At 51.6% G+C, this 128,468-nt stretch overlaps 2 protein-coding genes, 1 long non-coding RNA gene and 1 pseudogene across 4 annotated transcripts; 2 read left to right on the top strand and 2 right to left on the bottom strand.

The window, feature by feature from the left end:
- Positions 1-38,587: 38,587 nt before the first annotated feature.
- On the bottom strand, positions 38,588-38,767 carry LOC119168818 (U2 spliceosomal RNA; annotated as a pseudogene).
- Positions 38,768-63,416: 24,649 nt separating this feature from the next.
- LOC142765897 (uncharacterized) lies at positions 63,417-64,564 on the top strand. Its single transcript, XM_075867700.1, has 3 exons — positions 63,417-63,619; positions 63,690-63,975; positions 64,430-64,564. Exons 1-3 carry the CDS (start codon positions 63,417-63,419, stop codon positions 64,562-64,564), a joined length of 624 nt encoding a protein of 207 aa, XP_075723815.1.
- Positions 64,565-72,834: 8,270 nt separating this feature from the next.
- Positions 72,835-118,992, bottom strand: LOC142765315 (uncharacterized). 2 transcript variants are annotated; one of them, XR_012884174.1, is made up of 4 exons: positions 118,359-118,992; positions 116,927-118,287; positions 75,238-75,336; positions 72,835-74,227 (listed from the first exon to the last, which is right to left on the bottom strand). It is a non-coding gene; the product is annotated as an uncharacterized LOC142765315 (long non-coding RNA). The 2 variants fall into 2 exon arrangements; XR_012884175.1 differs by lacking the exons at positions 72,835-74,227; positions 75,238-75,336 and adding an exon at positions 88,598-88,895.
- LOC119168616 (tigger transposable element-derived protein 6) lies at positions 77,747-79,349 on the top strand. Its single transcript, XM_037420011.2, is given in 3 exon segments — positions 77,747-78,382; positions 79,021-79,299; positions 79,302-79,349. Coding segments are annotated over 3 exon segments (963 nt in total).
- Positions 118,993-128,468: the final 9,476 nt, after the last annotated feature.

Raw genomic sequence — 128,468 nt, forward strand, 5'->3', positions numbered from 1 at the left:
GGGAGTGAAAACAAGAGCGTGAGGGTGGTACCCTCACGCTCAGGCTGGCGCTCCTGGACAGGAGGGTCGCCGTTGTCCTCGCTGTCTTCGGGAGCAGAGTTGCCCACGGAGGCCATGTTCCAGCGGCCCCGCTAGGCGGGACGGCCTGATGGAACGCGGCGACCACCGCTGGTCTGGGAAAGTCCCCAGGAGCAGTGGCAGGGAGGCCAGCAGGGCGACCACATGGCTGGCGAGGTGTCGGAGCAGCAGGTGGGAGCAGAGGGCAAGCAGGCGGCCCCGGGCGGTAGCGGCGAGCAAGCGCCGCTGGGCAGGCGGCGAGCGGGCAGGCGGCGAGTAGGCAGCAGGCGGGACCAAGCAGCGGAGCGAGCGGCGAGGCCAGCGACGAGCGAGCGCCGCTGGGCAGGCGGCGAGGCGGAGAGAGGGCCCAGGCAGCAGGTGGCGGAGCGAGCAGTGAGACTAGGCGAGCAGGACCGGGCGGCGAAGGCAGAAGAGCACCAGCCAGGCAGGCAGGCAGCAATCCAGGCAGCGTGGCCAGCACCTCTCGTAATGTGCGCATTACGTGGCACCGGTGCTGTGTGGTGATCGTAGCGTCGCCGCAGGTGAGCCGGACGCCACCAGGATCGACGGTCCAGGCGACGTTGTAGCAGCGAGACGCTTTTCGTGCGTTCGTCCAGACGGATCGCAGCTGGTTGGCCGGGACCCAGAACCCGTCTCCAAGCGACCCCTTGAGGTAGGCCTCCAGCTTAGCGCGGGTGACCTCCCAGACGAGGCGGGCAGTGGCAGTTGCGTAAGCATCGTGCAAGGCCATCTGCCGCAGCTCGGTGTCGGGGGACGTCAGAAGCTTGAAGGTGGAGTCGATGCGGCAGAGGTCGCTAAGCTCTGCTGCAACAGGGATCCCGACGGCACCACCGGAGGCAGATCTGTAGATGTAGTTCGTCGCCGCGTTGGTGGGCAGTTAAAGCGTCCGCTTTACCAGCGGCCGAATGGCATCGTCCAATTGGCGCCAGTCAGTCATAGACAAGACGCCGCATCGCATCCGGAAGTTTAGCGCCGGGTAGACGAAGCTCCGGAGGGCATCCAGACGCTGCCACGGCGCCAACATTGACGACATGATCGCCCGAGCTTGGGCGAGGGCGGTCTCGACGACGGAACCAGAGCCGGAGGGGATCCGAAAGCCAATTGGACGTTCCAGGTACCGCTGCCGCTCGAAGTCGCGCAGTACCGAGATGGGGACACCCGAGACTCGGAACTCCGTCTGGCGCATCCCCAAGGTGTATATCCGACCATGTGAAAGGATGCGCACTAGGACGGGTTTAAGGACAGGCCCAGGGACGCGGCGAGGGTCTCAATCCGATTGATCAGCTGCTGAAGTCTGCGCGGGGTCGAGGCCAGGAGAGTCAGGTCGTCCGCGTAGGCGAGGATCTTCTGGTCGGAACCACCACCCTGGATAGCGCGGATGACCGGGTCGATCACTAAGTTGAATAAAATCCCACTCAGTGGGCAACCCTGACGTAGCCCTGCCAGGACCGGGATCGGCTCGGTGGTTCCCTCGGCCGCCAGGATACATGTGCTGTTATTGCGGTACAAATTGCCGATCAACTCCGTAAACATGGAGCCGGCGACAGCACCTTGCACGGCGTCGAGCAAAGCCTGGTGCGGGACTGAGCCGAACGCGTTGTGGAAGTCCAACAGCGCCGCACACAGGTCGGGGCCTCCCGATCGGGTGATGTCGAGCCTGCATTGTAGAATGTAATTAGGCTCGAACACGCCGTCATGCAGAAGGAAGCCCTTCTGGCACTTCGACAATACGGCGTGTTCGATCATCCAGGCATGAAGCCGGGCTGCAAGGCACTTAGCGTAAAGCTTCGCCGCCGTGCAGCCGAAGGCTATAGGCCGCCAGTTCGATGAGACTTGCGGATCCCCCCCCCCTTGAAGATGAAGAGGGTCCGCGTCGTCTTCCAGGAGTCCGGCGTTCGGCGGTGGTGGAGGCAGGCGTTGAACAACGCCGTCAGGAACCGTGCTTCCGGGTCGACCGTTCGCCAGTAGTAATAGGTTAGATGGTCTGCCCCGGGAGCCATGCTCTCCGACTTGCGCAGGCACCCGTACACCTCATCCGTCGAAAAGTTCGACGTGTCGACGCCCGCCGGAGCTGGATCTCGTCCAAGAAGCAGGGTATAGTCGGATTGGCGGGCCGACCACGTGTGCCTCCAGTGATTCTGTAAGTCTTGCAGCAGGATGGCACACGTCTGTGGCGGTCCCTCCAGGATGAGTCGTACAGCGCGTCGATGGTTGCGGCGGTACAGCCGCTGGATGTCGACCGCGTTCGATGGGTCGGGCTGGCGGCGTTGGCGACCAGGACGCACCGGCGGAAGACGCACCGCCTCGACAGCCAAGGCAACGGCCTGCATCCAGGCTTCCTCGCATTGGGCCCACGACTCGTCAGAGGGCGGGTCCCGCAACAAGGAGCGGAGCAGGCGTGCCTGGTCCTCGAGGAGGTGCGTGTGGTCCGGCGGCATCCGGAGGGTCGCGTTGTCAGACTCGGGCTGCTCCTGTACTTTGTCGGTATCCGTCGCGGCCTCGTCCGCGGACGCGGGTGGAAACGGGGACGAGGCCGGAGACACCGGGGACCCGGGCAGAACGACCGGGGACGACCCGGCATCGAGCGGCGGCGAAGACACCGCGACGTCGTAGGAGAGCGTGTTTTCGTCGTCGTCGTGCCGAAGAAACGCGGCATCGCCAATGGGCGGAGTCACCGACGAGCCGCGCGAGGAAGGAGACGCGCCATTCGACGACGACGAAGACCCGAAGTCGTACGGGACCAGGGCTTGCCTGGCGGACGACGAGGGTCTTGGCGACGCAGGATCCGGCGACCGTGGTGACTCGGGAACGGGCGAGTCCACGGGAACCCCGGCGGGCGTCGAGACTCTGATGTGTGGCGTTGGTGTGGACGTGCCTCCGACGTTGCGCAAGGGCTGCTCGGAGGGGACCGGGCTTGCGGCAGGAGATGGTGCCGGCGAACCAGGGACGGAGGCCGAGCCCACGGACGTCGACGAACCGCTGCAAGAAATGTACTCGAAGGCAGACGGTTCGCCGATCGACGCGGGCGAAAAGGCCCCCGACCAGGCGGCCGAAGACGACGAGGGCCACACCGGAGGTGCGGCGTAAGAAGGCGATAGGCCTCTGAGGCGTCGCAAAGCCTGGGGTGCCACTGGCGGCGAGGAAGAACCCGAGGAGGAAGATGACGTGTCAGACGAAGAAGTGCTGATGTGGCGCACACGCCGGGCAGGTGCGCGCTCGCGAGCGGCGCCGGATGGCCCAGCCTGGTCAACGTGGCATCGAATGTGGTTCGCAAGGCCGCGCTTGGTCGTAAACGTGGCGTCGCAGACGCCGCAGCGACGGCGAGGCGTCTCCGTCGTAGGCATGAGCGTGGCCTTTGCCAAACAGCAGTGGTACGAGGGCCGGGACGTGAGCGGCGAGTCGCACACCGAGCACACGTAGATTCGATCGTTCACACGAACGCCGTGCTCGAATTCTACGTGGCGGCGCACCGACTGCGCGCGAGACGTCCAAACGGCCCCGCTGTACTTCATGCTGCAGTTGCCAACCGGGCACTGCAGCTCCGCCGGGGCCGGGAGATAGACCCACAGAACGTCGCCATCCAGGATCGGCTGGAGTGGTTGCACCGGGGCGGTAGGGCGTGAAGACGCCGGTGCTTCGGAACCAGCCGGTCCCGACGAGGACGACGCAGTTGACGCCGCCGATGAAGGGCCCACCGCGGGAGAACCCGGAGTCCCACGCCGAGGTCACTGAGGAGGGGGTGGTGCAGGGGAGCCAGAAGGGGCAGAAGCATGGCGCCGCCTGGCACGACGACCCCCCGCGGTACTCGCGCGGGCAGGATCCATGTCGGAGGGTCCAGCGGGCAGCAGGACCGGACGGCAGCAGCAAGGTCGGGCAGGACCAGGTGGGCCAAGCGGCAGGCGACGACGGCGATGCAGTCACAACGGTGACCGTGGCCCGATGACGTCGTCAGCAGGCGGTGACGACCGGGCCGGGCATGCAGCAGGCAGCAGGCAAAGAGCCAGGCAAAGAAACAATTGGTTGACTCTCACCGACCGCCGTCCAGCATCCGGGGGTCGCCAGGGCCAGCCAGGACGTCCAAGGCCTCCAAGGTCAGCAGGCTTCCAAGGTCCGCCACTCCAGACGTCCAGGAACGGGTAGCGCCACCGGTCAGCAGAAGCAGCAGGTGCCCCTCCGCAAGGGCAGGCGTAGCCGGGAATGTCGCCTTCCCGGGGTGGGCGAGTCCCCGGGAGGGAACGCTTCTCGACCGTGGGCCAGCGGATCAATGTGTCTCAGCTAATTAAGCTCATAAGAACAGAATTTTTGATTTATACTTAATACACAAACAATATACATGGTTACAGAACATAACAATAAACTGCAATAAAAGGTGTATAAATTAAATCAGGTAACAAAAAGGCTAAAAAGTGTTAGTGGTATAATGTAAATGCAAGACCATAAGAGGTAGCAGCGTCAGGACAGAAGCAGCAAGAGCTGGCTGAATATATGGGCGTCGTCGAAGCAGCAACCAGGCAGTTCCAGCTCGCGCCTCGCGCGAACGTGTCATGTCGCTTGGGTAGTGGGCATTCCTCTTCACTACATATCCGCCCCTTCAGAAAAAGAGCCATCCCTGTGGCTGAAACCCAGTTTTATTAGCCGTTCAAGAATACATCACTGCGACTAAACAGTTTTCTTGCTAAATTGTTGTCTCACTATTTTTCTTCTTTTCTTTTTTTCTGCAAACTTGATATCGGTATTTCAAATCAAAATCAAGTTACAAAAAAACATTTGTAGGAATGATGCAATGCTGAAAGTTTAGGGCAAATGCACCTTATAATCGGCCAATCCCCTTCTTTGGGTACGAGCCATTTGCACAGGGAAACAACAACAACAACAACAAAAGAGCTATCGTGGCGACTCACGGAGAACAGAGTACGAGCGTATCGCAATATGGTTTCAACCGCTGTACGTGAACAGTTTCACGACACCGAAAGCGCTGGTCTGTGCATTGCGTGACGGGTTCGATGATGTAATTAACAGGTGAAGTCTGCGAGACAACGCGGTAGGGTCCCTGGTATTTTGAAACAAGTTTCGAAGAAAGACCTGTAGGGACAACTGGAACCCAAAGCCACACAAGGGTGCGCGGAACGAAGTTAGGGAACGGTTGGTTATCGTCACGCCGAGATTTTTGCCTTCACTGGTCGATGGTTGTAAACGACTGGGCGAGCTTACGGCATTCCTCGGCGCGGCGGGCAGCTTCAGAGATGGGCGTAGACTCGGAGGAATCGGAGTGGTAGGGCAGAATGGTATCTAGTGTGGTGGAAGGGTCTCGGCCATATAACAGGAAAAATGCGAAAAGCCCGTAGTCGCCTGTGGAGCAGTGTTGTAGGCGTATGTCACAAAAGGCAGAATGAGGTCCCAATCGGAGTGGTCTGAAGCAACATACTTAGATATCATGTCGCCAAGGGTACGGTTGAATCTTTCCGTCAAGCCATTCGTTTTGGGATGGTAGGCGGTGGTAGTCCAGTGAATGATACGGCATTAGTCAAGGAGTGCGTTGACGACTTCAGAGAGGAACACACGTCCTCTGTCGCTGAGAAGTTCACGCGGTGCGCCATGACGGAGAATGAAGTTCCGCAGGAGGAAAGATGATACGTCACGTGCTGTGGCAGCAGGCAAAGCGGCTGTTTCTGCGTATCGCGTCAAGTAGTCAACAGCGACAACGGTCCAACGGTTTCCAGAAGCCGTGAATGGAAGAGGTCTGTACAGATTGATTCCAATACGGTCGAAAGGCCTGGCTGGGCAAGGGATTGGCTGGATCGGACCAGAGGTGCGATGAGGCAGAGCTTTCCGTCGTTGGAACTGCGGGCATGACTGAATGTACTTGCGCAGAAAGGTGTACATGCCTCGCCAATAAAACCGGGAGGAAAGCCGAGCGTATGTTTTGAAGATGCCCGCATGTGCGCACTGAGGGAAAGCGTGGAAAGCTGAACATATTGCAGCACGAAGATGGCGAGGTATGACCAGTAACCACTTTCGGCCATCAGACTTGTAATTCCTGCGGTAAAGGAGGTTATCGCGGATCTCAAAGGAAACCGCTTGACGGCGCAATGTTCGAGAAGATGGAGAAGTTGATGGGTCTGATAGGAATCGCCGAAGATCGTTGATCCAGTCATCCTTACGTTGCTCAGACGCCATGTCGCAGTTTGCTGAAAACGCAACCGTTTCGTCCACGGCAGATAGACAAGCAGAGCTTCCCGATCATACAGGTGAACGCGATAGCGCGTCGGCATCAGTGTGACGTCGGCCAGACCTGTAGACAACGCGCATGTCAAACTCTTGCAACCGCAAAGCCCAGCGTGCTAAAAGGCCGGAGGGGTCCTTCAACGTCGATAACCAACAAAGTGCTTGGTGATCGGTGACTACGTCGAAAGGGTTACCATATAAGTACGGTCTAAATTTACCTAGAGCCCAAATAATTGCCAGACACTCCTTTTCTGTTACAGAATAATTCTTCTCCGCTTTGGTGAGATTACGGCTTGCGTAAGCGACTACGTACTCCTGGAATCCCGATTTGCGCTGCGCGAGAACGGCGCCGAGTTCAACACCGCTTGCATCGGTGTGCACCTCAATAGGAGCAGTCGGGTCGAAGTGACGCAAGATTGGTGGTGAGGTTAACAGGTGGCGCAACTTTTTGAAGGCATCATCACAGGCGGGTGACCAAGTGTAACTTTTCGAGTCATTCCGTAAAAGTTCAGTCAAGAGGGCGGTGATCATCGCAAAATTCCGAATAAAGCGGCGGAAATATGAGCAGAGGCCAAGGAAGCTTCGCAGATCCTAGAGAGATGAGGGTTTAGGGAACTCTGCAACTGTCTGAAGCTTGGCGGCGTCAGGAAGAATACCGTCTTTAGAGACAACATGACCGAGGATCGTGAGCTGACTTGCACCGAAGCGGCATTTTTTCAGGTTGAGCTGAAGGCCGGCGTTAGTTAGGCACTGTAGTACTTCATCTAGCCTGCAGAGATGCGTGGGAAAATCTGGCGAAAATATAGCAACGTCATCTAAGTACCACAGGCATGTTTTCCACTTCAGGCCAAGCAAAAGATTGTCCATCATCCGCTCGAATGTTGCGGGCGCATTGCAAAGACCGAAAGGCATGGCGAGGAATTCGTAAAGGCCATCAGGTGTGACAAAGGCCGTTTTAGGCTGATCTTCAGGCGCCATAGGGACTTGCCAGTAGCCGCTCCGTAAGTCAATAGAAGAGAATAACTCCGCACCTTGGAGGCTGTCAAGGGCATCGTCGATTCTCGGTAAGGGATAAACGTCCTTTCGAGTTATTTTGTTAAGACGACGGTAGTCAACACAGAAGCGAATTGACCCGTCCTTCTTTTTAACTAGAACGACTGGAGATGCCCAGGGGCTATTCGAAGGCTGGATGGCGCCACGCTTGAGCATGTCAGCTACTTGGTCACTGATAACCTGGCGCTCTGTCGCGGACACGCGATAGGGTCTTTGACGCAGTGGTGCATTGGTGCCCGTGTCGATGCAGTGACACACAGCCGATGTGCAGCCGAGGGGACTATTCTGGCAGTCAAATGAAGAACGGAGCTTGTTCAGGAGTCGTAGAAGCTGAGCACGTTGCGAAACGGTTAACGTGTCGGCGATGGAGCTGCTCAGTATGTCAGGTGTAGTGTTCTGCGGCGAAGAGGCACACGTTAATCCAGCGACTTCGTGTTTGGCGAAAGTGCCAGTTGGCATATCAATAATTGCAGATGGGTCGAGACTGTAAACACGCCCGACGCACTCGCCCCGAAGTGGTGTTACAGGACATGACAGCAGATTCGAGATGAGCATTCTGCTGACTCCGTCATGAAGTTCTAAAAGGGCATGAGGTAGCGGCGAACATTTGCGACGAACGAAAACGGCAGATGGCGTGAAAAGGGCACTTGACTCGGCGAGCACGTTGCAAGACACCATGGCAAGAGCGAAAGAGTGCGGCGGTATCGTAACGTCTTCAGCAACAAATAGTTTGTCCCGGTTTCAACAGCGTCGTGTAAAGTAGCGTCGCTAAACACTTCAAATGCCACCTCAGCACGCGAACAGTAAATGACAGCCTTATTAGAGGAGAGAAAGTCCCAGCCCAAAATGAGGTCATGGGACCATGAATCTAAAAATAGTAACTCCACGACATATATAAGGCCGTCAATCGCAATGCGAGCAGTACGGGCAGCGGCCAGCGTGACGTGCTCTGCGCTTGCTGTACGAAGCGACATACTTGCTTGCGGGGTCATAACTTTTTTGAGCAAGGGGCAGAGTCTGGCACTGATCACTGAAACTGCGGCACCAGTGTCGACGAGAGCGAGTGCAGCGACCCCGTCCACATATACGTCCAGTACATTCGTCGGTGAAGAGAGAGGCCATGGCCTTTTCGCGGGTGTCGCAGTTCCTGGCTCTGGAACTGCGGCAATCAGTTTTCCCGCTCCGGCGATGAAGGACGACGACGCATCGGCGATGGCGAGCGGCGTCGAGGTGATGGCGAGCGACGGTTAACAGGTGGGTGGTGGTCGGCGTACGATTACATCTGGTCGGGATGCTGAGAGCCTGCGAACGAAGGGCGCTGTGGCACATAAGAGACAGGTTCGAAGCTCTGGTGGTAGTTCTACTGATAGGCAGGGACACGCCAGCGGCAGTATCGCGCTATGTGGCCAGGCAACCCACAGGCAAAGCATATCGGCCGATTGTCGGGTGTACGCCATTGTCCACTACTCTGGAGGGACCTTGGCTGAGTGAACTGAGGAGTGGGCACAGCTGATGGTAGTGACCTAAATGTCTGGAGAGGTGGCCTTGCGGCAACCTCAGCATAGCTTAGAGGTGCATTCACCTCGGCACAGGCCACAGGGGTCGACAACGGCGATGTGTCACGGGCAGGTGGCAGAGCAGCGCAAACTTGCTCCTGGATGACCTCACGAATGTTAGCTGGCAGATGTGATGGTGGTTGGCCGGCTGTTGATAGCAGCGACAGCTGACGAGCGACCTCAGCTCGAACAAATTCCTTGATCTGCGATAGCAGCGAGTGATGGTCAGAGGTGGTTGTCAAGCTCGAGAGGTTGTCATCCGGGACGTTAGGGTGTCGCGTGAGAAGACGCTGTCGTCGGAGTTCGTCAAAACTCTGACACAGCTCGATGAGCTCGAAGACAGTGGCCGGGTTTTCGAGAGGAGCATTTGAAAGGCGTCGTCGGAAATGCCTTTCATAATGTGTCGTACCTTGTCAGTTTCCAGCATCGTCGGGTCAACACGCCGGCAGAGGTCGAGGATGTCCTCGATGTAGCTGGTGAATGTCTCACCAGTTTGTTGGGACCGGCTTCATAGGCGTCGTTCTGCGCGAAGTTTGCGCACCCAAGGGCGTCCAAAAACAGCTTTGATGCAGGTCTTGTAGGTCGTCCAAGTAGGAATGTCCGTCTCGTGGCTTCTGTACCACAGCTTGGCGACATCCGTTAAATAAAACATCACGGTACCTAGTTTCAAGGCATCATCCCATTTGTTGGTAGCGCTGGCTCGTTCGTAGGATTCCAGCCAATCCTCAACGTCTTTCTCGTCTGTGCCGCTGAAGATGACGGATTCACGCAGGAGTTGGGCACCGGGACAGCCCCTGGGTGGTGAAGCCCGGGGGGGAGTGAAGACAGCGTCGTCAGGCATGGCGGACGGCAGCTTTCGGCTACGCAATTCCAGGGTCGAGGTTAACCGCAGCAGCCTTCACCAGAATATAATGTAAATGCAAGACGATAAGAGGTAGCAGCGCCAGGACAGAAGCAGCAAGAGCTGGCAGAATATATGGGCGTCGTCGCAGCAGCAACCAGGCAGTCCCAGCTAGCGCCTCGCGCGAACGTGTCGATGTCGCTTGGGTAGTGGGCATTCCTCTTCACTACAGTGGTTTTAGTATGAATAAAAGTGTATAACAATAAAAAACACAGTACCGCTTCTCGAATAAAAAGAACTATTTACAACACGCCTATGTGGCCACGGTAAATTTTCGTAGAGGTGGCGATCGTGTCTGACGCGCAAAGTTTTTTCATGGTCCGCAGGTAGCTCTTGGAGCAAAATGATGATGATGATGTTTAGAGTTTAATGGCGCAAGGCCGACTAAGGGCAAAGAGCGCCAAACAGAAGTGATTACATTAAAGTGACAAGGAAGTAAAAGAACATCTCAGTAAAAATAAACAAAGTAAAACACAACGTAATGGAAGATGACTGGTCTAAAGGGCCAGGTTGTCAAGCATGATAAGAAATGAGATGTAAAAATTTCACGTCGGTAAGAAATTCTAAAACGCGTTTGACTGAAAACAGTGCTTCGTCTCCTATGAAGTGTGACGGGTGTGGTGGAATATGTCGCGTGTGTAGTTGTGGGAAGTATTTGCGTCGTGTTGTGTCAAGTGCCTTACATTGTATCAGGATGTGGATCACGGATAGGGCCTCTCCGCACCTGCTGCACAGAGGTCTTGGAGACCCAGTGAGAAGGTGCGAGTGCGTTGCATGAGTGTGCCCTATCCGTAATCTGGCCAAGGCGACTTCAGTGTATCTATTACGTGCGTCGGTGGTGTATGGTCCCAAATGTGGTTTTATTACGTGTAACTTGTTGTCTGTTTGTTCACTCCAGTGTGTTTGCCATGTTTTACGAAGTTGTTGTCTGATGTGTGGTTTCACGTCGGTGTAGGGTAGTGTGGTTATGTCTACTGTATTTAGGAGTGTAGCAGCAGCAGCCATTCGATCCGCTGCTTCGTTCCCGGCTATACCACAGTGGCCAGGGACCCAACAAAGAACCAGTTCAAGGTTGCGTACATACACAGACATAACAGCTTTGACAATCAGATTGACAACATGGTTTTTCGAAGGCATTGTTGACGACAGTGCCCGCACAACACTGAGGGAGTCTGTATAGATAATGGATTGTGAGATGTCGCTTTGAAGTATATGATTAACAACAAGAAGAACACCATACGCCTCTGCGGTAAAGATACTAGTATGACTATTCAGCGTTTTAGTGACACTAAGGCCGGGTCCATGCGCAGCGCAGGACACAGAGGTGGCAGTTCTAGAGGCGTCCGTATAAAATTCAGCACATTGATACTTATGCTGCAGATGCAAGAAATGCTGCAGAATAGCACATGTGGGAGCTCGGTTTTTATCTATATGTGTAAAAGATGTGTCACATAAGACAGCGCGGAGATGCCATGGTGCTATAAAATCTGTTGGAGAACTTTGGATGGTGTCTAGAAAAGAGACAGAAAGCTCTGACGCTTCCTCTCTAGCTCTGTAGGAGAAAGACGCAGAGAACGATGGTCGGTTTAAAAGGAGTTCAGTCATGGACGTATCATAAAAAACTGATTTAAAAGGATGGTGAGGCATGGATGAAAGTTTAAAAGCATAAAGGAGATCTGTGTATGCTCGCTGACGTTGCAGGTTCCATTTGTTACACTCCAGATAGAGGCTTTCGACCGGACTAGTCCGGAATGCACCACACGCCAGGCGGAGCCCCAGATGGAGTACCGGGTCCAGCATTTTGAGGGATGTTTTACTTGCTGACCCATAAACAACGCTACCATAGTCCAATCGCGAACCTATTAGGCTGGTAAAAACACGTAATAAAAGTTGTTTGTCAGCACCAAAAGAAATGTGCGAGAGAACCTTCATGATAGTCAGTGGAGCAAAACCTGCGGCAGACACGATCGTTGGCCGGATCCCACGAGCCGAGGCAGCCAACGATGATGGCGTCGACGGAGACACGCTGGAACCGCTGGAGGAGATGACGCTGTAGAGGGGCGTACTTCTCCTCCTTAATCCTCCGAGCCTCCTGAAACGCCTGCATGCGGTTGTCGAAGGGACAGCAGACGTCCAGGACTAGGGCTTCCTCACCCACGGGTCAAGACGATGTCGGGTCGCAAGCCGGGGACGCCGACCTGCTGGTTCTCTCCGATGACGATGAACCGCTCCACGGCCGCCTTCTTGAGGGGCGCAACGATGGCGTTGTGGCGCTCCGTCATGGCCCGGCTCTGCCGCATGCAGTGACAGAGGACGTGCGGCAGGGTCTCTTCCTTGTACCCGCAGCGTCGGCACCTCTTGTCAGCTGCGGGCACCCACGTTCTTGTGCCGTTCAGGGGGAGGAGATTGAGCCGGGCTCGGTGGATGAAGTGCCACTCCTTGAAGCGAGTGTAGCGGCCGGACGTCGTGAAGTGGAAACTGGTGGGGTCCGCCGCTATACACGCCATCGCCTTGCCCTGGGACAGCTTCTCCTGGAGAGAACGGTCCCAGTCCTGGTTGAGGATGGCCCGAAGGATCTTGATCAGCTTGTTGCAGTTCCGCGCTGACACCGTGGCCTCTCCGCAGGTGATGCGGGCGCCCTGGTCCAGAAGCTCCCAGGCGACGGACAGGTGACGGGAGTCTTTGCGTGCCTCCGTCCAGACAGACTGCAGCTGGGTCGCAGTCTGCCGGAAGTCGCCCTCCGTTTCGCCTGAGAGGTAGGCCTCGGTGTCGTCCGTGTCCACCGGTCGCTTCAGCCGCCTCGACACCACCCGGTTGAGCTCCTCCCTCGCTCGCTCCCGAACCTCCAGATCAGTCGACGACAGGAGCATGAATGCCCCGTCCACTCGGCAGATGTCACGGAGATCCGCCGCAAGAGGGATCCCTGCAGTGCCAGCATGTGCGCTCCCGTACACATACTCGTTTGACGCTCTGGCCGGCACGTACAGGGTATTCTTGATCGGCGGGCGAAGCTCCTCGTCCAGGCGATGCCACTCTCCTTTGCTGGCAAAACCCACCCGCATGGCGAAGTTGAGGGCTGGATACAAAATCTTTTAATAGAGTCCAGCCTCTGCCACGGGGTGAGCATGGAGGAGAGCAGTCGTCTGCCGAGGTGGATAGCCTCGTCGACCGTCGTCTGGTCTGGTAGCACCCGAAACCCCACAGGACGCCCCAGGAACCGGTGCCCCTCGAATTCCGCCCGTGCCGGGACCGGGACGCTCCCCACGGTGAAAGTGGTGGGCCGCGTGCCCACCGGGTAGCGCCCGGACAGGTGGAGGGTGCGGCCCTTGGCAGGCTTCAGTCGCAGCCCGAGCGGGTCCGAAAGCGCCGTCACCACGTTGAGGCGGCGCTGCAAGGTGGCGGGATCCCCGGCGAGCAGCGTCAGATCATCGGCGTGGGCAAGGATGTTGTGTTGCCTATCGCCTCCCTGCACCGCTCTGATGATGGGGTCCACCACCAGGTTGAACAGCAGGCCGCTCAGGGGACAGCCTTGGCGTAGGCCCGCTCCGATGGCGATGGGCTCCATGGTGCCGTCAGCTGCCACGACGCAGGTGGTGTTGGCGCGGTAGAATTCCTCCACGATCTCCGCGAAGGGCTCCCCCGTGCCAGCGCCGCGGACAGCATTGACGAGGGCCTGATGGACGATCGAGCCGAAGGCGTTGCCGTAATCGAGGAACCCCACGCACAGCTCCCCACCTCCCGTCCTGGCGTCGTCCAGGCGTCCCTTCAGCACGAAGTGTTGTTCGGACACCCCATCGTGCGGCAGGAAGTCCTTCTGAGACCTGGACAGTACCGCATGGTCACCCAACCACCGCTGCAGCCCAATGGCTCACCTCGCAGTCTGCCCTGGCAGCTCCCCCTCTGCAGGACTGCAGTACTCGTCCGAGGGGGAGCTCGGTCGTGCTGCCTGGTGGTCAGCTGCGCCGCCCGCCGAATCCTCGACGCCGCTTGGCAGGGGGGTAGGCAGAACCACCTGTGAAGCGGGTCCTGCGGCGGCGCTTCTGGCGGATGAGGCGGTGGCCTGCTGCTGCTGGTCCGTCTCGCCCGGTGAAGAGCCGGCGCCACTCTGCAAGGGAGAGGGGGCCACCACTGAGGTTGTCCCCGGAGAACAGATACGAACAGATATATTTTATTCATATTTCTTGGGGCCATAGGTGAATGAGTCCGACTTTTAGACATGACTTGCGCCAAAGAGTTCTCGCGACGAGGTTAACGACGTTGACGTGGCACAACGCGGGCGAAAAAAGGCGCACGTCGCGTAACAATGGAAAACATCGCGTGGCAAGACAGGGATTGCTTAGAGGCAAACACGCACACCCATGTTAGCTTCGCATGCACAGTCATATGTGGGCGCAAGGCAGTTAGTGGCTTTCACGTAAGTGTTCTTAAGTGTTCCTCTGAAAACCTCTGATAAGAACAGAGGTTTTCAAAAATGTTAGGAACATTTCTGACCGAAAAGGCAAAACTTCTCATTTTTTGTTTCTTCAACCAGAAAGGAAGAAAGTGGTGTATAGTGAAGTGTGTAGAAAGAGAGAAGGTGAAATAGGAAATAGCAGGGGAGAAAAAGAGAAAGGGGCGTGTGCTATGTAGTGTCGCCTCTTATTTTTGCAATGTCTTTGGGAGGGTGACTTTGTCAGCACGTGGCCCAGCGAGTGACAGTCAGTTTATGGCCACGTGTGCGCAGTACACTTCCCGAGAAGCTGCAATGTCTCGCTCACTGTAAGATTCTTGAGTACCCGGAGATAACTCCCGCTGCAGAGTTTTTGGAAAACTCTGTCATTTGCCGGGTCCCAGAAGCCGAGCATGCCGACGACGACTGTCTCGATCGTGACTCTCTGGTAGCGGCGGAGCAAGAAGTCCCGAACGGGTTCGTATCTCCGTTCCTTTTCCAGTCGGGCTTACTACAACAAAGAGAATTTATTTGTACAAGTTTCGGAATTATTTACATTTGTCTTCACCGACAATGATCTTCTGGTTGCTTCGTGTTCCTAAGGCCACGATGCGCGCTATCTCGTACTATCTTCTACATGAACCATGCACTTGCCACGTCAATATACGCAAGGCCTATAACATCCTTATACAATGTTACAAGAAAGGGGTGAGCATAAGAAGCCGCTCAACACTGAATTGCAGGGAGGAAGTGATGCTTTATACACTTTACACAGGTGTGCAGGCGCCTTCTAATACAAGCCACACGAGGGGATTACAATAAGCGGTGTTATTACATCTGCTTATGTCACTTCACAGGCATGCTTGTCCTTGCGTGTTTGTCCGAGGGGGGAAGGCTAATATGGGGTGATTGGGAGGTGGATCTTCCCCTCCTTAACAAAAAAGAATCTTGTATGCCAGCGGCGAATAAATGCTTCCTCGCCGCTCGCCTCTAGCTCTTCCGCAAGCGAATTCCGCAAAAGTCTGCGGATTCGCGCTATTGCTGGGAATGCTGCACGCATCGGCGTTTTTCGAACCTCAGCCAGGCAGCGCCGCTTCCATATTATGAACATGGTGCATACGATAACCAGTCGTGCAAATGCACCCTTGTTCCGGGCCAGAGCTGGGGGGGGAGGGGTCGGATCTTGAAGTCTCGCGCCACCAGCCGCCAGACGGGTATAGCTGCGGAGCACTCGTACAACGCGTGCTTCGATGTTTCAGTGGCCTGACAGTTGGGGCACTGGTCTGATAGTACCACTCCGAAGTTGTTAATCGCTGCCGTGTTGGGAGGACGTTCCAGTTCAACTTCCACACGAGGTCTTGCACTTCTCTTGCACAAAGACGGCCTCTTTGTATCGTTTTCTTTTTCCATGCACCTACTTTCATTTTCTCTTCTTCCGAGAGCTGGTTTTTTACTAGAGCCTCCGCAATGCTGACGGGCGGATCTTTGTCAATGTCGCACTTGGAGGCTTCCTTCTGTATCATGCGCATTGTTATTGCCGCTGTTTTGTAGAACTGCGACGGTGTTTCCGCGAGTGGTCCCATATGTCTCCCAGCGTCGAGAAACTCGGCGTTCGTACTCGCCCAGTATCGCAGGAGGTTCCTGCCGATGAATTCGCCAGCTTGGTGCAGGGTTCGTGTCGTCTTTAGGGCTAGAATTTCGCTCGTTACCGTGACGTGTGGTAAGGCGAGACCCCCTTCACTCATCGGTAGATAGAGCAGGTTCCGCCTAATCGGGGCAGGTTTCCCGTCCCACAATAGGTGCCGGATGATCTTATTCAGTTGGCTCGCTATTCGGGTTGGGATCACCGCCAACCGGCTAACGTGGTTTGCGAAAGCGCATACGCTCAACTTGACTACTTGCGCCTTCTCCCGCAGGTTGAGCTCAAGGCTTTCGGCGCGGGTAGCTACCCGTTGAGCACGCTCCAGCGCTTGTTGCCAAGTCGTCTCTGTGACGCCGCTACAGCTGAAGTATATTCCGAGAACCTTCACCGTGTCTACCGTCCCAATAGGGAAGGAGCTCTTTAGGGAAGGAGCCAAAAATAAGCGCTTTGCTTTTTTCCGAGTTAAACTCGGCGCCAGAGGCCTGGGCGTAACGGTGGAAGCCGCTCCGGAACTCGCGTAAGCTGCGCTCGTCTCTTTAAAAAAAGAGACACATCGTCGGCGTACGCCAGCACCTTGAGCTCATCGCTTCCGGTCAGTGGGAAGCCTCGAATGTTAGAGGCTGTGGTCAGGTTTGTCAGGAGCGGTTTGATCGAGAGGATAAACGGGGTAGGACCTAACGGGCAGCCCTGTCTTATACAACGAGTGTAGCTAAAAGAAGGCGTGACCGCACCGTTCACAACCACGTTGCTCGTCAAGTCCGAGTATAGAAGCTTGATGAGGTCGATGAAAGTCGTTGGTTAGCCAAACTCCTGCATAACCTGGAATGCACACATGTCTGACCTTGTCGAATGCTTTCGCTTGGTCTAGTGAAAGAAATACACCGGAAAGCCTCTTCTGGGTCATGTACTCGAAAGCATCTCTCGTGATCGTTAGGTTCGCATACATGAAGCGGCCGGGAACAGCACACGCCTGGCAAGGGGAGATTAACGTCGACAAGAGTGGCTTCAATCTGTTGTTCAAGATGGCAGCAGTAATCTTATAATCGACATTAAGCAGGATTATTGGGCGCCACGATGCTGGGTCTTGTGGGGGTGAGCCCTCCTTGTACAACAGTACTATGCGGCCGGCACCAAAGGAGACGGGTTTCTTCTTTTCAGTGAGAAAGGCATTCACTGTTTCCAGAAGGGCGTCGCCCAGGCAGTCGAAGAACGTGGCGTAAAAGCCCGCCGTGAGCCCATCCGGTCCCGGGGCTGAATTCGGAGGCATGTTCCGTATAGCTGCTCAATCCTTTCATTGTTGCTTCACGGCATAGACTTGCTGTCACAGAACGAGCGCTAAAAATAGGCGCGCCGCAAATTCTTGCGGTAACGCGCGGAAGAAACGCCGCGAAGTCAAAAGAAAAAAAAGGGAAAGAAAAAGAAAACAAACGGCCAAGGCTCCCTGGGCGCGCGCTCTCCCCGCAGAAGCGTGGCTTCATCGACGAACCTCCTCACCCCACAACGGCGGCCGAGCAAGCCCGCGATTTTTCTAGAACGAAGGAGGCGTGGCCACGCCGAGATGAGTCATCCGACGCGGAGGGCAGTCGAACCATCTCGCGCCTCTCCCCAGCCTTCGTTGCGCATCGCGCCGACGAAATGAGGAGAACTTTCTGGAAGGTGGCGCGGAAGGTATTTAATCGAGCCGCCGAGACGAGAAAGCAGGAGGAGACGGAAGTTAAGCCCAAACTCCATAAGCGCGAAAATGCACGCGACAGCGACGAGCGACGCGACGTAGATCGGCGTCGCGCGATCAGTCGCTAGCGCAGGCAAACCTCATTCACGCGACGGCTTCGGCGAGCGAATTCGACTGTTGCTGGCATGAGGCCGTCAACTCGCACCAAGAAAACCGCGTAGCGAGCGGTTTCCAATTTAAAAATAAGATATATTGTTGTGTAATGGAACGGAAAGTGTTTATTATTGCCTTGCAGCATTTTTTATATGCGCATGCGTAATAAACATTGCGTTATTTCTTGTTGCGCATACGTGACTCGGGCAGGGTCACGTGCACCTATGTAGTCTTCGTCTTTTCCGGTTTTTCGCTATTGGCTGCTTGAGCCCAGCACTTCCGGGCGATGAGCGACGGTTTCCAAATCTGGAGAACCGAGCGATCGCGCGAAAATGAGCACGCAACACGTCGCGCGAACGCCCTGTTTCGTCGCTCATAGCGTCGCTTGTCGCTGTCGCGTGCATTTTCGCGCGTATGGAGTTTGGGCTTTAACGCCAGAGCGCGTAGGGATTCCGCCGTGTAGTCGGCGAAGGTTTTGGTCCGTAGGGACGAAGCCGGAGATGAAGAGGATTTCCACCTGAGAGGTGAAGGCTCGGGCTACAGGCAAGAGCGTGTGTTTACCGCTATCGAGCGAAGACCCGTGGCAACAGCTGCGGGTGTGAAGCCGACGTGTTCCGGCGAAGACGTTGAAGTTTGAAGAGTGGCCAATTGAAGACGGGAGGTTTCCTGGAAGAGAAACTTCGAGGACAGCGGAACGGCAACGCTGGACTTTGAGTGAGTGATTCTCGGTAGAGTATCATTCAGACTTTGGTTCCAAGGACTTTGGACTGAATAGGTTTTCTATCTCTTTAGTCTTTAAGGGTCTTGGTTGTTGAATGCATGCGACTGCATTGTAGTGTGTACTGTTGTCTGTGTCCGTTGTTCGAGTGTGGCTAATTGTACTGCATAGTGTGTTGATTGATTGGTGACATATTGTACTCAGCTATTGTGGAGTGAACATATTGGTGTATTGTTTTTCGGATCTGCCATTATCGAGAATATAATTTTGTTTGTTTATCAACTCTCGGCTCTGACTTGTTCTTTGGGCCACAACCGGCGTCTGCTGGCGCGCCAATAAGGACCACTCCTAAATTGTCCACGCTTTCGTGGTGCGGTTCGGGGGCCCGATACTTCGGCTCTTAGAATTAGCCCGGCGATCGCCTCCCTAATTACCGGGACCGGTGTGACAATTAATCTGGCGTCCGCGACAGGACCTTTTGGTGCACAGTGTGTCCAAAGTAGTGAGAAAGAGCCTCGAGTTGTTGATAGTGCTATCGAAACAATTTTGTGTGTTGCTCGGTGTTCTCGTTAACGAGTGCAGGAGAGTGTTTCGATAGACTGATTTAGGCAGATACTTTTTGCACGTGGCAAGGTTTTATTTGCGAGACACCATGGATCTCGAAAAGTTAGTTGCTCTTGGTGAGAAGATGAGGCTTTCTGGCGCCGAACTACGGAAATGGGTAAGCCAGAAGGAGAAAGAGGCGGTGGAGAGAGAGAGGTTGGCAGCTGAGAGGGCCAAGGAAGAAAAGGCAGCTGAGTTGGAGAGAGAAAAGCTGGCAGCTGAAAGAGCGAAAGAAGAAAGAGAGCAGCAATTGAAGTTGGAGCTGGAGAGAGAAAGGTTGGCAGCTGAGAGAGCCAAGGAAGAAAAAGCAGCTGAGTTGGAACGAGAGAATTTGGCAGCCGAAAGGGCGAGAGAAGAAAGAGAAGCGAGGGAGCGACAGCTGAAAGAAGAAAGAGAAGCGGAGATGGCTGAAAGGGAACGGCAGCGGCAGCACGAGATGGAACTCGAGCGGCTCCGTTTGCAACAGCGAAGTGAAACTTCGGTCCAAGCTAGAGTTGAAAGCAGCGAACGGGAAGATCACGGCTTCCGCTTGAACCCAAGCAAGCTGCTCGTAGCGTTTGATGAAAGGAAGGACGACCTTGACGCGTACCTTCACCGATTTGAGACGATTGCGAAGAGCCAGAATTGGCCGGAACATCAATGGGCAACTGCTTTGAGTACTTGCTTGAGTGGTGAAGCGCTCAGTGTGTACGGTAGGCTGACGCCGACCGATGCAGCCAACTATGCAAAGGTGAAAGCTGCTTTGCAGAAGCGATTTAGATTTACCGTGGAAGGATTCCGGGACAGATTTAGGACAGGAAAGCCAGCTGATGGTGAGACGGCTACGCAGTATGCCGCCCGACTTTGCCATTATTTCGACAGATGGATTGAACTTTCAGGGACAGCGCAGGAGTACGATGAACTTAGAGAGCTCCTAATTAGAGAACAATTTCTTACTAGTTGCCACCCAAGCCTGTCGCTGTACTTGAAAGAGAGGAAGGCTGAGTCACTTGAAGGAATGCTTGAATTGGCTGATCAATTCTTGGAAGCGCAAGGTGGAACTAATTTGGCCAAGGTCAAGAAGGAGTGTCCCGAGGATTCGAAGAAATTGGCTCCCGAAGAAAAGAAGCGTGCACCCGAGAGCATTCCGCGATGTTTTCTGTGCAACCGAGTGGGTCATCGCGCGAAAAACTGTCGAACGATCTTTACGAGCCCTACAGCAGTAAAATGTTTCAAGTGTGGTCAGACTGGGCACAAAGCAGACGCTTGTCGGAACGGAGTGAGTCAAACTCACCAGGTATCCTGTGTGCAAGTGGCACCGAAATCTGATAATAATGCCGTCACCGATGGATTCGTAGAGTTGAAGAATGGGGAGAAAATTCCTATTGTGGGTGCTGTAATGTCAAAACAGCCAACCGGTGTTACGAAGGGAATGCCAACGCTGCCTGGAAAGGTTGCAGGCAAGAAGATTACGGTTCTAAGAGACACCGGTAGCTCCACGGTTATCGTGCGGAGAAATTTGGTACGGGAAAGAGAGTTGACAGGCAGAACGAAACCGGTTTGCCTAATTGACCGTACGGTTCGGATGCTTCCCGAAGCAGAGATTGAGGTGGAAACCCCGTACTTCAGCGGGAAGGTTACTGCTTTATGCATGACGACCCCACTTTACGACCTTGTCATCGGAAACATCGCCGGGGCGCGAGGACCGAATGATCCGGAATGTTTGGGAGAAGACCCTAAGATAGAGCCCTCGCCAACCCAGCGACCGGGAGATACAGTGGAGGAGCACCCCGTGACGATCTCACTAGAGCCCAAGGTGAAGCTGCGGCGCAAGAGACAGCGAAGGAGAAGACGATCGTGTCGAATGAGTTCACGGGCCGAGCAACCGGACTTGCGTCGGCACGACCTCAACCGACCAACAGTGTAAAGGAGACGGAGTTGGCCAGCCGGGCAAAATGTAGAGGCATCATCAAGCGGGTAAATAAACAGACAGGACCCGTCGAATGTAATGACGCATTAACGGTGTCGGAAGAGACAACGATGGCTGAGACGACGCCTCAGATATCGTCGTTGGAAAGGGCTCGCCGAAAAAGAACGTGGAAGCACAAGAAGAGATCGAGCGAGCACCGCAAAAAGGGGCGCAAGCGCTGCTCGAAGTACGTAGGATAAGTGCTGAGGTCAAAGCAGAATGTGTTTGGCAGTGTTGAGTGCCATATGTTGTGTTAATGTTGTGGTATCCCGTGTCACAAGTGTCGAAGTGTTGTGTTACGGTGATGTGATGTGATGTATTGTACAATTGTTGCAATGAATGAACTTCGTACATTTGTATAGTTGGGAATTTGTGGTGGAGTGTTGTACTCATGTGCCTGTGGTTATATTTCATGTGCTGTGTAATTGAATTACAATGTACAATTGTATTAAGTGATCTATTGTGAATGTGACGTGTCGTGAGCGACGGACTATGTTACAGTCTGTGAGAGTGTGTGGTGACTGTTCGCGCTCGTTTGTGTGGTTTTGAATATTATGAGATAATATTCTTAAAGTGGGGGGCAGTGTCACAGAACGAGCGCTAAAAATAGGCGCGCCGCAAATTCTTGCGGTAACGCGCGGAAGAAACGCCGCGAAGTCAAAAGAAAAAAAAAGGGAAAGAAAAAGAAAACAAACGGCCAAGGCTCCCCGGGCGCGCGCTCACCCCGCAGAAGCGTGGCTTCATCGACGAACCTCCTCACCCCACAACGGCGGCCGAGCAAGCCCGCGATTTTTCTAGAACGAAGGAGGCGTGGCCACGCCGAGATGAGTCATCCGACGCGGAGGGCAGTCGAACCATCTCGCGCCTCTCCCCGGCCTTCGTTGCGCATCGCGCCGACGAAATGAGAAGAACTTTCTGGAAGGTGGCGCGGAAGGTATTTAATCGAGCCGCCGAGACGAGAAAGCAGGAGGAGACGGAAGTTAACGCCAGAGCGCGTAGGGATTCCGCCGTGTAGTCGGCGAAGGTTTTGGTCCGTAGGGACGAAGCCGGAGATGAAGAGGATTTCCACCTGAGAGGTGAAGGCTCGGGCTACAGGCAAGAGCGTGTGTTTACCGCTATCGAGCGAAGACCCGTGGCAACAGCTGCGGGTGTGAAGCCGACGTGTTCCGGCGAAGACGTTGAAGTTTCAAGAGTGGCCAATTGAAGACGGGAGGTTTCCTGGAAGAGAAACTTCGAGGACAGCGGAACGGCAACAACGCTGGACTTTGAGTGAGTGATTCTCGGAAGAGTATCATTCAGACTTTGGTTCCAAGGACTTTGGACTGAATAGGTTTTCTATCTCTTTAGTCTTTAAGGGTCTTGGTTGTTGAATGCATGCGACTGCATTGTAGTGTGTACTGTTGTCTGTGTCCGTTGTTCGAGTGTGGCTAATTGTACTGCGTAGTGTGTTGATTGATTGGTGACATATTGTACTCAGCTATTGTGGAGTGAACATATTGGTGTATTGTTTTTCGGATCTGCCATTATCGAGAATATAATTTTGTTTGTTTATCAACTCTCGGCTCTGACTTGTTCTTTGGGCCACAACCGGCGTCTGCTGGCGCGCCAATAAGGACCACTCCTAAATTGTCCACGCTTTCGTGGTGCGGTTCGGGGGGCCGATACTTCGGCTCTTAGAATTAGCCCGGCGATCGCCTCCCTAATTAACGGGACCGGTGTGACACTTGCGAGCTCCTCCTCTTCCGTGTGCCGGAGATTCTGGCAGAGAGCTTTAACCAGATGTAGTGGGAGACCGTCTTCTCGTGGTTCTCTTTCTTGAAAGCGGCTTGCAAAGTGGTTTTGGAAGATGGCTGCTATTTCTTGCGGGTCGGTAGCCATTGAACCGTCTGGGCGTTTCACCTGTGCCAGTTGCATACCGCCATTTCCGTGCACTTTTCTTATGCCGTCGTAGAAGGGGTTCTTTGGACCTGTTGGCTGTGCCAGCCGGCTTTTCCTGCGTTTTAGCAGTTTAGCGTGGGTCTCTTCCAGAGCGGCGAGATAATCCCTTGTGCATGATGTCGGGAGCTCTGCCCCCCGAATAATTCGTATCCTGCGGAGGATTTCATTGATCTGCTGTGTCAGCCTCTTTTTCCTGTCTCTGCCCTCCTCCTGCAAAATGTCCTTCCACGAGCTCTTCAGCAGGTCCCAACTTTGCGGGTTTAAGGGGACAGCAGATTCTACTGACTCTCGCAGGCGGTCTTCGATCCGGGCGACGCAAACGTCGTCCTGCAGAAGGTTGGGATCTATCCGCCAGCCTAGGTCTCCCAGGCATTGTCCGGGTGTTCCTCTCAACACCGTCACTAGCGGTGCATAATCAGATCTTTTTGCGAGGTCTATGGGGGGGGGGGGTGTCAACACTTCGCACCTAGCTACTGAGGAAACCAAGTAGTCCGGGAGATAGATGCGATCAATTCGGCTTTGCGTGGTGCGTGAGGTCCTGGTTGGCACGAACCGATCATTGTGCATATGTACCCAGACGTCCGTTAATTTGATATGTCTTAGGACGTTCACCAATTCTCTTGAGTGGTATGTTGACCCCCTCTGGCCGGGACCACTCAAGTCTCGCTGTGCGTTGACGACGCAATTAAAGTCGCCGAGTAGTACGTGCGGAAGTGGTTCTAATACGAGCTGGTGCATCTCCGCAAAAAAGGCGTTCGTGTCAGACCTCGTGACCGAGGCATAAATATTGACGAATCGGATCTTTTTGCCATTCACAAAAACGTCCAGCATCAGCATGCACCCATTCGTTCCAAAAGTGCAAAAGTGTTTCCTCCTGAAACGGTTGGAAATGAAGATAACGCCAACTCCGCAGGATTTGGAGCTGGTTAACGAAAAAAAGGCATCCACCTGGAATTTACGACGGAAAATGGCCACGTCTAATGGGGTCCTGAAGTTCGTTTCTTGCACAAAAAGGATATCTATGGCTTGCGCCTGTGCGTACATTAGTACATCCCTCTGTTTAGACTCCTCGCGAAAGCCGCGAACATTCCAGGTGGCGAACGTAAACATACACAAACAAAGCCGAGGCTCCGGCGAACGAAGGAGGGGGTGCGGAGAGGGAAGCAAAGTGGGCGTCGCTGATAGCGGAAAGGGTGCCGATTTACGTCATGACAGGCTTGGGCGTGCTAGGCGTGCGCGAAAGGCAGTCTGGACTGAACGGGCGACGTAGAAGCAAGCGTGCCTCAGGATGCTTCGATGAAAAACACGTGGGAGAGGGGACGGAGCAAGACCGAAGCGAGCGTGGCCGGAGAAGTGTCAACAAACGACTCGCAGGAGAGGAGGGTAGCGTGGTGCTGTGCACGGTTGCGTAAGGCAAAGTGGAATGGGCTCGTGACGTCACTTTTTATGTATGCCGCCGCCGGGCGTGAGTTTTTTTCCCTCTGGAGGGGGCTTCCCAAGTTTTTTTTTTTTTTTTGCTTGTGGTGGTGCGTCACTGTCGCTGCTTGCTGGTTTAGTCTTGGGGCGCCGCAGGCTCGACTTCTGGCTCCCCGTCCGTTCGATCTTCGCGCTTCCGCTGTCGTCTGCTTGCCTCCTACGTGAGCGTGAGCGGTGTCTCTGCTCTAAAGCGGTTGGCGCCGTACACAGCTTAGGGCGTGTGTTCGCGGCGCAGCTATTTAGTGGCGACAGGTGGTTGGCGTTTGCCCCGGTCACCTTCCGTTCTTTCTCTTGATCGGGCGGCAGCACGTAGCGTCCGCAGCTGACGATAGGCATGTCCTCTGGGCGGGGAGCAGAGGTGCTCACTGAAGGGAGGGGTGGGAATTCCTCGCTGTGTCGTCGTGCCAAGTACGTGGCATGGCTGTCCGATTCAGTGCGTAGGCAGGTCGCCTGCTCCTCTCTTTCAGGTCACGCGTCTGACCCGGAGTCTTGCGCTTTCCCAGCCGAGTCTTCTTCGGTTGAGCTGCCCGTTACAATCTCGAGAGCCCTGTCTTCGTCGTCGTCAGAGCACGCGCTATCAAACTCGTCCTCTCCTGACCTTGTGGTCTGTTGTTCAGAGGGCGTTGTTGCAGTTTCCGAGGTTTCGTTGTTCTCGCCGCTGTCCCAGTAAGGGGAGGGTTGCTTTCGGAGCTGGGGAGTGGCCCTCGGCTTGAGAACTTGAAGTCCCGATGGCACCTCCGGAGCGTTAGGCCCAAACAACGAAACGTTCCTTTCCTTTGACCGCGTCCTCTCCTTACGTGAGGCTTCCTTACAACCAAGGACCGACGGAGGAAGCAAGCGTACTCTGAAAGCTCCCTTAACCCGTCCTCGCGGGAGGAATGGTTGCCGCGCTCCTGCGTTCGAGATTATCGAATATAAGCTTTGCTCACAAGCGTTTATTCTGTAAAAAAAAGTTGGGTCACCACATCACTTCCAAATTGAAGTGTTAATATTGCTACCAGGAGGACTTAAGCTAGCGTCGTTTAAAGAATACTCGCCAACAACAGTAGCTGTCCTCAGTGACGTTCGACGGGATGAACAAGTGACCGCCTGCTCAGACAGTTCGAAAGTTTTACCTATGGTTGATAAGGCGCTGACTGCCGACAAGCGCAGAATGCTTGTGGACGTTTTGTTAAAGTACTTGCAAGTTTTTGATTTCTCCCAGAGTGACCATACGCCTTCCATTCCTCCATTTCGTATACGCCATAGGATAAATACACAAACAGCACAGCCAATCCGACAAAAACCGTACCGAGTATCGCCGTCCGAGCGCAAGATAATAGACAATCAAGTGCGTGAAATGCTCCAAAAGGGCATCATTCAAGAATCATCGAGCCCTTGGGCAGCTCCTGTGATCCTTGTGAAAAAGAAAGACGGTACCTGGAGATTTTGTGTCGACTATCGCCGTTTGAACTCCATCACGAAGAAAGATGTTTATCCTCTTCCACGAATTGATGACGCCTTGGACTGTCTCCATTCGGCGTCATACTTCTCGTCTATCGATTTACGTTCAGGCTACTGGCAGATTCCCATGCATCCAGCGGACAAGGAAAAGACTGCTTTCATAACTCCAGACGGACTTTATGAATTTAACGTGATGCCGTTTGGATTATGTAATGCTCCTGCCACATTCGAAAGGTTCATGGATACCATTCTGCGTGGCCTAAAATGGAACGTCTGTATGTGCTACCTAGATGACATCGTGATCTTTGGGCGCACATTTCGTGAGCACAACGAACGCGTGGACATTGTTCTGGAATGCATTAGAAACGCTGGCCTTGTTCTTAATTCGAAGAAGTGTCATTTCGGCGAGCGACAAACCTTAGTACTTGGGCACCTTGTGAACAAAGATGGGATCAGGCCTGACCCGAGCAAGACAGCAGCTGTGAAAGCGTGCAAACCACCTCGCTCAACGAAAGAGCTTCGCAGCTTCCTAGGCCTGTGCTCGTACTTTCGCCGATTTATTCCCGCATTCGCCGACGTTGCCTTCCCCTTGACCAGTCTGCTACGTCAAGGTACTAGCTTTGAATGGACACATGACTGTGAGACGTCTTTCAACCAACTCAAGTTCTTACTCACATCGCAGCCCATTCTCCGACACTTCGACCCTTCGGCGCCGACCGAAGTTCATACTGACGCCAGTGGCATTGGCATAGGTGCAGTTCTAGTACAACGACACAGTGGAAAGGAACATGTCATTGCGTATGCCAGCAGAACTTTAAGTAAACCAGAACGGAATTACACAGTGACTGAGCAAGAATGTTTGGCACTCGTCTTCGCTGTACAGCGATTCCGTTCATACCTGTACGGTCGTCCCTTCCAAGTGGTCACAGACCATCATTCCTTGTGCTGGCTTGTAAGCCTCCGAGACCCATCTGGCCGCCTGGCACGCTGGGCCCTCCGCTTGCAAGAGTATGACTTCACGGTGTCATACAAGAGTGGCAGGAAGCACGCTGACGCTGACTGCCTTTCGCGGATGCCGCTTACTACAACACTTTGCGATGCCGACAATTTCGATCACCTAATTGCGTCAGTGACTCCAGTATTCCCGGACAAGACCACCTTTGAAAATGAACAGCGGAAGGATGTCAGCTTGGAGCCATTATTTGCTGAAGCACGAGCGTCCACTTTGGCCGGACGCTTTTGCGTTCGTGAAGGATTACTTTACAAGAGGACCTTCTCGGCCACGGGTTCCCGCTTCTTGCTGGTGGTGCCGCACACACTCCGTTCCTCCATTCTGCGCGCCATGCACGACGACGCAACTTCGGGTCACCTGGGAATGACGCGAACACTCCTTCGTACACAGGAGCGATTTTACTGGCCACGCATGCGCCAGTCAGTTGAGCAGTACGTGGCCAGTTGCACTCAATGCCAGACGCACAAATCAGTCACGACTGCTCCGGCTGGACTTCTACAGCCTGTGACGCCTCCCAGCACTCCCTTTGAGCAAGTTGGCATTGACCTCGTGGGCCCTTTTCCACGCTCGGCAAAAGGCAACCGTTGGATTGTAGTGTGCGCCGATTACCTGACCCGCTACTGCGAAACGGCCGCCCTGCCATCTGCGACTGCTGGCGAAGTATCCTCCTTTCTCCTGCACTCTATCATACTGCGCCACGGACCTCCTCGCGTCATAATAAGCGACCGCGGCCGTCAGTTTACGGCAGACGTTGTTGAGGAACTGCTCCGTATGTGTGGCTCGGAACTTCGTCATTCGACACCTTACCATCCACAGACGAATGGCCTTACTGAACGAACGAACCGGACACTGGTGAATATGCTTTCAATGTACGTGGCGTCCAATCACAAGAACTGGGACGACGTCTTACCGTTCATCACGTATGCCTTCAACACTGCCCAACACGAAACCACCGGCCACAGCCCTTTCTTCCTTCTTTACGTTCGATCCCCTCGTTATACCCTGGACACTATCTTTTCGTTTTATGACAATGACGATCCTTCATTAGCTGAAACACTATGCCTTGCAGAAGAAACTCGGCGTCTTGCCCGCCTGCGTACTATAGCATCGCAAGACCGCTCAAAGCTCCGCTACGACAGCAAGCACCGCCACGTCACATATGAACCGGGAGACCTTGTAATGGTGTGGAAGCCTATCCGCAAGCGTGGCTTGTCCACAAAACTTCTCGCCCACTACACTGGCCCATTCGTTGTCCTTGAGCGCCTCAGTGCAGTAGATTATAAAATAGCACGACTGACAGCTAGTGGGAGACGATCAACCAAGACCGAGGTTACCCATGTGGCTCGCCTCAAAGCTTTTAGACTGCGGGACGATGCATGAAACGCGCGGTGCGCTTCGTCTGCGAAGGGGGAAATATTACGACGTGTATGTGCCGGATTGATAAGAGGGAATAGAAGTGTGGACTTGGGAAGAAGAAGATCTCTCGGCAGTTTTATCCGGTGCGGCCTCGCCATCCCAGCTTCCGTTCAATAAACCCCCGTACCCCTACTTCAGGCGTAACAATATAGAGACGCGTGTACGCTTTCTTCCAACTACGATTACTGAATGTGAAAAGCCACCGTAGTCGAGCGCAAAACGTGGTGCATTCTCTAGCAACACTGCGCGCCGTCGTGCCTGGCACCGTGCACGCACGCTCGCCGCTCGTGTCTCCCCGCAGAGGTGGGTGGGAGGGTTGCCTCGAAAACGAAAACATCACGTGGGCTAGCTGTGAGGAGAAGCGCTCGTTCAGGGCAAGGAGCGGACCTAAGGGCGCACGAAGGTAGCCCCAAAGCAACCTTAAGCTGAGGAAGCGCCAAGGAAGCCTTTACCGAGGGCTCCTCAGTGAGGAAGCTTTCAGAGTGACATAAGGCGGCCTCACAAAAATGAAGGCTTCCTCACTGAGGAAAGGAGCGTTTCGTTGTTTGGCCCTTAGATGTGGCGGATATGCTGTCGTTGTTGGGGGCGTCTCCCGTGATGGATGGGATGCCTCGTGCTGCCGCAACGTAAGAACGTTTCCGGAAGCACTCCCGCGTGCCGTGTTTAGCGCCACAACGCTTGCACTCTGCCACACACCCATCTGTATAATGCCCGAATACGCCGCAACGTTTGCAAAATAAAGCTGAGCAGGCCGTGGCCATGGGTCTGACCTCCCCGCAACGTGCGCACACGCGTTTCATTCCGCGGTACCCGCACATGACTTTGTGCCCGCAATGGTCGTGAAGTTGGGCACCGGCCTGCTCATCTCTATTTGACCACGCGTACTCCGTTCAACTTTTGTGGGCGACTCGCTACGGTGGCAAAGGATGCTCCCTTTACCTTGCCGTACTGCGCTAAGGCATTAACAAGAATCTCGTCGGGAATGTACGCTGGGAAGCGATAAACATTCACATAAGTGATGGGAGGACCCACCGCTTCCAAGGTGACTTTCTCGTTATTTACGCAGAACCCCTCCGCCACCATCAAGCACGTGGCTTGGTTAGCGTTGCGCGTGCACACTAAGAAGCGCGATCCTCCCATGTGCTGCAAGACTAGGACGCTGTCCTCACCCGCGGTTCTTTCAATTGCATCAATGAGTTCATCAATAGATACGTCCCCTTCTGGCGCGTTGAACATGACAATATTTTCCCTCATCGGGAGGTTGCCCTTAGTAGCCATTTCGGTGGGCGTTGCCGAGAGGTCGCCTGGCCGAGGAAGGCGTAACTTGTAGACCGGTAATGCGCCGCGTCCGCTGCGCTATTATTATTATTATATTGGTTTTATTGGCGCAAGGGCCATGTTTGGCCAAAGAGCGCCATAAAAATTATAAAAGTGTAATATTTGTCAGTGTATAACAATGGTATTTAGGGATGTGAGCAATGATAATGTTACGTGGCTGTATAGTGGCCTAAAATTCCGCGCTCCAAGGCAGGTAAAAAAAAAAAAAAAAAAAAAAAAAATCATGAGCATGACGTGACACTTGAAGTGAGGATGAATGATAGACGGTCATAGTAATAAAATCATAAAAGGATAATAGCACAACTGCCTTGTCAACGACCCTTGTGTCCAAGGGACGCCAGGCAGGTGCTTTTTAATGTAGTTACCGCAGCAGCAACCTCCACTTGGAGGTCGTGCTACGGATTTCCTGGAAATATGACATGAAAATTATTTATATCTTTTAAAAATGCGAGCAATGATTTGTGCTTAAAAACAGGCTCTTTACCTATAAACATTGACGGATGCAGTGGCATTTGATGTCGGTGAAGAAGTAGAAAGTGTTTTTGTCTAAGAGCATCCAATTCCTTGCATTCAATTAAAATATGAAGAACGCTGAGTGGGTCACCACATCTGTCACACACGGGAGGATCACCACCAGACAAAAGGTGTGAATGAGTGCTATGGGTGTGTCCTATTTGTAGTCTTGTGAGTATTACTTGAGTGTGGCGTGACCTTGATATTGACGGCCAAGTTCCAAGGCTCGGTTTGATAACATGTAATTTATTTCGCGTTTGCTTATCCCATGAAAGCTGCCAGTGCGCCCTGAGCTTCTGTTTTACGAATTGTTTGAGTTCTAACGCAGAGACAGCCATAGATGCATTAGTGTTAGCGTTGTCCTTAGCTGAGGCAGCCAGTTGGTCCGCTAACACATTTCCCCGGATTTCGCGGTGCCCTGGCACCCAGCACAATACAACTTGTTTTTTGAGCGAGTATATGGTGCACAGAAGAGAGTAAAGCATCAAAAAGACAGGATTTTTATGTTTTTTGAGGGTCTTCAAAGCTTTTATAACACTCAGAGAGTCGGTGAATATTATCGCACGTTGTAGCTTTAGTTCCTTTATATGTTTAGCGGCCACAAGTATAGCATAGGCCTCCGCTGTGAATATGCTTGAATTAGGGTGGAGAATGCCAGAATCTGAAAAGGATGGACCAACGGCAGCATAGGACACGCCACTATCAGACTTGGAAGCATCCGTAAAGAATTCAGGACAGTTGTATTTGTGCTGCAATTCGAGAAAGTGAGTGTGTATATGTGCTATAGGCGCATGCTTCGTAACTTCAACAAATGATGTATCACAGTCTATGGGCTGCCACTGCCACGGCGGCAGACATGGAACGGGAGCCATCAGACTGTGTTCAATAAGTGGCACACCCGTTTGTTCAGCGAGGCTCCTCACACGAAGTGAGTAAGGCTGTTGAAACGAAGGACGGTTCTCGAAAAGCGTACAACTTGACAAGTCATTGATAGTCGTGTGTGAAGGGTGTTCTTTGTCTGCGTTCGTTTTTAAATAGTATATAAAAGACATGTATGTTCTTTGCAGGTGCAATGACCACTCATTGGATTCGACATACAAACTCTCCACGGGACTAGTGCGAAAAGCTCCCGTAGACAGACGGATGCCCAAATGGTGGACTGGGTCAAGCATTTTCAGAGCACTTGGGGTGGCAGACTGATATATTATTGCCCCATAATCCAGGCGCGTTCGAACGAGGCTTTTGTAGAGATTGATCAAACAATTTCGGTCACTCCCCCATGATGTGCGTGAGAGTACTTTCAGAATGTTCATTGTTTTTATACATTTGTTTTTAATATACTTGATGTGTGATGTAAATGTGAGTTTAGAATCCAAAATTAGGCCTAGAAATTTATGCTCGGCCTCTACAGGTAACCGCTGGCCAAGCAAGTCAATTTCGGGATTTGGGTGGAGGCCTCTCTTTCTAGAAAAGAGCACACAGGTGCTCTTCTCTGGACTTAACCTGAACCCGTTTTGGTCAGCCCACTTGGATACTTTGTTCAGACAAAGCTGGACATGCCGCTCACACACTGCAAGATTACATGACCTAAAGCCTACCTGGATATCATCCACATACATTGAATAGAATGTGTTATGTGGAATGCAGAGTCGTAATGAATTCATTTTTATAATAAAGAGGGTGCAACTCAGGACACCACCCTGGGGTACTCCCGTTTCTTGAATAAACGGCCTGGACAAGACATTCCCAATACGAACACGGAATGTTCGCTCGGATAAGTAGCTCTTTATGATATTCAACATATTGCCATGAATACCAATGTCTGACAGATCTCTAAGGATGCCGTAGCGCCATGTGGTGTCATATGCTTTTTCCATGTCAAGAAACACACAGAGACAGTACTGTTTGTGGATGAACGCATCGCGGATGTATGCTTCAATGCGTATGAGATGGTCTGTAGTAGATCGGTCCTCTCTAAAACCACATTGAAAGGGGTCAAGAAGTTTGTTGGTTTCTAGAAAATGCATAAGTCTTTTGTTTATCATTTTCTCGAACACCTTGCACAGGCAGCTCGTAAGGGCTATTGGACGGTAACTTGTAACTGAAGAGGGGTCCTTGCCTTCCTTTAGAATAGGAACAACAATGGCCTCCCTCCACGTAGACGGCAGGTACCCAGCAGCCCAGATAGTGTTATACAGAGCAAGTAAACTGATTTCGGTGTCATCATGAAGGTGTTTGAGCATGTCATACATAATTCTGTCTGGTCCCGGCGCTGTGCTGTGGCACGCATTGAGGGCCGTCCTAAGTTCGGCAATTTTAAATGGAGTATTATACTGTTCGTTTGTTTTGGACTTCAACTCTAATGTTTTCCGTTCTGTCATTTCTTTATGTTTTAAGAAAGATTTTGAGTAGTGCGCAGAACTGGAAATGCGCTCAAAGTGCTTGCCAAGGCTGTTGGCCTGGTCCTCCAGTGTGTTCCCTTGACTCACTAAAGGCAGAGGATATGCTTGCTGCCCCTTAAGACTTCTGAGGCTGCTCCAGACTTTCTTTTCATTGGTGTAGGAGTTAATGCCGGAGAGAAACTTGACCCAACTCTCCCTTCTTGCCTGACGTCGTGTTCGCCTACCCAGTGATTTCACTTTTTTAAATTCGACGAGGTTTTCTGCGTTTGGATATCGGCGCAGGATGCCCCAGGCTTTATTTTGTTTCCTACGCGCTTCTCTACAGTCATCGTTCCACCAGGGAACACGTCGTTTACACGAGTGCCCATTTGTTTGCGGGATACACTTTTCAGCAGCATCCAGAATAAACGCACTGAAGAATGCTACTGCGCAATCAATGTCACAATTTGTGATAAAGTCACGAGGTAAAAGTGTCAATTCTTGAAATTTCTCCCAGTCAGCGGATGCTATTTTCCATTTGGGAATATGAGGAGGAACCTCATGCGATAATGTCAAGTTTAACATAGCAGGAAAGTGGTCACTGCCGTACGAATTCATGACCACGTTCCATTCTAACTCGGTAAAGAGAGAGGGAGAACCAAGCGCCAAGTCTATCGATGAGTATGAGTTGTGATGAATGTTGTAATAGGTAGGCTGTTTTTTATTGAAGAGGCATGCTCCGGAGCACAGGAGGAATTGCTCTATCAGTCGGCCTCTCGCATCGCACCGGGCATCCCCCCACAGAGTGTTGTGAGCATTAAGATCACCAACAACAATGTAGGGTGCCGGCAGCTGGTCAATGAGGTGATGAAAATCTGTGCGGTTAAGTTTGTAGCTTGGTGGTATGTATAGTGAACACACAGTGACTAGTTTGTCAAATAGAATGACGCGGACTGACACTGCTTCGAGTGCCGTCTGAAGAATAAGAGGTCGGCAAGGCACGGATTTTTGTACTATTATAGCTACACCGCCGGATGAAGCAGTTGCCTCATCCCGATCCTTGCGGAACACGGCATATTGTCTAAGAAAGTTTGTTTGAGATGGCTTCAGATGTGTCTCTTGGATGCACAGCACCTTGGGATTGTGTTTATGTAAAAGTTCTGTAATGTCATCAAGATTGTGGAGAAGACCCCTAGCATTCCAGTGCATTATTTGTGTAGCCATTTTGAGTGAGTTTTTGTGCTGTGCGTCGAAGTAGACAACCTTAGCTTAGGAGGCCTTTTCAGGTCCCCTAATGCGTGGTTTTTCTTTTTTGGCAGGCTCCTTAGAGCCACGCCAATCTTTCGGCGTCTGAGGCGCCGATACACTTTGTGTTGTGTCCATCATCTCGGAAGAGACGCTGGACGCCCGCTCGCGGTGCCCGCGTGCGGTTGTGAGAGACTTCGGGCCCTCTGCCTTGGCAGGTGGCCCGAAAACTGCAGACCCAGAGGCCTGCATGGCTGTTTGGCTAGTGGTGGTGTCCATTGCCTCCTGCGAGGCACTGGACACCCGCTCCAAAGAGCGATCTGTGTGTAGCGTAGACTTCGCCTCAGTCGACGAAGTCTTTGACCCCACCGGGCAAGAGGTTGTTGGGACCTCCTTAGCCTCCTTGTTGCCCTGGCTGCTGCCAGGGCTTGCAGAGGCCACCGGTGTGGACTGGTTTGCTGCGGGCAGGGCAGCGCTGGCTGTTCCCGCCAGAGGGGCAGGTGGCTCTGACCTGGCCACGCTAGGCATGGTCCAGGTAGCCACCAAGGGCCGTTGTGGTGCCGCCCCTCGTTGCACCACTTCAGCGAAGGAGGCTCTTAGTGCGAATGAAGGTGAAACTCTCTGTCGTGCTTCACGGAACGTTATATTTTCGTTAACTTTTATGGTGATAATTTCTTTTTCTCTCTTCCAGGCTGGGCACGCTCTGGAATATGCGGCATGGCTGCCTTTGCAGTTTGCACAGTGTACCTCATCGTTTTGGCACTTATCAGTTTCGTGACCTGTTATGCCGCATTTGCCACAAGTCAGCTGACCTCGGCAGGTCTGAGATCCGTGTCCAAATCGCTGGCATTTAAAACAACGTCTCGGGTTAGGAACATACGGTCGCACAGAAAGTTTTACGTAGCCGGTCTCGATTGTTTTAGGTAGGATGCTTGAATTGAATGTAAGTATTAGGTGCTTTGTTGCGGTTTCAGTGTTGTTGCGTCTGATTTTTATGCGCTGCACATGTAATATGCCTTGGTCTTTCCATCCGTCTAGGAGTTCCTCTTCACTTAGTGTCTTAAGGTCTTCATCGGATACTACGCCCTTCACTGTGTTCATGGTACGATGTGCAGTAACTGATACAGGGATATTGCCAAAGGCTACGAGGTGTGAGAGTTTGTCGTACTGTTCCTTGTCTTTTAGTTCGAGGAGAATGTCCCCACTTGCCATCTTTGAGGCCTTATAGCCGGTTCCAATGGTGTCTTTAAGGCACTTGGCCACTAGAAAAGGTGATATTGCTCTGGCTTTGGTTGATGATTGCTCGCAGTGAAGGACATGGTATTTTGGAAATGTTTCAATGTTTTGAGGGAAAAACAAAGATGATGCATCGGTGCGTACTCTTTTCGGAGCACGATCAGTTACAGGGGGGTTTTGAGGTCCCATGAAAAATTGGCTTCTTCGGCATCGGCGCCTACCACCCACCACGGAGCCCAACAAGGGGACGCGGCAGAACATGTGAACAAGCCTGCCCTTCGCCAGCAGTACGCCGTTGCTATAACCGAATATGGTTTATCCTAGGCAGGATAGCCACACAGGGTTAACCCTTGCCGCCATGAAAAATCGGAAGTAAATGGAAGAGAGAAGAAGACAGGACAGATTTAAAGACGAGAAAAGACTAAGATATAGGAAGAGAGAGATAGGAAAAGGCGACTGCCGATTTCCCCTGGGTGGGTCAGCCCAGGGGTGCCGTCTACGTGAAGCCGGGGCCAAAGGGGTGTGTTGCCTCTGCCGGGGGGCCTTAACGGTCCAATCACCCAGCGTCGGCTCAACCCCCAGGATCCCCTTTTCCCCGGACACGGCAAAGCCACGCACGGCTAGGCGTGGGAGGGAGTAGAAACTCCCCCGTTAGCTCGGGTCCGTGGTGTCGCTACACACCAAACGCCTACTTGCGCAGGCGCCCCTGCGGGAGTCCGCTGCGCTCTGGTGGACTGGTGACATAGACGGCACAGCGGCCGTGGCGTTGATTTGAGCTACTGAGGTAGCGACGGGAGCCTCCGGGACAGCAGGCGGGACCCGGGTTCATCACCACTCCGAGCTGGGAAGGGTAGGCCCGCTCGGCTAGCGCCTCACGACCTGGGACCGCAGCGCCTTGGTCCGGGGAGGAAAAGGCGCCTGGGAAGATGCAGGACTCCTTCCTTGTGCTGCACAGGGCCCGGGAGTCCACGTCGTGTGACGGGACCCCAGACGACGCGCGTAGACGGGTTGGGAAGACAGCTACCTCGACCTTTGATCTTAGCCAAAAGGCCGAGAAGCGATGCAATTCATTAGCACGTAATTAAAATCCATTCTTTCACACCTCGTACTTAGTTCTGGCCAAAAGCCAGGCAAACAGTAGCAAAGCAATTCCGACGTCCACCCATGCACAACCAGCATTGTGCACCGACAGCAGCATCACTGGCTTCACGGCATTGCTTTTATCCCTAGTCCGCTTGAAGTTTCTTGTTCCGCTTACAAACATGTTAAAACTGAAACCTTCTTTTTCCCAGGGGTCGAAACCACGCGTACTTGCTTGCATGCATGCTCTCGAATGCGCCCATGACGTCACACCAAATGCTTGCCGGCGAACCTTATCAGGCATGTCGCGAGGGATGCTACAGCACTTGTTTTAAAAACTGATGCATAGTGTACATGTCCAACTCGAGCACCAAAGCCTGGAAGGAAAAAAGAAAAAAATGACGTTGCAAAATGTGACTACGTCACCCATCCAACATGGCTTCTACGCTGGCTGCTCAAGCAACGCCTCTGCAACGACGCTCACAATCATCGGCAAAAAGGTGGTGCCTTTGGCTGCTTCAGCACGCTCAACGTATGCCTTGCAAGTTCCGACGTGGCGGAACACCGCACCGAAGTCGACGAAGGTCCTGCAGTGAAAGGCAGACCCGGGAATGCGTGCGAAACGTCTACCGCGTGCATTGTGAAGCCGGTGAATGAAGGGTCATGTGGCAGAGGGTGACGGAACGTGATTTTGCGACATGCCGCTGCGATGTCGTTCAAGCGTTCAACGGGGGCCGGCAGGCTCTGCCTGTCGTGGCCGAAAACGTCCAAGTTTTGCCGATTCCAAGGGGTAGGAGTGCTATGGTGGCGTAGAAGTGCTATGGTGGCGCGTTTTTTTTTTTAGCTTAAAATGTCCGCAATGCCCAAGTTTTGCTGATTCCGAGGGGTAGGAGTGCTATGGTGGCGTGTACGAGGCGCTGGTGCGGCGCTCCGTCGATCGTGCCGGACGGACATGAGGCGGCAGAAGGCGGTCGTCAAGTGGTCGCGGAAATCAATGGAGAAGTACTCGCCTGCACTTTTCGTCGAATTCCGCTGAGTAAGGTGCGAGAAGACTCGAGACAGACGGTCTTCGGGTCTTCGGGAGACGGGTGGTTGCACAAATGCGACCGTGCGTCAACGTGCAGCCATATTCGTGGATTATTTCGCCCCATTACGATAGCTTCGTCACTGCGCTCGCTGGTGTTGCTTATTTTTGTTGACCTTCACTTGTGGCTCACACCCACTGTGGGGGATTGGCCGGTTTGTTGTTCTGCTTCTTCGACTTCTACATACTTGGCTTAGTGAAGCTGTGAGCAGTGATGAGTGGGTACAGAGGCAAAGCACAGCAAAGCGCGCCCGGGGCGTGATCTCATGCGTCCTGGGTTCCACGGCGCTTGAAGTACGTGCGTGGTGCGTCCATACATCTAGTGCACAATTTTCTTGGAACTTCCAGACTGGCAATTCCATTCAGGTGAGCGTGCGAGGATGTTTGTTGTAATTAACGAGAGCCAACGGTGGATGAGCTGGTATGAGATGGTGTTCAGAAATGTAGTGTGTGATCAACAAGGCGATGCCCGCCGTGGTGGTCTAGTGGCTGTAAGGTACTCGGCTGCAGACCCACAGGTGGTGGGATCGAATCCCGGCCGTGGCGGCTGCATTACCCTGTGCTCAGATTAGGGTGCACGTTAAAGAACCCCAGGTGGTCGAAATTTCCGGAGCCCTCCATTACGGCGTCTCTCATAATCATGTGGTGGTTTTGGGACGTCAAGCCCCACATATCATCATATCGTCATCAAGGTGATGGCTGAGGGCGCCAGCGAGGTAGCTGACCGCGTGGTCAGCTACCTCGCTGGCCTAAGCTGGGACAGCCACCGCTGGCAGAAGCTGGGGCCCAGGTCAGTGGACATAGGAAAAGCACATTGCGGCTGTGCCGCTCCACCGTACAGCAGGTGTGTGCGGGGTGGGTCCTGTGGCGTTCTTTGCGATTTTAATTTGTGATGGGGAATAGTGTAGATGCGTAGACGTGGCGAGAGCACGCGTCTTCAGGTTAAGACGTCGCGTGAAGATGTAAAATAAAAATGCCTTCGCTTGTCACTGCAACTGTAAACAGAAACACCAACACCCAGTTTCTAGAGGCTGTTTTATTTTTCGTTCCGAAACGGGTGAAATCGAAAAGCGGAAATAGCTTGGCACATACATACCCACTACTAGCTTTCCTACGAAACAGTAATAATAAATTAATCAATAGTTTTAATCTTATGAGTAGGGATGTTTAAAAAAATAAAAAACTTGGAGTATGTACGTGTGAACATGACCAAAAAAGAAGGGGCCCTCCAATTGTGAAATTTCCACACAAACCTTTATTTTCCCAGAGCAATCGTAAGTGTAAACACAGCTAGCGCACTCCCCGCACGCGAATACCGCGTCAGCCGGGGCGGCGTGACGCCACCGTCTCGGACACTCGCCGCACCCACGCCGTTTACCCCGATATCCTTGGTAAATCCGAACACTCTTTCTATCATTGAATTTATTGTCGAACTCACCCCCGCAGGGGTGAGTGAGCCGATCCCGGAGGTAGTGCAATACCGGGCCAACCCGTAGCGGAGGTGAAGCAAGCTTCAAGCACTCCGCCGCATCACAAAAATAAGTTTAATATCTTGGATCCAAATAGGATCCGTATCAGATATTAAGCTGATAAGAACAGAGTGAGGTTATCAAAAGAGGCCGCACATAAGCGAGGAAGTAGAAGTCTCGGCCTTGCTGGCCCGACCAAAGGCCGCCCGGACCTCCGGGACCACAGGGCCTGACCTCCAAGGATGCAGCGCCCTACCGGCTGCCCCAGCGTCCACCCTTCCTCACCAAGGAGCTTGGCCAGTCGCCATGGCTTAGAGCCATGGTGAAGCTGCATTGGAGCAGGCCGGCAGAGCAGGGGCTGAGCCGCACGTCCAACCAGGGCCTGGGAACCCTGAGCTTAGTCGGGAAGGTCACCTTGGGCGACCACCCGCCAGCTAAGCAAGCGACCTCAGAGCTTATAGCTCAATACTGCAGTGATAGCGAGGTGATCCTTTTGCCCACCGCGGAGCGTCACTCCCCTGCTGCCGCACCCCGAAGTGAGGCTGCCAAGCGAATCCCGCAGGCAAAGACCTTCGCGGGTTTAAAGCCCCAGACAGTCTTGCTGGAGAGGCCAGGCGGTCAGGGGTGGGTTTAGACCCACGCCCTGGCCTCAGGGCAGAGGAAGAACGTGTAAGTTGCTGTGCAACTGCTCAGTCAGCTCCCGAAGGAGCCCGGCTTGGATGCACCGCAAGCGGAAGAAGGAAGGGGGAAAAGAGAAGCAAGAAGAGAAGGAAAAAAAGAGTGAAAAGGGTGGTCCCTCCTCAAGAGGGGGGGGGGGGCATCCAACCCCGACCCCAGGGCCAAGCATGTAGTCCCGAGAGGTAGGACTACACAAAGAGAATTTATTTGTCTCTCGACTCATTAACACTGTTTCCGCAGGGTGAACAAAATACACAGCCGACAGTTCGGCTGGTTACATGACTGGTTACAGGAATACATATTAGGACGTCGGTTTAATAAACCAATTACAGTAACTTGCATCTTGCAAGGACGCCATAAGTACACAAAGAAAAACACTCTTTTTTCCTATTAACCAAGGTTTTTTTTATTACACGCACATATACATGAGAGCATCTATTTACATATGTACAAAGATACATGAAATATGCATAATTATATACAAGCGACTATTTACATACATATATAAACAAAGCAAGTTGTGGCTGCGGGTCGCGTATGGGAATGCCGCGTTTAAGGCACACCATTAGGTGCTGCTCGCCGTGTGAAAAAAAAGCGGCGCACCCTGCGCTACACACCGCTCAGACGCGTCTCCGCGCCACGTAAGTTGCGCACCGTTAGCACCAAAACGAAAGAACGAGGAGAGGCCTCATGTAAGTATTAAGTGGAAGGCCGGGATAGAGCGGGAGGGGGGGGGGCGCGAGTTGCGGCGCAAAAAAGGAAAGGTGGGGATGGGGGGCAAGTTAATAAGGGATTAAAGGGGCGACCAGCTTGCCATCCCTCACGAAAAAAAATCTGGTGTGCCAACGGCGGTGGAACGTTTCCTTGCCGCTGGCTTCAAGTTCCTCAGAAAGGTGCGCTCACAGCATCCTCCTGATTTGAATCATAGCGGGGTACGCCGCCCTCACAGGTTTCTTTTTCGCTTCGGCTAGTGATCACCGTTGCCAGATCACGAAGAGGGTGATGGAAAAGACGAGTTTCGCGAAGGGACCTTTATTGCGCCTGTGATAAGGAGGGGGGCGAATGTCAAAGGAGTGCGCGGTCATGCGCCACATGGGTCGCGTGGCCACGCAGTCGAACAGAGCATGGTTTTGGGTCTCGGGTTACTGGCAATTCGGGCAACGGGCGTCAGGGACGATGCCGAGGTGGTGTAGCTTCCGCCGTGTGGGGAGGACGTCCCATGCCCGTTTCCAGATGAAGTCTTGCACTTCACGGGGGGCATCACGGCCGAGTGCGGCGATTTCCCTCTTCGCTCGTTTCGCGCGGCGCCTGTCTTCTTCTTGGAGCTGGTTAGCTGCGAGGGTCTCTACCAGTCTGGCTGGCGGGTCTGAGTCTATCTCTCAGCCGGGGGCTTCTCGGGTGAGCATGCACATTGTCACCACTGCCGCCCTGTAAAAGGGGGAGGGCGACTCAGCGAACGGACCGCGGTGACTACCTGCATCAAGCCAGCTATTACGCATGCTTGCCCAATAGAGGAGCAGGTTCCTGCCGGCGTCAGCGCTCGCCTTTGACAGAGTTCAGGTTGTCTTTAGAGCGAAGATTTTGCCAGTGGTCTGAGCATGGGGAAGGCCGAGTCCGCCATCGCTTGCTGAAAGTTGCAGGAGGTGGCGCCTGACAGGAGGGGGCTCGCCATCCCACCAGAATGCAGTAATGAACTTGTTAAGCTGGCTGGCGATTCTGGAGGGCATGATGGCGACTCGGCCAATGTGGTGGGAGGCGAGGACACAAACGCTCGTCTTGAACACAATAGCATTGTCCCGCAAGGTGAGCTCGGTGAGTTTGGCTCGCTCTATGAGGATCTGTGCCCTGCTCAGCACTCTCGACCACGTGGATGCCGCCACGCCCTCACAGGTGAATAAGACCCCCAGCACCTTCATTGTCGGTACTGCCTCAATCGGCTCAATGACCTTGGGAGGAAAGGGGCCGAAGAGTAAGGCCTTGCTCTTCACTTCGTTTAGCGCCGCACCAGATGCAGCAGCGTAGGCGCTAAATACCTGGCGGAATCGTGCGAGGCTGCGTGTATCTCTCAGGAACAGGGAGATGTCGTCGGCAAAGGCAAGGATTTTCAGCTCTTCCAGGCCTGTTAAAGGCAGGCCCATGATGAGGCTGTCACAGGCCACTGATGAAATTAGTGGCTCGATTGAGCAGACGAATAAGGTTGGGCCTAGGGGGCACCCTTGCCTAATTCCTCTGGTGTATGCGAAGGGGGTCGTCGTGGTGCCGTTAACGACTACGCAGCACTGCAGGTTCGTGTATAATTGTGCAATGACCGTGACAAAGTCCGGCGGGAGACCAAACTCGCGTAGCACTTCCAGCAGGTATGAGTGTCTCACCCTGTCAAACGCCTTCGCCTGATCGAGGGACAGGAAGCCCCCGCGATGCATTTGCGGGAGGCAAACTCGAATACGTCTCTTGTCAGGGTGAGATCGGCATACATTGAGCGCCCTGGGAAAGCGCAGGACTGGTGCGGGGCGATCATGTCCGGCAGAAAAATTTTAAGTCTGGTGTTCAAGATGGACGCAACGATCTTATAGTCCACGTTTAGTAGAGTGATCGGGCGCCTTGATGACAGGTCGTTTGAGGGCGCACCGTCTTTGAGGATCACGACGATACGCCCCACGCCGAAGGAGGCTGGCTTGGCACGCTTCCCAATTACCGTGTTGACGATTTTGAGAAGAGGGTCGCCCAGGAGCTCAAAAAACGTCAGACCGTCTGTGCCTGGCACTGCGTTTGGAGGCATCGACGCGATTGCCTGGCGGACTTCATCGAGCGAGGCCGGGGCGCACAGGTTCACACACTCGTCAGCCTCCAAACGCTGCAGGTTCCGGCATAGGTCACTAACGAGGGCCGGGTCTGGGTGCGATTCTGCCGGGTCAGGTTCGCTAAAAGCTAGCCTGAAGTGGTCGAGGAACGCAGCCTCTATTTCAGCTGGGTCTGACGTAGTGATACCGTTGGGGCGGAGCACTTCCGTGATGCGCAAGGACCCATTCCCGTTTATCTCGCGCAGGTCAACCTCCGGTAGGTCTCCCGAGGCGGCCTGTACTGTGCGGCCTTCCCGTACGGTCGTTCTGAGGATCCTGTCGTACTGGACCTGAAGAGAGTTAGGTGATGATGATATATGGCGTTTTTTGGAGCAAGGGCCATTTTATGGCCAAAGAGCGCCAGTTCATAGGACAAGGAATGTGGACGATGATTGTGATTAGCGGCTGTATAAGGGCCATAAAATTCCTCGCGGTAAGGCGGGTAAAAACGTACAAGTAGTAAAATCATGACCATGCCGTGAAAGGTGTGTGGTGCGAATAGGTGATGAAAGTTGGTGATAATAAAAGACGATGATGGATATGTAAGGCATTAGCACAAGTGCCTCACTAGTTCATACCCTTGCGTCCAAGGGCCGTGAGGCAAGTGCTTTCTTGTGTAGCCACCGCAGCGAAAACCTCCCAGGAGAGGTCGTGCTACAAAATGCCCGGGTACATGATATGAAAATTATGAATTTATTTTAAAAAAGCTAACAATGATTTATGACTAAAAAGCGGTTCTCTACCGACGAACATTGCAGGGTGTAAAGGTATATGTTGTCAGAAGGGTAATGGAAAATGTTGTTTTCTTGGAATTTCTAAGTGTTTGCACTGGATTAACATGTGAAAGACTGTTCATTCTTCACCACATCTGTCACACAATGGTGTACGCCGCAGGACAAAAGATATGTGTGTGTCGTGTATGTGTGTCCTATCCTGAGTCTCGTTAGTATTACTTCAGTATGACGTGATTTCGATACGGGCAGCCAATGACCAAGGTGTGGCTTAATAATGTGTAGTTTGTTTTGTGTGTGTGTATCCCACTTTCTCTGCCAGTAGTCCCTGGGGTTTCGTTTGAGAGACGGCTTAAGATCAAGGGCCGGCATTGATATGGGCGTAGGGGCAGTGCTTTTGTGGACGGATGCAGCGAGCTGATCCGCCCTCACATTGCCTTCGATCTCACGGTGCCCTGGCACCCAGCACACTACAACATGTTGTTTGAGTGTGTAGAGTGTGCACAAAATGGAGTAAAGTGAGACAAGGACTGTTTTTATTGTTTTTAAGAGTGTGCACAGCCGTTACCACACTGAGGGAGTCTGTATAAATTACTGCTTTTTGTATTTGTGATTGTTTTATGTGTTTAGCTGCCACGAGTATCGCGTAAGCTTCCGCTGTGAAGATACTTGTGCCTGGATGTAGCGGGCCAGCATCCGAAAAGGAAGGGCCAACAGCAGCATAGGACACAGAGGAGTTAGACTTAGAGGCATCTGTAAAAAACTCAGGACGTGTGTATTTGTGTTGAAGTTCCAAGAAGTATGTTCGAATATGGGCAATAGGCGCATGTTTAGTAACTTCTAGGAAAGACACATCACAATCTATAGTCTGCCACTGCCACGGTGGCGGGTATGCTACAGGAGCCATTAAACTGTGTTCGAGTGACACTCCAGTGTCCTCAGCTAGACCCTTCAGGCGAACTGAGAAGGGCTGCCTCATTGAAGGCCTGTTTTGGAAAAGAATGGAGCTCGACAAGTCATTAATAGTAGAGTATGAGGGGTGCCTCTTGTCTGCTTTCACCTTAAGGAATTATACAAAGGACATGTAGGTTCTTTGCAGATGAAGCGACCACTCATTTGACTCAACGTAAAGGCTTTCTACGGGGCTGGTGCGAAAAGCACCCGTAGAAAGGCGGATGCCCGAATGGTGCAAGGGATCCAGCATCTTCAAAGCACTTTGAGTCGCAGACTGATAAACAATGGCCCCATAATCTAAGCGGGTGCGAATTAGGCTTCTATACAGGTTCATGAGGCATTTCCTGTCACTACCCCACGTAGTATGCGACAACACTTTTATAACATTCATGGCTTTTAAACATTTTGTTTTTAAATACTTTATGTGGGGTACGAAGGTCAACTTGTTGTCCACGATTAAGCCTAAGAATTTATGCTCGGCTTTGACGGACAGACGTTGCCCGTTCAGTCGAATATCAGAATCCGAGTGCATGCCTCTCTTTCGAGAGAACAAGACCCACGTGCTTTTTTGTGGGTTAAGCCGAAATCCGATTTCATCTGCCCATTTGGAGACCTTATTTAAACCCAGCTGAACCTGCCGCTCACACATGGCCAAGTTGCATGACTTGAAGCCAAGCTGAGCGTCGTCGACATATGTACAATAGAACATATTGCGGGGAATGGACAAGTGCAAAGAATTCATTTTAATAATAAAAAGTGTGCAACTAAGCACACCACCTTGTGGCACGCCTGTTTCCTGGACAAATGTTTGAGAGAGCACACTGCCCAGACGGACACGGAATGTCCGGTTTGACAGGTAACTTTCGATTATATGAAACATTCTTCCGCGCACGCCAAGGTGTGACAGGTCTCTTAGAATTCCGAAACGCCATGTTGTATCATAAGCCTTTACGATATCGAGGAACACAGAGAGAAAATATTGTTTATGAACGAAGGCGTCTCTGATCTGTGCCTCGATACGAACAAGGTGGTCTGTGGTGGATCTACTTTCTCGAAACCCGCACTGAAATGGGTCGAGCAAATTATTTGTTTCAAGAAAATGTACAAGTCGGCAGTTTATCATTTTTTCGAAGACTTTGCACAAGCAGCTTGTAAGTGCTATAGGCCTATAACTCGAGGGTAAAGAAGGGTCCTTGCCCTCTTTAAAAATGGGAACAACAATAGCCTCTTTCCAGGCGGTAGGAATAGTGCCAGAAGACCAAACAGCATTGTACAAACAAAGTAGGGTTTTTCGGGTTTCGTTTGGTAGGTTTTTTAACATTTCGCACATCACACGGTCAGAGCCTGGGGCAGAAGTACTGCAGGAGTTTAGAGATGGTCGGAGCTCAGCTAGACTGAAAGCTTGGTTATATGCCTCGTATCTAGTGGATTTGTGTTCGAGTTTCCGCTTTTCTATTCTTGTTCTGTATTTTTGGAAAGTGTCAGTATAGTGGGACGAGCTGGATACCTGTTCGAAGTGTGCACCGAGGAAGTTTGCCTGATCTTCCAAGGTATCACCTTGAGTGTTTACGAGTGGAAGTGTGTGTACTTGTTTCCCTGCTATCCTACCGACCATGTTCCAGACTTTGGCCTCGTGTGTGTATGAATTGATCCCTGACAAAAACTTCTGCCAGCTTTCTCTTCTGGCCTGCCGACGCGTTCTCCTAGCTTGAGACTTTATTTTCTTGAAGATGTCAAGATTTTCGGCTGTCGGTGAGTTCCAAAGCAGCCTCCAAGCTCTGTTTTGCTGTTTGCGCGCGTTTTGGCATTCATCGTTCCACCATGGCACACATCGTTTTCCAGGGTGTCCATTTGTTTGTGGGATGCATTTTGTTGCAGCATCAATCAAAAACGCTGTGAAGTAGTTCACAGCAACATCAATGTTCAAAGTACAGATGTCATTCCAACCTAGACAAGCGATAGTATAAAACTGTTCCCAGTCGGCTCTGTTTATGAGCCACTTGGGAACGCGTGATGGACACTCAGTTACTGTCGTGCTCAAAACTACGGGGAAGTGGTCACTTCCGTACAGATTACCGACGACTTTCCACTGTAGTAGAGGCACAAGAGATGGAGATACTATGGTCAGGTCTATAGAGGAGTAGGTGTTATTAGCGAGGTTATGATAGGTTGGTTCTTTTCGATTTAGGAAACACGCGCTCGATGAGATAAGGAACTGTTCGATCAGCCGACCTCGCGTGTAATACCGAGAGTCACCCCATAGCCTGCTATGCGCATTAAAGTCTCCAAGGAGAACATAAGGTTCCGGAAGTTGATCAATTAAAGAGTGTAAATCACATTTTTGCAGCTGATAGCTAGGAGGAATGTAGATAGTGCAGATTGTGATCAGTTTATCAAAAAGAACCGCTCGAACAGCCACTGCCTCAAGGGATGTTTGTAGTTGTAAGTGTGTGCATGCAGTTCCTTGTTTCACTATGATGGCAACACCTCCGGATGGTGTCATGGCATCATCACGGTCCTTTCGAAAAATAACGTGTTTGCGAAGAAAATTTGTGTGTTTTGAATTAAGGTGTGTTTCTTGTACACACAGCACTTTTGGTGTGTGTTCGTGTAAGAGTTCTTGGATGTCGTCAAGGTTTCTGAGAAGGCCCCTGACGTTCCATTGTATAATTTGAGTGTTCATGGTGAATGTAAAATAATGCTGTTTGTACGAAGAGCGAGTGGCTGTTTAGACGGGGAGTTTGAGTTCACTTAACAGGGCCATCACCAGGCCCTGTTATTTGCTTTTTTGTTTTCTTGGCGCGCTCCAAGGAGCCACGCCGCTCTTTCGGCACCAAGGGTGCCGACGTATTCATTGCCTCCTCGGGGGCACTGGATGCCCGCACGTGCGGGCTGTTAGTTCGAATTTTAGGCTCGCCTGGTGAGGGGAGGCCTTGAGACCCGAAGACTCTGGAGTCTCCGGCCTCTGTTTGGGAGCAGGCGGTGTAGCCTGGGCTACAGCCGCCTTGGGGGCAGGTGCCACAACCGCCGGCTCGGTATGCGCGGGCCGAAGGTGTGGCGAGGGCTGGTGCGGCGGTGCCCCCTGACGTGCCGCATCAGCGTATGTAGGTCCATAGAATGGAGCGACTCTTCGCCGTGCTTCCTTAAACGTAATGTTCTCCTTCACCTTCAATGTAATTATTTGTTTTTCTTTTTTCCAGTAGGTGCAGGAGCGTGAATATGCGGCATGGTTTCCTTCGCAGTTTACACAGTGTGGCGGTTGTTTGCAGTTCTCAGACACGTGGCCTAGGACTCCACATTGTGCACAAGTCTGGCGACCACGACAGGTTTTAGAGCCATGGCCATACCTCTGGCATTGGAAGCAACGACGAGGGTTTGGTATATACGGTCTGATAGATGTCTTTGTGTACCCTGTTTGTATGGAATCTGGTAGTTTACTGGATGCAAACGTGAGTATCAAGTGTTTCGTTGGTATTTCCTTATTATCTCTTCTGATTATAATTCTCTGTACATTATTGACATTTTGGCTCTTCCACCCTTCCAAAAGTTCAGTTTCGGTGAGTTCAAGTAAGTCTGCATCAGATACTACTCCGCGAGTGATGTTCATGGATCTGTGTGGTGTTACGGTGATCGGCACGTCACCAAACGTTGAGAGGCTGTCTAGCTTTACAAATTGTGCTTTGTCCCGAATTTCGAGAAGAAGGTCTCCGCTAGCCATTTTGGTTACTTTGTATCCAGCCCCGAGAGTTTCATTAAGACACCTGGCAACTACGAAAGGAGATACGGTCCTGGCTTGCTTTCCGGTTTTTTCGCAGTGAATGACGTGGAAGTGGGGAAAAGTTTCTACTGGCTGGTTGAAGAAGTTTATGTCGTCGGTGCGTACCCGCTTTAGGCCGGTACGATCAGACAGTTGAGGGAATGCTCCATGCATGCCGGTCTTATTTTTGTTCGGCAGCGTTGGCGGCCACCCACCACGGAGCCCAACGAGGGGACGCTACAAGTTTACAGATGCTGAAAACTGCAGACGCCAGCCGTACAACGCCACTATAACCCAATGCGCCTAGACCAAGGTAGGCTATTTGCACAGGGTTAACCCTAGCCGCCAGGAAGTTTGGAAGTAATCGGAAGAGAGTAGAAGACAGGAGAGATAAACAGTAAGAGATAAAGTCGAAGATGTAGGGAGAGAGAGATAGGAAAAGGCGACTGCCGATTTCCTCTGGGTGGGTCAGCCCAGAGGTGCCGTCTACGTGAAGCCGGGGCCAAAGGGGTGTGTTGCCTCTTCCAGGGGGCCTTAAAGGTCCAATCGCCCAGCGTCAGCTCAACCCCCAGGATCCCCTTTTCCCCGGACACGGCAAAGCCACGCACGGCTAGGTGTGGGAGGGAGCCGAAACTCCCCCGTTAGCTCGGGTCCGTGGTGTCGCTACACACCAAACGCCTGCTTTCACAGGCGCCCCTGCGGGGAAAGAGAGTTAGGTAGTCTCGCGTGAAGGCAGTGATGGCGTCGGAACTTTGAACAATACGCATTCTTCGTAGGATTTGGTTCAAGCGGGCTGTGTTGCGTTTTTTCCTTGCGCTACCTTCCTGCTGCAGGAGTTCCCTCCACGACGACTTCAGGTCATCCCATGCCTCCGGGGACGCGCATAGGAAAGCTAAGATTGTCGCCTCCAGGCGGGCCTTCAGGCTGGCGACGCTTTCTTTGTCTTCTAGGATCGCCGGGTCGAGGCGCCAGGCGGTGTCCCGCCGTCGAGGTCCCGGCTGCGCGCTCACTGTTATAACCACAGGGGCGTGGTCTGACAATCCCGCCAGACTGGCCGGTAAAGCATTTACCTCACACGAGACTACCGAGGGGAGCAGTGCGTCGGGGAGGTAGATGCGGTCCAGCCGACTTCCGGTGACTCTCGAGGTCCTCGTCGGCACGAAAGCGTCCCCGTGAAGGTGAACCCAAGCGTCCGACAGCTTGAGGTGGCGGAGAATCTTTAGTACCTCCCTAGCGTGGTAAGCTTAGCCGCTGCGCCCCGGGCCCCTGGTGTCCCTCGTAGTGTCGATGACGCAGTTGAAATCACCGAGGACTGCGTGGGGCAGGGGTTCAAGTAGGTATTCATGCAATTCCCGAAAGAAACGGTTTGTGTCATTGCGCGTCACGGGTGCGCAGAGATTGACAACGCAGAGCTTCCGTTCGTCGATGAAGATGTCCAGAAGGAGGATGCGTCCGTCAGCTCCGAAGGTGCAATGCGCCTTTTCCCGGCAAGGGCCCGAAACGAAAACGACGCCGACGCCACACGTCTTTGCGTTCGTTAAGGAAAATAACCCCTCCACATGGCAGGTGCGGCGGAACCGGGTGACGTCAAGCGGGGTCCGAAAGTTCGCTTCTTGGAGGAACAGCACGTCGATGCCCTGGGATTTCGCGTACGACACCACCGTGCTCTGCTTGACGCGATCCCGGAAGCCGCGCACGGCTATGCAGAGAGGGGGCATCAGTTATCGCGACTGGGCACGAATGCAACAGTAACGGAGCGGGCGAGGGAACGAGCGCCAGCAGCTGCTCTGGAGAGAGGGGGCCATTAGCGACGAGAGCAAAGAGAGGAGGAGAGGCGCATCGAAAGGGGAGGACTGGGCAGCTGGCGAGGGTGCAGAGCGGCGCGGCGCGTGCTCAGAACTTGAAGGCGGTGGCTTAGGGGGCCGATGCCCCTTTGCCCCCACTGCTCGAGTCGAGTTTCTTTGCTTTTGCATGGGGCGGAGCGTCGCTGTCGCTGCTCCGTCCTTCAGCCCCCGGTCGGCGCTGCTTTAGCTCCTTGTTGGCCGTTCGCTCTCGCACAGCCTTCTTATCATCTTCTCCATGCCATCTGCGTGAACGTGAGCGAGCGCGTTGCTCGCGGCCTGCGGGCTGGCTTGCCGTCGCATCTCTCTCCTGGGCAGGGCGTGGCACTGTCAGGGCGGAGAAAGGTGCGTTGGTGTAGCTGTTGTCGCGCTCGTCGGGAAGGAAGTAGTAGCCCTGGCTCACAATGGGCGCTTCTTCGCGGGCGGGGTCTTGGGTTCCGTCCTCCAAGTCTCGGGTGGTTACAGGGGCGAGCACGTTGGCGGGTGTTGGGCGGGAGGAGCAGGGGTGTTAGGCTGGAGGGGGGGGGAGCTCTCCTGTCTCAGTGGAAAGCTCGGCCGCTGTCCGCTCGGGCGTCGCAGATTGGCCCTGGCCCCGCGCCGTCGGGGGGGGGGGGGGGGCAGGCGAGGAAGGGGGGGGGCGAAAGCGCCAAATCTGTGGCGGAGTCACTCGACTCTGTTCCCGAAGACGCCGTGGACGCATCTTCTGTCCTTTCAGTTCGCTCTCCCTCATTGGCGGACGAAGTCGCCGTGCTGCTACCCCCAGTGAGCGGGTCGGTGTCAGTGTCTCGGTCACTGGGGAGGGTCTCCCTTGCGGTCGTGCGGGGCGCAGGCTTAGGTGTCAACACTTGAACGCATGACTTCATTTCTCCGGGCCTGGGGGATGACGGGCCACTGGGACGAGTCGGGTTTGACGCGAGGTCTTAGACCGTGGAGAGCCCCCGGGCGGCTGACGCGTATGAGCGCCTCCTGAAGCACTCCTTGGTCCTGTGGTGGCCGCCGCATCTTTGGCATTCGATTTCGCAGCCCTCTGTCTCGTGCCCGAAAACGCCGCAGCGCTTACAGTACGGGTTTGGGCAGGCCGAAGCCATGTGCCCTACCTCGCCACACCGTGTGCATACGCGCCGCATGCCCCGGTACTCGTACATAACACGGTGCCCCGCGACGGTTGCGAAGTTGGGCACTGGTTTGGACATTTCCATCCGCACTACCCTCACGCCACTTAGTTTATTCTGGCGGCTTGTGACCATCGCGAATGTCACACTCTTTACCTTTCGATACTGCGCAAGCGCGTTTAACAAGGGCTCATCGGGGAGGTACGCGGGGTAGCGAAACACATTAACAAATGTGATCGGCGGTCCCACACCCTCCACTGCCACTTTGACGTTGTTGACTATGAAACCCTCGTCCACCATAAGTTTTGTGGCTTGCTCAACAGTTCGCGTACACACTAAAAACTTCGAACCTCCCATGTGTTGGAGGACATGGACACTATTGTCTCCCACGGTGCGCTCAACTGCATCAATCAAATCGTCAATCGACAAGTTGCCATCAGGGGCGTCAAAGAAAAAACTGTTCTCCCTCACCGGGAGGTTCGTTTGGACGGCCATGGTGATAGGCACTGGTGGGCGCGCCTCCGAGGAAGAAGCGGGGGCGTGACTTGTGGGAACGCAGGGGTACTGCGTGCTAGTAGACGGGCTCAGCAGGCGCTGGGTCCGAGATCTGGTAGCGAGGCGGTAGGCAACGGGACGGAAGGCGCCGGGGCAGCAGGCAGGGTATGGGTCCGTGCGTCGCCAGGCGTGAGGCGGGGGTTGCCGAGCAGAAGGGCCCGGGACCGGAAGCCGGGGGCTGCGGGCTAGAACGGCTGACCTCGGGGAGGCTGGATGATTTTCTGTTTCGCAGAGAGGCTCGGGGGTCGACGTCGGCTTGACGTGACCCCAGGTCCGACTTTGTAACTCGCGCGAAAAAGAAACAGATCTCTCGTCAATTAGTCTAGCCAAAAGACTGAGAAGCGATGCAATTCATTAGCACGTAATTGAAATCCATTCTTTCACACCTCGTACTTAGTTCTGGCCAAAAGCCGGGAAACAGTAGCAAAGCAATTCCGACGTCCACCCATGCACAACCAGCATTGTGCACCGACAGTGGCAGCGCTGGCTTCACGGCATTGCTTTTATCCCTAGTCCGCTTGAAGTTTATCCCTAGTCCGACAAGCATTTGGTGTGACGTCATGGGCGCATTCGAGAGTACGCATGCAAGCAAGTACGCGTGGCTTCGACCTCTGGGAAAAAGAAGGTTTCAGTTTTAACATGTTTGTAAGCGAAACAAGAAACTTCAAGCGGACTAGGGATAAAAGCAATGCCGTGAAGCCAGCACTGCCACTGTCGGTGCACAATGCTGGTTGTGCATGGGTGGACGTCGGAATAGCTTTGCTACTGTTTGCCCGGCCTTTCAACAGAACTAAGTACGAGGTGTGAAAGAATGAATTTTAATTACGTGCTAATGAATTGCGTCGCTTCTCGGCCTTTTCGCTAAGATCAAAGTGTAGTCGTGTGGCTTGACCGCCCTGCACTTTTGATCTTCGTGGAAGCAACCGGAACCTTTCCGGTTACAGCAGCGTCTTTTTTCCCTTCCCTTACCCAGCCCTATCCACGGGTACCACTGCTCTTGGGCTGCAGCGGTGGTTGGGCGACCATGCAGTCTTCTCCAGGTGTCAGAAGGGCTTCCTGCCGTACGATGGGGTGTTTGAACACAACTTCGTGCTGCAGGGACGCCTGGATGACGCCAGGACAAAAGGTGGGGGCTGTGCATAAGTTTCCTTGACTACGCCAATGCCTTTAGCTCGGTCGCCCATCAGGCCCTCGTTGACGCTGTCTGCGGCACCGGCGCGGGGGAGACCTTCGCGGAGATCGTGGAGGAGCTCTACCGCGCCAACAAAACCTGCGTCGCGGCAGCAGCTGGCATCACGGAGCCTATCCCTATCAGAGCTGGCCTGAGGCAGGGATGTCCACTGAGCGGCCTGCTATTCAACTTGGTGGTGGATCCAGTCATCAGAGCAGTGCAGGGAGGCGATAAACAGCAGAACATCCTTGCTTACGCCGATGATCTGACTCTGCTCGCTGCGGACTCCACCACCTTGCAGCGCCGTCTCAATGTCGTGACAGCCCTCTCGGACCGGCTGGGACTACGACTCAAGCTCGCTAAGTGCCGCACCATTCACTTATCCGGGCGCTACCCGGGGGGCACACGGCCCACCACTTTCACGGTTGGAAGCGTCCCGGTTCCGGCACTGGCGGACTACGAGGGGCACCATTTCCTGGGGCGACCTGTGGGCTTTCAGGTGCTCCCGGACCAAACAACCGTCGACGAGGCCATCCACCTGGGCAGGAAGCTACTCTCCTCAATGCTCACCCCGTGGCAGAGGCTGGATGCTATTAAAACTTTTTTTATATCCAGCTCTAAACTTCGCCATGCGGGTGGGCCTCGCCAGCAAGGGAGAGTGGCAGCGCCTAGATGACGAGCTCCACCCCCTCATCAAGAAGACCTTGTACGTTCCGGCCAGGGCATCTAACGACTACGTGTACAGGAGCGCACGGGCCGGCACTGCAGGGATCCCTTTAGCGGCGGAGCTGAGCGACATCTGCCGGGTGGACGGGGCCTTCAAGCTATTGACGTCGACGGACTCGGAGGTGCGGGAGCGGGCAAGGGAGGCGCTGCACCAGGTGGTCTCCAGGCGGCTCCGACGCGACGCTGACGACGGGGACATCGAGGCTTACCTCTCCGGCGACACGAAAGGCGACTTAAGACGGACCCCAACTCAACTTCAGTCTGTCTGGACGGATGCCCGCAAAGCCTCCCGTCGCCTAACTGTCGCCTGCAAGCTACAAGACCAGGGCGCCCGCATCACCTGCGGGGAGGCCACGGTGTCCACGCGGAACCAAAACAAGCTTGTGAAAACTCTCCGGGCCATCCTCAGCCAGAACCGGGACCGTTCCCTCGAGGCGAAGCCAAACCAGGGCAAGGCGATGGCGTGTGTAGCGGCGGACCCCGCTAACTCCCACTTCATGCAGACCCGCCGCTACACCAGGTTCAAGGAGTGGCGCTTCATTCACCGAGCCCGGCTTAATCTCCTCGCCCTCAATGGCACACGTACCTGGGTACCTGCAGCAGATAAACGGTGCCGACGCTGCGGGTACAGGGACGAGACGCTGCCGCACATACTCTGCCATTGTATGGGGCAGAGCCGGGCAATGACGGAGCGCCACAACGCCATCGTCGCACGCATCAAGAAGGCTACCCTGGGAAGGTTCACCGTATTCAGGGAGAACCAACAGGTCGGACTTCCCGGCCTGCGACCCGACCTGGTCCTGTCACGAGGCGAGGAAACTTTGATCCTGGACGTCTGCTGCCCTTTTGACAACAGACTGCAGGCGTTCCAGGAAGCCCGGAGGCTCAAGGAGGAGAAGTACGCCCCCTTACAGCGACATCTCCTCCAATGGTTCCAGCGTGTCTCTGTCAAAGCTATCGTCGTCGGCTGCCTGGGGTTGTGGGATCCGGCGAACGAACGTGTCACCCGCAGACTGTGTTCCAGGAACTATCTGCGAACAATGAAACGCTTATGCGTCAGTGACACGATCGCGGCTTCCACGGACATTTACCGCCACCACATCGGAGTACAGTGATATATTGTATATAGCCAAGTCTTTTAGAGAAGGGATTTTTTCATGTTTTTAGACTTATACACCCTTACAGTTTTACCGTTTTTAACCTATTTGTACTAACAGTTTTAACCCTTTCGTTACCGGATTTTAACTTATACACTTATACCCAGTTTTGTATTTGAGTTCTTTTCTAACCATTATGATGTTTTTGTACGTAATATTGAATAAAAAGCCCGACTGGAAAAGAAACGGAAATACGAACCAGTTCGGAACTTCTTGCTCCGCCGCTACCAGAGAGTCAAGATCGAGGCAGTCGTCGTCGGCATGCTCGGGTCCTGGGACCCGGCAAATGACAGAGTTTTAAAAAAACTCTGCAGCGGGAGTTATCTCCAGCTACTCAAGAAGCTTGCAGTGAGCGAGACCATTGCAGCTTCTCGGGAAGTGTACTGCGCACACATGGCCATAAAGTGACTGTCACTCGCTGGGCCACGTGCTGACAAAGTCACCCTCCTAAACACATTGCAAAAATAAGAGGCTACACTACATAGCACACGCCCCTTTCTCTTTTTCTCACCTGCTATTTCCTATTTCACCTTTTCTCTTTCTACACACTTCACTATACATTACCCTCTTCCTTTCTGGTTGAAGGAACAAAAAATGAGAACAAGTTTTTTCCTTTTCGGTCAGAAATGTTCTGAACATTTTTGAAAACCTCTGTTCATATCACAGGAATGCTTCTCGGCCTTTTGGCTAAGATTAAAGTGGCTCTCTCCCACTTTCGTGGGAGAGAGCCACACACGTCGCTCTCCCACTTTCGATCTTTACAACCAAAAGACGAGAACGGTCCCTCCCGGGGAGCCGGTCGCCCTGGAAGGTCCCCCTTCCCCTGGTCGCACGGAGCTACGCTGTACCTGGGTCCACCTGGTTCCTGGGCCCTGCTGTACCATCGAAGGAGTCTCCGGCCATCTACCGACGCAGCGGGCCCACCAGCAGGAGCAGACGTCCTCCGGGAGTGGTAAGAGTCTACAAGCCTTTTCTTGCCTGCCACTCCCGGCCCGGTCGTCAATGCCTGCTGACGACATCCACGGGTCCGGTCCTCGTGACCACCTCGCCGCCGTCGTCGTCTGAGCCTACCGGCCCCGACATCGAGCCACGGGGACGTGGACATCTACCGACGAGGCGTTTCAGTCCAGCCAGCGAGAGAAGATGCCCTCTGGGAGTGGTGAGAGTCTACGAGCTTTTCCTTGCCTGCCGCTCTCGGTCCGGTCGCTATGCCCTCTGGTGACACCAACGGACCCTGGTCATCGTGACCACTTCGCCGTCGTCGTCGTCGTCGCCCCGGCTTTCCTGCCCGGACTTCCGTCCACGAGGTCCTGGAGAAGTCCCTGCCTGGCCATGCCTACCCCCCGCCGTCCACCTGCCGTGTTCATCATGCCGCTCGTCCCGGGTTGCGGTAGCCGTCGGCGGCGTCCCGCTCCCCCTTCGGGGTTGAGTACCCCAGCGCCGCTGCCGGCCCAGCGGCCTCGTCCTGGCACCCCCGCGTCTACTGACGTTTCAGCGGCAGCGTCGGGCCCTCCTCGCTCTCGACCGCCCGTCGTTCACCAGGGCATCATGACGGTGTACCTGCCGGTGCCTGGGATCCTGTGTTTCCCTTATCCCTGTTGCGCGGGCTGCCAAGCCCGCACATCAGTCTCGCTCCGACTGTCCGCGTGGCGGTCTCACATGGAGCAGAAACACGGGATTCGGCCAACGAGGCGTCTCTACCGGTGCGTCGCCTGTGATGCTCGGTTTAATTCGCTGTCCGCCCGCCACGACTGCCCGGGTCCTGCCTCGAACGAGCCCTTCCACTCCTGCCGGTATTGCCCGAAGTACTTCAACTGCGAGCGCTCCTTGGCCCGGCATACCATGACACGGCATGCGCAAGAGGAATCCACCCCTTATGTACCTCTTCGCAACCCACGGCAGCCTAGGGCGACTCCCTCCAGTTCCTCTAGCACAGAGACCCCACCATCTCCCAGCCCAGCTCCTTCTGGTACAGCTTGCCGAGCACCACCAGTACTACAGACCCGAGCGACCGTATCCCGGTCTCGAAGACGTCGTGGAGGCCAGTCTTCCACATCGACACCATCCTCGAGCACCGGGTCGGACTCCAGCACTTCGGCTACCGGTTCTCCGTCGGCGTCAAGCTCCGAGGCGACTACCATGCCGGGCCACTCTTCAGCCACTTCCGGCTCCGGCTCTTCTACGCCTCGGCAATCGCCTTCGGTTCCCGGAACGCCACCGTCCGGGCCGCCAGATCCTGGTCCCCCGTCCACGACTGGCGAGGTTTCGTCCATGCCCGGCTCGTCTTCTCGTCGTCATATTGGTCCCGGCTCCACGTCGTCTGCTTCGAGGGCTTCCTCACGGATGTCTACGGAGCTTGCCGATGTCCCCGGTACCGACGATTCCGACGACGCATCGGCCAACGAGCCGGTGGAGGAACAGAGTGTCCCAGCTGCCGGCACTGTCGTCGACCGCCGCACTTTGTCGACCAATTCCCGCTCCTCCTCATCCCCTTCCCTTTCCGAGCGGTTGAAAGACACTGGCGCGGATGATGCCGACGACGGTGCACACGACACTCCTGTGGAAGCACCGGCGATGGAGATGCCACCGGACTGCACCATGCTGCTTGCTGAGCAGGTCCACGTCTTGCGAGCCTCGCTCCGTTCAGCCCCGACGCCAGACTCATGGGCGACGTGTGAGCAGGCGTAGTCTCGAGATGTTGTTCTGGCCGCGGAGGCTGTCCGTCTCCCTCCATCAACACCACGACGCCCTGCTCGAGACGTCAGCCCTGACAACGCGACAGAGATCCAGCGTCTCTACCGCAGGAACCGCCGACGTGTCGTACGCCCGATCATGGAGTGTCCCCACACGGTCCTGTACCATTCCTATACGAGACATCCAGGACCATTGGGCCTCCACCTGGTCACCTCGCACGGCAGACACATCAGCGCTGTTTCAACGACCCGCCGCTCCTGTTCCGGTGAACACGGCGTCGTTCTCGGCAGACGAAGTTCTCCTCCGGCTCCGGAAGTCGGAGAACACGGCTCCCGGATTCGAGACTGACGTACCAGCACTGGAGGTCCGTCGACCTGGAGGCCCGCTTCCTGTCAGCCCTGTTCAACACCTGCGTTTACCACCGTCGCACCCCGGACTCATGGCGAACGTCACGCACGGTTCTGATCTACAAGAAAGGTGATCCCTCTGTTCCGGGGAACTGGCGCCCGATTGCACTCGGCTATACTGCCTCCAAGCTCAACACCAAGTGTCTTGCGTCGCGCCTGCAAGCCTGGATCATGGATCACCAGGTCTTGTTCAAGTGCCAGAAAGACTTCTTCCCATATGATGGCGTCTTCGAGTTCAACTACTTTTTCCAGCACCGCATGGACGCAGCCAGAGCCGGTGGCACAGAGTTTTGCGCAGCCCTTCTAGACTTCGCAAACGCCTACAAGTCCGTGCCTCACCAAGCCCTCTTGGACGCCCTCCGTGGTTCCGGTGCCGGAGAGACGTTCACCGCCCTCTTTTACAAAGACAATTACAAAGACAATCAGACTGTCATCATTGCTGCAGAGGGCACAACAGACCCGGTCGTCATCCACTCAGGTCTATGCCAGGGCTGCCCACTCAGCGGGTTGCTCTTCAACTTGGTCATGAACCCCGTGGTTCAAGGCGTCCAAGGCACAGGCGACGACCACAACATCCTCGCCTATGCCGACAACCTGACACCCCTGGCCGGCTGTCCTGCTCTCCTTCAACAACGCATCGACATGGTCGAGACGCTGGCGACACCACTCGGGCTATCTCTCAACCCGAGCAAGTGTACGACCTTGTACCTCAGCGGCGTTACCCCCGTCGGATTGCGGCCAACCGTCTTCCGGGTCTCCGGCGTCCCGGTCGCAGCTTTGAGCGACTCCGAGCCACTCCGCTACCTCGGACGCCCGGTGGGTTTCTGCCTTCCTCAGCGAGCGGGGACCAATGTCATTGACGACGCCATTCGCAACGCCACGGCTATTTTTTCCTCCCTTCTAGCCCCCTGGCAGCGTATTGACGCCCTCAAGACATTTGTGTTCCCAGCCCTGAATTTCTCCATGAGGTGCGGCGTCCTGACCAAATCAGACTGGCACTGGTTGGACCTTGCCATCAGGCCCATGGTCAAACGCACACTGTGCCTACCGGTGAACGCCTCGACACACTACGTCTACGGGCGCCTCCGGAGGAGCTATAGCGATACCGGTGGCAGCGGGGTTATACATTTGCCGTATTGACTCCGCTTTTAAGCTCCTTACGACATCAGATCAGTCGCTACGGCACCTCACCCTGTCCGACACTCACGATATTGCCTCCACCCGCCTCGGATGGGAGGCTACCCGTTACGAGTTGATGGTGTACCTCTCTAGCGACCACTCCACTCAATGCCGGCAACCCAGATGCCCAGCGTGTGGACCGAGGCCCGTAAGGCATCCCGACGACTACAAGTAGCGTGGTCCCTGCGGCCGGACCACGTCACCATCACCTGCGGCGACGCAACGCTTCCTTCCACACAAAGGAATCCTGTCATGCGGACGCTACGAGATGTGCTGGCCCACGTCTGGGACAACGCCTTCCATGACCAGCCAAACCAGGGGAAGGTGATGGCATGCGTCTCGGCGGATCGTGCCAGCTCACATTCCATCACCACGGGAGCTTTCACGCACTTCGCCGACAGGCGGTTTAATCACCGGGCGCGCCTCAACGTGCTACCCCTGAATGGCGCCGTCATGTGGGGCCCTACTGACCGAGACCAGCGTTGCCGGGTCTGCGGCTACGCGAGGGAGACGCTACCGCACGTGCTGTGCCACTGCATGACGCATAGCGCCATGTCTCAGGCGCGGCACAACGCGGTGGTCTCGCGCCTTCGCACGGCCGCTGCCCGCGACTACACCGTAGCGTACAAGAACCGGCCGGTCGGCGACACTGGACTGCGTCCTGATCTTGTCTTGGTTCGCGGGGAGGAGGCCCTGGTGATCGACGTGGCTTGCCCGTTCGAGAATACACCGGAGGCCTTTACCAACACGCGAAACGACAAGGTCGCACGCTACCAACCCGTCGCCGACTACCTGCATCGCCGCTACCAGAGTAAAGGTGGCAGCCGTCATCGTCGGGGCTCTCGGCGCTTGGGACCCGACCAACGACCGCGTCCTCCTGCGCCTGTGCTCCCGCAGCTACCTGCGTCTCATGAAAAAACTCTGCGTGAGCGAGGTGGTGGCAGCGTCCCGCGCCATCTACCACGCGCACGTGGGACATGGACGCAGCTAGACAACCGCTGACCAAGGCAAGACCTGCCGTACGACGTCGCCACATCGCCTACCACATGCCAGGTGCCCTGGCTAAGCCGCTGCTGTTCCGGCGGTTCCTGCGATGACCAATACCCTGGCGTCCTTGGTACCACCATCCGTGTCCGGCTTCCACCTGGCTATCCCGGTGCCATGTACGGGAACACAACCAAGTCGTCCGGCTAACTCAAGACATCCCATGCATTGTCTGAAATATAATAAAAATTCCACTCTGTTCTTATCAGCTTAATTAGCTGACCCACTTTGATCTGCTGGCCCACAGTCGAGAAGCGTTCCCTCCCGGGGACTTGGCCACCCCGGGAAGGCGACAATCCTGGCTGCACCTGCCCTTGCGGAGGGGCACTTGCTGCTGCTGCTGACCGGCGGCGCTACCCGTTCCTGGACGTTGGACGTGCGGACCTGCTGACCCTGGAGGCCTTGGACGTCCTGGCTGGCCCTGGCGACCTCCGGATGCTGGACGGTGGTCGGTGAGAGTCCACCAATCGTTTCTTTGCTTGGCTCTTCGCCTGCCGCCTGCTGCATGCCCAGCCCGGTCGTCACCGCCTGCTGACGACGTCATCGGGCCCCGGTCACCATCGTGACCGCATCGCCGTCGTCGCCCGCCGCACGGCCCACCTGGTCCTGCCCGGCCCTGTGCTGCCATCCGGTCCCGCTGCCCGCCGGACCCGCCGACATGGATCCTGCCCGCCCGAGTTCCGCGAGAGGTCGTCGTGCCAGGCGGCGCCACGCTGCTGCCCCTTCTGGCTCCCCGGCAGCACCCTCTCCTCAGCGACCTCGGCGCGGGACTCCGGGTTCTTCCGCGGCGGGCCCATCATCGCCGGGGTCAACTGCGTCGTCCTCGTCGGGACCGGCTGGTTCCGAAGCGCCGGCGTCCTCACGCCCTACCGCCCCGGTGCAACCACGCCAGCCGATCCTGGACGGCGACGTTCTGTGGGTCTATCTCCCGGCCCCGGCGGAGCTGCAGTGCCCGGTCGACAGCTGCAGCATGAAGTACAGCGGGGCCGTTTGGACGTCTCGCGCACAGTCGGTGCGCCACCACGTGAAATTCGAACACTGCGTTCGTGTGAACGAGCGAATCTACGTGTGCTCGGTGTGCGACTCGCCGCTCACGTCCCGGCCCTCCTACCACCACTCCTTGGCAAGGGCCACGCTCGTGCCATCGACAGAGACGCCTCGCCGTCGCTGTGGCGTCTGTGACGCCACGTTCACGACAAAGCGCGGCCTGGCGAACCATCTTCGGTGCCAAGCCGACCAGAATGGGCCGTCGAGCGCCGCTCGCGAGCACGCGCCTTCCCGGCATGTGCGCCACGTCGGCACGTCATCTTCCGACACGTCATCGTCCTCTGCGGGCAGTTCCTCGCCGCCACCAGCACCCGGGGCTTCGCGACGTCTCAGAGACTTATCGCCTTCTAACGCCACACCTCCGGTGCGGCCCTCTTCGTCTCCGGCAGCCTGGTCGGGGGCCTCTTCGCGCGCGTCAATCGCCGAGCCGTCTGCCTTCGTGTACCTGTCGTCCAGCAGTTCGTCGACGTCCGTGGGCTCGGCCTCCGTCCCCGGTTCGCCGGCACCATCTCCTGCCGCAAGCCCGGCCCCCTCCGAGCAGCCCTTGCGCGACGCCGGAGGCACGTCTACACCGACGCCACACATCGGGGTCCCGACGCCTGCTGGCATTCCCGTGGCAATCCCGTCGCCACGGTTGCCGGATCCTGCGTCGCCACAGAGACCCTCGTCGTCCGCCAGGCAAGCCCTGGTCCCGTACGACTTTGGGCCCTCGTCGTCGTCGAATGGCGCGTCTCCCGCCCCGCGCGGCTCGTCGGCCGCTTCGCCCGTTGGCGATGCCGCGTTTCTACTTGACGACGACGACGACAACAAGATCTCCTACGACGTCGCGGTGTCCTCGCCGCCGCTCGATGCCGGGTCGTTCTGCCCGGGTCCCCGGTATGTCCGGCCTCCTCCCCCGTCGCCACGCGCGTCCGTGAATGAGGCCGCGGCGGATCCCGACGAAGTACCGGAGCATCCTGAGACCGACTCTGCAACGCTCCAGATGCCACCGGACCACACGCGCCTCCTCGAAGACCAGGCACGCCTGCTCCGCTCCTTGTTGACCCACCCTCTGACGAGTCGTGGGCCCAATGCGAGGAAGCATGGACACGGGCCGTCGCCTTGGCTGTCGAGGCAGTGCGTCTCCCACCGGTGCGTCCTGGTCGCCAGCGCCGCCAGTCCGACCCATCGAACGCGGTCGACATCCAGCGGCTGTACCGCCGCAACCGTCGACACGCTGTACGACTTATCTTGGAGGGACCGCCACAGACGTGTGCCATCCCGCTGCAAGACTTACAAGATCACTGGGGGCACACGTGGTCGGCCCACGAAGCCGACTCTCCCTGCTTGTCGGACGCGATCCGGCTTCGCCGGGCGTCGACACGTCGAACTTTTCGACCGCCGAGGTGTACGGGCGCCTGCGCAAGTCAGAAAGCACGGCTCCCTGGGCAGACCGTCTAACCTATCACCAGTGGCGAACGGTCGACCCGGAAGCACGGTTCCTGACGGTGTTGTTCAACGCCTACCTCCACCACAGCCGAACGCCGGACTCCTGGAGGACGACGCGGACCGTCCTCATCTTCAAGAGGGGGGATCCGCAAGTCCCGTCGAACTGGCGGCCCATAGCCCTCAGCTGCACGGCAGCAATGCTTTATGCTAAGTGCCTTGCAGCCTGGCTCCAGGCCTGGATGATCGAACACGCCGTCTTGTCGGGGTGCCAGATGGGCTTCATTCCACTCGACGGCGTGTTCGAACTTAATTATATTCTACAGCGCAGGCTCGGCATCGCCAGATCCGGAGGCGTCGACCTGTGTGCGGCACTGCTGGACTTCCACAACGCATTCGGCTAGGTCCCGCACCAGGTTTTGCTCGACGCCCTGCAAGGTGCTGGCGCCGGCTCCACGTTTACGGAGTTGATCGGCGATTTGTACCGGAATAACATCACCTGTATCCTGGCGGCCGAGGGAACCACCGAACTGATCCCGATCTTGGCAAGGCTGCGTCAAGGTTGCCCACTGAGTGGGATTTTATTACACTTAGTGATCGACCCGGTCATCCGCGCAGTGCAGGGTGGTGGTTCCGACCACAAGATCCTCGCCTACGTGGACGACCTGACTCCCCTGGCCTCGACCCCGCGCCGACTTCAGCAGCGCATCGATCAGATCGAGACCCTCGCCGCGACCCTGGGCCTGTCCTTAAACCCGTCCAAGTGCGCATCCTTTCACATGGTCGGATCTACACCTGTGGGGATGCGCCCGACGGATTTCCGAGTCTCGGGCGTCCCCATCTCGGTACTGCGCGACTTTGAGCCGCAGCGGTACCTGGGACGTCCGATTGGCTTTCGGATCCCCTCTGGCTCCGGTTCCGTCGTCGAGACCGCCCTCGCCCAAGCCCAGGCGATCATGTCATCAATGTTGGCGCCGTGGCAGCGTCTGGATGCCCTCCGCACCTTCGTCTACCCGGCGCTAAACTTCCCGATGCGATGCGGTGTCTTGTCTACGACGGACTGGCGCTGATTGGACGATGCCATTCGGCCGCTGGTAAAGCGGACGCTTTACCTTCCCACCAACGCGGCGACGAACTACCTATACGAATCCGCCTCCGGTGGTGCCGTCGGGATCCCGGTTGCGGCGGAGCTTAGCGACCTCTGCGGCATCGACTCCGCCTTCAAGCTTCTAACGTCCCCCGACACCGAGCTGCGGCAGATGGCCTTTGACGACGCTTATGCAACCGCCACTGCCCGCCTCGGCTGGGAGGTCACCCGCTCTGAGCTGGAGTCCTACCTCGGGGGGTCGCTTGGAGACGGGTTTCGGGTCCCGGCCACCCAGCTGCGATCCGTCTGGACCAACACCCGAAAAGCGTCACGCCGCTACAACGTCGCCTGGACCCTGGATCCTGGCGGCGTCCGGCTCACCCACAGCACCGGTGCCGAGTAATGCGCACACTACGAGAGGTGCTGGCCACCGAACGGGACCAGGCCCTGCACAACCTCCCCAATCAGGGGAAGGTGCTGGCCTGCGTGGCGGCTGATCGCGCCAGCTCCCATTTCATGCAGACGGGCGCCTTCACCTCCTTCGCAGACTGGCGGTTTGTGCATAGGGCCCGCCTCAATCTCCTGCCCCTCAACGGCGCTCGCATGTGGGGCGCGCCGGACAGGGTACCTGAGGAAGACACTGCCGCATGTGGTATGCCACTGCATGCCTCGCAGTGCGCTCTACCAGGCCCGCCACAACGCCATCGTCGACTGCGTCCAGACCGCCGCCTCCCGCGAATTCACAGTGGCCTTTGAAAACCAGGCCGTCGGAGACACGGGCCTGCGTCCGGACATCGTCCTGGTGCGTGGCGAAGAGGCTATAGTCATCGACGTCACGTGCCCGTTCGAGAACACGCCGGACGCCTTTGAGAACGCCCGTAACGCCAAACTGGCTCATTACAAGCCGGTGGCGGCGTTTCTCCGGCGCCGGTATCAACGAGTCACCGTCCACGCCGTCATCGTGGGTGCCCTCGGCGCATGGGACTCTGCGAACGATCGCGTACTCCGTCGAATTTGTTCGCGCCCCTACTTGCGCCTGTTTAAAAAGCTTTGTGTAAGTGAGGTATGTGCTGCATCTCGCAAAATTTACCAAGAACACTTACGTCAAAGCCATTAACTGCCTCGCGTCATTATGTGCTTGTGCATGCTGAACTAACACGGGTGTGAGTGTTTGCCCCTTAGTGAAGATATCCCTGTCTTGCAGCGCGATGTTTTTCTTTGTTACGCGATGTGCTCTTCTCGACCGCGTTGTGCCACGTCTTCCTCGCCGTACCTCGTCGCGAGAACTCTTTGGCGAAAGTCATGTAAACAGTTGGACTCATTCACCTACGGCACCATGCATTATCAATAATAAAGTATCTGTTCGTATCTGTTCTCCGGGGACACCCTCAGTGGTGGCCCCCTCTCCCTTGCAGAGTGGCGCCGGCTCTTCACCGGGCGAGACGGACCAGCAGCAGCAGGCCACCGCCTCATCCGCCCAAAGCGCCACCGCAGGACCCTCTTCACAGGAGGTCCCGCCTACCCCCCTAATCGGCGGGCGGCCCAGCTGACCACCAGGCAGCATGACCGAGCTCCCCCTTGGACGAGTACTGCAGTCCTGCAGAGGGGGAGCTTCCAGGGCAGACTGCGGGGCGAGCCATTGGGAGCCCACCACCACCTTCTCCCGAGGCGATGACACCCCGCAGAGTCGACGGACACAGCGGCAGCACGTACGGCACCCAGGAGGAAGTGGCCGACACCGCCAGACCAGAGAGTGCCTGGGTCTTAGGTGAGATGACGGCGGAGCTGCGGGCACTAAGTCGGTTGCCCGTATCTGAGGAGGAGTGGACGCGGTTCGAAACCATCCTTGACCGCGCAGAGCTAGCCATTACTGACCACCTAAGGCTGCCCAATCGGGACTCGCGCCAAACACCCCCTTGGCGCGAGATTAACACCGATTACCCCTCCCAGATACAAGCTCTTTACAGGAGGAACCGGCGCTGCGCCGTCCGGCTGATTGCGGAGGGCTCTTCGCAGCTCTGCCCCGTTGACCCAGGCACGCTTCACGGCTACTACACCCGCCTCTGGTCCCCGGCAGCAGTGGACACAACAATCCTCAGGACGTCAGCCCCTACCAACGAGGAACTGGACCTTTGCCCCTTCTTGGACGAAGAGGTCGCAGCTAAGCTCCGAAGGTGCGAGAGTACAGCTCCGGAAGAGGACCGCCTCACTTACCACCACTGGAGGCAGGTGAACCCTGAAGAGTGGTACCTTGCGGCGGTATTCAACGTCTGCCTCAAATACCGCCGCACACCCCAGAGCTGGAAGTCGACGAGGACGATTCTCATACACAAGAAGGGCAACCGCGAGGATCCCACAAACTGGCGACCCATTGCCCTTGGTTGAACGATCGCCAAACTGTATGCCGGGTGTCTCATCATCCGGCTGCAGCGGTGGTTGCGTGACCATGCGATACTGTCCAGGTGTCAGCAGGGCTTCCTGCCGCACAATGGGGTGTTCAAACACAACTTCGCGCTGCAGGGACGCCTGGACGACGCCAGGACAGGAGGTGGGGAGCTGTGCATGGGGTTCCTCGATTACGCCGACGCCTTCGGCTCGGTCACACATCAGGCCCTCGTCGAGCTGTCCGCGGCGCTGGCACGAGGGAGCCCTTCGCGAAGATCGTGGAGGAACTCTACCACGCGGAGGAACTCGCCGGGGATCCCGCCACCTTGCAGCGCCGCCTCAACGTGGTGACGGCCCTTTCGGACCCGCTGGGGCTGCGACTGAAGCCTGTCCACCTGTCCACCCTCCACCTGTCCGGGCGCTACCCGGTGGGCACACGGCCCACCACTTTTACCGTGGGGAGCGTGCCGGTCGCGGCACTGGAGGACTTCGAAGGGCACCGGTTCCTGGGGCGTCCTGTGGGGTTTCGGGTGCTACCGGACCAGACGACGGTCGACGAGGCTATCCATCTCGGCAGACGGCTGCTCTCCTCCATGCTCACCCCATGGTAGTGGCTGGATTCCATTAAAACATTTTTGTATCCAGCCCTCAACTTCGCCATGCGGTTGGGCCTTGCCAGCAAAGGAGAGTGGCATCGCCTGGACGAGGAGCTTCGCCCGTTGATCAAGAAGACCCTGTACGTGCCGGCCAGAGCGTCAAACGAGTATGTGTACGGGAGCGCCCATGCCGGCACTGCAAGGATCCCTCTTGCGGCGGAGCTCAGCGACATCTGCCGAATGGACGGGGCCTTCAAGCTCCTGTCGTCGACTGATCTGGAGGTCCGGGAGCGAGCGAGGGAGGAGCTCTACCGGGTGGTGTCGAGGCGGCTGAGGCGCCCGGCGGACACGGACGACACCGAGGCCTACCTCTCAGGCGAAACGGAGGGCGTCTTCCGGCAGACTGCGACCCAGCTGCAGTCTGTCTGGACGGAGGCACGCAAAGCCTCCCGTCGCCTGTCTGTCGCCTGGGAGCTTCTGGACCAGGGCGCCTGCATCACCTGCGAAGAGGCCACGGCGTCAGCGCGGAACCGCAACAAGCTCATCAAGATCTTTCAGGCCATCCTCAACCAGGACTGGGACCGTTCTTTCCAGGAGAAGCCGTCACAGGGCAAGGCGATGGCGTGTGTAGCGGCGCACCCCGCCAGTTTCCACTTCATGAGGTCCGGCCACTACACTCGCTTCAAGGAGTGGCGCTACTCTAATATTACTCATAATATTAAAACTATTGAGTAATTTATTATTACTGTATCGGAGGAAAGCTAGTAGCGTGTATGTATGTGCCGAGCTATTTCCGCTTTTCGAATTCACCCGTTTCGGAACGAAAAAGAAAACAGCCTGTAGAAAATAGGTGTTGGTGTTTCTGCTTACAGTTGCAGTGACAAGCGAAGGCATTTTTATTTCACATCTTCCTGCGACATCTTAACCTGAAGACGCATGCTCTCGCCACGTCTACGCATCCACACTATTCCCAATCACAAATTAAAATCGCAAAGAACGCCACAGGACCTACCCCGCACACACCTGCTGTATGGTGGAGCGGCAAAGCCCCGATGTGCTTTTCCTATGTCCACTGACCTGGATACCAGCTTCTGCCAGCAGTGGCTGTCCCAGCTTCTGCCAGCGAGGTAGCTGACCACGCGGTCAGCTACCTTGGTGGCCCCCTCAGCCATCACCTTGATGACGATATGATGATATGTGGGGTTTGACGTCCCAACATCATGTTTGATGTTTTATGGCGCAAGGCCCATTTCACGGCCAAAGAGCGCCAGTTCATCTTACTAAAAAAATGGACAATGATTGTGATAAGCGGCTGTATAAGGGCCATAAAATTCCTCGCGGTAAGGCGGGTAAAAACATACAAGTAATAAAATCATGACCATGCCGTGAAAGGTGTGTGTGGTGAGAATAGATGACAAAATTTGGTGATAATAAAAGACGATGGTGGATATGTATGGCATTAGCACAAGTGCCTCACTCGTTCATACCCTTGCGTCCAAGGGCCGTGAGGCAAGTGCTTTCTTGGGTAGCCACCTCAGCAAAAACCTCTCTGGAGAGATTGTGCTACGGAATGCCCGGGTATACGATATGAAAACTATGAAGTGCTTTTAAAAACGCTAACAAGGATTTATGACTAAAAAGCGGTTCCCTACCGACGAACATTGCAGGGTGTAACGGTATACGTTGTCGGTAGGGTAATGGAAAATGTTTTCTTGGAGTTTCTAACTGTTTACATTGAATTAAAACTTGAAGAACTGTTAATGCCTCACCACATTTATCACACAATGGTGGATCACCACCCGACAAAAGATGTGTGTGTGTCGTGTATGTGTGTCCTATCCTGAGTCTTGTTAGTATTACCTCTGTTAGACGTGATTTTGATACTGGTGGCCAATGGCCAAGGTGTGGCTTGACGTGTAGTTTGTTTTGTGTGTGTGTATCCCACTTGCTCTGCCAGTAGTCCCTGAGGTTTCGTTTGAGAGACGGCTTAAGATCAAGGGCCGGGATTGATATGGATGTAATGGCGGTGCTCTCATGGACGGATGCAGCGAGCTGATCCGCCCTCACGTTGCCTTGGATCTCACGGTGCCCTGGCACCCAGCACACTACAACATGTTGTTTGAAAGTGTAGAGTGTGCATAAAATGAAGTAAAGTGAAAGGAGGACAGGGTTTTTTCGTTTTTTAAGACTGTGCAGAGCCGTTACCACACTGAGGGAGTCTGTATAAATTACTGCTTTTTGTATTTGTGATTGTTTGATGTGTTTAGCTGCCACAAGTATCGCGTAAGCTTCCGCTGTGAAAATACTTGTGCCTGGATGTAGAGGGCCAGCATCCGAAAAGGAAGGGCCAACAGCAGCGTAGGACACAGAGGAATTAGACTTAGAGGCATCTGTAAAAAACTCAGGACGAGTGTATTTGTGTTGAAGTTCCAAGAAGTATGTTCGAATATGGGCAATAAGCGCATGTTTCGTAACTTCTAGGAAAGACACATCGCAATCTATAGTCTGCCACTGCCACGCTGGCGGGTATGCTACAGGAGCCATTAAACTGTGTTCGAGTGACACTCCAGTGTCCTCAGCTAGACCCTTCAGGCGAACTGAGAAGGGCTGCCTCATTGAAGGCCTGTTCTGAAAAAGAATGGAGCTCGACAAGTCATTAATAGTAGAGTATGAGGGGTGCCTCTTGTCTGCTTTCACCTTAAGGAATTATACAAAGGACATGTAGGTTCTTTGCAGATAAAGCGACCACTCATTTGACTCAACGTAAAGGCTTTCTACGGGGCTGGTGCGAAAAGCACCCGTAGAAAGGCGGATGCCCGAATGGTGCACGGGATTCAGCATCTACAAAGCACTTTAAGTCGCAGACTGATAAACAATGGCCCCATAATCTTAGCGGGTGCGAATGAGGCTTCTATAGAGGTTCACGAGGCATATCCTATCACTACCCCACGTAGTACGTGACAACACTTTTATCACATTCATGGCTTTTAAACATTTTGTTTTTAAATGCTTGATGTACGGTACGAAGGCCAACTTGTTGTCCAAGATTAAGCCTAAGAATTTATGCTCGGCTTTGACGAACAGACGTTGCTCGTTCAGTCGAATGTCAGGTTCCGAGTGCATTCCTCTCTTTCGAGAGAACAAGACACACGTGCTTTTTTGTGGGTTAAGTCTAAATCCGTTTTCATCTGCCCATTTGGAGACCTTATTTAAACCCAGCTGAACCTGCCGCTCACACATGGCCAAGTTGCATGACTTGAAGCCAAGCTGAACATCGTCGACATATGTACAATAGAACATATTGCGGGGAATGGACAAGTGCAAAGAATTCATTTTAATAATAAAAAGTGTGCAACTAAGCACACCACCTTGTGGCACGCCTGTTTCCTGGACAAATGTTTGAGAGAGCACACTGCCCAGACGGACACGGAATGTCCGGTTTGACAGGTAACTTTATATTATATGAAACATTCTTCCGCGCACACCAAGGTGGGACAGGTCTCTTAGAATTCCGAAACGCCATGTTGTATCATAAGCCTTTTCGATATCGAGGAACACAGAGAGAAAATATTGTTTATGGACGAAGGCGTCTCTGATCTGTGCCTCGATACGAACAAGGTGGTCTGTGATGGATCTACTTTCTCGAAACCCGCAATGAAATGGGTCGCGCAAATTATTTGTTTCAAGAAAATGTACAAGTCGACAGTTTATCGTTTTTTCGAAGACTTTGCACAAGCAGCTTGTATGTGCTATAGGCCTATAACTCGAGGGTAAAGAAGGGTCCTTGCCCTCTTTCAAAATGGGAATAACAATAGCCTCTTTCCAGGAGGTAGGAATAGTGCCAGAAGACCAAATAGCATTGTACAAACAGAGTAAGGTCTTTGGGGTTTCGTTTGGTAGGTTTTTTAACATTTCATACATTACACGGTCAGAACCTGGGGCAGAAGTACTGCAGGAGTTTAGAGATGTTCGGAGCTCAGCTAAACTGAAAGCTTGGTTATATGCCTCGTATCTAGTGGGTTTCTGTTCGAGTTTCTGCTTTTCTATTCTTGTTCTGTATTTTTGGAAAGTGTCAGTATAGTGGGACGAGCTGGATACCTGTTCGAAGTGTGCACCGAGGAAGTTTGCCTGATCTTCCAAGGTATCACCTTGAGTGTTTACGAGTGGAAGTGTGTGTACTTGTTTCCCTGCTATCCTACCGACCATGTTCCAGACTTTGGCCTCGTGTGTGTATGAATTGATCCCTGACAAAAACTTCTGCCAGCTTTCTCTTCTGGCCTGCCGACGCGTTCTCCTAGCTTGAGACTTTATTTTCTTGAAGGTGTCAAGATTTTCGGCTGTCGGTGAGTTCCGAAGCAGCCTCCAAGCTCTGTTTTGCTGTTTGCGCGCGTTTCGGCATTCAGAGTTCCACCATGGCACACGCCGTTTTCCACGGTGTCCATTTGTTTGTGGGATGCATTTTGTTGCAGCATCAATCAAAAACGCTGTGAAGAAGTTGACAGCAACATCAATGTTCAAAGTACATATGTCATTCCAACCAAGACGAGCGATGGTATAAAACTGTTCCCAGTCGGCTCTGTTTATGAGCCACTTGGGAACACGTGGTGGACACTCAATTACTGTATTTGTGCTCAAAACTATGGGGAAGTGGTCACTTCCGTACAGATTACTGACGACTTTCCACTGGAGTAGAGGCACAAGAGATGGAGATACTATGCTTAGGTCTATGGAGGAGTAGGTGTTATTGGCGAGATTATAATATGTTGGTTCTTTTCGATTTAGGAGACACGCGCTCGAGGAGAGAAGGAACTGTTCGATCAGTCGACCTCGCGCGTCATACCGAGAGTCACCCCATAGCCTGCTATGCGCATTAAAGTCTCCAAGGAGAACATAAGGTTCCGAGACCGAAGAAGCAGTTTGAAGACGAAATTTTAAGAAAAAATCGCCGAGTGAAATATTTTTCAGCATTTTTGATGAGCAGGTCCTCAGCCAAATAATAGTTAAGTCAAGGACATACGCAAAACAAAAAAATGAGCACAGCTTTTCTCGGAGCACGGATGACCTAAAGAAATTTCTCGGTATTCTTCTCAGAGGGTACAACAGATTGCCAAGTCAGAGGATGTACTAGTCTCTTGAAGATGTTCGCGTTCCTTGTGTGTTTCGGCGCATGCCAAGGACGAGTTTCTTGGATATCCATTGATTCTTGCATTTTGCTGACAACAACGCTATTGTTGCAACAACTGACAGAATGTATACAGTCCGGCCGCTCATGGATTTAATAAACAAAAAGTTCCAGCAGCACGGGGTTTTTCACAGAAACCTTTTCGTAAACGAATCAAGGGTAAAATATTTTGGACATCACCCGTGCAAACAGTTTATTCGGGGCAAGCCAATACAATTTGGGTATAAAAACTGGATGCTCTGCAGTTCAGATGGCTACTGCTACACCTTTGACAGTTATTACGCAAAGTCGTCGAACTCTGAAAACTTGTCCCTCGGCAGCCGAGTCGTGCTTTCTTTTTGCGAGAACATTTCTATACCTTCGCACCACATCCTTTACTTCGACAATTTTTTCCCTGGAACCGACCTGTTAGCGTCATAGAATGAAAGGTTTCAGAGCGACCGGCACTGTCCACGAGAACAGCCTCAAGAATGCTCCCTTGCCAGCGAAGAAAGAGATGGAAAAGCAAGATAGGGGCTACTTCGCTAGCTGCTTTGACACTCAAAATGAAGTGCTCCTCGTGAAGTGGCGTGACAGCAGCGTCGTGACAATGACCACGAATCATGACTCAACTTGGTAGTTCAATCTACTATCTATCCAAAACTAGAAAGCCTCTTATCAGCACCACACCGCTGTGACTACCAGACCTCAACAAGCTTGTATAACCTCCCAAGTTCCAGCTATGGCGATTTGTCCAATATATTGAACATGAAATACTCCACAACTACGAAGGCATCAGCGTATTTTCAGCCTTAAAAACCAGTTGTCAATTATTTTGGATGTCTACTAGCGCCATCTGTGATGTTTTGTTGAAATTGTGCCATCAGATTCCAAGATAAGAAAGACAACACGGCGACGTTCAGTGGAGCAGCGTTTTAAAGTGACCGGGAGAGAAGTGTCTTTTATAGCATTTTGTTAACCATTTTAGCGTCCTAAAGATCAATTAACTAGTAAGATAATGATAAAGGCGTATGCTTAATGGCAAATTTCAATTGGGCATTTGCCTGCATTATTCTGCTAGTGATATGATAGTGCATGTCCAAAACATTGGACGCTGGCACTCAACGCCGTCATTTCAGATGTAGCGACAGGACGCGGGGCGCGTTGATCCTGCGTTTATTTTGGTGTCGCGTGGCGTTTTTTGTGCTCGCTTGTTTTTTTTTTACTGCGTGTTGCATAAATAGAGTGCCTCTTTTTTTTGTTCAGGCCTCGTGTGTCGGATGACACGGCGGAGAAGATACTTATGCGAATAGCCCAGGGCAACTCGTCAAACTTCGACTTGTCAGGCAGCAACAATGACACCATCGTTGATCCAAGCTTTTCTGCACCTCCTTGAGAGTGTTAGCTTCGATGAGGATGAAAGCTGCGATGATGGCCCAACCACATCTATCAGCAAGTCAACTAAGGCATCCTGAAAGCGGCTCCAAGGGTAAGCATGCGATGCAATTTATTGTGCCTTCGTGGTCGCTATTTCAACAAATATGCGAAAACCGGACAATGCTCACTCTCACGCTGGTTTATTTCTTTTTAATGCAGGCCAGTTCCGACTTGGATTCCGGATTTCATTCCCAATGCAGTCAATTTTAGTGCAGCAACAGTTTCTTGGACTCTTTCGGACTACTTTTGTCAGTACATTTTTATTTTTTATTTACAGGTACCTTACAGGCCCTTGGTTAGGGCATTGAGTAAGAGGGGCTAACAAAGACATGTACAACAAGTAAAAGGGCGAAAGGTGCCAAAACGTAAGCTCGAGACATGAGTAACAAATAAACAAGAAATAAGTAAGTATAAATTGACATCATACATCGTTACCAAAAAGCTAGAAAGATGCAGTTCATGGCACGCAGCAGTTAGAAAGTGTACAATACGTGTAAGTTAAATTGTCACAGATTGTGATATAATACACTGGGAAAATCATGAAAGCACTTGCAGGAAGTGTGAACAGTTCGTCCTAAGCAAACAAAAATAAAGCACAAAAAATAAGGGGGCAATAAGCGCATTAGGAAAAAACTTTTTGCACAGCATTATGAATGTCATATACATACAAGAACGAAGCTGTGAACATAAAATTATCAACCAAAATGTAAGATCAATTTGTTTCGGAAGGAAACAGGGTTAGTGTCAGATACCAAGTTATCTGGAAGATCATTCCACAACGTGATGGCACGAGGCAAAGCGGATGCGTTAAAAGAGTTCGTTTTGCCGTACATGCGCGAGAAACTAAGCCGGTTGTGTAGTCTAGTTGATAAATAGGAGGGTCGTTCAATTGGAAGTCTGGTCATTTTAGTGCTATTGACGTATTTATGAAAGAGGCATAAAAGAGAAATGTTGCGGCGAGTGGATAATTGAAGTGCATAATCCATTTTAAGTTGTATTACGCTGCAGCAGAAATTATAATTACGAGAAATGAATCGGACTGCCCTATTTTAAACTGCCTCGATCATGTTGGTTAAGTAATTTTGGTGGGGGGACCAGATTGGTGAGGCAAATTCAAGTTGAGGTCGAACAAAAGTTTCGTAAGCTAGTTTTCATGCCTGAAGAGGCGCAAGAAAAAATAGCAGATCCAATGAAGAAAGCCATTTCCACCAGTCAGGGCATTTTTTGAACGTGAGATCAAGTGAGCTAAAAACAGCTTTTGGACAACGTTGGTAATGCCATGCTTGGGCTACCCCCCAGATACAGATGTATTGGAAGAAGGAAACATGAATGCCTCTTGTTGCTAATCACAGGGCATTTTAAGCTGCGATGCCGGCTTGAAGTTGTCAATAAGCATAATGTGAGAGAAGATGAGAAAAAAAAAAGACCTGCTTTGGGGGATAAGGCCACCGGTCTGCCGGATGCTAGAAGGCAGCCAAAAGCTTTCTCACCCAGAGCATGTATGCATGGACGAGCAGATGATACCACTTACTGGCGAATGCAGCTCAAGCAGTTCGTTCGGCATAAGCGAAACCCTGAAGAGTTAATAACTTTGTTCTTGCTGCGCCAAATGGGTTGATTCTTGATTTGGAGATCTACCAGGGCAAAAAGCACGCATTGGTCAGAAGCATAATGGAAGCTGCCAGCTATTCAATGCGTGCACTAGGCTTAAAGCGGCACTATGCCAAACGTAGGCTTTTAGTCGGCGATGAGTCATATTGGCACTCCCTTTATTAGTCACCACATCACCTTTATTCTCTGCCAATAATTACGAAAAAAAGCACCACCACAATCACGTGGAATTTTGAATTATTGATTGGTCAATTCTGTGCTTTTGCAGCATCGCACGTGTACAAGATGGCGATCATCACGTAATATCCACTCAAGATGCATGCTGTCAACATACATTTTCCAAAACCACCTTGCGGCGCAGCAATGACGCAAATTGTGGTTTCCAGTTGGCGCAGGTTGGCGCCTTTGGCACAGAATTCCCACCACTGCTTTTTATCTTTGTTATCTACACAAGCAGTTTTGAAAGTTTCAGGAAAATCTGTGAACCTAAATCCAACCCGGAAGTTAGGACGATATGCACCGTTGTGCATATAAGCTAAGCCACAAGTGACCTAGCGAGATGGCAGAGTATTGCTACTTAGCACTGGACCTCCTATAACTGGTACCGCTAAAGTACAAAAAGTACTCCGGCTCGCACACAGTTCATCCACTATTACTGGAAGTGCCTTGGAGGAATTGCCCCTCTACAATGCACAAGAATCAATCTCATCGTGCACTTACTTGCATCACCTTATCTTCAAGATTATAACAGAAATATGTTCAAAGTGTTACAAAAATAGACGTCAGATTACAGGAACGCCATTCTCCCAGCCTCTCCGGCATAGCTTGTTTGCATTGTGCAAATGCATTGTGCATTGTGCAAGCTTGCTTGCATTGTGCAATGACGTTAAGATTCTTTCGATACAGGCCGGTGGAAAAGTGGACCATGACCACTTGTGTGAGCTCTAATAAACAATCACACCTCCAGGCAATGCGTTACAGAAGCTCGCCGCAAACCTCCGGCGTGAATCACAAACTCAAAGATTATCCTTACCATTAAGAGCTCGCCTTCTCCTCTTACTGTTTTAAAGTGTAGAAAAAATGGCAAACATAATTATCTCAAGACAACATTTGAGTTGACCATTGATTGTACCTGCAACATGAAAGTTGTGGTCGTGAGAAAAGCAGCAAGCTTGCAAAGTACTTACCTCTGCTACAGTGTTTGAATAAGGGCAAATTATTTGACTATCTGTGAGCTACCAAACACATTTGAGAACTGGGCTCCAACCCCACTTCAGTGATTGGGAGTGCTCGCTATTTGTATAGACGCCAAGCCAGCCTCTGCCTCTTTGGCCACAAAATTCACCAATGTCATGCCAGAGAATAATGGCAAGTTGCAACGTAAACTTGCTTGATATTTCATTTCAGCTAGGGTGCTAGCTTTAAGGGTGCCTCTAAGAGATGCATCCTATGAGAAGCACATTATTGATCAATCAACAATGGACAAAACAAATGAGAACATGAAAGTGCAAGTCCCCCCCCCCCCAAAAAAAAGAAAGTGACATGTATGGCTCCTGGTAACAGCTTGTGGAATTCAAACTGGGTAGCTATGAGGTGATCCGTGCTGGGCCAGATAATGAGGAAAGGCAGTCATCGTTTTGGAACCCAGGGCAGCGGCTGAGCAGCACAAGCCCCCTAATTTTGCCACCTAATTCTGCAGTAGCTAAAGACACAGCTGTAGACAGGTGCTTTTTCTTGTCGAAACGACAAAGACCTTAGAAGTTGACAACATGTACCATGTTCATAGAAGTTGAAAATAGAAGTGCCTATAGAAGCTGCTTTTCAACACAAACATTTGAAGAATGTGGGGCCACTTGTGCGATTGGCCGCCTTTGCGGATATGCAAATGTCATCGTGTTTCAATTAGGAATTTCACGAGAAGCACTGGAAATGCAGGGGGCACTAATGTGGTTGCTCATGGGTTTGAATATGCAGGTGAACTGTGACATTTTATGTATCTAGTAGGATTATGCTTCAGTTTTCATACAAAACATAGCAATGCCAGAGTGCTCTAAGACCACCGGATGAATGTGCCCTTATATAAAAAAATAACAGAGGAGGTTTCATCGAAGTATTATTTTGATCGTGTGCCTGCACAAGTGCTGTTCAGCATTCTGGGGCTTAGAAACTGTTCCAGGGACAAGGCGGGGTGGTCGGCTACTGTACGAGGGCACCATGGAGGCAAGATGTTCAACCGATCTTGAGCCAAATGAGGGCCTCCGCTTCTGCTGCTAACATTTCCAGGAACTCGGCAAGGTGGCTGCTGTATGGGTTGAGCTACAAGTGACTGCTGCTGTTCAGTTTTTTGTTGCCAGTGATGAGCATAGCAACTAGGGCTCCTAAGCAATTTCTCAAGCAACAGAGGTGGCATTGTTGTCACTGCTCTGACTCCAAGCTGTGCTGTCCCATGGGTAGGCCTGTGCGTATCCCCATGAGCCACGCAATGCTTCAACACGATGGCATTGCTTTTGTTGTGTCAACCAACTCCCAAAACAAAAGAAAACCCGACAAGAGACATTTGAGTTTTCAGAAACCTGCATGTAGCCAGTAGGACTACACAATTATTTTAAAGTTGTAGTCCATGCGAAAGGTTTTGTGAACCTGTAAGCACATCTACAGACACTGCAGTGAGGGCACTGCAACGTCTGTTGATTTCTTTGGCGAGTGGCCCATAGCCTCACACATTCCCTCTTAGTGTTAAAACATTATTTCTTTGTGCTGCTGCGAGTGGCACTGCTTCCGTCAATGCCTTCATGCAGTTTCCAGCTTTGGTACATGCTTGAGAGTCATGGCCCATATTTTCTCTATCCCCCTCTATGCACAGCATACAGCTGTCTAGTGTGGCACCGTGTACGTGTTTCATAATTCTCGTCACTTGCCATGCATTAATCTTGTGATACAGTGCAGTCCATTTATAACGATACCACATATAACGATATATCGGTTATAACGATGGGTCGACTTAACAGTCTCAATTTATGCATTGGGGCTATGGGGAAAAAACCATATATAACGATATGTTATCCACAGCATATCGGATACAACGATGAAAAGTTTGCCGTGGACGGCATGTTTCATTCAGAATAATCGTAACATTTAGATTGATAAGTTCCTCTGAAACGAACTATGCCGAGACAAGACGAAAAGTTAGCGTAGGCGAGTAGGTATCTGCCGCCACTGCAGCACAACGCCGGCAGCGCGTCCCGGCCGTTCAAAAAGCCGAGGAGAGCATCGCGAGTTGGCGCGACGCGCTACAGATGGCGCGAGCTGTGTCACGTTTTGCGCCTTGCCGCGCGTCGACCGCGGAGAGGCTGAGAAAATTTTTTTAAAAATGCGAAAAGCAAAGCGCCGCGGCGGCATCGGGGCGGGGCCTCGTTGGCATTCCGGCTGTGTACCTCTGGCTGTGCTTTCTTCTTCCCACTGCTCCCACCCCGCCGTCGGTCAGTCTCTCTTCCTCAGCGATCGCGCGAGCAACATCTAGAGCGGAGCAGAGACAACCCTCTATGGCGCCGACGAAGCGAAAGTCGAATATTTTGCAGGATTCGAGACGCGGTTTTAAAGTGAGCGCCCTCGTAAAAAAATACGAGCTCGCCCAGTCGACGATCTCGACCATCCTCAAAGCCGGAAGCACCGCGCTTTTGAAGGCTGGAACCAGTGGCCATGCCGACGAGCCGAAGAGAGTTCAGGAGCCCTTGTATGCAGACGTCGAAGAGGCACTCTACCAGTGGTTCTTGTCGATCCGTGCCCAGAATGTGCCGATTAGTGGGCCAATACTTGCCACAAAGGTGATAAACTTGGCCTTTCTGCTTGGTCGGCCGAATTTCGAACCTGACGGCGGCTGGATACAAAGATTTAAAGAGCGGCACGGCATTGTGTACAAGAACGTGGTGGGAGAAGCAGCCTCTCTCAATTCAGAGGCGAAGCAGCAGTGGCTCCAGATCAACCTGCCCGTATTGATGGAGCGCTTCTCAGCCAGAGACATTTACAACTGTGATGAGACTGCCCTTTTCTTTCAAATGACACCATCGAAGACGCATGCTTTGAAGGGCGATCCGTGTCCCGATGGTAAGCACTCCAAGGTTAGGGTAACCGTATTACTTTGCGTGAATATGGACGGGAGCCATCGGCTCAAGCCCTTCGTGATCGGGCGATCCAAGAAGCCTGTGTGCTTCAGGAATCAGCACATCCCGGTCCGCTATAGGAGCAACAAGAAGGCCTGGATGACTCATGTCTTGCTCGAGGAGTGGCTGCTCGAGATGGACAGTGTCATCGAAAGTCAGGGGCGGAAGGTGGTGTTGCTGCTTGATAACTGTAGCGCACACAACGTGAGCCCGAAGCTGACATCAATTGAATTCATGTTCCTGCCGCCGAATACGACGACAGGCTTGCAACCGCTAAACGCCGGCGTGATTGCTAACATTAACGCGTTGTACCGGCGACGCATGTTCGAGTGGCTCGTGTTAACGATTGACCGCTCGGCTCCCGGTACGTCGGGCAATGCAGGCGGGCCTTCTGATTCTGAAGCGCACGGCCTCTGAAGGCTAATCTGAAGATTAGCCTTCTAAAGGCCGTGTGCTTCATTTACGGCGTGTGGTACGAGGTGAGGCAGACCACCATTCAGAACTGCTTCAGGAAGGCAGGCTTTGTGTGCCAGGACCAGCCTCCCTCGTCTAGCGATAGCGACAGCGAGACCGGCACGGAAACTGCGGATCTGACGGAGCTCTGGGAGCACGTCGCTACTGTTGATGCAGATAGCGGGTGTGTCGCGTCGGTTGAGGACTTCCTGACGGCAGACAGTGCTGCTTCGTTCTGCGATGAACTCACCGACGAGGCAATCGTCGCGGATGTGTTGTCGCGACAGGCGGCGGCGTTGTGCGACAGCAGCGACAGTAGTGATGAGGAGGTTGACAGCGCCTCTACGACCCCGTCGATGACGACGCAAGGTGCACTGATGTCTATCGACTCCCTGATTGACTTTATGCACATCAAAGGAATACCGCCAGAGTTTTCGCAGCAGCTGGAAGCTATGCACACCGCGGTTGTGAAGCTGAAGCTTCCGCGGAAGAACTGCAAATTTCGGACTACTTCGGCGTGCCGAACCCGTGATGCGTTCTTCGGAGTAAGAAATAAAGTCTTGTTTTTGACATCCTACTATCTACAATATTTATTAATTGGTGAAAATAGCGAAATGAAGCCTGGAACTACAAAAGGTACGTCCGGCGACGATTTTTTGGCGGCAGTCCAGATACAACGATCACCGGTTATAACGATCATATTTTTAGGTTTTCTCGATATCGTTATAAGTGGACTGCACTGTAGTACACGTTTTTGCATTATATAGACTCTTTGAATGTGCAGTGCATTTTACGGTGAAACTTTCATTATACATTCTCTCAGTTGTGCCAAGACATTTATTTTATGACGAATTGGCAAGGTCTCAGGAAGAGACACAAAAAAATGTCAAATGTTTTCCTTTGAAAAAGAAGTTAGTTGAGAGTTAGCGCTCATCTGTCTCTTTCTTGTCCTGTTTTTTTTTTGTGCACGCTAAAAAGTTATATCAAGGATACATACCAACTCACCCAGCTATCTGTTTTATACCAACACAGAAAAAATTTACTAAAAACCAGCATCATGTGAAAAAATTTCATGCCAACCCTGCCTTGTATGACACCCTTCTGTTACAAACAGAGAAACCAATGAAATACTGCATTGACTTGAATCTAACAAAATCCTTGTTTAGGTGGGTTATCAACAAAAAATTCAACTGAGTGCAAAATACCAACTTCTCATCATCAGTCATCATTAGAGTACGCTGACTTAATCTGGAGCCCTTACCAAAAACATCTAACTGAAAAAATTGAGCGCATACAAAAACTAGCGGCTAGATTCATATATTCTGTCTCTGATCGCCGATATGCTGGCAATGTACGTCGATGTCGAACACGAGACGTGGGACGCCATTCTTCCGTACGTGACCTTCGCATACAACACGGCGGCGCAGGAGAAAACACAGGTGTCTCCATACAAATTGGACTATGGAAGGAGCCCGGCAACGACGCTTGATGATGAGTAATTTTTTAGTGGCGCAAGGGCCAATTGATGGCCAAAGAGCGCCATTTCAATTGACTACAGATATGAACAATGATATGGTGCGTGGCTGTAAAGGGGCCTTAAAATTCCTCGCTCTAACGCGGGTTAAAACATGAAAGTAATAATATCATGACAGTGGCGTGACATATGTGTAGTGATTGTGGATGGCAAAATGTCATGATAATAAAACCATGATGAAGATATAGTCACTGCAGCCACGACCACTCTATAGAGGTCGTGCTACGGATGACCTCGAAATATCGGGTGAAAGCTTTGCACTTCTTTTAAAAACGTAAAAAGTGTTTGTAGTTTAAAAAGCGGATCCCTACCGATGAGCATCCCAGGGTGTAGAGGGAGCTGCTGTCGGTAGGGCAGTAAAAAGTGCTTTTTACTTAGAGCATCTAGCTCATTGCACTGGACGAGAATGTGGAGAACCGTAAGGGGGCTCTCCACATCTCTCACAATATGGTGGATCACCGGTAGACAGAAGAAATGAATGTGTGGAATGTGTGTGTCCAGTTCTAAGTCTTGTTAGTATTACTTCCGTGTGTCGTGATTTTGATAGTGGCGGCCAATAGCCTAGTTGCGGCTTAATAGCATGGAGTTTATTATCTGTTTGTTTATCCCACATGCTCTGCCAATACCCCCTGAGCTTTCGTTTTATAAAAGGTTTTAAGTCAAGTGCAGGGACTGGTGTTGATGCATTGGCAGTAGTGACATTGGCGCAAGCAGCCAGATTGTCGGCCAAAACGTTCCCTTGTATTTCACGGTGCCCTGGAACCCAGCAGACAACGACATGCTGTTTTGATGTGTAGAGTGTGCACAGAAGTGAGTGGAGTGACGCCAGCACGGGGTTCTTGTGTTTTTTAGGAGTTTTCAGGGCTTTGACCACGCTTAGGGAATCTGTGTATATTACCGCCTTTTGTAATTTTATTTGTTTAATGTGTTTTACGACCGCCAGTATTGCGTAAGCTTCTCCTGTGAAATTGCTTGCATTAGGATGAAGAACGCCGGCCTCAGAAAAGGATTGGCCTATTGCTGCATGTGACACAGAAGTGTTTGACTTTGACGCATCAGTAAAGAACTCAGGGCATGTGTATTTATGTTGTAGTTCTAAAAAGTATGTATGTATGTGTGCAAGTGGTGCATGCTTTGTGACATCAACAAAATAAACATCACAGTCTATAAGCTGCCACTGCCACGGTGGCAGATATGTTGCAGGAGCCATCAAACTGGGTTCAAGAAGAGGCACACCTGTTCCTTCGGCCAGGCTCCTTACACGCAGCGCGTAGGGCTGCCTAAACGAAGGTCGGTTCTCGAACAAGCCAGAACAAGACAAATCATTAATTGTGAAATGGGAAGGATGTTTCTTGTCTGCCTTCACCTTCAAAAAGTACAAAAAGGACAGGGAACGTCTTTGCAGGTGGAGCGACCATTCATTCGAATCCATGTACAGGCTCTCCACAGGGCTGGTGCGAAAAGCACCCGTAGAGAGGCGAATGCCTAGATGGTGGACAGGGTCGAGAATTTTCAAGGCTGATGGTGTTGCCGACTGATAGACTATAGAACCGTAATCTAGGCGTGTGCGTACGAGGCTTTTATATAAGTTAATTAAACATTTCCTGTCACTACCCCATGTAGTGTGTGACAACACTTTCAAAATGTTCATTGTTTTTAAGCACCTGTCCCTTAAATACTTGGTGTGTGGGATGAAGGTTAGCTTAGTGTCTAATATGAGACCGAGAAACTTGTGCTCGGTCTTCACTGACAGAGGTTGACCATGCAGGTCAATGTCGGGGTCAGGATGGAGGCCCCTCTTTTGGCTGAACAAGACACAAGTGCTCTTTTGCGCGTTGAGTATAAAACCATTCTCGTTTGCCCATTGAGATACCTTGTTCAACCCTAGTTGAACTTGACGTTGGCACATTGAGATGTTGCACGATTTGTAACCAATCTGCACATCATCGACATATATGCAGTAAAAAATATTTCGTAGGAGAGACAGGTGCAAGGAATTCATTTTAACTATGAAAAGTGTACAGCTCAATACACCTCCTTGTGGCACTCCTGTTTCTTGGACAAATACTCGAGATAAGACAGTGCCAACTTGGACACGGAATGTACGGTTGGACAGGTAGCTTTCGATAACTGTCAGCATTCTACCCCGCACACCTAAATGTGACAGGTCTCGCAATATGCCGAAGCGCCATGCAGTGTCATATGCCTTTTCCATATGGAGAAACACAGAAAGAAAAAATTGCTTATGAACAAAAGCGTCGCGAATTTGTGCCTCGATACGGACAAGGTGGTCAGTGGTGGACCGAGCCTCTCGAAACCCACACTGGTATGGGTCAAGTAGGCCACTAATTTCAAGAAAGTGCATCAGGCGCCTGTTAATCATTTTTTCAAAGACTTTGCAAATACAGCTGGTTAATGCTATTGGCCTGTAGCTGGAAACTGAGGCCGGGTCCTTGCCTTGTTTTAGGATTGGGATAATGATAGCTTCCGTCCAGGCTGAGGGTAGCTCGCCAGAAGACCATATCTCATTATACAGAGAGAGGAGAGCTTTCTGGGTTTCAGTAGGCAGGTGTTTTAACATTTCATATGCCACACGGTCCGGGCCTGGGGCAGATTTATTGCAGCAGGCAAGTGAGGCCTGCAGTTCAGCCAAACAGAAAGGTTCGTTGTATGCCTCATGTGTTCTGGGTTTGCGCTCTAATCTCTGTTTTTCTATTGCGGTTTTGTACCGTCGGAACGCTTCACTATAGTGTGTTGAGCTGGAGACCTGTTCAAAGTGCGCTCCGAGAGTGTTTGCCTGGTCTTCCAAACTCTCCCCTTGTGTGTTCACTAGAGGAAGCGAATGTGCTTCTCGTCCTGCCACCTTACCAACCATGCTCCAGACTCTCAACTCATCTGTGTATGAGTTAATGCCCGATACAAATTTGTGCCAACTTTCTCTTCTCGCCTGTCGGCGCGTCCTCCTTGCTTGCGACTTGACGTTCTTAAAGTTTACAAGATTCTCGGCTGTCGGCGAGTCTCTAAGCAACCTCCATGCCTTATTTTGTTTTTTTCGAGCATCACGGCACTCATTATTCCACCATGGGACTCGTCGTTTGCTTGACGGTCCACATGTTTGGGGAATACATTTTGTTGCTGCATCAACCAAGAAAGCTGTAAAGTAGCATACAGCATCCTCTATGCTCAACGCCGCCATGTCAGTCCAAGATAATAAAGTCATTTTTTGAAACTTTTCCTAATCGGCTTTGTCAGTGAGCCATTTGGGAACTTGTGCAGGACATGTATTTGTTATTGATGAGCTGATAAGGATAGGAAAATGGTCACTACCATATGGATCATTAATGACTTCCCATTTAAGTAGAGGCAGGAGTGATGGGGATATTATGCTGAGGTCTATTACTGAGTATGTATTGTTAGCGATGTTGTAATATGTTGGCTCTTTCCGATTCAGCAGGCACGCACCGGAAGACAAAAGGAGCTGTTCAATCAGGCGACCTCGAGCATCGCAGCGAGAGTCACCCCATAGATTGCTATGTGCATTGAAATCTCCAAGGAGGATATAAGGTTCTGGAAGTTCGTCTATGAGGGACTCGAATTCATGCTTTTCAAGACGGTGTTGTGGAGGTATGTAGAGAGAGCAGATGGTGACGAGCTTATTCAATAGAACTGCTCGAACAGCCACCACCTCAAGGGATGTTTGTAGTGGTAGCTGTGTGCATGATATCCCTTGATTGACTATAATGGCAACACCACCGGATGGCACAATGGCATCATTCCGGTCTTTCCGAAAAATGACGTAGTGACGTAAAAAGTTGGTGTGTTTCGATTTCAGGTGTCTCTTGTATGCACAGCACCTTAGGTGTATGTTTGTGTAAAAGTTCCTGGATATCGTCGAGGTTTCTCAACAGTCCTCTGACGTTCCACTGTAGTATTTGTGTCATTTTAATTTAATGTGGTGCTGTGCATACAGAGGTGTTGCGTTAGTTTACAGGGCCTTTCGAGGGCCCTGTGATTCGAGGTTTTTCTTTTTTGGCACGCTCCAAGGAGTTGCGCCTATCCTTCGACGTCTGAGGCGCCGGAGGAGTGGGACTTGTATCCATCACCTCTTGTGAGGTGGTGGATGGTGCCTGCGAGGGAGGCACATTCACTGAACTTTCGGACCTGACTGCGCCTGCAGTGGTCCGAGGTTCAGCAGACACTAGGGTCTGCCGGACCTGTTTGTCAGGTGGCGGAGCAGTAGAGGCTGCTCCAGCCGGGGGCGCAGGCGGCACGACCGCGGTCACACACTGTGTGACATTCGCGGGTGCTGAGGCATGTGGCGTGGCGCCCCGGCGCATCACATCTGCAAAGGAAGGATAAAATGGGTTTGTATTGCGAAGCGTTGGCGCGCTTCTTGGAATGTGAGATTGAATTTAACCTTGAGTTCTACTATTTGTTTCTCTTTTTTCCATGCGGGGCATGATCGTGAGTAGGCAGCATGGTCTCCTTCACAGTTCGAACAATGAGTTGTTTCTGAGGTGCAGTTGTCCGATATGTGTTGAATAGATGCGCACTTTGCGCAAGTGGCACGCCCTCTGCAACTCTGCGATCCATGACCAAAACGTTGGCACTTAAAAAATCGACGAGGGTTGGGAATGTATGGTCGTACACGAAGCTTACAATAGCCGGTTTCGATTGATTCTGGTAGGTCACTTGTTCCGAAGGTAATTATTAGGTGTTTTGTAGGGGTCAGTTTGGTGTTGCGTCTTATTGTTATTCGTTGGACTTTGACCACGTTCTGGTCCTGCCAGCCTTCGAGCAGCTCACTTTCAGAAGGCTCAGTAAGATCATCATCAGAAATTACGCCACGGACAGTGTTCATGGAACTGTGTGGGCCCACCGAAACAGGGGTTTCACCAAAGGCTACAAGCGTAGACAGCTTTTCATACTGAGCTTTGTCACGAACCTCCAGAAGAAGATCGCCACTTCCCATCTTTGTTACTTTGTAACCTGGGCCTATTGCTTCTGTGAGAGTTTTGGAAACGAGGAAAGGTGAAATAGCTCGGACTGTCTTCTTTTCGTTTTGACTATGGATTACATGGTACTTTGGGAATGTCGGCTTTGGTGTGTTAGGTAGGAAAGTATCTTCGGTGCGCCACCTTTTTAGGGAGCGATCAGGAAGGGGGGGAAAAGATTTTGCCATAAAATAGAATAAAGTTCGGCGGCGATGGTGGCCACCCACCACCGAGCCCAACAAGGGGACGCTACAAGGTTGACTATTGAACACTTGGAGACGCCAGCCATGCATCGCCGCTATAACCGAATATAACTACCCAAGGTTAGGAAACTACACAGGGTTAACCCTCGCCGCCAGGAAATTCGGAAGTAAACGAAAAAGAGAAGATGACAGGACAGATAAAAAGAGAGAGATAAAGACGAAGATGTAGGAAGAGAGTGATAGGAAAAGGCGACTGCCGATTTCCCCTCGGTGGGTCAGCCCAGGGGTGTCGTCTACGTGAAGCCGGGGCCAAAGGGGTGTGTTGCCGCCGCTGGGGGGCCTTAAAGGTCCAATCACCCAGCGTCAGCTCAACCCCCAGGATCCCCTTTTCCCCGGACACGGCAAAGCCACGCACGGCTAGGCGTGGGAGGGAGTCAGAACTCCCCCGTTAGCTCGGGTGTGGTGTCGCTACACACCAAACGCCTACTTGCGCAGGCGCCCCTGCGGGGAGCAACGACGCTCGATGCCATGTTACCCAACGTCACCGACGAAGGAAACTTCGATGTGAGTGAGTACCTTGAACACGCTGAAGAAGCCCGACAACTCGCGCGTCTCCTTATCAAGAATCAACAGAGGACCGACAGCCGCCGTTACAATCTTCGACTACGCTTCGTGGAATACTAGCCCGGTGAACACGTTTGGGTGTGGACGCTGATACTCCGGCGTAGACTCGGTGAAAAGCTTCTGCGACGGTACTTCAGACTGTACAGGGCGGTTCGACGTGTCGACCCACTTGATTACGACGTTGTTCCCGACGGCATCAAAAACTCTCAATGACGCCGATCGCGACCTGAAGTCGTCCATGTCTTGTGCTTCAAGCGGTTTCATGCACGTTAACAAACTGAAACAGTGTTTTTAGTATTATTACTGTATCGTAGTTTATTCATTGTACTTTCTTGCACTATTGTTGTACCTTCATCTTTAGTTATAGCATCAGGACGACGCCTTTTTCAGAGGGGACCAAAGCCACGTTCCATTTCTCAAGTTTTGTTATCGCCCTAAAACACTACACAATTCTCAGCGCAAAACGCGCGTGCAGTTTTTGAGAAGCTTCCAGACTTTAGTAGATCATTTCGTAAGATCACACCCACTCTGCAAACTGTACAGATTATTCTGGAACCTACGCCATCGCCAGCGATAACACTAGAACATTCGATGACAAGAGTATAAATGCCGACGCACTTCGTCATTTGTCAGTAGTTGATCGACGGCCGACGCTCCGTTTGCCGCTATCAGTTCAAGACTGCTACTGTAATCGGACTTTCTGTTTACCGGGCACAGGTTCGCCCAAATAAACAGTTAAACTTCAACACAAAGTCTCCTGTCTTCGGCCACGTCACGACCCCATGACAGTATGATCGGCGTCTTCGTGTACCCAGTTTGAATAGTTTCTGGCAGATCACTGGAGGCGAATGTGAGTACAAGGTGTTTTGTTGGTGTTTGCTTGTTGTCTCTTCTGATGATAATCCTCTGTACATTGGTCACATTTTGACTCTTCCAACCCTCCAGAAAATCTCCTTCGGTCAGGCCAAGCAAATCAGTGTCAGATACCATTCCACGAATTGTGTTCATTGACCTGTGTGGTGTTACAGTGATCGGAGTGTCACAAAAGTTGAAAGCTTCTGTAGCTTCCCAAACTGTTCTTTTTCTCGAACTTCAAGGAGGAGGTCTCCGCTGGCCAATTTCGTAACTTTGTACCTGGCCCCAAGAGTTTCTGTGAGACACCTGGCTACTACAAAGAAGGATACAGTTCTGGCTTGCTTGCCACTTATCTGACCATGTATAACATGAAAATGGGGGAAGTTTTCATTTGATCGGTTGAAAAAGCCTAAGTCGTCGGTGCGTACGCGCTTTAAAGCGTTACGATCACTTAGTAAGGGAAAAGCTCTATGCATGCCAGTTTAATTTTCTTCACAAGCGTTGGCCGCCACCCACCACGGAGCCCAACGAGAGGACGCTACAAGTTTGCGGATGCTAAAACCTGCAGACGCCAGCCGTACAACACTACTATAACCCAATGCGCCTAGACCAAGGTAGGCTGTTTGCACAGGGTTAACCCTCGCCGCCAGGAAAGTTGGAAGTATATGGAAGAAAGAAGATGACAGGACAGATAAAAACGTGAGAGAGAAAGACGAAGATGTAGGTAGAGAGAGATCGGAAAAGGCGACTGCCGATTTTCCCTGGGTGGGTCAGCCCAGGTGTGCCGTCTACGTGAAGCCGGGGCCAAAGGGGTGTGTTGCCTCTGCCAGGGGCCTTAAAGGTCCAATCACCCCGCGTCGGCTCAGGCCCCAGGATCCCCTTTTCCCCGGACACGGCAAAGCCAAGCACGGCTAAGCGTGGGAGGGAGTCGGAACTGCCCCATTAGCTCGGGTCCGTGGTGTCGCTACACACCAAACGCCTGCTTCCACAGACACCCCTGCGAGGCAGCTGACTTTTGTCCTTAGACCACTTTTACGAAGGTCAAATAAAATAGTTATTGATCGTGAGTGTTCATACAATAATCATCATAAATTGAATGGTATACCCACCACATCAGTCAGGTCCCCCCCACCCCCCTCTGAAATAAAGAAAACCGAAAATAAAATAAATCTGGATTTAACCATATATATATATATATATATATATATATATATATATATATATATATTTATATAGTTATTTAGCATATTTGTTCCCTCTTAACACAATATGCATATACACAAAAACAGTTTATGAGCACATGAAAATGTTTCATGGTTCTTGTGATACTATGAACAGATATATTTATTCTTCCTGCTTCTCCTTGAGGCTTATATGCATATAGAGCATGCAGTTTTTGCGATTGATGCAAGGACTACTGAAAATTCTAAGGATCCTTTCATATGAATAGAAGGCTTATTTAAGCATACGCTTATCATAATATTCTTTCCCTCTAAATCTGTTGCCACTCTTCTGTGTTTCCTTTTGTACATGCAGTGTAGCCTAGTCACATCACACATCCAAGGCTCACAATGAAATTGTTTCCTTTTAATGTTTTTCAATGTGTATTCCTTTAATATTTTCCACAATCAGAAGACCTGGAGGTGGAGGGAAGAGGCCAGCAGAGGCTCAGATTTGAAAAAATAGAATATTCGCCTGATGGCGAAGATGAAGATGACGGTGTCGAGCCAAAGGTACTTGTTTACATAGTGCTGTATCAATGCTTATGCATTGCATGGCTTTAAACAGCCTCATGATGCGTTTTTTGGTTTTGTGTGCAGCGTCCTGCAAAAAAGCCTTCCGGCCCTAGGCAGGAGCTCTTGGAAATGCTGAAAAAAAAATCCAATGACATGCAGCAAAGGCAGGAAGCTGCTTCGAAAAAGATAAAAAAAAAAGAGAATGTATGACAATTGGGGCACCCTAGTTAGTGAACTGAAGCTTAAAGTACAAAGGCTTGAAGGCCTTCTGAAAAGGAAGGGCAGAAAAACAGAGTGAGTGAGTAAAAACTTTATTGAACATGTCCGGCGTCATTGAGCGGGGTGGGGCTACAAGCACCCCGGCCTAGGTGACGGCCTCGAGTCCTTGGACCCGGGCGGCATCCTGGGCTTGCCGGACGGCCCACAATTGATCAGCAAGGTCGTGGCTGAGCAGAGCCGCCTCCCATCGCGCCTCGCGGTTCGAGACTGCCATGTCTACCAGGTTCGTAGGGGACTGCTGCGCGTTACCGGTACACTTCCACAGCATGTGCTGCAGCGTCGCTCTGGCTCCGCATGCCTTACACGCGTCGGACGTATAAATGCCTGGGTAGCAGAGGCGAAGGATCACCGGATACGGGTATGTGTGTGTCTGTAGTTGTCTCCAGGCAACCTGCTGTTTCTTGTTTAGTTTGGCGTGGGGTGGTGGATATTTGCATCGGTTCAGTCTGTAGTGTTGCGTGATGTCTCTGAAAGTGGTCATGCGTTCCCCCCACGTCCATTCCCGCATCGCTGTCGAAGTGTGCGAGACATCGGGACTGTCGGCAGGCGTCGCAGCTCGGCGTGTAAATCCTCGAGCCGCGGCGTGGGCAGTCGCGTTGCCCGCAAGCGGAGGGTCCGTGTGGGCGGGGGTCCATACAAGGAAACTGTCGTTTTTGCGGCAGATGTTGCGTTCGTGAATTTGGAGAATGCGGGCCGCTTCGCGGGAGATCCGGCCGCTGGCGTAGTTGCGTATCGCCGCCTGCGAGTCACCTATTATCACCTCGGCGTCCGTGGTGGCTATCGCGAGGGCTATGGCAGCTTCTTCGGCCGCCTCCGTGTCTTCCGTGCCTATCGTCGCACTCGTGACGCAAGTTCCTACATGATCCGTGATCGCGACTGCGAAGCCGCGGTGGCAGTCGTAACGGGCCGCGTCCACGTAAACCGTGTCTTTGCTATTGCCGAATTTCTTTTCAAGGTCTTGGGCGCGCCTGTTGCGCCGACCGATGTGATGTGTCGGGTGCATGTTCTTAGGCAACGGCATAACGACGATGCGCTCGCGAATACGTCTGGGTATCCCGACCTTTTCGCCGCGCTGCGTATGGTAGTTGATACGCAGTGTCTCGAGAATGTGTCGACCAGTTCTGGTCTTCGTTCGTACTGGGCGATGTTGTGTGCTTCGATTATCTCATCTAGAGTATTGTGCAACCCCAGCTCAAGAAATTTTTCCGTGCTGGTATTGGCCGGTAATCCGATTGCGCGTTTGTACGCCTTGCGGATGAGACAATCTAGTTTGGTGCGTTCAGTCGCCTGCCACTTGAGGTAGGAGGCGACGTACGTTATATGGTTCATAGCGAAAGCATGTACCAGGCGAATGGTGTTGCTTTCCTTCATTCCGCTATGCCGATTTGTTATTCGTTTCAGCAACCAGATTGTTTCATTGACGGCGCCCTCTAGTCTGCGAACGGTTTCGCCGTTGTGGCCGTTGGCGGACAGGCGCAAGCCCAGTACCCTAATGGTGTTAACTTGTGGGATGACAGCGCCGTCTGATGTGCGTACATTAATTTCTCTATATGCGCACTCGAATGCGGAATCGGCGTTCTTGGGTTTACGGCCCCTGCGCGATGGTCTATAGAGCAGGAGCTCCGATTTAGCTGCGGAACATTCGAGGCCAGTGTCGCGAAGGTAGTCCTGCACCACGTCGACGGCTTCCTGCGGCGTTTGCTCTACGTGGCCGTCATTTCCCTCGGCAACCCAGAGGGTGATATCATCGGCGTACAAGCTATGGTGGAGGCCTTCTATCTCAGCGAGTTTTCGTGGTAATCCGACAAGCACGAGGTTAAAGAGCATGGGCGAGATTACGGAGCCCTGCGGCGTGCCCGTACAACCCATGTATATGTCCTGCGACTCTAGTTCGCCGATCGCTAATCGGGCCCGGCGGCCCGTAAGAAAATCCCGTACGTAGTGGTACGTTCTCTCGCCAAGTCCCAACGCTCGTATACTTTCAAGTATCGCAGCATGGCTAACGTTGTCGAACGCCTTTTTGAGGTCGAGCCCGAGTATTGCTTTGGTGGATCGTGTGGGATTGTCTACGATATCGTGCTTGAGTTAAAGCATAACGTCCTGTGTGGAAAGGTTACGACGGAACCCCAGCATCGTGTGTGGGAGCATGTTTCGGTCCTCGAGGTAGTTGGTAAGGCGAGCGAGAACCACATGTTCCATGACCTTACCAACGCAGGACGTCAGGGATATCGGTCGAAGGTTGTCAATCTGTACTCGTTTGCCCGGTTTGGGGATCATAATTATGCGCGCCGTTTTCCACGAGTTCGGTATAGCGCCCGCATTCCAGCACTCGTTCATGTAAGCCGTCAGTTGTTCTATCGACTCATCGTCCAAGTTACGTAGCGCTTTGTTGGTTATCCCGTCCGGGCCTGGCGCTGACTTTGCGTTGAGCCTGTGCAGCACCGCCCTCACCTCTGCAATGCGGAAGTCCTCGTCTAGCTCCGCAGAAAAACAGAGGAACTTCGAAATAAAAACGAAGAGTTAGAGCAAGAGGCCATCAAAATGAAGCAGCTAAACATGAGGCTGCAGGAAAACAAGCTCACAGCCATAGACGAAGGCAAAGGTAGGAAATTCCGCTTTCTTTAGTTTTGTGCCTTCTGTGGCTGCTACATGGACTTATTTGTAATTTGTATGCACTAGCGTAATCAGCAATTTTTTGGTTGGCCAATAGGTTTTTTATTTATTTGGACAGTTTATTGCCTTAATTTAAAGCAAATCATTTGTACGATGTTTTCTTCGTGTTTTACGAGGCAATGGTTGCATGTGCAAAACATTGCACGGACCCAACATGTTGCCATTGTCACTTAGAGTGCTCTGTGAAGCTGCTTCGAAAAAAGAGAAAAGTACTGGCATATTTTTAGCTTGGTTTCACAGCTAATATGAGGTGTGTTCTCAAATTGTTGGTTATAAAAACAAAACAAAGGAGGGAAAACTTGTGTCAATACAGTACTTGATTTGATGATGATGAGTAGTTTCTAATGGCGCAAAGGCCAATTGATGGCCAAAAAGCGCCATTTCAATCGACTACAGATATGAACAATGATATGATGCGTGGCTGTAAAGGTCCGTTAAAATTCCTCGCTCTAATGCGGGTTAAAACATGGAAGTAATAAAATCATGACAGTGGTGTGAGATATGTATAGTGATAGCAGATGGCAAAATGTCATGATAATAAAACCATGATGAGGATGTAGTCACCGCAGCCACGACCACTCTATTGAGGTCGTGCTACGGATTACCTCGAAATATCGGGTGAAAGCTATGTACATCTTTTAAAAACGTGAAAAGTGTTTGCAGTTCAAAAAACGAATCGCTATCGATGAGCATCCTAGAGTGTAGAGGGAGCTGCTGCCGGTAGGCCAGTAAAAAATGCTTTTTTCTTAGAGCATCTGCTTATTGCACTGGACGAGAATGTGGAGAACCGTAACGGGCTCTCCACATCTCTCACAATATGGTGGATCGTCAGTAGATAAGAAATGAATGTGTAAAATGTGTATGTCCTGTTCTAAGCCTTGTTAATATTACTTCTGTGTGTTGTGATTTTGACAGTGGCAGCCAATAACCTAGTTGCGGCTTAATAGCATGGAGTTCGTGTGTTTATCCCACATGCTCTGCCAATACCCCATGAGCTTTCGTTTTAGAAAAGGTTTCAAGTAAAGTACAGGGACTGGTATTGATGCATTGAGAGTAGTGTCATTGGCACAAGTAGCCAGATTGTCGGCCCTTGTATCTCACGGTGCCCTGGAACCCTGCAGACAACGACATGCTGTTTTGATGTGTACAGTGTGCACAGAAGTGAGTAAAGTGACACCAGCACAGGGTTCGTGCGTTGTTTAGAAGTTTTCAGGGCTCTGACGATGCTTAGGGAATCTGTGTATATTACCGCCTTTTGCAATTTGATCTGTTTGATGTGTTTTACGACCGCCAGTATTGCGTAAGCTTCTCCTGTGAAAATGCTTGAATCAGAATGAAGAATGCCGGCCTCAGAAAAGGATTGGCCTACCGCTGCATATGACACAGAAGTGTTTAACTTTGACGCATCGGTAAAGAACTCAGGGCATGTGTATTCATGTTGTAGTTCTAGGAAGTATGTATGTATGTGGGCAAGTGGTGCGTGCTTTGTGACTTCAACAAAAGAGACATCACAGTCTATAAGCTGCCACTGCCACGGTGGCAGATATGTTGCAGGAGCCATCAAACTGTGTTCAAGAAAAGGCGAACCTGTTTCTTCAGCCAGACCCCTTACACCGAGCGCGTAGGCTGCCTAAACGAAGGACGGTTCTCGAACGAGCCACAACAAGACAAATCATTAATTGTGAAATGGGAAGAGTGTTTCTTCTCAGCCTTCACCTTCACCTTCACCTTCAAAAAGTACAAAAAGGACAGGGAACATCTTTATAGGTGGAGCCACCATTCATTCGAATCCACAGACAAGCTTTCCACAGGGCTGGTTCGAAAAGCACCTGTCGAGAGGCGAATGCCTAGATGGTGGACAGGGTCGAGAATTTTCAAGGCTGATGGTGTTGCTGACTGATAGATTATAGCACCACAATCTAGGCGTGTGAGTAGAAGGCTTTTATATAAATTAATTAGACATTTCGTGTCACTACCCCATGTAGTGCGTGAGAACACTTTCAAAATGTTCATTGTTTTTAAGCACCTGTCCTTTAAATACTTGATGTGTGGGATGAAAGTTAGTTTAGTGTCCAATATGAGACCAAGAAACTTGTGCTCTGTCTTCACTGACAGAGGTTGACCATGCAGGTCAATGTTAGGGTAAGGTGGAGGCACCTCTTTTGGCTGAACAAGACACAAGTGCTCTCTTGAGCGTTGAGTATCATAAGTGCAGTATCACAAGTGAAATTGCCCTTAACTTTGAACTTGAAGTTTGTCGCAGTACTGGTGCAAGTGTTGTTGTGGTCATGTGCGCATACACTTTACAGCGGGGCGAGGAAGAAAGGAATAATCGAGATATAAAGGCACCAAAAGACAAACACAAGAGAGGAAAGCAACATTGTGAAGAAATGAGGAGTAGATATGGTGGGCCACATTACAGAGGAATAAATTCCCTCATCTGTACTTTCCTTCAGTGTTCGTCCAGCCACTAGAACACTACCATATCTTTTTTTTTTTTACAATTGCATGTCATTTGGCATCAACAGCATAACTCCCAAATCCGGACATTTGAGAATGCTGCTAAACATGTTTTGTATGTCTTAATGTGCGCTCCTCTATGGAGCGCACAAACTTTGCTCAAAGCAGAAGCTACTTTGCATTCTTTTTTAAAACAGCACAACTGAAATACATAGGCAGAATGAAAACGTAACACCCCCCCCCCTTCCCTCACCGGGCACTAGATATTATGCATTGCAAAAAAGGCCGCACGTTCACAAAAGCACACATTCCCTTGGCGAGACGATGACGTACAAACACAGAAAGGAGCATGCGCTAGGTGAGTTGGGAACCGCGAGCAGTATTTCGAACGTCTGAGCTTTATTATCAGCTATACAATGTTCTGTCACGTCGATTTCGATGTTCAACTCGGAAAGTCGCGAGAATAAACGTGCACACAACTGCACTCGAATACATCACAGTCAATACATCTAATGCAAACTAACCATGTCACCTTCCAGTACAGATACCAATAATTTTATTGTTCATTCATTGGCAACGCCAGCCATGCAGTACACCACTGTTCTTGCTTACATAGCTATTCAAACAAAAAATCTCGGTACTTACTCGACATGCCGAACATGCTTGCGATCTCTGCCCAAGCCCGGTCCTTTTTCGTCCGATCTTTAAAAGAAGGGTGCCACTTGTCATAGATATGGGTACATTTTTATCGCGTCGATGAGGAGCTCGGCCGAGTACTCAAAGCTGGCCATGGTGGCATTCGCCTGACGCGAGGAAAAATCCCTGGAGCAACGCACACGTCGTTCGTACCTCTCGGCAGTAGTCAAGAGCAACGACAAAAAAAAAACATACGAGGAGCCCAAATGTAAAAAAACGCTGATGTCACTTGTAGTCTTCGTTGATTGGTTAAACTGTTTTGCGACTGCAGTCGCGCGACCAAAAAAATCGGTCAGGAAGCGGCTAGCCAAAGCAGTCACTTTCCGACCGTTCGCGAAAGGTCGCGCGACTGCGGCTAGTCGCTGGTGTGCACCAGCCCAAAACCGTAGCTGTAAAAACGAGCATTTGTGCCCTAACCTCGCATGAGAACCGAGTAGCAGTAATGCCCGTGAGAATTGTAAACCAGCTGCCTAAGCTCATCGATGGTTACGTGCGGGATGGACAACCACCACCGATTAAACAAAACATACTGCAACTGGCAGCCAGGCGGTGTCTCCAGGAAAACCCGGATCAGCGACTGTTGGTGAGATTGGCAACTACTCTTCTACTTCCTATTGATGGACCCCCATGATGGTGTTGATGTTTGATGTTTTGTGGCGAGAGGGCCATTTCACAGCCAAGGAGCGCCACTTCACCTTACTAAAAATATGGACAATGATTGTGATAAGCGGCTGCATAAGGGCCATAAAATTTCTCGCGGTAAGGCGGGTAAAAACATACAAGTAATAAAATCATGACCATGCCGTGAAAAGTGTGCGTGGTGTGAATAGATGACAACAATTGGTGATAATAAAAAACGATGGTGGACATGTATGGCATTAGCTCAAGTGCCTCACTCGTTCATACCCTTGTGTCCAAGGGCCGTGAGACTAGTGCTTTCTTGTGTAGCCACGTAGAAAAAACCTCTCTGGAGAGGTCCTGCTACGGAATTCCCAGGTATACGATATGAAAACTATAAATTTCTTTTAAAAATGCTAACAATAATTTATGACTAAAAAGCGGTTCCCTACCGACAAACATTGCAGGATGTAAAGGTATATGTTGCCGGTAGGCTAATGGAAAATGTTGTTTTCTTGAAGTTTCTAACTGTTTGCACTGGATTAACATGTAAAGGACCGTTAAAGCTTCACCACACCTGTCACACAATGGTGGATCGCCACCGGACAAAAGATATGTGTGTGTCGTGTATGTGTGTCCTATCCTGAGCCTCGTTAGTATTACCTCTGTATGAAGTAATTTTGATACTGGCAGCCAATCACCAAGGTGTGGCTTAATAATGTGTAGTTTGTTTTGTGTGTGTCTATCCCACTCGCTCTGCCAGTAGTCCCTGAGGTTTCGTTTGAGAGACGGCTTAAGACCAAGGGCCGGGATTGATGTGGGTGTAATGGCGGTGCTTTCGTGGGCGGATGCAGCAAGCTGATCCGCCATCATGTTGCCTTGAATCTCAGGATACCTTGGCACCCAGCACACTACATGTTCTTTGAGTGTGTAGAGTGTGCACAAAATGGAGTAAAGTGAGACAAGGACTGGGTTTTTTTGTTTTTTAAGAAGTGCAGAGCCGTTACCACACAGAGGGAGTCTGTATAAATTACTGCTTTTTGTATTTGTAATTGTTTGATGTGTTTAGCTGCCACAAGTATCGCGTAAGCTTCCGCTTTGAAGATACTTGTGTCTGGATGTAGAGGGCCAGCATCCGAAAAGGAAGGGCCAACAGCAGCGTAGGACACAGAGGAGTTGGACTTAGAGGCATATGTAAAGAACTCAGGACGTGTGTATTTGTGTTGAAGATCCAGGAAGTATGTTCGGATATGGGCAATAGGCGCATGTTTAGTAACTTCTAGGAAATACACATCGCAATCTATAGTCTGCCACTGCCACAGTGGCGGGTATGCTACAGGAGCCATTAAACTGTGTTCGAATGACACTCCAGTGTCCTCAGCTAGACCCTTCAGGCGAACTGAGAAGGGCTGCCTCATCGAAGGCCTGTTTTGAAACAGAATGGAGCTCAACAAATCATTAATAGTAGAGTATAAGGGGTGCCTCTTGTCTGCTTTCACCTTAAGGAAATATACAAAGGACATGTAAATTCTTTGCAGATGAAGCGACCACTCATTTGACTCAACGTAAAGGCTTTCTAAGGGGCTGGTGCGAAAAGCACCCATAGAAAGGCGGATGCCCAAATGGTGCACGGGATCCAGCATCTTCAAAGCACTTTGAGTCGCAGACTGATAAACAACGGCCCCATAATCTAAGCGGGTGCGAATGAGGCTTCTATACAGGTTCATGAGGCATTTCCTGTCTCTACCCCACGTAGTACGCGACAATACTCATAACATTCATGGCTTTTAAACATTTTATTTTTAAATACTTTATGTGTGGTACGAAGGTCAACTTGTTGTCCAAGATTAAGCCTAGGAATTTGTGCTCCGCATTGACAGACAGACGTTGGCCGTTCAGTTCAATGTCAGGTTCCGAGTGCACGCCTCTATTTCGGGATAACAAGACACACGTGCTTTTTTTGGGTTCAGTCAGAATCTGTTTTCCTCTGCCCCTTTGGAGACCTTGTTTAAACCTAACTGAACCTGCCGCTCACACATTGCCAGATTGCAAGATCTAAAGCCAAGCTGGACGTCATCGACATATGTACAATAAAACATATTGCGATGGATGGACAAGCGCAAGAAATTCATTTTGATGAGAAAAAGTGTGATGCCAAGTACACCACCTTGTGGCACGCCAGTTTCCTAGACAAAGGTTTGGAAAAGAACCGTGCCCACTCGGACACGGAATGTCCAGTTTGACCGGTAACTTTCAATAGGTGAAACATTGTTCTGCGCACGCCAAGGTGGGACAGGTCTCGAGACCTGTCCCACCTTGGCGAGAACGCCATGTTGTATCATAAGCCTTTTCGATATCGAGGAACACAAAGAGAAAATATTGTTTATGGACGAAGGTGTCTGTGATCTGTGCCTCGATACGAACAAGGTGCTCTGTGATGGATCTACTCTCTCGAAACCCACACTGAAATGGGTCGAGCAAATTGTTTGTTTCAAGGAAATGTACAAGTCAGCAGTTTATCATTTTTCGGAGACTTCGCACAAGCACCTTGTAAGTGCAATAGGCCTATAACTCGAAGCTAAAGAAGGGTCCTTGCCCTCTTTCAAAAGGTAAGGATAGTGCCAGAAAACCAGATAGCATTGTACAAAGTAAGGTTTTTCGTGTTTCAGCTGGTAGGTGTTTTAACATTTCATACACCACACAGTCAGAACCTGGGGCAGAAGTACTGCAGGAGTTTAGAGATATTCGGAGCTCAGCTAGACTGAAAGCTTGGTTATATGCCTCGTATCTAGTGCATTTGTGTTCGAGTTTCTGCTTTTCTATTCTTGTTCTGTATTTTTGTAAGGTGTCAGTATAGTGGGACGAGCTGGACACCTGTTTTAAGTGTGCATTGAGGAAGTTTGCCTGATCTTCCAAGGTTTCCCCCGAGTGTTTACGAGTGGAAGTGTAAGTACTTGTTTTCCTGCTATCCTACCAACAATGTTCCAGACTTTCGCCTCTTGTGTGTATGAATTGATCCATGACAAAAACTTCTGCAAGCTTTCTTTTCTGGCCTGCCGAAGCCTTCTCCTGCCTCGAGACTGTTTTCTTAAAGGTGTCAAGGTTTTCGGCTGTCGGTGAGTTCCGAAGCAACCTCCATGCTCTGTTTTGCTGTTTGCGGCGTTTCGGCATTCAGAGTTCCACCATGGCACACGCCGTTTTCCAGGGTGTCCATTTGTTTGTCGGATGCATTTTGTTGCAGCATCAATCAAAAACGCTGAGAAGTAGTTGACAGCAACATCAATGTTCAAAGTCACTCCAACCTAGACATTGATGGGCCCCCCAGTTTGTTAGACTAGCACAGAACTAGTACCTTAGCTGCCACATGGACGGGCCACGGTGGTAGCCCCCTCGCAAGTTCGCCCGATGACGTTCTCTGGTCGTGTACCGAAAGGTACAACCAACCTGGAGCTCGCTAAGGCGATCCTAGAACGCTTGAGCAAGAATGACTTGAAATCCATCCAGAATTTCGGAGGCAGTAACTTTAAGGTTACTTTTAGAAGTAAGGTAGCGGTCGATCGCTTCTCAGCGAATTCCGCGGCCATTAAGGTCAAAGGATCCGATATTCGCTTCGAATATCGAGGGCTGCGGACAGTCTCTGTACGCGTTTTCGAGTATCCTGCCGACGGCAGCGACCTGATGCTCAGCCGAGCACTCAAGATCTATGGCAAAGTGCAGAGTATTTCGACGAATAACCTGACCGGTTTCCGGATTACAACCGGAAACCGACGTGCCCGCATCAAACTTTGTTTTCCCGTGCCGAACATCACTGATGTCAACGGGCACGTCGTTCGATGCAAGTACGATGGCGTCGCGCGCTTGTGTCGCAAGTGCAGGTTACCAGGTCAAGAAAGAAAGAAATGCGCCACGCCGCAGTGCACACGGTGCGAGCAGTGGGGGCATCCCACCTGCGACGCACGCACCTTGCAAGCGCTGTGGTGGGGATCACCCTCCACACCTCTGCAAGCAGAGGCTGTACTCGGAGGCAACCACGCGGTCCAGTGTGCCGCACAGGTCGAACCTTCAACCGCAGTCAGTGCAGAGGTTCAGGGCGCGCCAGCGCCTAAGACTTCGGACAAAGGGAAGCAGGGCGAAACGATTCAGGCGGGACCAGGAGAGGCCGTGGTACAAAATAGCGGATAGAAAGAGCCAAGACCGGTTGAGGCCCCTCTCACCACATCGCAAAAGTCGGTTCTCAGCACCGACACACCTGTGCAAGCACCGAAACCCTTCAAACTGCAGAAAAAGCAGGAAGGGGCTCACCCCTCAACTTCTAAGATGGCAGCGCAACCCGCTGCCCCCTCTCCCGTCGTTGGCGAGAAGGCGCCTTCCACCCCAGTTGTCAAGGGGCGAGGGAAGTCACCTCATCGTCACAAGCGCTGCGGCAGCCGAGCATGGGCAGCTGCGGCCGCGAGGAAACTTAACTTCGTCCGAATCTAGCCAATGGAAGAGCGACTCGCCCGCGTGTAAGCGCCACGCAGCAACTGTGATGGCGGATGACGATTCGTCAACTACCACCGTGGAGGACTCGGAGATGGACTGGGCTTCGTGCGACCTCTGCAAGTCGGTCGTGTGCGGCTGTTCCGAACTTTCGGACCTGTCGTACCCGTCCACACCGGTCTCTCAGATCGCGAGAGAGGCCGTAGCTTAGCTCACGACCGGCGTAGAGAAGTTCTTTTCCTTTAGCCTTTTGTTCACTTTCTTCGCGCAACTCGCGCGCTTCTTCTAATCTATCACTATGATTTGTCTTTCCCTTACCATCGCTTCTTTCAACTATCGCGGCTTCTCTCACGCCGCAAAACAAAACACAATATCCGAGCTAGCTCGTGCTAGAAAGGTAGATATTCTCGTATTACAGGAACCTTACGTTCATCGACTCAGTAAGATTAAGTTCTTCGTCGCGATGTTTGGCACCAGGTCCTACTAGGGTTTTGTCGCGAGCGGCTCGCGGGCGTGGCTGTCGTTTTGATGCCGTGCTTTACGGGTACCGTGCTGCAATACTTCTGGGATTCTGATTACTCTTGGGTACAACAAGGGATTCTGAGTACACAGCCTACAACGATTCCGCCTCCACCAGAAATGCAGCCGCCGCAGCCGGGATTTCAACCTGCAGCAGCAGCCGAGTGCTTTAGCCACTAGACCACCGCGGCGGGGCAGAGGCTGCCGGGTCACGAAAGCAAAATGTGCACCACCCCGTGGTGCGCACGGTGCCAGCAGTGGGGGCATCCCACCTGCGACGCCCCTTGCAAGCGCTGCGGCGGGGATCACCCTCCACACCTCTGCAAGCAGAGGCTGTATTCGGAGGCAGCCACGCGGCCCAGTGTGCCGCAGGTCGCGCCTCCGGTCGTGGTTAGTGCGGAGGGTCAGGGCGCCCCAGCGCCTACAATCTCGGACAAAGGGGAACAGGGCAAAGCCCTTGAGGCCGCACCAGGAGAAGCCGAGGTGAAAAAAAGCGACAAGAAGGAGCCAGAACCTGTCGAGGCCCCTCTGACCGCTTCGAAAAAGCCGGCGCAACGCGCCAAAACACCCGTGCAAACACAGGAGCCAAAACCCATCGAGGCCCCTCGGAGCGCTTTGAAAAAGCCAGCGCCATGCGCCAAAACACCAGTGCAAGCACAAAAACGTTCCCAGGCGCGGAAAAAGAAGGAGGAGGCTCGCCCCTCATCTCCGAAACAGGCAGCGCAACCCGCTGCCCCCTCTCCCCGCGATGGCAAGAAGCCTTCTCCCTCAGTTGCCAAGGGGCGAGGCAGGTCACCTGCTCGCAACAAGCGCGGCAGCAGTCGAGCACGGGCAGCGGCGGCCGCGAGCGCAAGGTCAACGTCCTCGTCCGATTCTAGATGTTCGCAGAGCGCCTCGCCCGAGTACAAACGCCACGCAGCAACCGCAGTGGTGAATGACGATTCGTCGTCGTCTACCACTGTGGAAGACTGAGAGATGGACGCAGGGGGCCCGACTACGTGCGACTCCTGAAGTCGGTCGCGTGCGACTGTTCCGAGCTTTTGGACACGTCGTACCCGTCCACACCGGTCTCTCCCGTCGCGGGAGAATCCATAGCTTAGCTCGCGATCGCATACCGCCGTTCCCTTCCCCTGGTCCATCAGTTTGCCTCTTTCGCGCAACTCGCTCACTTTTTCTAATCTCTCTATATGCCTTTTCTTTCTCTTACTATCGCTTCCTTCAACTGTCACGGCCTCTCTCGCACCGCGATACAGAACGCAGTTATCGAGCTAGCTCGTGCTAGAAAGGTAGATATCCTTGTACTACAGGAGACTTACGTCCGTCGACTCGGTCAGATCAGGTCCTTCGACGCGACGTTTGGCACCAGTTCCTACTGGGGTTATTGCGCGAGTGGTTCGCGGGGCGTGGCTATTGTTTTGATGCCGCGCTTCACGGGTTCCGTGCTGTGCTACTTCAGGGACACTAATGGCCGTCTAATGTGAATGGACCTCGATTCTGGCATTCGCATCGTAAACGTGTATGCTCAAGGCGACTTTCGCTCACAGAAAGAATTCTTTGCCGCATTGGATAACCACCTAGTCGGCCCCTCTCGAGTCGTACTGGTGGGGGATTTCAATTGCGTGCTGGATCGTATTGTTCGTCAAACGTTCAGAGGCGCCGCTCCAAAATGGACAGATAGGAATGGCGAAGCCGTCATGTCCGCCTGAGAACCCGGATTTATTGGATTTTTTCGGATTACCAGCAGCGACTGTTGGTGAGACTGGCGACCACTCTTTTACCTCTTTTGCTGGGCCCGCCTGGGTTGTTAGGCTAGCGCAGAGCTGGTAGCGTAGCCTAGTCTTAGCAGGGCTGCCACGTGGAAGGCCACGATGGTAGCGCCATCGCGGGTTCGCCCGATCGTTTGCCGGTCGTGTACCGAAAGGTACGACCAACCTGCAACTCGCTAAGGCGTTCCTCGAACGCTTTAAACAGAACGATCTGAAATCCGTGCAGGATTTCGGAGGTAACAACTTCGAGGTTACTTTTAGCAACAAGGTCGCGGTTGATCGCTTCTTAGCTGATTCCGCGACCATTAAGGTCAAGGAAACCGGTATTGGCTTTGAATATCGAGGGCTGCGGACAGTTTCTGTTTGCATATACGAGTATCCCGCCGAGGCCAGCGACAAAGTGCTCAGATGAGCACTTGAGGTCTATGGCAAGGTGCAGAATATGTCGGACGACAACCTGACCGGTCTCCGCATCACAACCGGAAACCGACGTGCTCGCATGGAGCTTCGTTCTCCCGTGCCCAATATCACTGACGTGGACGGCACGTCGTTCGGTGCGAGTACGACGGCGTCGTGCGCTTGTGTCGCAAGTGCAGGCTGCCGGGTCACGAAAGAAAAATGTGCACCACGCCATGGTGCTCACGGTGCCAGCAGTGGGAGCCTCCCACCTGCGACGCACCTTGCAAGCGCTGCGGCGGGGATCACCCTCCACACCTCTGCAAGCAGAGGCTGTATTCGGAGGCAGCCACGCGGCCCAGTGTGCCACAGGTCGCGCCTCCGGTCGTGCTTAGTGCGGAGGGTCAGGGCGCGCCAGCGCCTACAATCTCGGACAAAGGGGAGCAGGGCAAAGCTCTTGAGGCTGCACCAGGAGAAGCCGAGGTGAAAAAAAGCGACAAGAAGGAGCCAGAACCTGTCGAGGCCCCTCTGACCGCTTCGAAAAAGCCGGCGCAACGCGCCGACCCACATATGCGAACAGAGAAGAAGCCAAAACCCGTCGAGGCCCCTCAGACCGCTTCTAAGAAGCCGGCGCCACGCGCCAAGACACCCGTGCAAACACAGAAGGAGCCAAAACCCGTCGAGACCCCTCAAAGCACTTCGAAAAAGCCAGCACCACGCGCCAAAACACAAGTGCAAGCACAAAAATGTGCCTAGGCACAGAAAAGGAAGGAGGAGACTCATCCCTCAACTCCTAAACAGGCAGCGCAACTGCTTCCCCCTCTCCCCGCGACGGCGAGAAGGAGCCTTTTCCTTCACTCGTCAAGGGGCGAGGGAGGTCACCTCGTCGCCGCAAGCGGGGCGGCAGTCGAGCACGGGCAGCGGCGGCCGCGAGAGAAAGGTCAACGTCCTCGTTTGATTCTAGCTGTTCGGAGAGCGCCTCGCCCGAGTACAAACGCCACGCAGCAACCGCAGCGGTGAACGACGATTCGTCGTCTACCACTGTGGAAGACTCGGAGATGGACGCAGGGAGCCCGACTCCGTGCGACTTCTGGAAGTCGGTCCCGTGCCACTGTTACAAGCTTTTGGACACGTCGTACGCGTTCACACCGGTCTCTTCCGTCGCGGGAGAGTCGGCAGCTTAGCTCGTGATCGCATACCACCGTTTCCTTCCCCTCGCGCTTCTGTTCGCCTCTTTCGCGCAACTCGCGCACTTTTTCTAATCTCTATATATGGCTTTTCTTTGTCTTACTATCGCTTCCTTCAACTGTCGCGGCCTCTCTCGCGCCGCAAAACAGAACGCAGTTATCGAGCTAGCTCGTGCTAGAAAGGTAGATATCCTTGTACTACAGGAGACTTACGTTCATCGACTCGGTCAGATCAGGTCCTTCGACGCGACGTTTGGCACCAGGCCCTACTGGGGTTATGGCGCGAGCGGTTCGTGGGGCGTGGCTATCGTATTGATGCCGCGCTTCACTGGTTTTGTGCTGCGCTACTTCAGGGACACTAATGGCCGTCTAATGTGGATGGACCTCGATTCTGGCATTCCCATCGTAAACGTGTATGCTCCAGGCGACTTCCGCTCACAGAAAGAATTCTTTGCCGTATTGGATAACCACCTAGTCGGCCCCTCTCGAGTCGTACTGGTGGGGGATTTCAATTGCGTGCTGGATCGTATTGACCGTCAAATGTTCAGAGGCACCGCTCCAAAATGGACAGATAAGAATGGCGAAGCCGTCCTTTGCCATTCAGGAGCCGTCATGTCGCCTGAGAACCTGGACTTATTGGATTTTATTGGATTACCAGCAGCGACTCTTGGTGAGACGGGCGACCTTTCTTTTACCTCTTTTGCTGGGCCCCTCTGGGTTGTTAGGCTAGCGCAGAGCTAGTAGCATAGCCTAGTCTTAGCAGGGCTGCCACGTGGAAGGCCACGATGGTAGCGCCATCGCGGGTTCGCCCGATCGTTTGCCGGTCGTGTACCGAAAAGTACGACCAACCTGGAACTGGCTAAGGCGTTCCTCGAACGCTTTAAAGAGAACGATCTGAAATCCGTGCAGGATTTCGGAGGTAGCAACTTCGAGGTTACTTTTAGAAACAAGGTCGCGGTCGATCGCTTCTTAGCTGATTCCGCGACCAATAAGGTCAAGGAAACCGATATTATTCGCTTTGAATATCGAGGGCTGCGGACAGTTTCTGTTTGCGTATACGAGTATCCCGCCGAGGCCAGCGACAAAGTGCTCAGATTAGCACTTGAGGTCTATGGCAAGGTGCATAATATCTTGGACGACAACCTGACCGGTCTCCGCATCACAACCGGAAACCGACGTGCTCGCATGGAGCTTCGTTCTCCCGTGCCCAATATCACTGACGTGGACGGCACGTCGTTCGGTGCGAGTACGATGGCGTCGTGCGCTTGTGTCGCAAGTGCAGGCTGCCGGGTCACGAAAGAAAAATGTGCACCACGCCATGGTGCTCACGGTGCCAGCAGTGGGAGCCTCCCACCTGCGACGCACCTTGCAAGCGCTGCGGCGGGGATCACCCTCCACACCTCTGCAAGCAGAGGCTGTATTCGGAGGCAGCCACGCGGCCCAGTGTGCCGCAGGTCGCGCCTCCGGTCGTGCTTAGTGCGGAGGGTCAGGGCGCGCCAGCGCCTACAATCTCGGACAAAGGGGAGCAGGGCAAAGCTCTTGAGGCTGCACCAGGAGAAGCCGAGGTGAAAAAAAGCGACAAGAAGGAGCCAGAACCTGTCGAGGCGCCTCTGACCGCTTCGAAAAAGCCGGCGCAACGCGCCGACCCACATATGCGAACAGAGAAGAAGCCAAAACCCGTCGAGGCCCCTCAGACCGCTTCTAAGAAGCCGGCGCCACGCGCCAAGACACCCGTGCAAACACAGAAGGAGCCAAAACCCGTCGAGACCCCTCAAAGCACTTCGAAAAAGCCAGCGCCACGCGCCAAAACACAAGTGCAAGCACAAAAATGTGCCCAGGCACAGAAAAGGAAGGAGGAGACTCACCCCTCAACTCCTAAACAGGCAGCGCAACTGCTTCCCCCTCTCCCCGCGACGACGAGAAGGAGCCTTTTCCTTCACTCGTCAAGGGGCGAGGGAGGTCACCTCGTCGCCGCAAGCGGGGCGGCAGTCGAGCACGGGCAGCGGCGGCCGCGAGAGAAAGGTCAACGTTCTCGTTTGATTCTAGCTGTTTGGAGAGCGCCTCGCCCGAGTACAAACGCCACGCAGCAACCGCAGCGGTGAACGACGATTCGTCGTCTCCCACTGTCGAAGAATCGGAGATGGACGCAGGGAGCCCGACTCCGTGCGACTTCTGGAAGTCGGTCCCGTGCCACTGTTACGAGCTTTTGGACACGTCGTACGCGTTCACACCGGTCTCTTCCGTCGCGGGAGAGTCCGCAGCTTAGCTCATGATCGCATACCACCGTTTCCTTCCCCTCGCGCTTCTGTTCGCCTCTTTCGCGCAACTCACTTCCTTCAACTGTCGCGGTCTCTCGCGCGCCGCGAAACCGAACGCAGTTATCGAGCTAGCTCGTGCTAGAAAGGTAGATATCATCGTACTACAGGAGACTAACGTCCATCGACTCGGTCAGATCAGGTCCTTCGATGCGCTGTTTGATTTCTTTGCCGCATTGAATAACCAATGGACAGATAGGAATGGCGAAGGCATGCTGCACAAACTGGTCGACGAGCTGGGGCTGATTGATGCTTGGCGCACTCTTCCGCCCTCAGTAGCGCTACATCATCGCGGTGGTGATATAGCGTTCAAGGACAGTGATGAAAACAGCATGGAAAATAGCATGAAAACAGCATGAAAATAGCAGGATGGACTACCACCACCGTTTGAACAAAACATACTGCACCTGGCAGCATCTGAAGAGGGTCTCGGTCTCCCGCATGTGCTGACCCCAAGCAGGGTCCTGGCCCTGAAACCGCCTGCATGCTCGTGCGCGTGAGCGATTACTTGGGACTGATCGCTCACGCGCTCTCCTGGGACCAGGAGAGAGATATGTGATCAGTGTGCACACATCCAGCTAGTTACATTACAAAGAAAGATAGTGAACTTTAGGTTCCATGTATTTCTGTTTGTAAATGTGTGTGGTGCATGCTCCAACCTGGGATACTGGGGTATGCGTCAAACGTGATCGAATGTTGAATATGCAAGCTATGCAAGATGTGCAACATGATCAATGTCGCGAATCACACACCGCAGCAAAAAATGTCCAAGTACCATGATGCCAGTGAATTGAAATATTTTAAGGTCACACTTGATTCGAAATGAACTTGTCAAAATTATTTTATGCAGCCTTGCGGGTTGTGCACTTGATGATGTGTGGCACTTTATGGCGCAAGGGCCCATTGATGGCCAAAGAGCGCCATTTCAATGACTACAGATGTGGACAATGATATGTTGCGTGGCTGTATAGGAGCCTTTAAATTCCTGGCTATAATGTGGGTAAAAATATAAGTATTAAAATCATGACAGTGGCGTGACATGTATAGTAAAAAATTGGTGACAAAAGGTCCTTGTGTCCAAGGACCAACAGGCAATTGCTTTTCAATGTAGCCACCCCAATAGCAACCTCTCTTGAGAGGTCGCGCTATGCAATGCCTGGGTATATGACATGGTAAAAGCGGACATCTCTTAGAAAAGCTAGCATTGATTTATGAGTGAACAGTGGTTCCCTACCGACGAACATTGCAGGGTGTAAAGGTATATGTTGTCGATAGGGTAATCGAAAGTGTTGTTTTCTTACAGTGTCTAATTGTTTGCACTGGATTAAAATGTGAAGGACTCTTAGTGCTTCACCACATCTGTCACACAATGGTGGATGATCAACAGACAAAAAATATGAGTGTGTGATATGTGTGTGCTATCCTGAGCCTCGTTAGTGTTACCTCTGTATGACGCGTTTTTGATACTGGCGGCCAATGGCCAAGGTGTGGCTCAATAATGTGTAGTTTGTTTTGTGTGTGTCTCTTCCACTTGATCTGCCAGAAGTCCCTGAGCTTTTGTTTGAGAGACGGCTTATGATCAAGGGCCAGGATTGATATGGGTGTAGTGGGAATGCTTTCGTGGACGGATGCAGCAAGCTGATCCGTCATCACGTTCCCTTGGATCTCACGGTGCCCTGGCACCCAGCACACTACAACATGTTGTTCGAGTCTGTAGAGTGTGCACAAAATAGAATAAAGTGAGACGGGGACAGGGTTTTTTGTTTTTTAAGATTGTGCAGAGCCATTACCACACTGAGGGAGTCCGTATAAATTACTGCTGTTTGTAGTTGTAGTTGTTTGATGTGTTTAGCGGCCACAAGTATCGCGTAAGCTTCCGCACTGAGGATACTTGTCTCTGGATGTAGAGGGCCAGCATCCGAAAAGGATGGACCGACAGCAGTGTACGACACAGAGGAGATAGACTTAGAGGCATCTGTAAAGAACTCAGGATGTCTGTATTTGTGTTGAAGTTTCGGGAAGTATGTTCGGATATGGGCAATGGGCGAGTGTTTTGTGATTTCTCGGAAAGACACATCGCATTCTATAGTCTGCCACTGCAAAGGTGGCGAGTATGCTACAGAAGCCAATAAACTGTGTTCCAGTGAGACACCAAATTCCTCAGCTAGACCCGTGAGGCAAACTAAGTAGGGCGGCCTTATCAAAGGCCTGTTTTGAAAAAGAATGGAGCTCGACAAGTCATTAATAGTAGAGTATGAGGGGTGCCTCTTGTCTGCTTTCACCTTAAGGAAATATACAAAGGACATGTAGGTTCTTTGGAGATGAAGCGACCACTCATTTGACTCAACGTAAAGGCTTTCTACGGGGCTGGTGCGAAAAGCACCCGTAGAAAGGCGGATGCCCGAATGCTGCACGAGATCCAGCATCTTCAAAGCACTGAGTCGCAGACTGATAAACAATGGCCCCATAATCTAAGCGGGTGCGAATAAGGCTTCTATACAGGTTGATGAGGCATTTCCTGTCACTACCCTACGTAGTACGCGACAACACACTTAGAACATTCATGGCTTTTAAACAATTTGTTTTTAAATATTTCATGTGCAGTACGAAGGTCAACTTGTCCAAGATTAAGCCTAAGAATTTATGCTCTGCGTGAACAGACAGGTGTTGACCGTTCAGTTCATTGTCGGGTTCTGAGTGCATGCCTCTCTTTCGGGAGAACAAGACACACGTGCTTTTTTGTGGGTTCAGTCGGAATCCGTTCTCCTCTGCCCATTCGGAGACTTTGTTTAAACCTAACTGAACCTGCCGCTCACACATCCCCAGGTTGCATGACTTAAAGCCAAGCTGGATGTCATTGACATATGTGCAATAGAACATGTTGCGGGGGATCGACAGGTGCAAAGAATTCATTTTGATAATTAATAGTGTACAACTAAGTACACCACCTTACGGTACTCCCGTTTCTTGGGCAAATGTTTGGGAGAGAATACTGCCCACACGGACACGGAATGTCCGATTGGACAAGCAACTCTCGATTATGGAAAGCATTCTACCGTGCACACCCAAGTGAGACAGGTCTCTTAATATGCCAAGACGCCATGTTGTGTCGTATGCCTTCTCGATATCCGGAAGCACAAAGAGGAAGTACTGTTTGTGGACAAAAGCATATTGAATCTCTCCCTTAATGCGCACCAGATGGTCTCGGTGGCGGATCTACCCTCTCGAAACTCGCACTGGAATCGGTCGAGCAGATCGTGTGTTTCGAGGAAATGTAAAAGTCGGCGGTTTATCATCTTCTCAAAAAGTTTACAAAGGCAGCTTGTAAGTGATATGGGCCTATAACTCTGAACTGAGGAAGTGTCCTTGCCCTGTTTCAAAATAGGGATAACAATAACCTCTTTCCAGGAAGCAGGGAAGCAAGTTGAAAGGTTGTATGCCTCGTAATTTGTGCACTTGTATTCTAGTTTCTGCTTTTCTATCCTTCCTTAGTATCTTTGGAAAACTTCAGTATAGTGTGACGAGCTAGACACCTGCTCGTAGTGTGCACCGAGGAAGTTCGCCTGATCTTCTAGGCTGTCTCCCTATGTGTTTACGAGTGGGAGTGCGTGTACTTGTCTTCCTGCAACCCTACCAACCATGTTTCAGACTTTAGCCTCTTGTGTGTATGAATTTGTTCCTGATAAAAACTTGTGCCAGCTTTCTCTTCAGGCCTGCCGACGCGTTCTCCTGCCTTGAGACTTTATTTTCTTAAAGCTGTCAAGATTTTCGGCTGTCGTTGAATTCCGAAGTAACCTCCATGCCCAGTTCTGTTCCTTTCGCCCATGCCGACACTCAATGTTCCACCATGGGACGCGTCGCTTGCCCAGCATACCAGATGTTTGTGGTATGCACTTGGCTGCTGCATCAGTAATAAAAGCAGTGAAGTACTGCACAGCTTCATCTATGTCTACATATGTCAATCCAACTTAAGGGGAGACGCAGGTCGAAAAGTCGCGGTTTTCCGGAAAATTTTCGCTTTTTTTTTCCGGCTGTATTGGCATCCTTGGACTATAATCTATTACTTCTGAAAATATCAAGCTGAAATTCGCACGAGAAATTATCAAAAAATGCTTCCAAGTGGGCAGCGGTGACGCGAGAAATGCGCGAAAGTCGCGAAAAACGGCAAAGTTCGCGTCGTCCTGTCGCGAAAACGACGCGTTGGCCGCCATTTGCAATCGTGCACGCATGCTGCGAAGGCAGTATCCTTCATAATCCACTAGTAGCCAGTCTCGTGCCTTCACGCAGAATAAACAAAAAACGAGAAAAACAACGCGTACGTCACGCGTTTTGAATATCGCGGCACACAGCGCGAGGCCGCCATTGGACGGTGGTGCGCTCCACGCTCCTCCCCCTCCTATGTCTCCGGCAAAAGAGCGAATCCTCGGACGTCGCGATCGAGTTTTTCTGCGTTTCTCTGCATTTTTGCATCATGGCAAGCCCGAAGAAGTGCAGTTCAGATAATCTAAAGTTCAGAACTCGCCACAAGTATCGGGGGAAACGGCGTCCGACGCTTCGCAAAGCGACAGCGAACGACGATGTCGCCCCCGACCAACGCCCCGACACTCCGACTTCGGATAGGCTTAACACCGTCACCGAACCCTGCGACAGTGGTTGTGAAATAGCCGCTGCCATGGAATTCGTCAGTGCATCCCAAAGGAAGATTGGATTCTTCAAGAGTGAACGTAGACCGGTAGATGCTGCTACTGCGAACATGCTGCTTTGCGAAATCAATGCGCTGACGGCACTTGTGGCGGGTGCGCAATGCCCAACCTGCCGCGAACGGAAGCTCGGCGTGCGAGAGGCAGCTGGAAAGCGCAAAGGACTTTCGGCATTCCTCGAACTGTGCTGTCAAAATTCTGATTGCCCTGAATCTGCACTTTCGTTCACGCACACGTCGAGACGTACTGCTTCGGCCGGGGACCAAGGAACGAGCGCTCGTTTTGACAGCGGCAGCTCGCGTGACAGCTTTGCTGTAAACGTGAAGGCAGTTCTGGCAGCACGCGCTATAGGCGCAGGCCACGACCAACTTTCACGATTTTGTGCGATTCTCGGTCTTCCGAGCTTGATGCATCACAAGACATTCAACGGCATTTGCAAGAAGCTCCATGGTGCGGCGATGACGGCAGTGAGCAAAAACTTGCACCAGGCACGAAACATCACGAAGGACGCAGTCGGCGGCAGAGATGTGCCAGTCATGTTTGATGGCACCTGGCAGAAAAGAGGTCATAAAAGCCACAATGGAGTGGGCACAGTCGTGTCTCTCGACACGGGGCTCTGCCTCGATTTTGAAGTTCTTTCGAACTACTGCCATGCTTGCAGTATACACAGGGACCTTGGGGAGGATGAAGAGATATGGCGAGCTTTTCATCTTCCAGTTTGCCAAAAAAACACTGACTGCTCATCCCATGCAATGGAACCTGCGGCAGCTGTCAATATATGGCAGAGGACCTTGTCTTATGAAACTCCACTGCGATTCACCAGCTTCCTAAGTGATGGTGACAGCAAGGCCTACACTGCAGTCTGCGAGGCAAATGTATACTGTGACACCCGCATTGACAAAGAAGAGTGCACGAACCACGTTGCAAAGCGCTTAGGAACTGCCCTACGGAAATTGGCAACGCCACTGCCACGAGGCGAAAAACTGAAAGATGCGACAATAATAAAACTATAAACATATTACAAGATCGCCATCACGAGCAACAATGACAGTGTCCGAAATATGTACACTGCCATATGGGCATCGTATTTTCATTGCTGCTCCAGTGATGGTGCCAGTAGCCACAACTTTTGCCCCGCGGGACCAAATTCGTGGTGCAAGCACAAGCGTGCGGAAGCACTGTGGGAGCCTGCACCACGCCACACCCCACTGTTGACGAAGGCTCAAGGATTGGCAATTATGCCTATCTACAAGCGCCTTACAGAGGAGAAACTCCTTATTCGGTGCCTTCATGGCAAGACACAGAATGCAGCCGAATCGCTGAACAGCAAGATATGGCTGCTATGTCCAAAAACAAAGTTCGCCTCCGGAACAACTGTGGAGACAGCCACCGCTCTTGCTGTACTCTGGTACAACAAAGGCCACAGGGGCTTTGAAGAAGTGCTCGAAGGCATTGGAATTTTCCCCTTACAAGATCTGGCCACACATGGTGACCACTGTGACGTCATGCGCATCAGGAAGATGAACCTGAAGCAAACTGCAGAAGCGAGGGCACACCATCGCAACACAGCGAAGAGAGCTCTTGTTGAGGACACTGACCGCAAAAGCCGTGAAGGACCAAGCTATGGTGCAGGGGACTTCTAGACACTTGCAGTGCATTCAAGGCAAGGTACTTTTCATTGTGCCCCAATTTGATGCAAAAAGAATGATTTCCTAATAAATGCCAACTTTGCGAACTTTCAAACTTGTTTTTCTCATTTTCATTTTTTCTGACAGTTTCACGTTTTCCGGGCAGCCTTTTAGAAACTTATATTCATTGTATAGTAACGAAACTTGGCACACATATTCTTCAACACATGCAGAATGCAAATATCTACTCTAAATTGCAATGCCTACCAGCATTAGTTGTGAAAATATTAGCTTATTGTTTCAAGGGAGATTGAAAATAATAAGTCATTCAATACAATTTTTTTTTCTTGGTTCCAATATTTCTGTGACATATCTATATAGATATTTGCACTTTTCAATCTACCAAAAGTCAAATAAGATCAGACACAGTGCTTTTACTGAAAGTTTAGTACATAAAAGAGTGCCCACAAAAAATGTAACTTTTTGCTATTGTTTATGGCATAACTCAATAATTATAGCAGCTACACAAAAATGATTGCATATTTGAAATCTGCATGAAAAGCTATACTAATAACAAACTTTTCAAGTCTCTATTACTAGAAATAAAAAAGAAACTTTTTCGAGGAGCGTCTGCCCTGAAATCGCACCTTGAATTTTGGCATTTGGGGCATTCTGGCCTTATATCTGGTAGGTATTTGCTGCAGATATCGGGGCTGGGGTAACTGTGCGTTTGCAGCAGTCGAATCGTTAATTGTTGTGCTTTATTTAGTGCTGAGTGAGGTGAGGGGAATTCCTTTCTAAATAACTTATAGTGCGAGCAAATTTCGTGATATGATAGGAGTGGCTCCCGGAGCAAGTTGGTGTCCCCGGCCAGTGAGCCGGACCGCGACACCCCGCGGCACGTAAGATCACGCGCGAGGTTATGGGTCAGCTCATTACCGTTGGGGACCCCTGGTTGAACGTTGATCCCTTCATGACCCGGGAACCAGTGGATGTGTTTGTCTATAGTTTTTGGAACAGATGCTAGAACTCTTAATGCCGCCGGCAAAGTGTCCGCGGCAGTATGCCAGTGCAGCGGGTTTAGAGTTGGTAAATATTGTGTCGCGCTGAGAGAGTGCTAGAGCAAGGGCAATGGTCTCTTGTTCAGCCTCGCAGGCTTTCTGTGTTTTTACGGTAAGAGCATTAAGAGCTTTTCTGTCTGGGGCGACCGCCACAGTTGCAAAGTAGGGTTTGTTCACGTATTTAGCGGCGTCTACGAAAACCACGTCTGTTGCGTGTAGGTTGGTCGCTTTTAGTAAGGCTTGAGCTCGTGCCCTTCTTCGAGTCTGATTGTGCACCGGGTGCATGTTCCTCGGGAAGGGTAGCACTGTGATTTTAGCGTGATTTGATTTTAACGGTTCTGGTTCGTTGACTTGAGTTGGGATAGGAAGACCTATGTGTGAGAGGAGTTCCTGACCCGCAGCTGTCGAAAACAGGCGTACGAGTTGGGACATTCTGTGGGCTTTGGTGATTTCTTGGAACGTGTTATGTACCCCAAGGGCTAGCAGGCGCTGCGTGCTTGTGGACATGAGTAGACCAAGTACTCGTTTTGTGCATTTTTGGATGAGGTTGTCCACTTTAGTTTCATCGCATTTGCTCCACGGGTGAGCGCAGGGCAACGTAGTGAACGGGGCACATTAAGAATGCATGAAAGATGCGTAGTAAGCTCTCTTCTGTGAGTCCTGCATGTCTATTAGCGACGCGTCGGGCGAGGTGAATGACTGCCTCAGCTTTTTCGGTGAGATATGTGATGGTTAAGTCGTTTTTGCCATTCTCCTGTAGGGTAACGCCCAGAATTCGAACCGACGACACTATCGGGATAACCGAGCCATCCATTGTGGAGAGGTGTATGGTAGGTTCGGCTTTGGTGCGGCCGTACTGTGGTGGCAGAAGCAGCAACTCGGACTTAGATGCCGATAGTCTGAGGCCCGTGGGCTTTAAAAATGTTTGTACCGCAGTGACTGCTTCCTGAAGGCTCGCTTCGATTTGTCCATCGTTACCTCCAGTGCGCCAAATAGTAATATCGTCGGCGTAGAGCCCGTGTTCTACGCCTTTGATGTGTTTCAGCTTTTGCGAAAGTTGTCTGAGGGCTAAATTGAAAAGAAACGGTGAGAGCACCGACCCTTGCGGGGTGCCGCGCGGGCCTAGGTTGTAGGTGTGTGACTTGAGATCCCCAACTTTAAGTGTGGCCGTTCTGGCTCTTAGGAAAGAGCGGACGTATTCATAGAAGCGGCGGCCTAAGCCTGCCTCCTGAATCTCGTGTAGTATATTAGCGTGGCTTATGGTATCAAAAGCTTTCTCTAAGTCAAGAGCTAGGATTGCTTTGAGGTCTTTGCTCCTTACTCTAAGTAACGTCTCCTGTAGCATGAGAAGTACGTCCTGCGTGGTTATGGCCTGAACCCTACTTGATCGAAATGTTTTCTCGCATTGCGTTCTCTGACGAAATACTGTGTGATCAGGCGTCATGTTTTACATTTAAGCTGATGAGAGAAGTGGATGATGTGTTAGCCATTAAGCATCTTAGATCGATGCCTTACCACCCAATGTGTAATGGTTTGGTGGAGAGATTCAATGGTACGTTGAAGCAAATGCTGCGGAAATTGAGTCAAGAGGAACCCAAGTCATGGGATCGATTATTGGCACCTCTGCTCTTTGCGTACTGCAAAATACCACAGACCAGTACGGGCTTCTCGCCATTCGAGTATGGCAGACATGTTCGAGGACCGCTAAGCATACTCAAAGAGTTATGGACAGGAGATGATATATGCGAAGAAGTAAAGACCATGTATACATATGTCTTAAGACCTCAGAGATCGTTTAAAAAAGACCCTATCATTGGCACAAGAGAGCTTGTCACGTGCCAAAGCGACCCAGAAGAAGTATTATGACCGAGGAAGTAAAACCCGTCAACTGAACATAGGTGATCGAGCCCTCATACTGCTTACAAGTACAGAGAACAAGCTACTGATGCAGTGGAAGGGACCCTTTATGGTCACGGGAAAGAAAGAAAATTTTGATTACTGGTTGGACATGGGCCAAGATACTAAGCTCTTTCATATCAATATGTTGAAGCGTTATGAAGAGCGTCAACCTGAAAACGCATCACGGTCGGCAACCTTTATTGTAGTGGAGGAGGAAGAGACCGATACGCCAATACCTACTTTCAAGGCTACTGCGAGCTCTGTTATAGAAGCAGTTAAGCTTGGCCGAGACCTCCAAGAAAGCCAGCGTAACCAACTTCGCAAAATCTTGGCAAGTCACGAAGACGTCTTTTCGGAAATACCGGGAAAAACAAATTGGTCAGAATGCCGTCTCCAATTGACCACCTCTGGGCCCATTCACACTCAGCAATATCCACTGCCTTTTTCGATGAAAGAAGTCATTGAGAAAGAGGTGCAAGATATGCTCAAGCTTGGAGTGATTGAGCGGTCTGACTCTCCATACAATTCACCGTTGGTGCTGGTTACGAAACCAGATAAAAGCTACCACGCTTGCATTGATTTCCGTCGGATTAACGATGTCTTGATTTCTGACGCGGAACCAATCATAAGGACAGATGTCATATTTGCGGAGATCGGAACTAAAATGTTCTTTTCAAAGTTCGACCTCACCAAAGGACACTGGCAAGTGCCTCTGGACAAGAGTTTCAAACCAAAAACGGCATTTTCCACTCAATCAGGACATTCTCATTTCTTGTACAAGCCGTTTGGAATCAAAACGGCGTCTGCTGTTTTTACTCGATTAATGAGACGCCTTCTACAGGGCATACCAAATGTCGTGCACTATATCAATGACATGCTCATCGCCACTACGACATGGCAAGAACACGCGGAAACCCTGCTGCACCTATTGGGGAAGATCCACGAGGCTGGACTGACGATCAAGCCCCAGAAGTGTAAAGTTGGCGTGACGTCTGTAGTTTTCCTTGACCATAGACTTGGAGGTGGACTAATTCAACCAGTGGAAGACACGATTTCGAAGATAGCAAAAGCTTCACGACCCGAGACCAAGAAGCAACTTCGCTCTTTCCTTGTTCTGACAGGGTATTATCGTGATTTGATACCCCATTACGCGGAGAAGGCTCAGCCCCTAACCGAAATAACCAAGAAAAGAGAAAGCAACAAGGTTCGCTGGAACAGCGAGAGGGAAGCCGCCTTCGAAATCCTCAAGAAGGCGCTCACCCAAGTACCGATCGTCAAGGCTCCGGATGTAAAACGACCCTTCATAATATGCAGTGATGCTTCCGATACATGCATAAGCGCAGTCCTTATGCAAGATCATGACTCGGTGTTACACCTAGTCAAATACGCTAGCCGACAGTTATTACCTCTAGAACAGAAATACTCTGCTATAGAGCATGAGTGTTTAGCTCTTGTGCGGGCTATAGAAAAGTTTCATATATACTTACACGGGATCCCTTTTGTAGTTCAGACCGATCATAAACCCTTGCAATATTTGTCGCTGGCAAAACACCTCAACAGCAGAGTCTTGAGATGGAGTTTGGCCTTGCAGGAATATGAATTCCATGTAGAGCACATCAAGTGGTCTGAAAATGTCGGGACGGATTACATGAGCCGAATTCAGTGACTATGTACACTGGTGCAACTATTTCAGCATGGTGAGATTACATCTCAATGCAGTAAACCGCCGACATAATTAATCTGGACATATTCGGTTTTCGGCCTGCTGTGTGTGTGTGTGTTTTGAGCTACTTCCTCCAAGAACTGAGCAGCAGTTTTTCGTGCAGAAAAACTCCCAAAAAGGGGCCTATTGTGGTGTAGTAGAGTGACGTGGTGGTGTTTGTGAAGTGTGGTGGCACCGTGTTGTTATGTACAACGTGCTCGTAGGCGACGACAGCGGTGCTTCTCTTTTGAGCGGCGGAAAGACGATAATGACGTTGGCGCGAAACATCATGCATGAAACTTTGGCCCGCCAAAAGGAAGAGGAAGTTGGCGCGAAAAATGGCACTGCCAATGCACGAGAGGGAAGAAGAGAAAAACCAGTCGGGGGCAGAACGAGATCGAGCTGGCTGGAGTGCAGATCCTGGGTGTCGCGCGACTGCGGTGTCGGCTTCCGGACCTGACCGCGTGAAGTCAGGCAAGGTCAGGACGCTCCAGCTGCCCACAGTGTACTCGGAAGTACGCGGCCTTCCAGAAATCCGGCCGTGACAGTTCAAGGTCACGTCCCAGGCGTTCGTTCCGGCCGTGACTGTTCAAGGTCACATTCCAGGTGTCCGGGCTGCGACTCCAATCCCGAACCACCCGTGGAGGGTGGAACCTTCCGCGTGGTGATCAGCTACTCGAAACGAGCCAGCATCGACAAGTGGCCGCAGTTCTTGCTAAGGCAAGGGCTACCTCGTCTGCTGCCAAGCGTCGCCGTGCTGGTCAGCGCGTGACTGCAGCTGCTGAGACATCGCCAGCGTCCGCCGCCTCAACCCACCAAGCCACCGACACCATCAACGCCACCCGTGACTGTTGATTCTCAAAAACATTATAGCTGGACAGCTTACAGGATATACTTTAGTTTCTTGCATCTGTACATTGCAACTTCATTCTTTTTTTTTCTTAATTAGGCTTAAAGTTTCTACTTTTCCTTTCACACCTTAAACGGCTTCGTCATTTCTTAGCTCCGAGGCTTTCCCTCCGGGCAACAATTTATTAAACAGTAAACCTGCATCACAAAGCTCCTGTGTACAAGATTACGTCTTGAGTAATGTGCAGTTAGTGCAGGAAATACAGCAGTTGCTAAGCAACTTTCACATTCTAGTTCCTCCTACAAACGATAATGATTGATTTGTGGGGTTTAACGTCCCAAAACCACCATATGATTATGAGAGACGCCTCCTACAAACGATACAAAGACATCATAGAAAAAGTACGGAATTTCACCTTTTCATTAGTAAGCACTCCTTTTACGTGTGACAAAGAAGCCTACATGATTTAGGATACAATTTGAAAAAACTTTTCAGAAAGGATCTGACCAAGTATCTCTGCTACGACGCAGTCTTCAGTTGACCATGGCGAGACACTAGGCAGTACCCTTCCTTAAACCCATGTTGCAAACCTCAGTGATAGAAACACACTGCACAAGATGAAGTGTTGGAAATGTACAGTACTACTGAAGGACTAATCGGGGCATTGAAGATTGAGTGTGTGTGACTGTAGGAGACAAATGTAGATGCAGCTTTTCAATAGCCAACAATGCTACATGCAAGGACAACACTACTACGAATGACAATGCATGGCATGGGCGGGAATACAACAGTTACACTCAAACAAAAACAGCTCGTGCAATAAGCCATTTCAAATGCAAAGCATTTCTCTGCGTACTGCTAGCACTTTTGGTACCTACCTACCTACCTACCTACCTACCTACATACCTAACTAGCTAACTACCTACCCACTACCTACCTACCTACTTACCCACTACCTACCTACCTACCTACCTACCTTTCTACTTACTTTACTTTACTTTTACTTACTCACTCACTCACCCACTCACTCACTCACTCACTCACTCACCCACCCACCCACCCACCCACTCACCCACCCACCCACTCACCAAGAATCACGTATTTCACCCAATATTTAATGGCCCTATTGGTGAGTATATCTCGCTGTGTCTTGTCACACACTATGAAAAACTAATGTAAAAACAGATCAGCAGTGGCATTCTGCATACAAAAAAACGTATGTTTTAACACATTGCATAATACAACTGCCTGATCATCTTAGCGACCGCTAACATGCTATCAGCCACTGCGCGGCAATCAGGGTTCATAGCGCCTAAGTGGAACAAAATTCAATGATTTTCAAGGAGCTTTAAGGACCTAACAAATACTTTTCAAGGACCTAAAATAACACTTGAAACCTCAGGAGATGACAAAATTTGTACTTCGCATTTCATTTGTATGATTGGCACTATGAACACCCTCAAATTACCATGGACTGTAGTCACTTTTGTGTTCTCAATGTGTTTCGTACTCTTCATGTGACTTAAGAGCAGACATTCCCAATGATGACACGTCGAAGTTCTTCCTACACTTTGCCTGGTGAAATTTTAACGTATATGGTGCAATCAATTCCATATAGGCAGCAATGCATGACCAAGACGGCTGGAATTTGCACTTACCCGGGATAGTTCCACCATAAGCGACGCGACTATTCGTGCACTCTTGCACAGTCTCAAAAAAAAAAAAAACAGGATTAGCTCCGTTGCTGCTGTAACCACGCAAGCGCTATCACAGCTACAGCGTACTAGAAGAGTACATTGCACTACAACACTGCAATATGGCTAAAGAACTGGATTGGATTAGATGGTTTGTTGGCTAGAGAGCACATAGTTGCCAAGCAAGCAAAAAATCCACCAAATTATGGCTTAGGGAACTTCGATTGACAAAATTCAAGGACATTTAAGGACCTCAAACAAATTTAAGGGTTTCCTCAAACAAATTTAAGGGTTTCCAAGGCCTTGAAAATGCCATATCGAAATTCAAGGGTTTTCAAGGGTTTCAAGAACCGCCACGAACCCTGGCAATAAAACGAAGGACACTAATAAAATAAAAATAAATAGAAGACTTGTTCACTTTATTCAATGCCAAAGTAAGCACTAAAAAAAAGGATGACCTTTCAGCTTCCCTGCAGAAGCCTTGTTTACTATAAAGGGATTGACAACTGTCCAGAACATGTTATTAGATCTTGATATAAATGAAAGGACCATGAAATATAGTGCAATTCCAGCATTCTTTTTGAATAAGTAACAAAAACATTTATGTTGCACAGCCCGGCCGGAGAGCTCCGGAGTAAATTATAGAATACAAAGTCAATCACATTGCTGTACATAGTCACACAATCTGATGCTGTTACGCACACCAGTCCTCAAAATTAGGAGTATGTATATATTATCCAGTCCTGCTCCATTTTGTGTTTCTTACAAGATAACAGGAGTTGCACGGTGAAAAGCGACGCTGCTATCACCGCCGCCAGTGGACCATGTAGAGCCGCGGCGGATGCACGCGGAGTGCATGCATGTGCAGAACACCCCGCTCGAAGACGAACCACACTTAAGGTCACCATTTGCAGCACGCAAGTATAAATGAATTGTATTAGCCCCTTGAATCAGACTGGTTGGTAGATACTGACAAAGAAAGAAGTAACAGCGCTGAATAATCAGGCAAAAAATCGTAAAAAAAGCATGTGCTACTTTTCGTTAAGTGCCGAGGGAACGCTGTTTATTCGACTACCCTCACTTATGGAAGATGTTACATTGGCCAAACAGGTGGATGCATAAATGATAGGTTAAGTGAACATGCTCACTCGCTGAAAGCGTCTGTGCAGAGCCACCTTGCAGACCATTACAAAAAATGTGATTTTGAAGCAATCTTTAAAAGATTAGGAGATTATAGGCACCTACACAGAACAAAGCCAATGGGAAATTTCTGAGGCTTTTAGCATCCAGGAAAGAGGAGAGCATTGTGTCAGCGTGGCTTCGGTATTGCTTCGAAAAAATGAATTAAAGTATCTAGGCACCTACACAGAACAAAGCCAACGGGAAATTTCTCAGGCTTTTAGCATCCAAAAAAGAGGAGAGCATCGTGTCAGCGTGAATCAGTAGTGCTTCGAAAAAGTAAATTTAAATATCCCTCAAAAATGTGATTCGGCATGTTTCAGCGATAACCTGTTTCTTGATACCTTCACAGATTGAAGTTTCCTGCACATATTGACGTATAAACGCAATAAAATATGCTCGTTAGTCGGCGCCGTGTTTATGCATGTAGACAACTTCATATTCACTAAAAAAAGAAAAATATTAATAGCAATTATTTTGCAAAATTTGTATTGGTTCATGATTAGACACACTGGCCGGTAAGCTTTTCACAGCACAATAAAAAAATCGGCACCATAAATACTGGTTGTCGCCCCTTAATCAATATTCAATTGAATAGTGAATTAGGCTTACATAGTGAAACGATAACATCTTATTTGTCCCCCCACCCCCTGAAGATGATAATCCTACCCAATTTCAGAGTGGGGCACTCACTTGGTCTTGGATTGAAATTCAAGATGGTGGCAGGAGAACAGCTAAAAATAAAAAAATGACCATCCATGTTTCCAATCAAGTGCCTTATTTATAAAACATTGTATAAACACTACTAGACACGCATTCAGTGTACTCATTCTTGAGGTTCACAATCGATGCTCATCTATAAAAAAAAAGTCCCAGGAGAGGAGGGTAAGGTGGTGCTTGCTCGGTCTTGACGCTAAGTTCAAATTTCCAAAAAAAGTAGAGGGGGGGGGGGGCTTGCGCGGCATTCTACAGCAGCAAGAAAAGTTGCAACGAGCTGTGGTGTTCTTCCTAATTTATTAACCACCACAACCACCATCAGTCGCCACTCACCGTTAGAAATGTGTAAAGGGAAGTGGCCTTGAATGTTTCCGCTCCCAGTGCTCATGACATGACATCACTTCCCTATGCTCCCATTCTGCTTGTATGTCACGAACTGTGAATTATGTCAACAGGCACCTCGCTTCTCCCTGAAGCCTCTCACCGTGAAAGCACTTGGACATCGAAAAATTTTTGCTTTGAGCCGCCAAGGCCTGGCCGGGGTGTTCTTCTAAGACGTCCACCGCTGAGGATTAACCTTTTTGTGTAGGTAGCTACGAGAGGCAGCCGCCAAATTTCCCAAAGTAAGGTATAACACATCGGCGAGATGTAAATGATCCCCTCACAAGATTGTCATTCTCGCCCAGTTGGAAATATGCCTCGCTTTTGCAAATGGGCGTGGTTGTAATATACTTAAGGGCGGAGTTTTGAACAATGTCACACGCATGATTGGACCCATTTCGATGGCCCTCTTTGCACCCACCAAAAAGAGAATGAGGGGACGTTAGGAGAATTTAAGCACAGGATATCGCCTTGCTAAGCAGTTCGGTTGCTTGTACAACATGGGGTAGATGAAGTATCTTTTCTGGAAGTTTTTAGTATGGCTTCGTATCGGCTGGCTACCTGAACCCGTTCATCTAGTTGGGACGCGTAATGAACGTCTGCTACGTAGACATCGTAAATTGAACCCAGGTTAGCTGAACGTGACTGGGATCAAAGTCAAGCCCCAACTCCCGGAACATCAGCATTACAAAGCTGCCGACATTTCTGTGGTGCCCCAACTAATCGGGACTTCTTGCATCCAATCGTCACGTAACCGACACTGCTGGTCATCACCTGTAAACACTTTTGATTTTTCAATCTTCAACTGCTCTTCATTTATTCAATTGTTTACTTCCTTGTGCGTAATTCCCCGCCTATGTTAATACTTCTAGCTTGTAAGCTCATTTACTTTTCTTTTTCATGTATGCTTGTTAGTAGTTTGAAGTATTGTATTCCTTGTGCCACATGCTACTATATTCTGTCGTTTCATTTTCCCACACACACGCCTCTGATCTCGTCATTGCTTCCTGGCGTACGGAACAAACTAACGAGCTGTCATTCCCGCCGAAGAGGCTAGAGTGGCAGCTTGTAATACAACTGGTGTTCGCAATGAAGACGTTACGTACAAAAGCTAACAGTGAAGGGTGAACTAGTATATTATGTCGTTTCGTTTTCCCACAAACATGCCTCTGATCTCGGGACTGCTTCTTGGCGTACCGAACAAACTAACCAGCTGTCATTCCCGCCCACGATGCTAGAGTGGCAGCTTGTAACACAACTAGCGTTCGCAACGAAGACGTTCCGTACAAAAGTTGACGGTGAAGGGTGAACTAGTATATTAAGTCCTTTCGTTTTCCCACACACACGCCTCTTTGATCTCGTCACTGCTTCTCGGGGTAGGAAAAAAGTAACAAACTGTCATTTCCACCCACGACGCAAGAGTGGCAGCTTGTAACACAACTAACGTTCGCAACGAAGACATTCCGCACAAATGTTGACAGTGAAGAATGAACTAGTATACTCTGTCGTTTCGTTTTCCCACACACACGCCTCTGATCTCGTCAATGCTTCTTGGCGTACAGAACAAACTAACCATGTGCTCGGGGTCGAATTGGACGCATCTGGCTCTGCGAATGCGTGGGTTCGCTCTGCTCGCCGGAAGAGTGCTAATACCCTCCATCTCATTCGTCGCATCTCTCAAAAGACGGGGGGTGCCTGTTCTCGAATGGCCCGTATCTTGGTGCGATCAATCCTACAACCTCGGCTCGTTTATCAAGCTCAGTTTCAACGACTGACTTTGAGAGACTGGGACTTGCTCGAAACCGCCAATCGAGATTCCATGAGGGCGATTACATGCCTTCCCCGTATGACACCTATCACGACCCTCCAGGCGGAAGCGCAGCTCAACACCATCGACGAAATTGTACACCAGCGTCGAGTCGCTCGCTACCTAAAGAGTCAAGCTGTTCCTGCGGCGGCAGCTCTAGCTCACTACTATGGTTCAACGCTGCCACAGCCTGACGCACCCGTGGCAGAAGTTCCACCATGGCTCAAGGCACAGGCCAGTGACAACCGACCACTGACCCGCCTGCGACAATCCACCCGACAAGCGGCGCAGGAGGGCATCGTCACTACCACCGAGAACTCACTAGCGGTATACGTAGACGCAGCTACCGATAATTGCGTTCTGCACACCAGTCTCGTATGCCCCGCGCAACCTGAAATCCAACATATCTGCTCTTACGTAACAGAGGCACCGTTCCCATCCGTATTAGCGGAGCTCACTGCTATACGGGACGGGTTAACAGTTATGATATCCAAAATGGATTCTTTGTCACACGATAAATTGCTTGTATATACGGACTCCACGCAGGCAGTTCGAGAGCTGCGAAAAGTGACCAGCTCCATCGATATAGCCTCCGATATACACCGACTGATCCACTCATGTGCCTGTCCTGTCCGCGTTCTGTGGACCCGCCGGTCTGCACCGGCTCAAGTGGAAGCAGATGCCGCTTGCCATCCAGCGACTGTTCAACACCCGCTGCCTCTACTTCGTTTGTCCCCGAAGGACAGCTTGCTTGTGCACAAAGAAACCCTCCGGCGCTCCACGCGTGCTCTCATTCCTCCGCGTGGATCTGACCTTCCCGGCGGCTTAACTCGCCGAGAGGAGGTTGCGCTCAGGAGGATTCGTGTGGGCGCCGCCTTGACTCCTGCAATCCGGGCTACATGGACATCTGGTGCACAGCCTCCCCCAACGACGTGCCCATTCTGCGTTGCCCCAGCCACAGAGGCAACGCTTGATCACCTATTGGGAACCTGCCCGGGCCTTCACCAGGCTCGCACTCGCCACCTACGCGGCCTTCACCACCACCCCGGCCGACCACCTGACTTGACGCGCTGGACGCACGGTCCACTGCATCGACAACTCCTGGCCTTCATACAGGAAACAAAACTTTTCCTTTTTATTTAACTGATGCCGTAGGGCATACTAGCGCCAATAAAAAAAAAAATAAAAAAAAAAACAAACTAACCAGCTGTCATTCCCGCGGACGACGCTAGAGTGGCAGCTTGACCACAAATAGCGTTCACGACGAGGACGTTCTGTAGAAAAGTTGAAAGTGAAAGGTGAACGAGAACTATGAGCACAGCATGACGATAGAGCAGTGCAGTTGAAGCCGTTGCGCCAAGTCGAACTATACATGTGAATTGTGTTCATGCTGTTTTAGCAGCACTACTAGCGACAGTTCTCATTGTTGATAGAATGGAGCTTGATAAGTGGATGATAAGTGAAGCTTGATAAGTGAACTAACAACGTAGTGCCCACACCTGCCACAAGACGGCAACACAACCTCGAGACGTACATCAACGTGGGCTCTCCGTCCGGGCACGCCGCATTCAGGGACCGTATCAGGTCGTAGGGGTACGATAGCGAGTCCACGAAGTAACTGATGTTGACGCCCCCACCGAATCGTATCCTCTCTATCATGTCCGGAACGGGAAACACAGTCTTAGTCTTGAGATATACGTACTTGCGGGGACTGAGGGCCATACCCACGATGTTATCGTAGGCAATCTCAACGAGGCCAAAGTCGGTGCTTTTTAGCCACTTGGGAGTGCACGTCCCTATCATCCACTTGAATTTCCACACCGTAGGCGTGGCGGTGATAAATCTCATATGTCTCCTCGATAATCCACGAGATTCTTATGAAGTTATTATTACACGGAAATGATAACGATCTGCGGTCTAAAATAACCTTCATATCTTCGAAAGGGTCTTTGTTCAGGGACAATAGCAGGGACAATAGCACGGTGACGTTCCCCAAGGTGCTCGATTACGAAGCCGTCATGGATGAGGTGAGGCTCCAGGACGTTTCCTATCAACACCTCCTGAAACAATTTGACAGCAATGGCAGCACCATCAACATTAAATTTTAAAGACCATATGTTCCAACATACACAAGGCGCAACGAGATCTGGACATTGCGCAGAGAGTCAAGCGGCTCGTGTATGATTACATTTGTGAGCTGGCAAACACTAGCGCATCTACGAACATGGTTACCATCAAGCAATCAGGCAAACACTAGCGCATCTACGAACATGGTTACCATCAAGCAATCGGGTAACCAGCCGGCCAAGGATATTAAACAACGTCGTCTTTTCCAAAATCAAGCCATACCTGCCCACTAAGCTGCAAGCTACGGCCGTCGAGGTGCTGCCGGAGGATGCATGCACGTTTTACATACCCAACAGTGGCTACGACTTTAACGAGTCCCTGGTGCCCCACCTCACCCCCATGTCCTTTCACGGAAAGTTGCAATACATGCAATACAAGGAGGAGATCAACAAGTATTACGCTTGGACGACAGTGGAGAGACGCTAATCAACAAGGCCGAGATGGGAACACCAGTCGTTTCCGTCGGTCCCCTGGGTAGGGATGGCGTGGCCATCGACTATGCGATCATGCTCATCAAGGTGATGATCGAGTTCACATCAATGGGTCGCATAGGCAAATTGAACCACGCACCCAACGACATCAAGGAGATTTGCAGCAAGGTAGACAAGTTGTGGTTCGCGCCTACCTATTACCCGCAAATGGAATTGCTCACGGAGCCCCCGAGCGGTTCATGCATGGCAGCGGCAGGATTCTCCAGCAGTATGTGGACAAGAGCGAGTGGGCCAACTACAAGGCCCGAATAGTCACCGGGGAAGTGAAGCTCAAGGACGAGCGCGCCATCAACCGCAGCAAGTACTTAGAGGCGATCTCGTGTAGCGCCCGCTTGCTGGGAGATCGCAATGCATGGGACCCTCGCGACGAGACGACCTGTCTGTACGAAAGCCCCAACTTTTGAGGTGCAGCGTTGATTAACTTTTCTTTCGTCGAGTCCAAGGAGCTGTACTCTCGCATCGTGCTTGGCACTAGCCTAATGGTGCGCGTGAAGATGCCTCAGCCATCAAGCGAGGGCATTGGTATTGTGGACCTGTTTGAAGAATTCACCGAGGATGACATGATGGCCATTGCAAAGGGCACCTATCGTCCCTCTGCTACTACTTCTACTAACAACAACAACGAGGACGACGCTAAGTCCGTGACGAGTAATCTTTCCGGATTGGAAGATTTTAATTTTACCGGATAATGAAACAAATTTTTTTTTTGCTCCCACAAAAAAAATCATGCCTTCTCTCCCCTTTTTTATGGTGTACCTTTGCTAGCTTCCGATCTAGGAACACCATTGAATGAGAACTCGATAAACTCTTGTAGTATGTGTTTGACAACTTGAGGCGCTTTTATAACCTTATAGATAAAGAAGGCCTTTTCAAAGAGATATTATATGATTGTTCCCTTGGAAACTTTAAATCTAACGTGAATGTAGCGTTCCAATTTTTCACCGTCACCTAAGAACTTTTTGCTATGGGAGCATGTATTTTGCGGTCTTTGTACAATAGAGAGTAACATAACATGGCGAGCCATAACCCTGCGCGATCTTTCCAATGAATTGTGTGTAGCGTTTTAAAATCTATTTCGGGTAATAAATGTTTCAAAAATCCATAGGATATTTTCGGTTTCATATTTTACATCGAAAACTGAAGTGTTGTTTCTTTTGAAGTACTTTAACGCTATGCAAAGGTACTTCATGATTAACGGTGATATGCTCATGTGATAGAACGGATTTAGCCAAATTATATTCAGCAAGAAGCAAACACACCAAAACGAGAAGGGAAGCAACGAGTACAAAAAGAAAGGGGACAAGTTGTAATGATAGTATAGGGAGGCAAATGGATGGCTAGTGCGCCAACTAGTTGTGCTGCAATGCCACCAAAAAGCTGTGCTTAAACCAGCCCACTATGATATAATGGTAGGGCATATGGGCACACACAAAACTAAGGACTGAATCTCAGAGTTCTTTTATCCGGGCATCATAGCCGCTGTAAAAAGGTTCGTTACCTCATGCGACATTTGCCAGCGCGCCATACCAAAGGGCTGTAATTACCACGTGTTCCACTAGAAAGGGCACCCATAATCAACACCCCGTTCAAGCAAGTGGCGATCAATATAGTGGGCCCTATCCAACCACCACCAAAGCATGGGGACAGACATTTTGACCTTGATGGATCATGCCACCCAGGCGCAGTGGTACTCCCGAGCATTGAAACCGAACAAGTCGCTGGAGCCTTAGTCGAAATGTTCTTTCAATTTGGCGCCCCCTAAGAGGTACTGAGCGACCGTGGCACGAACATTCCCTCAGACCTTATGAAGGAGGTAGCACGGCTTGTTTCCAGGCACCAGCTTCCCACCACCCCATATCGCCCCATGGCAAATGGCTAGGTAGAAATATTCAATGGCACCTTAAAATTAATGTTGAGCACATGTGCCAAAAAACCGAGAGATTTTCGCACATGGTTGCAACTTCAGAGCTTGACGAAATTCAGCTGAGTGATTAAAATGCTCACATTTGATCAAATCACTGGCACTAACTATTATTGGCAGGCCTATTATACCACTGGCAGACACATGAACTAGCTTTCAT

This window comes from Rhipicephalus microplus, chromosome 6, assembly GCF_043290135.1.
Source record: "Rhipicephalus microplus isolate Deutch F79 chromosome 6, USDA_Rmic, whole genome shotgun sequence".
Classification (NCBI taxonomy): domain Eukaryota; kingdom Metazoa; phylum Arthropoda; class Arachnida; order Ixodida; family Ixodidae; genus Rhipicephalus; species Rhipicephalus microplus.

Bases quoted from the DNA above. Each gene is read 5' to 3' on its own strand.
- LOC142765897 (XM_075867700.1), top strand. From the start codon at position 63,417: ATGCGCACACTACGAGAGGTGCTGGCCACCGAACGGGACCAGGCCCTG. The intron at 63,620-63,689 runs GTGGGGCGCGCC...CATGCCTCGCAG, and splicing joins CCCCTCAACGGCGCTCGCAT to TGCGCTCTACCAGGCCCGCC. The intron at 63,976-64,429 runs GTGGGTGCCCTC...TCTCCCTTGCAG, and splicing joins TCACCGTCCACGCCGTCATC to AGTGGCGCCGGCTCTTCACC.